The 142,786-nt window shown below is 46.9% G+C and overlaps 6 protein-coding genes and 2 pseudogenes across 11 annotated transcripts; 4 read left to right on the top strand and 4 right to left on the bottom strand.

Moving 5' to 3' along the window:
• Positions 1-10,018: 10,018 nt before the first annotated feature.
• Positions 10,019-14,002, top strand: LOC133888520 (trihelix transcription factor GTL1-like). 2 transcript variants are annotated; one of them, XM_062328794.1, is made up of 3 exons: positions 10,019-10,718; positions 11,561-13,106; positions 13,199-14,002. In XM_062328794.1, the coding sequence occupies exons 1-3, from the start codon at positions 10,351-10,353 to the stop codon at positions 13,454-13,456; spliced, it is 2,172 nt and encodes a 723-aa protein (XP_062184778.1). In that variant the 5' UTR covers positions 10,019-10,350; the 3' UTR covers positions 13,457-14,002. The 2 variants fall into 2 exon arrangements, with proteins under 2 accessions (XP_062184778.1, XP_062184779.1); XM_062328795.1 differs by having other exon boundaries at positions 13,203-13,370.
• An 18,204-nt stretch (positions 14,003-32,206) lies between these two features.
• LOC133889374 (salt tolerance receptor-like cytoplasmic kinase 1) lies at positions 32,207-33,637 on the top strand. Its single transcript, XM_062329911.1, has one exon. It carries the CDS (start codon positions 32,431-32,433, stop codon positions 33,481-33,483), a length of 1,053 nt encoding a protein of 350 aa, XP_062185895.1. The 5' UTR covers positions 32,207-32,430; the 3' UTR covers positions 33,484-33,637.
• Positions 33,638-53,662: 20,025 nt separating this feature from the next.
• LOC133889544 (aldehyde dehydrogenase family 3 member F1-like) lies at positions 53,663-59,098 on the top strand (annotated as a pseudogene).
• A 208-nt stretch (positions 59,099-59,306) lies between these two features.
• Positions 59,307-71,802, bottom strand: LOC133887692 (formin-like protein 3). Of its 3 annotated transcripts, none has more exons than XM_062327661.1 (20): positions 71,369-71,802; positions 70,246-70,380; positions 69,449-70,149; positions 69,143-69,364; positions 68,638-69,068; positions 67,332-68,432; positions 66,926-67,049; positions 66,411-66,482; positions 65,763-65,861; positions 65,584-65,625; positions 65,431-65,511; positions 65,287-65,337; positions 65,128-65,209; positions 64,797-64,891; positions 61,323-61,394; positions 61,108-61,224; positions 60,573-60,641; positions 60,433-60,499; positions 59,753-60,005; positions 59,307-59,575 (listed from the first exon to the last, which is right to left on the bottom strand). In XM_062327661.1, exons 2-19 carry the CDS (start codon positions 70,316-70,318, stop codon positions 59,872-59,874), a joined length of 3,633 nt encoding a protein of 1,210 aa, XP_062183645.1. In that variant the 5' UTR covers positions 70,319-70,380; positions 71,369-71,802; the 3' UTR covers positions 59,307-59,575; positions 59,753-59,871. The 3 variants fall into 3 exon arrangements, with proteins under 3 accessions (XP_062183645.1, XP_062183644.1, XP_062183643.1); XM_062327660.1 differs by having other exon boundaries at positions 59,708-60,005; positions 67,332-68,445; positions 68,642-69,068; positions 71,369-71,800; XM_062327659.1 differs by having other exon boundaries at positions 67,332-68,445; positions 68,642-69,068; positions 71,369-71,800.
• A 585-nt stretch (positions 71,803-72,387) lies between these two features.
• On the bottom strand, positions 72,388-78,136 carry LOC133889542 (COBRA-like protein 7; annotated as a pseudogene).
• A 6,293-nt stretch (positions 78,137-84,429) lies between these two features.
• LOC133889709 (B-box zinc finger protein 20-like) lies at positions 84,430-86,280 on the bottom strand. Of its 2 annotated transcripts, none has more exons than XM_062330165.1 (3): positions 85,883-86,280; positions 85,423-85,800; positions 84,430-84,906 (listed from the first exon to the last, which is right to left on the bottom strand). In XM_062330165.1, exons 1-3 carry the CDS (start codon positions 86,084-86,086, stop codon positions 84,715-84,717), a joined length of 774 nt encoding a protein of 257 aa, XP_062186149.1. In that variant the 5' UTR covers positions 86,087-86,280; the 3' UTR covers positions 84,430-84,714. The 2 variants fall into 2 exon arrangements, with proteins under 2 accessions (XP_062186149.1, XP_062186150.1); XM_062330166.1 differs by having other exon boundaries at positions 84,430-84,903; positions 85,883-86,279.
• A 12,565-nt stretch (positions 86,281-98,845) lies between these two features.
• On the top strand, positions 98,846-104,050 carry LOC133888459 (SH3 domain-containing protein 2-like). Its single transcript, XM_062328718.1, has 10 exons — positions 98,846-99,116; positions 101,239-101,352; positions 101,436-101,505; positions 101,624-101,775; positions 102,048-102,149; positions 102,557-102,757; positions 102,852-102,914; positions 103,042-103,194; positions 103,333-103,407; positions 103,686-104,050. Exons 1-10 carry the CDS (start codon positions 99,063-99,065, stop codon positions 103,800-103,802), a joined length of 1,101 nt encoding a protein of 366 aa, XP_062184702.1. The 5' UTR covers positions 98,846-99,062; the 3' UTR covers positions 103,803-104,050.
• Positions 104,051-119,889: 15,839 nt separating this feature from the next.
• LOC133888455 (GATA transcription factor 6-like) lies at positions 119,890-122,132 on the bottom strand. 2 transcript variants are annotated; one of them, XM_062328711.1, is made up of 3 exons: positions 121,707-122,132; positions 121,278-121,517; positions 119,890-121,152 (listed from the first exon to the last, which is right to left on the bottom strand). In XM_062328711.1, exons 1-3 carry the CDS (start codon positions 121,827-121,829, stop codon positions 120,325-120,327), a joined length of 1,191 nt encoding a protein of 396 aa, XP_062184695.1. In that variant the 5' UTR covers positions 121,830-122,132; the 3' UTR covers positions 119,890-120,324. The 2 variants fall into 2 exon arrangements, with proteins under 2 accessions (XP_062184695.1, XP_062184696.1); XM_062328712.1 differs by having other exon boundaries at positions 121,278-121,514; positions 121,707-121,977.
• Positions 122,133-142,786: the final 20,654 nt, after the last annotated feature.

Below are 142,786 nucleotides of genomic sequence, written 5' to 3'. Positions count from 1 at the left end.
AGTCCTCGGGGGCTGCCACGTGCAGCCCCGAGCACTCTCTCCCGAGCACTTCGGTGGGACCTTCGGGGCACCGAGTCCTCGGGAGCTGCCACGTGCAGCCCCGAGCACTCTCTCCCGAGCACTTCGGTGGGACCTTCGGGGCACCGAGTCCTCGGGGGCTGCCACGTGCAGCCCCGAGCACTCTCTCACGAGCACTTCGGTGGGACCTTCGGGGCACCGAGTCCTCGGGGGCTGCCACGTGCAGCCCCGAGCACTCTCTCCCGAGCACTTCGGTGGGACCTTCGGGGCACCGAGTTCTCGGGGGCTGCCACGTGCAGCCTCGAGCACTCTCTCCCGAGCACTTCCTTTTTGGTATTTGGGCTCTGCGGATCATCGGGGAACTAGGGTGCTCGGGAACCAGAAGCGGCGACCCCGAGCACCTTCTCCCGGGACTTAGCTTCTACCTACCTTGCAGGATGGTGACATGTGGTGGATGGCCGGCCTGGCCTCGGGACTTAGGGACCCCTGGTTCTAAATACACCGACAGCAGTGGACCAATAAAATTCTTGCCGGAACTCTTTTCCGACTAGAGCGCGGTACGAAACGTGGCTACCACATATGCCTCCATGTATATTAGAGAGTATTGTGCTCCCCTCTTTCTGAGTGATGCATTTCAGTAAAGGGGCATTGCTCCCCCGGTGGTAAAGGCATCTATCGGAGGATGAACTCTGCAAGCAGGGATTCTGAGGGACCCCCTTTGAAATTCGGTCGGGGGGCTGATTCTAGATCTACCTCGTATGTGGATTTAATGCGACTATATGAGATGTAGGCGGGACAGATGATTGTCTGCTAGTGGGAGTAAATGCTCGAGGGATTTTAGACAGGTTCGGGCCTCACGGAGCGTAATACCTTACTCCTGTGTATATGCTATTAATGCTCTTGAAATGCCTCTCTCTTGATCTTTTGTGTTACAAGGTTTTTTGTCTAAGTCTAGAGCTTCGGTCTTGCTTCGAGCTTGATAAACCTTTGCTCCGCTTCTCATACTTGTGTGCTGTGCTTGTCCAGAACTTGTCATTCTCTGAAGTGCACCCCCCTTTTATCCTGTTGGGGGAGGCTTGGCATGCACAAAAAGGAGGGCACGGGTTCCCATGAGCCATAAATGGAAAGCAACCATCATGTGGCTGCAGTTTGATGTTACAGGGGGTTAAAAATGCGTCCTCGGCCGGTCCTGTCACTCATTACACCAACTTTAGCAGGTGCAGGAGGGCCTACCGGGCAGCCACCGAACAACTCCGCATGCCCGCTCGGTTAGAGCAGGTCTAACACAGCAGGGGGCAGGCGAAATGCCTCGAGCACAGCGACGATATCTCCAAGCCGTTTCTTCTATGGGCCTCGTAGGGTGACGTGCGATGGGACCCGTCGCATTAAATGTCCCCACGCCATCCTGCTAGGCGGTGGCAGGGACTGACGTATTCAGTACAAAAGGCGTGGGGGGAGTGGTTGGGAGTGACATGCCACTCTACCTATTAAATGCAGCATCGGGCCTCTCACCAATTGACACCTCACCGTTGAACCCTTGTGGGGTCCACCAGCAAGGGGCTTCTCAGGTCCTTGGGGAGCTCTGGGTGCTCGGGGACTACTGTTCATAGCCTCGAGCGTCCTCTCCCGGATATATCTCTTCTCGATCCTCGGGGAACTCCGGGTACTCGGGAACCACTGTTCATGGCCCCGAGCACCCCTCCCAGAACTGGCTCTTCTCGGGTCCTCGGGAACTACGGATCCTTGGGGACCACTGTTTATGGCTCCGAGCACCCCTCCCGAAACTGTGTCTTCTCGGATCCTCAGAAAACTACGGGTACTCGGGGACCACTGTTCATGGCCCTGAGCACCCCTCCCGGAACTGGGTCTTCTCGGGCCTCGGGGAGATGGTCCCCGAGGGAAGGCGCCACGTGGCATTCTGTTGTCCTAGCCTCGGGACTCGAGTACCCCTGGTTCCCATGTCACCGATAGCATCCCTCTACCAAGGAGTATTTGCAGGCTTATCATGAAACCTTTTCTGCTGACACATCATCATCAGGGTTTGCTCGATTTTGAAGGTAGTCCGAGATCTGATCAATCCAGGTCGTATCCAATTCGACCAGGGCGCCCACATGATAACAACTCGAGGTCAATGACATCGAAGCAGGCGTTGCTTCCAAAAGTGTTGCTCTGATGCTCCATTTTCAACCCGAGCATCCCCTTCACCTTGGCCTGAGACCGCTGTGGATGGACGTGTGAGTCTTTGTTCAAAGATTCTGACCAAGATAGGTTTGCGAGAAGAAGCTAGACATGCCAGCTTATCGGCTAGGAAGTTGTCCTTGCGAGGGACTTGTTTGACTTCAAAACCGAAAAAACATCGCTCCAGTCTTCTCACTTCGGTGAGGTATGCTACCATTGCCAGATCAGAGCACTGAAACTCCTTTTGCACTTGTTTAACAACCAATAGAAAGTCCTCTATCACTAATAGATGTTTAGTCCCAAGTGCGGAGGATGCTCACATTACAAACAAGGGGCCCTTGTATTCCGCAATATTTTTAGTGGACAGAAAATATAATTGAACTATGTACCTAAGGAGGTCATTGGTTGGTGAGGTCAGGACCACTCCAGCCTCTGCTCCCTTCAGCGTGAACGATTCGTTGAAGTGCATAGTCCAATGCTCGTCTGCCTCTGGTCGTTGTACCTATTCGGGCTCAAAGGACGACCACTCGGCAATAAAATCAACCAGCGCATGGGACTTGATAGCTGTTCGGGGGATGAACTGGAGATTGAACTCCCCGAGCTCTATTGTCCACATTGTTGTTCTTCCTGTCGCATCCCTATTGTGGAGAATTTCTCTAATCAGGAGCAAAGAGATTACCCGGATTTTGTGGGTCTAGAAGTAGTGTCTGAGCTTACGAGAGGTCATCAGAATGGTGTATAGCAGCTTTTGAGCCTATGGATACTGAGCCTTCACGTTGTGCAGGACTTCACTGATGTAGTATACTGGTCGCTGAAGACCTTCTCGCTCGACGACTAGTACTGTGCTCGCGGCATATGGGATAGCTGCAACATAGAGAAAGAGCTCCTCATCTAGTTGAGGTGTGTTCAGTACAGGAGGGGGGGGGGAGATACCCTTTTAGACCTTGGAGGGTCATTTTCGCTTCTGGGGTCCACTGGAAGTGGTCACTCTTCTTCAGGAGCTTAAAGAGCGGTAACCCATTCTCTCTCAGCCTTGAGATGAACCTGGTCAAAGCTGTCACACACACATCCTGTTAGTTTTTGGACTTCCTTTAGCCTGGCCGAGGATTTTATTCGGTCGATGGCTCTGATCTTGTCAGGTTTTGCATCTATCCCTCGACTGGAATCAAGGAACCCGAGCAACTTTCCTGATGGGACTCCAAATGTGCACTTCTTAGGGTTCAGTTTCATGTGGTACTCCTGAAGGTTGTCAAATGTTTCCTAGAGGTTCGCGACTAGATCATCCTCGGTTCTACCCTTTACGACCACATCATCAACATACGTCTCAACGTTTCTACTGAGCTGTGGTCGAAGAATGAGCTGAATCCAACACTGGTAAGTGGCACTGACACTTTTCAAACCAAAATGCATTTTTATATAACAAAAGACCCTGAAGGGCGTCACAAAAAGCAGTCTTCTCCTCATCTTGTTTATACATGCTAATATGGTGGTACCCCGAATGAGCATCTAAGAAGCTTAGAAGATCGCTACCAGCAGTTGAGTCATCAAGTTGGTCGATCCGAGGTAGAGGAAAGATATCTTTCGAGCACGCCTTGTTGAGGTTGGTGAAGTCGACGCACATCCTCTACTTACCATTGTGGTTTCAAACTATGACTGGGTTAGCCAGTCACTTTGAGTACTGTATTTTTGGGATGAAGCCTGCTTCCAGGAGCTTGTCAATCTCCTTATGAAGTGCTTCCTTTCGGTCGGCTATGAACCGATGCGCTTTTTGTTTGACTGGTCGCGTGTTAGGTTGCATGGACAACTTGCGCTCAATCACATCCCTGGGGACTCCGGACATATCAGATGGACTTCATAAATAGACAGACATTCACGTTTACACAGAGGAAAGTGATAAGCGCGAGTTCCTATTTTGGGTCCAGACAGTCTCCTATCTAGACCGTTAAGGTCGAGTCATAGTCATCAAGGCATATTGCCTTGAGTCGCTCGTCCTGGCTGGGGGCAACATGAACCTTCATTGGGCGATGACTAGGCGTGGCATTCTCTGACTGTGACTTGAGAGTTAGCTCGGTCATGTCGAGACTCCTCTTAGCGTAGTGATGGGCCATCTTTACATTGCAAAAGATGGTGATGGCCTAGATCAGACCAGGGATCTTGATCGCCTGATACGCGTAGACGGGCGACATCCATGAACTGGGCCATCGCTGGTCGCCCTAGGATCGTGTTATAAGTGATCCCGAAGTCCACCACATCAAATAGGATATTTTCGGTCCTGAAGTTACATGGCGAGCTGAAAGTGACGGGCAGCTCGACCCGACCCAAGGGCTTAGCCGAAGAGCCTGGGGTAATCCCAAAGAATGGGGGAGACGATTAAAACACGCTCCTTGGGACTTGCAGGACGTCCAGCGCGTCGGCAAAGAGGAGGTTGATGGAGCTCCCTCCATCGATCAACACATGACCCAATCGGATGTTTCGACCACAATAGGGTAGCGACAATGTCGCTTGACAGGTCAACTTGACTTAAGGTAAGGGGAACCTCCGACCACTTCAGACGTGGTCTTGGGCCTGGCATGGTCGTCCACACTTTCCGGATCACCGACTTGTATTCCTTGTTCGAAGAATATGTCGCGGCACCCCCGAAGATGTGGTGGACCATGTGATCGGTCTGCTGGTACCCCAGTGTCGACTGGTCGGGGTCAGCCCCACCTTCATCATCCTCGTCGTTCCTAGATTTACGCTCTCCAAGCTTCTTGTTGATGATGCACGCACAACCTGTCAGGTCATGGACATCTGTGTGGTGGATCATGCAATAGCCATGACCCTTCTTCCCCTCCCTCTTCTCGAAGTGCCAGTGCGGTTGGTCGATCTGCTCGATTGCCATGACGTCGGATGGTCCCTTCTTTTGTTTGTTCGTCTTTTTCTCCTTCCGACCGTGGAGGAGGCGGGCTGGTCAGAGGCTGGTCGCGACCTAGTGTCAACATGATGCTCTTGGGCCTCGACGGCTTGTGTGCACTTTTCTACGAGCTCGAAGAGGTCAATAGTGCTTCGGATTTCCTTAGTAGCCAACTTCTTGACCATCTTTTGGCATCTGGCCTCTCTCTTGAATGCTATGACCATGAATTCACTCGTGATCTTTAGAATGGTGTTTTGGCACTCGGTGAAGCGTCATATGAAGTCTCGCAATGACTCACCTTGTCGCTGCCTGACTTGGTATGGGTCGTCTTCAATCCCGAGTTAGGAATAGGTCCCATTGAAGTTGGTGATAAACTGATCGCACAGATCTTCCCAGGAGCGAACCGACTCACGGGGGAGGTTTATAAGCTGAAACAGTCAATGCGATTGAGAAGTAGTTGGCTATGATTGTCTCGTGGCCTGCACCATGGTGGTGTAGATCTGCAAAACCTTCTCAGAGTTGGTCGAGCCATCATACTTTTCGGCTAGGACCGACCGAAGCTTGTCCGACCAATGCACTTCTCACAGTCAAGTTGATTGGGCGTTGCACCTATTTCGTAACGGGGAGTCACCCGGTGATGGTCGACAGCGCGTGCTTAGGGAGAGAGACGATGGTCACGGGGTTCTAGGGAGAGATGGAGGAATCTGACAACCTCCCTACGCGAGGGGGGGGGGAGATGGTAAGACTGCTTGCCCTTTTTCTGCGCTCGCTGGGCGCTGTCCTCCTGCTCTCGCGTGGCCATCTGGCTCTGAATAATGCCATTGAGGTCGCATTGGCGCAGAGAGTCGTGTAGGTCAGAGGGTTGGCTGTCCCAATGCGATGGGGGTCTTTGAGCACTCCCCGTTATCGAGGAAGGATGGGATCATTCCTGCCGTGTGGGCTACCACGATTCTTGGTGATCGCGAGATTCATTAGTCCTAGTGACAGACATGGTGTTTGCCGCCGTAGTTTGGCGTCAGGCCGTCTCAACCAAGAGGACGAGGTCACGCAACCATGGCGCAACTGGCGAACCCTCTGGAACTACCATCGGTGGCTGGCTAAAAAGAACTTGCATAGTCCTGCAGATTCTATGCAGGCGTCATGATCTCGTAGTCGAGCTGCCAAGCGTGAAGTGGCGACATATCGCGAGAGGGGGAGCCCACAACATTCGTGCGGCGTGATGACCTTTGTGATGATGTCGCCAAAGACCAGGTCCTTTGCAACAGCTCCTCCTGGCGATGTTGTGGTAGTTGGGGTTGTGCCAGAGTGTCTCTATGTCCGGCGCCAGCCTGGTTCCCCTCTGGGTGCATGGCCTTGGGATCATTGCCGCATCCATAATACAGGAGCCTCTGCTACCCCCTATTGCATGAACTGTCATACAAACTTCTTGTTAAGCCTCGGAGCCCTCGAACTTTGATTCAGTGACCCATTCCTAGAGCACACCGGCCTCATCTAGGTCGTATCCCATGATGAACACCTCGCGGTGATCAGGGTCCTTGGAACAGGACTCGGTTACCATGGATCTGACCATTGGTAGCCCAATCTAATCTTTAACGCCTACCGAAACACAGAAATGTGTCCCCCTACCTAGCATGCTAACTGTCGAGGGTTAATCTCTGATAATGATTTTGGGGTGTACCAGTCGATGGACGTGTGAACAACGCTTGCGGCGTTCGTGTGCTGGTGATGGACTAAAGAACACAAAGGGGGTATCCAGGTTCAGGTCTCCCGAAGAATAACAGTCCTACGCCATGTGTATTTTGTTATCAGAGTTTATGAACTGATTACAAATAAGTCTTTCCGCCCCTTGCCCTCTCCCCTTTTACAAACCCGGGTCCTCCCTTCTTTATATACTAGAGAAAAGGAGAACTTACAAGTGGGTCATGTTTAACATACCCATGCCTAGCTAAATATTTTATTCTTAGATCATACTCATGGAGAGCTCTGCACACCCGTCCCATCCATGGCACACCACCATACCTGCTTCCCCGGTCGCTCAGCCTGTCCCATCACCGTACGTCGTAGGATAGTCTGACAAGTCGTCCTGTCTCTGCACCTCGCGAGTCTACCTACAAAATCATCCACTTTCCTAGTCGTTCTGCAGATCCTGTCCCATCTGTCGTGTGGTGCAAGCCGGTCTGCAACACTCCACTCTGTAGCAATTAATGCTATGGGACGGGGCACTGCCCACCTGCGTCGTCCACGAGTTTGTTCGCTGGAGGAGGTGCTTCGGGAAGGAAAAACTTGAGTAGACATCAATAAATGCAATTAGATATGTTAGGTATGGGTGTCCCGTGACCAGCAAGAGCTAATCGCGATATCATATTGTATCACAAGGAGGTTGGTCGTGCGAGCCAAGGGCTGGTCACTCGATAGGCCAGGGTTCAGAAAATATCCCCACCGGTCTCCACATCCCTCGTGGGGCCTATTAGCCAAATGCCCCTTACTCAATACTCTAACAAAACTTATGATATGATTGTCATCTGCATGATCCACAATACTCTAGCAAATTAGAGTAGAAAACCATGTTAATCATGACTAATGACTATGAAACAAGAGATCATGAACTTGAGGAGTACTAGTGAGGCGATACTTGTTGCGCGTGTCTTGAATGCCTCATTGTGACTCATGTCTTGTTTGGCTATGTTAATAATCCCCTATGTTGAATATCTGGCATCATAATAAGTGCATTAACCACATACTCAATGATTCTGGCTTAGCCAAGTACCGTTTATTGGCGTGTCTCTAGGGAGCTAACACCCATCTCGTGTAAGAGATGATCTGATTAGATGGATAGAATATCAAGATGATTTGGTTGGTATATGTTATGCGGATTGGTAGATAAGAACTTTCGCGCCCTCTGTCTACAGATGAGTAGAGACCTAGTCACTATATCTATCGTGCTCTAGGTTTCGTCCTGGAGGCACTAACCAATAGTGTAAAGAAAGGTCATGTTGGCCTTCATCGTGTTAGGAACAACTCATAATTATAAGACACGGAATTGTAAGACATAGATATTATTTTGTCATTATGTGAGAAAAATAATACATCTTTTATCATAGTTCTAAGTATGATTTCACTGTCTGTTTCGAGGCTAAAATTGGAAAGTATATATATTCAGGCCAGAAAAGAGAACCGCCACTTGGTTCTAACCTTTGATGTTTATCTAGAAGATAAATTTGACGAAAACTTGGTGTTTTCGGAGTAACACTATTTGTAACTATGCAATATATTATCCTTGGATAATCTTGAGAATTAAGTGATAACACAAACAGCATTTCTTGGCTCGTGCTGAACTGCCGCGTCCACCTCATCGCTGCCGTCCACTTACTTGGCCTGGGACCAGGCATTAGAGCGTCTCCCGTTTTAAGCCGTTGCCTTCCAACCTCGCGATTTCTATTTTCGATTTATTCACATCTGTTTAACAATCCATTAATTCGCGCCTCTAGAACAAGATACGTTCCCCATCCCGCCACCGATTTTACAGCCGCGGCAGATCTAGTTAATGGCCTATGCAACTGCTTAATTGCCTAACCCTAATGCTCCTGTAGCTTTTGGCATATACAGTTCGAAAAGAAAAGGAGCTAGATACGCGTATCTCGCCAGATCAATGAGCAGACAATACACACCGCATGCTTTTCCTAGCGGCTGGGTTAATAATTGAACAAGATATGCTAAGGCTTGTGCTGCATCCTGCATGCATCCATGCATGCATTCATCTGTGCTGATATAATTCACCACGCGCGTGAGAATTTGCACCTGCCGACACGGGAGATGACGATCCTAGCTATCCTGGGCGCAGATATCCATGCCATGCACACCAGCGGCGACGTGGTCCGCGAGGTGCCGGGAAATACACAGGTTCGGCACGGGAACACTGGCACCGTCACACGTAGCACATGCGGCGCGGCGAGATAGATACACGTACGCGCGCGCGGCCGCGGCGTCCATGCACGTATGCAAGCGAGGCAAGCAAATTCCATTTTACGATATCTCCAAGCGCTAGCTCTCACGCAAGGATCTTAATTTGCTGAACATATGTGATGGGTGATGCGGTCACTCTGTCTCCAGCGGACGCCGCGACGGGGGGTAGGCTGGGTAGCCATAGAGGCGGCACAGATGGGGGTGCGGCGGTGCGCTGTGCTCCAATGGGGACGAGGGCGATGTCAGCGCGGCCCAGTTGTCCGCGCCCGCGCGCCCCACCTCGGCAGGGGCAAGGGTACGTGTCCGTCCGGGTCACGGAGCCGTTCCGTTTCGCTGCTCCTGCATGCGCGGCCGCCCGCCTGCGCTGCGCAGTCCACACCCTACTACTCCCTCTTTTGTCCGCATGCCCGGCTCATAAATTTCCCTCATAGTAGTAGTATCTCTCTATCTTTCTATCACATTTGCCGGCCCCGGTCCCAGACTATAAAACGGCACCGCCCCCGTAACAAACGGTGAGGGCTCCAGTCTACTCCGTTCGAATTGCGTACAATACAGACTGTACATGGATACAGCATGATCGATTCATGTAAACCGGCAGGAGGCTGTAGAGCTCGCGTGTTGCGTTTCTTGCTGGGAGAAGGAAGAGTCACGAGGACCAGGAGAGGGTAGATGGGGGTACACATGCATACACAGCAGTACATGCGCCACCAGCCCTGCCTTTTGTAGGCGCTCTCGCTTCTTTCTCTCTCTCTCCCTTCGCCAGGGCGTCCTCCCCTCCCCCACAACCTCTTTGCTTGCTTCTTTCCTTCTCCCTTTGGACCCTTTCCAGTTGTCCACGCTCCCATCTTTTTCACCATCTCTCTCCCACCCCCTCCTCCGCTTGCCCTCCGGCCGGCCCCTTCAACTTGTACCAGCCCCTCTTTTCCAATTTCATCCTCTCCCTCCAATTCCTCCCTCCCTCTCTCTCTCTCTCTCTCTCCCTCTCTTCGCCCACACCACACTCACTCGGTGTGTGGGAGAGAGAGAGGAGGGAGGCTGTCTAGAGCTGCATGCAGTACTAGCTGGCTAGGTACTCTCCCCAATTGCTAGCTCTACTAGTTGTCTTTCTTCCCTATACACTTATACAAGTACGCAACTGCTGCTGGTAGCTAGCAGGGAGCCAGCCGGCCGGCCATACTAGTTCCTGCCTTGTTTCTATGGTTGCTACCTGAAGGCCAGTGCTTCCAAGAACCGCCACGTCCGCCGGCGGGGAAGTCTAGTTGGTGGTGGTGGTGGTGCGCGGTGCCGTGGGGGCACCCATGCAGCAGCAGCACCAGGGTGGCGGGACCCAGTACGGGGCCCCGCCGCCGCCGGACATGGGTCCGTTCTCTCCGCCGGCGGCTTCCAGAGCCATGCCGCTGAGCAGCAGGCCCCCGCCAACGCAGCAGCAGCAGCAGTCGAGGACGAGCTACGAAGAATTGGCCGCCGTGTCCGGCGCCGGTGGCTTGCAGGACGACGAGATGCTGGGCGACGCCGGCGGCTGCGGCGGAGCCGGCGGCGGGTCGGGCGCGTCCGGCAACCGCTGGCCGCGAGAGGAGACGCTGGCGCTCATCAGGATCCGGTCGGAGATGGATGCCACCTTCCGCGACGCCACGCTCAAGGGTCCCCTGTGGGAGGACGTCTCCAGGTAACAGAGAGGAGAGAGAAAAATTGAGTCTTGAACGGGAGAGAAAATTCCAAACACATTCGCAGTCCGATTCAAGAAGCCTGTCTCCGGCATAATTTCCCCCTCATAAAGCGGCTAACGGTTTCGTGGAATTTAGCAGCCGTCCCACATGAAATGATGTCTAATTATCCTGCGTTACTGCGCCCAATTCCCTCCAATTTTGCTTTTCTTTTCCATTCTGGTGTAATAAAATGCTTCTCGATTTCTGCGAGACGGGTGAGAGAGAGAGAGGGAGGGAGGAAGGAAGTAGTAGTAGGTGTAGGCCTGTAGGGTGATAAGAATCTGGGCGCCTGGGGATCGTAGCACGGTGCGAGTGCGAGCGCAGGCAGCAGCAGGCTGCAGTCTGCCACTGTCTTTTGCTTTCAGTTTTTGGGAAAAGAAGGAAGGCAGCCTTCTCTCCCATCCCAATGCGGACTCCTCTTAATTTATTTTCCCTCCCTCTTCACTCCGTTTCATTCATCACTAGTATGAACTTCACATCTCCTCTGATCCCTAAAAAAGAAGAGAGAGCCTGTGATTAACTAATTCCATTCTGCTGCGTATCCTCTTCCTTCCTTTCTCACCTTCTCTCCTCACACTCTCCTGCCCTTCCAATTCCTTCCAGTTCCTTGTCTCTTTCCTCCAGAGAGAGAAACACACGCACACATCGGCGCACTTGATGCTTATGCCACTGCTTTAGATGCTTCTGCCTGTAAACGCTGCCATCATTTTAATTCTTCCCCGCTGATTATTTCAGTCGTTGGTTGCACGCAAGTGAGGGTTTGACCAAAAGCTTGTGTCTTTGTCACCGCTGTGCCTTTCAGGAAGCTTGCGGATTTGGGCTACAAGAGGAGCGCCAAGAAGTGCAAGGAGAAGTTTGAGAACGTGCACAAGTACTACAAGCGCACCAAGGAAGGCCGCGCCGGCAGGCAGGACGGGAAGAGCTACCGCTTCTTCTCCGAGCTTGAGGCGCTGCATGCCGCCGATCCGCAGCCGCAGCCGCAGCAGCTGCAGTTGCCACCCACCAGCACCGCCCCACCGATGCACACCTTCGCAGCGCCAGTGTCCGCGCCGCTGCCGATGAGTACCATGCCGCCGCCAACCGGGCCGATGAAGCCGGCGCCCATATCTTCGGCGGCGCCGTCCCCGGCGCCCGTGGAGCTGCCCCTGGCGCAGCCCCTAAACCTGCAAGGCTTCAGCTTCTCATCCATGTCGGACTCGGAGTCGGACGACGAGTCCGAGGACGACGACATGACAGCGGAGACGGGCGGCAGCCAGGACCGGCTCGGCAAGCGGAAGCGCGGCGGCGGCAGCAAGAAAATGATGTCTTTCTTCGAGGGTCTCATTCAGCAAGTCGTCGAGAGGCAGGAGGAAATGCAGCGGCGGTTCCTGGAGACCATGGAGAAGCGGGAGGCGGAGCGCACGGCGCGGGAGGAGGCGTGGCGCAGGCAGGAGGTTGCCCGCCTCAACCGCGAGCAGGAGCACCTCGCTCAGGAGCGCGCCGCCGCGGCCTCCCGCGACGCCGCAATCATCGCCGTTCTCCAGCGCATCGGCGGACAGTCCGTTCAACCCCCTACCTCCGTCGTCGTCCCAATGCCGGCACCGATGCAAGTTCAGACCCTGCCGCCGCCAAAACAACCTCCACGACTGCCGCCACCACCGCAGGCGATACCGCAGCCGAAGCCAATCTTAGCCGCGCCGCTGCAGCAGCAGCCGCCACAGCCGCAGCACAAGGAAACGTCGCACAACGAAGCAGGTACGCCGCGCAGCGCACCCCCGACGTCTGGCACATCTCTCGAGCTGGTGCCCGCCCCGGAGCAGCACATCGATGCCGGGCTAGGAGGAGTGGAGGGCGGGTCGGCGTCGTCGTCGCGGTGGCCCAAGACGGAGGTGCACGCGCTCATCCAGCTGCGCATGGACCTGGATATGCGCTACCAGGAGACGGGTCCCAAGGGCCCCCTCTGGGAGGAGATATCGTCCGGGATGCGACGTCTGGGGTACAATCGGAGCTCGAAGCGGTGCAAGGAGAAGTGGGAGAACATCAACAAGTACTACAAGAAGGTGAAGGAGAGCAACAAGAAGCGGCCCGAGGATTCCAAGACATGCCCGTACTTCCACCAGCTTGAGCTCATGTACCGCAAGAAGCACCTCGGCATTGGCGGAGCCGCCTCCGCGGCCAATGCCGCCGCCGCGGCTCCCGCCGCCGCCTTGCCGGAGCAGCAGCCGCCGAACAGGCACGAGATAGAAGGGAAGAACATCAACGATGATAAGAGGAACAACGGAGGGTCAGGCGGAGGCGCGCAAACCAGCAACGGCGCGACAGCGCCGACGACGACGGCCGCGTTCGACGTCGACGGCGGCATGAAAAAGGTAACAACACCGGGCGCTCCAACTAGTTTCTTCCCTTCGGCACTTCCGAGCTCGATCGACGCAAGCTAACAGGTTATGTGCTTGCCGTGAAGCCAGAAGACATCGTCAGGGAGCTGACCGAGCAGCCGCCCCGGGAGTTCACGACGGACGAGACCGACAGCGACGACATGGGCGACGACTACACCGACGACGGCGAGGAAGGCGAGGACGACGGCAAAATACAGTACAGGATACAGTTCCAGAGGCCGAACCCGGGTGGCACCAACAGCGCGCCAGCACCGGCAACGACGACAACACCGGCCGTGCCGACCTCGACTCCAGCAAGCACCTTCCTCGCCATGGTTCAATAGGTGCGCGCGCCCCGCCGGCAACCCCGTAAACCGTACGTATATGCGTTCGAAAGAAAAACCTGCAAGCATCTCCATCACCGTCACCTCCTTCAAAAGTCCACCATGCACCATCAGTCCATCACCACCAACACTGTCCTTGTTCATCGTGTAATTCCCCCTCGCCATTATTCCATTATTTATTGATTCGTTTCGTGTAATAAGAGCCCTTTCCTTGCGGCCCCTTTAAACAGAGGACGCAGAGTGGGGTTGCGGTGGTAGATCAAACGAGAGTCAGTTCCGGAGTAACTTATTTATAGGTCATCATCATGGTCGCTCGTGTTAAACAAGAATTGTACATCGATGTAACAGTCCTGATGTGTCTTTTCTTTTCTCCTTCCCCCCCCCCCCCCTTTCGGCGACGGCGGTATACAAGTTTGTATACGGGTATACAAGAATTACATACATTTCAAGCAACTTGGAGCTTAATTGGCAGACGTGTGAGAAGGTGTTTATGCGATGGGGATTTAATTTTGTCCTCTTTTTAACAGTGGTATAATTGTTGTTTCTTGCTACTGTGTACATTGTGTGGTTATCCAATCGAGTATTCCGGCATTGCGAAATGTGCACGGTGTTACCGGTAGAATACACAAAGAAACTGAATCAACATTGTATATATCCTTTGCACTTTTAAGTTTTTGCTGTTGCAGAAATCATATAGTGGTATATTCTAATTTTCTGTGGTAAGAAATAACTGTCTTTCCAAATTTATGTGGTGAATTATTTCTTACATTTTTTAGCAAACTCTATGAGACCCGCGATGCATATGAAAAATGGCGTCTTTAATGGAAATATGAAAAAAAAAAACGATGTGAGCAGTTTTGCCTCGATCAGAAATTGTTCTCCGTAATTCATTTTTTCAGATAATATTCTGATTATAATCACAACATTTTACGGATCAGAATTAATAAGCTGCTAGGTGTAACTGATCAGCTTGTTGCATGACAACACATTTTGGGACTAATCTAGTGACTAGATACAACATGGAAGCACCAGAGTCGGTGTACATCTATACCAAGAGTTGTTACCATCTCCTCCGTTACCAGTCTTGAAAACAAGTGAAAGTATCTGTTCCAGTACACTAGTAGTATTACTATTGCCCATACAGCCGGGCTATACATAGACATACACATCCACATTTTCTCCCGACCCAGACAACGAGGCACGAAGTGATGTGCATGTCGGCACGTGTCGCGGTGACTCACGTCCTCCCCTGTTGCGGTTTGCATCTTGGCCCATACGAACCTTATGTATTTGCGAGATGGACCAGATGGTTGGGACCAGTACTGTCAAAGGAGCTTGTTCTACTGTACATGGAAGATGGAGCCAACAGAAATCAAATGGAAATTCACGTCAAATCAGCAAGCGGTGTTACTAGTTTATCAGCAATGCTGACAGAGGAAATCTCCCGTGAAAACAATTCGAGGCAAAGGTACAAATATCGATTCTCGTCCAGCACTTCTTTCTTCCACCGTCCTATCGAGTCATTTTGCAATATATATATATACACACACCTCTATAAAAAAACAATGTAGATCATGTGAGATGATGGGACGAAGAAATATCTCTCGATCAAAACTGGATGGGCGGTGATCAATATTTACATTTTATACTAAATATTTGTTTTCACCGAAAGATTTCTCAATGCTGATATGCATGCCATCGCCGTTATGTTTTCCAGTTCACCCTCCAAGGGCACAAGGATTACATCCAGGATCCACACAGATATTTAGGAAAAGTCAAAAGAGGAAGTAAGTGAAGCCTAAACGAAATGTAATGGTAAAAGCCAAAAAAAGAGGAGGAGGACAAAGAACATTTCGTCGATGTGTAGGCAAGCTGTGAGCCTGTAATAACCAAACAAACCAATCACGAAGTGCAATTTTACCAGATTAGATTAAAGCGAGGAAGGCCAGGCTAGTCACGACTTGTGCCGACTGATAGATGGATGGATAGACAACTGAAAAGTAGGGGGGCAATGCCGTAGCACCACCACCATGTCGTACAAAGAAAATAAATCAATCAGCAGGGAACAGGGAGAGATGGGCACGGGCATGAGCTCCGATTGGATCAGAAGCAAGGGAATCATTAGGAGGCGGGAAGTGTCGGTAAATTTGGTGGTAAGTGACCGATAATGACCCCCATGAGCGCGGCCTAACAGGACGACCGTTCACACTGAACCGTGGTTATCCTTGGATTTTTAAGTAATATTATTTTATTGTAAAATTACAAAATATTATTCAAAATAGAAAATTTACAGAAATATATGTCAGTCAGCATTTCAATTGCTAACTAGCCACCTATCAGCAATCTGAGTACTGATATCTCATTTACCACACACATGAAGAACTGTGGGCACTCCAATTACTAGCAGGTCATATGTCCCACATAAGATATTAAAAAAACTCATAACATTTTCATATAATCTTAGGTGGAGATAATTTTTATATTAAAATTGTACTCATTGACAATATCTATAACTTTTTAGTTGAACGCTTTTCCATTTGGATCAGTTTATATGCACAAATGTGGTCATAACTTTGAGATATAAAAATGTGATAGGTATAATTTTTATATAAAAATCATATCCATCCAAGATAATATGAAAAACTTATAATTTTTTCTTTAAATATCATCTACGGGACACATGATCTTTCGGTAATTAGAGTGCTAATAGATCCCTGGGGAATTACATGTCGACTATCTCATTATTCACAAGGACTAGTTAGCACTTCGATTGTAGTCGACAATTAGAGTGTCGACTTTTCTATTTTAAATATTATTTTTTGCAATCTTCTAATAAAATAATATTATTTTAAAAAAGTTTCATTATCCTTCTAGGATCCGAGGAGGGGTTGTACCATAGTGGTACCTCGTCTCCCTCTTAGATAGCCGATCTCAGGTTCGAACCCCGGCGATAGCCCCCGGAAGCGCCCCCAACTCCTCTGTGGCTGGGGGTGTGGGCCTCCTTTGTTAAAAAAATCCTTCTAGGATCCACTTACTAGTACAATGCTTTTACCTTTTCACTTTTCTTTTTTCTCCCCCTAGATAGCATTTGAATCTATGTCTATACTTCTATAAAATATACGAGTTGGCAGATCCTATCAGTCTCTACCGTTCACAAAGTTAATCAAACAGTCACCGTGCAAAGTTAGACCACATCCCTCCTTCTAAAAATATATTGAATCTCATATTATTTACCTTATATACCTAGATGTCTAATATTTGTCTTCTATACATTCTAAAATATACATTCAATCTCCTATTATTTTCCTTCTATACTTAAACGTTTAATATTTACCTTCCATACATTCACCGCCCGGTTTATGCAGAAGGTGCGCTGTGATCTCCTGCACTTCGCCTATAATGTCGGGTTTCTCTAGAGGATGTATCATCTCCCACATTTCCCCTATAGCACTGGCTTTATGAAGAGGGTGCGTTGTCGCCTGAACGTCACCTCCACCGTCATCTATCACGAAGGTTATCTTCATCACGTTATCTTTACACTAATATACTATACGAAAATTATTTTCATTTCCTCATAAATCAGTCACCGTCTTACACTACTAGAGAAAACATTTGTACAGATGGTCCGAAAACCCCGTGCGGGACGCTTTTTCGAACCGTCCATGAAAAAAGTCTATACAAATCAGATTTGTACAGACAAATTTTGAACCGTTTGTACAAAAAATTTGTACAAACGGCTTGTAACTGGAATCGTCTGTACTAGTGGATATCACAGACGGCTCGAAGTTACGAGCCGTCTGTGAACTAAAAAGAGTATAGACGGCTCGTAGTTTAGAACTGTCTATACTAACTCAAAAAATAAAATCAGCGCCCGCCGCGGCTGCTTGCTGCCTTATCAGCTCGGCTTTGCTCAGGATGCTAATAAGCTGCCATATTACAAGCATAACATATCTCAAAAGCAGAACCACTACAATATTAAAAGCAACCGTTATAGAGCACCTAATACTTAGAAAAATTCATAGATCTAAAAGAGTATTATATCTTTCTTGTATTGACACCTCTGTATACAATATTACAAGCAACAATCACAAAACTCAATCGACCGCCACAAGCACACCATGACACAAATACACACGCATGAGACAAAGGTCGGCGCCACAGAACATGAGATCTCAATGGATCCGGCCTAGATCCGCTAAGATCCACACTTTTGATCGACATAACTAGCGAGATTTGACCACCTTTTTCACCTGTGGAGGGCCGGCGAGGCCTCCGCAACCTTCTCCTTCGTCTACGGCTACCAAAAGGCTAGGGAGACACAGTGAGCTCAGCGACAGACTTCCTAGGCCTGATCTAGGGGCCCCACCACCCGTCTCCGTGCTACTCGACTCTGTGTCGTAGATCTCTAGTGGTGCAGGTGCTTGCTTTCGTGGCGGTGTGAAATGGACCTCCAGTGGCGTGGACCCCTGTGACCCCGCAGCCGGTCCTCGTGGCAACATGACGCGGACCACAAGCGCCATCTCCACAGGCTCAAGAGAAAGCTTTGGTTTGATTATTGTGTACTCTATGAGGGTTGGAGTTTGCTTTTAGTGTATGGACTACTCGGAGTGATGGACATGTCTGTTCTGCTCTCGAGCATGTACCCTTGAGCACGTTCCCTCGATGTAGTTCCCGATTGGATGGATGGATATGCTTTTGAGACCTGAATGGATGGACAGATTCGCTTTTTGAGAAAGCACACATCTGAGTGCTCGGCGCTGATTGGTTCAAACCTGGAGGTAGGGATTGAAAACACGGCACAACGAGCGCAACGCCAATTTGTCTAGTTAATACAGACTAGTAGAAATGTGTGGGGCTTTGCATGTCACGAAGTTCAGGTGTAAAATAGGATACTCAGTTAGTACAAACGATTTCTTTTTGGAGCCGTCTATATTAATAACACAGACGGTTCCAAATGAGAACCGTCTGTAGTAAAAGCGTCCCACCATTTCTGAGCGTGTCTCGACATCAGTACAAACAGTTATTTTTTGGAGCCATCTATTACAATCTTTATACATACGACTCTATAGAACGGTCTGAACAGGTGCGTTCCACTAAAATTATTTCTGCAGTAGTGTTAATCCTGCTCATAGTGTTTGCTACTAACAATCATTATAAGATACGGTTCCCTTCACCCTCTGACCAGTTACTCGCCATTCTCATTACTGCATGAAATTACATGATCATATTATGATTTTGTATATATAAATATCTTATTTATTATGTATATTATTTTACTTCTTCGGGTGCTATATCTTATTGTTTTAACTTGTGTGAAACAGTTGATAGTCTGGGTAAATGTGCGAGTTTTACCGTGGGAATTGAACGGGTCAAAAGGCTATTTTTGTTTTAGCTAAAATAGTAGTAATTTCCAGTAGTACACTGCACTAGCTATTGTACGGAAGTGGTAATTTCTTTTTGAGGACCAGAACTACAGAAGTAGTACATGTGACGAACACCGACACGGCATCTGCAGCCACGATTATTGTTGTCGTTGAGTTTCCCCCATGCAGGATTCCAAACACAACCAGGAAAAGTAATTGGAATTACTGGTTGTTGGTGATGCTTTTGCTTTTCGATTAGCACGTCCCATTTTTCGTCATTATGTTGCGCGCCAGTACACGTTGCCTACATGCTCTTACAGGGACCATGCATGCACCCCACAAATAACTCAATATCTCGCCCCTGGACCCCCAATGTCTGCTGCTCATGTAATTTCGCATTCTTGTAACTAGAATTTCCCCTGTCCTATTGCTCAAGAGAACAATTATTCGCATTTGGCACTGCTCAATGCGAAGTCGGTCCCACATGTTAATAAAAGTTGGTGGGATCATGTATCAAATTGTCTGTAGATGGTGAACTAGTTGGTCATTTTGCATTGGCCAGCACTGTTACCTGATCCGATCAGATCAGGTCAGCCCGGGAACATGCCTCCATGCTACCTCTAGCTTAGCTCCTCCCGTGCACACATGCAGTGTGCGTTATGCTATAGCTAGTTACTCCACCTGTGCTGTCTGGTCTGATCAACCTCCTCGATCTCGTCTCTGGTGTCATTCGTAACCTAGCTGGATTACCCAGCCCGTTCCTGTGCATCTACAAGGTAAGCGTGGAAAACAGCTAGGGGCTTGCATGGGACAAGAGCTCCTCTCCTGCGTCACTGCTGCTGTGATGGGACAATGTTTACCCACCTAACTGCTGCTACTCGAATCTTGGACATTTATCTGTGGCACAAAGCACCCACCTAACAATCGCTAGGTGCCCTTAGTTGTCACATGCATGCGCTAGCTCATCTCGGCTAGGCTAGCCGGAGCTACACTACACCACACATGACGATGCATGCCATGCCACGCAACACGGCCAACCCACCCCACCGCCTGTCCAATCCATCCGTCCGTGCACCTCCTTTGCCAATTAGTGCATGCATGCCATGGTGCCGTGGAAGTAGTAGAACTAATTAGGTCTCCCATGTGTGCCGATTTGGATTCTACCCTCCATTTGCTCGGCCACTCATTGGTTGATTCCTGTTGGTTAGAGGCCGGTGTAGTGGTGTGGGTAGGATTAATCGCAGAGATTTTTCGCAACTGTCAAGCAACAAATCAAGACCGAGACTAGAGTCGAGGGAAGCGGGTTGGTAGCAACGATGGAGAGATAAATCTGTAAAAATCGTTAATGAATTGTGACACACCTAGACGACGATAATATTACAGACACGTTATCTTAGCAATCCTATACGAGTATTTTGTTAATAACGGGCTTTAAAAAATCATCTGTGATATTTCGTCTACATTTACTGATTCTGTGGCAGTGGGAATACAAATCGCATGACCCCATGATCTGCTGTCGTCGGTCACTAGTGGCATCACGCGCGCGCGCACACGCATAGCGAGAGGGAGGGAAGGAGGGACAGACACACAGTGCCTTACAACCCATGCTTCACTAGCTGAGTAGCCGAGCGTCGCGGACAGCCAGCCCGGCAACACCCACCACCATAGAGCAACACGCATCCGTCCATCCACCGGCCGCCCGCGGGGCGCACCAGCAACTCTACACGCCCGCCCGATCACTCCAGCCGCCCCGTCGTCCCAACCACAATTCCGGCCGGGGCGTCATTAACCTAACAGCTCGGCAAAAAATAATGGCACGTGGCAACTCTCTCCAGCAGATGACGAGCGAGAACGGCATTATGATCTAGAAGATGTAACTTGCAAGTCTCAGTTTAATGGAGTGGGCCAACATCTACCCGAATAAGCTAATACTACTCGGTTGCTTGATTTATCACCGCTTCGGCTTGCTTCTGAATCGTGACAATCTGATCTGATCTGATCCGTTCCATTTTTACACACCCTGGGCTCCTGGGACGACAGGTCAGGAGGATAGCCACGGTGCCAAAAGCGCCCTTTAATCTAAAGGAGACGGCTTAGCTTTAACACACATAAACCCACACTCCGCACAGACTTTTGTGAGTGGTGACATCACAAACGCTTAAATTTTACAGTTGGGGGTCAGGGGGACAGCTCCATGCCCAAGCATGCCTTATCAGGTAATTTTATATTTCTACACGCACCTCATCAGATGCAGATAGGCTGCTTTGGCATCGGCCTGATAAACTAATGCCTCACGATCTGGACTCAGCTGCCTCTCCATCTGAGGGAGAGTGATGCTTTGATCCGAAGTCACCATCACATGCGTGCCCATGGAACGGAAATGGCTCCTCCGGCCTCTGGGTGATGTGCGTTGCTACCAATAACCATGACAACATCAGCAGCAGCAGCGCACTTCAGATTAGACAAAACGTTAAAGAAAGGGCCTGTCTATATCTCACTTGGGTGATTTAAAAGAAAATCTCGCCCGTATTTCTAATTATTAGATTTAAGATCTGTTGCTTAAACTTGCATCGGATGATAGCAGTAACAAAAATTCAGATGAGAGTGAGATGGCTCTCATCCGAATTTTTTTTGTTACACCATTATTACTTAAAAATTACATAAAAATATGACTGTAATTTCCGTGTAAAGTAGTTGTAACTTCAATATAAACTAACTGTAATTGATATAAAATTTATATGTGTGAGTAGTATAAAAAATTAGGATGAGGGGAGAGAGACTGAATTTTACAAAAGGCTAACTATCCAATATAAATCTTGGTATAGATCCAATAAATAAAAATTTAGATGAGACCACCCCTTGACCAGGTGAGATATAGCAATGGTGTAAAGAAAAGGCCTCTGGTGGCTTCTTTTCTCCTTTTCCGCTAGCTTCCCCTGTTTTATTCTTCTATTAGCAGAGCAGGAGCAGTTTGTGACGTCGGTAATGCGCCCGGCCGGGAAGTGATCCCCAGCGGCGGCGGCGGCAACTGGGAACTCAAGTTGGAAGAGCTGAGGAAACGTTTGTTAATTTCTCCTCTCTTTCAGACAGTCAGTGCATCCGCAACTTTGTTTTATATGGGTCGCTGATTATGGGGTTTGGGGTCACTCGGCTGGCTACCTGATGTCAAGAGATTGATCCATGGCTTCTTCTGAAAGTGTCTGGTCTCATCAGTCATCGCTCCCTTGTGCAGTTTTCTGTGAACCTGTCTCTCTACCCTTTTTCTTGGTTTATTTATTCAGAACATGCTGATGCTTTTACCTTGTTCTTATTTTACCGTGCCATGTTCTGTAGACAAGTCAAAAGAACTAGTTCCGTTGCGTCTGTTTGCACTAGTTTACCTGGATACCACCGACCAAGAACTGATATGTTTAGGTGAGCAATTCCATGATTTTGATTAATCTTGTATCTGCAGGTGTAAACTTCAAAGCACTCAACTTATAATACAGTAGAATCAGCACAATGATCTCTGGTTGTTCATGAACTGTGGTCTTGTGAGAAAGTTTTGTGCCGTCGCGTAGGATCGCAGCCTCGCACCTACATACGGTTGGTTAAGGTTCTAGTAGGAGAATCTATCTATTTAGGTTTGAGTTTTAGACTTAACATAAATACTCATATTTATAAAAATAGTTATATATATATTTAGAGGCTGAAAAATATATTTCTTTCATCATACATAGAGACCAAAAAATATATTTCTTTCGTCTAAAAGAGAACGAATTGCAAGAGTGATAGAATCAACTTGTTTAAGCGTCTGTTTGTTTGCTGTTTTTGCTTTTGTTTTTTCTAAAAAATTATGCTTTGGATTTTTTTTTAAAGCTGCTTTAGATTTTAGCTATTGATTTTTACCATAAATTTTTAACTTCTCCGCACATAATTTCTCAGAAAATCTACTCTCAGCTAGTTTCTCAGCTTCTAGTTCATTATTCTTAAAAACAGTCTTCTGACTTCTACAGTAACCACTTTTTAGCAACCTCATTTATTTATACTTCCATCTTCTAGCACAGAGAAATCAGAAACAAAAGCAACAAACAAACAAGACCTAAATGGAATAATAAACCCTAAGGCCCAGACCGTAAAGTTATGGGCTCTGATGTCGGCCTCATCTGGAGACTTTTGTTGGGCCAGATGGAGAAATTAGAACGAATGCTTCAGAGTGCATTTGGAGTATTAACAGGCTTTATTTGGGCAGGAATAAAAATCCTTCAAATGGTATTTACCCATATGATTTCTGGACGTAAGAATGACGGCCCATATGCTCACCAGTAAGCTCTCTCGTTTTTCTGTTGGAACTTTTCTGTTTCTAAGGGCCTAACAGTTTCAGGAACCATTTCCTCTATAAAAAACAGTTTGTCAGGTATTAATACGTTTCCCTTTAGGAGACCACGTCTTCTGCTTTGTTAATATCCCACCATTGTCGAAACTGATGCAACGAACCTCGCTGCGGCGATCCAAAATGACTCCTTGGGACGAAGTGAAATTGGTGCCGCTTTTCCGGGACATTTTCTTGTTGTAAAGTCTCAGTCCGCCCGCAGGCGTGTAATAGTGTAGCGGATTCTCTAGCCGCTCATTGGGACGTTACAGTGGCCTCTGGTCCTACCCCTTGCATGGACCACGCTCCGGCCTTCATATCCGTGTTGGTCTCCGGTGATATTCGGGGAACAACTAATTAATGGAAGTCCCTATTCCCATAAAAAAAAACATCTGCCCAGGGGACATTGACACGTTGTTGAACGTACTTTGGTTTATGAATTCCAATCACTTATTCGTCCTTTTAGAATTCGATTTAATAATCACTCGACGAACCTCGATATCTTAGCTCTTACGTGCATAATCCGGCACGGAATATATGTCTGTTTGCTTGTCAGTGCCGGCGTCATCCAGTGTGCGTTGACGCATGGTTCTCATGTCTCATAAGTAGTACAAGGAAAGGAGAACACATCCATTATCTTTTGTTTTTGCTACATCGTTTTCTATTCTTCGATGTTCCTGTTCGAACGGTACGGACGCAGGCGCGGCAACAGACGTGCCTTTGATTTGTCATCAGGGGTTACAATTAACAAAGCCTCCCTGAACTCGTTCACTGGTCAGTTGACGAAGCGAGTCGCTAGCTCTGCAATCCTATCACCGAGCACGCAGCATCGATCCTGGAAAGAAGTTTCCTATTGCACCAACCGGGTCGTGTGCCATCTGTTCCGGACACAGTCGAGGCAGCAACACGATTCCGATTCCGACTCCGGCAGAGTACGTCGTCGTAGTATATGAAATGCACACGGGTTAGCAATGGATTATCCATCTACGTCGTCGCCATGGCTGTTTTTTTCCTTGGACGGCTTGTTTTCTCAAGTGCAGCGTCGTTGGCCTTCGTACTTGCTTCTGCTTTCCTGCGGCGTTATTGCTCGTGTACGTTCTGTGATTACGCGCGGTAAAGTAGTTCCGGCCCGACCAACAGCGAATGTACCATCCAGTGATCCTGGCAACTTTTCATGCTAGTACTACTGTAGTATGTATGCAGGACAAGAAACTGCCGGTGGTACTGTACAAGATCCCATCAGCACTCTGGTAATCTTGTGCATGCAGTCTGAACCCCCAAACACGGGGACACAGATCCTCTGCAGTTGCCACTGGCAACTGCAGAGAGATACAGTGGAGTGCATTAGGAGCACTCCACAGCCTTTGATTTGGAGATGGATGGATCGGATCAATCGCTACAGTACCTGATGCTACAGTACAGATTCGTGCTACAGTAGAATCGAGCACTGTTGATACAGTATCCACAGTAACAGTGATTAATTAATGCAGAGAACTGCAGCAGCAGACTCATATTACTGTGTAAACAGTAATCCTCTGCATTCATCATCATTAATGCAGAGGATCCGTGTCACTGCCGACCCCCAACCTCTGAATCCAGTAGCGGCAACAAATCAGGTCGATTTGAACCTTGTGTTTCACGACCGGCGCGCGACACCGACAGGCATCTCCATAGGCGAACGAACCTGTGCCTTGCTTGCTGGTCCAAGCACAGGAACCACACGCGTCATCTAAACTACAAGAAAAAGGTGTTGATTCCGATTAAACTATGCAGCAGGACCCGTTTCATACTCCAAGTCGTGTCCCAACCAGAGTTGTTGCCACGTTCAGTTGGACCTCGACCCCCGAGCTTCCACCCCTTGTACTCCGAGCTCCCGGCACGAAGCTTCAGACCTCAGGTTCTCTGCCTCACCAACCGCGATCGGTGCAGATGCGCGTGCGCAGGTGCTCGCCGTGTTCGTGTTGATGGCCATGGTCTCTGGCCTCGTGGATCGCATGGTCCCCGTGATCTTCCTCTGTTGCACGTTGCAGGGGGGTTTGCCTGGTGCAGAGTGATGATACGCGTACGGTGTGACGAGCTGAAGCAAGTCAAGGAACTGTGCTGTCGTAAACAGTACAGCGCGGCGGCTAATTAACCTCTGCTTTTCTGTGATCTGTACAAGGCCGGGGTCCGACCGGGCCGGAGGAATCTCACTGTGCCTTGTGGACAGCACACCGTTTGCTTATGTAGCACGCTTGCTGAAAGGGAAAATGCTGGGCCGTACATTGTAGGTGGCGTTTGTCTCAGAGTACAATTACAAAGCGACCGGACTGCGGTAATCCAACAGGCTGGACCGCAAAGGGAAAAAGGAAACGAAAACAAAACGCAGAGCAGCCAACCCGGAAAAAAGAAGAAGGAGAATAGGGGAGAGGGCAGGCGAGGCCATCCGACAACAGGTCGGGCCGACTGTAGTTTGTCATCAACGCCTGCTTAACAAGAACGAAAGACCCTTGAAACCTACAGACGCCCAAACAGTTAATCAATTGATCCAGAGTGACCGGATGGAGCGCTATAAATCTGAAGACTCGGTTGTTCCTCTCCTTCAATATTCTCGTCGTGACTAAGCAAGCTAGCGAATTGAAACTGTCGGTGAATCAGGACCCAGGGGTCCCCGAATCCCGAGATCAGCCCAGCAATCCGCCACGTGGCACCTTCCCGCGGGGTTCACCTCCGCGAAGTACAAAAAGACTAAGTCCCGAGAGAGGCGCTCGGGGCCACGGTCAGTGGTCCCCGAGTACCCGGGTTCCTCGATGATCTGCGAAGACCAAGTGACCGGGAAGAGAGTATTCGGGATCATAAACAATGGCCTCCAAGCACCCGAGTACCCCGAGGACTCAAGGAAGGTAGTTCCGGGAGAGAGTGCTCGGGGCTACGAGCAGCGGCCCTGGAGCACTCGGTTCCCCGAGGACCCGTACAGTTAAGACCGGGAGAGAGTGCTCGGGGCCATGAACAATGACCCCCGAGCACTCGGTTCCCCGAGTACCAAAAGAGGGCGTTTCCGGGAGAGAGTGCCCGGGGAGGTGAACAGTGACCCCCGAGCACTCGGTTCCCCGATGGCCCAAGAAGCCCTCCGTCTGTGGCCCCCACAGGGTCCAACGATGAGGTGTCAGCCAGTGAAAGTCCCGATGCCGCATTTAAGAGCACGCGTGGCCTGTCACCTCCAACTGCTCCCGTCATGCTCGGTGTCAGTCCCTGCCATATTCTGGCAGAAGGGCGTGGGGACATTTAATGCGCGGGTCCCATCCCGCACCATCCGACGCGTCTCGGGATAGCATCGCGAGGCCCGAGGCGTTCCGTCTGCCGCGCTGCTGTGGCAGGCGAACAAGACTGGGCGGGCACGCCGGGCCACTCTGCGGCTGCCCGGTGGGCCCTCTCCACGGCGCCCGTTGCCATCGCCATGATGACAACCGAAGACGGGCGGGGGGCGCGTTTTCAACCCCTCGTCACCTCGCGTAGAGGCCATGATGACGCCTTTTCTATTTATGGCGTCTTGGAACTCGTGTCCTCCCTTTCAAGGCACACTACCACCGGCGGGTATTTAAAGCAGCCGGTAGGCACGGATAAAGACAATCCCAGACAGAGAAGAGGAGAGATCAGAAGTTAGAGCGAGCCAAGTTGAGGCCAACAGAAGGACTCGGAACAGAGGGCGCTCGAACTCTCAGACTTGCTCAGAGATCGAAGAGCCCGAAACTCCCGGATAGACAGACATTCTTGTAACCAGCACATTCCTGAGAGACATTCTCAGGGCATTTATAGCATCCACACAGGAGTAGGGTATTACGCTTCGTGCGGCCCGAACCTGTCTAAAAATCCCTCCAGTGCATTTATTGCGTTCTGCATTAGATCATTCCACCCCGCCTGCCATCGCATTTACATCCATTTATTTCTCCAGCAAACATATTCAGAATCATCCCCCCGGCCGAATCTCTAAAAAGGGGTCCCCCAGGATCCCTGCGACAAGAGCTAACCCTCCTACAAAAGCCATGTCACATATGTCCTGATGAGAATATATAATTAATATTGTATATTCTATAATATAGTATATCTATAAAAGTTATACGATGATCGCCTATATTCTAACCGGTCTGGGGCTAGTCGTAGCCGCCACGGAGTACGACATTGAGATGAAATGCAAGGGAAACCCATCGTACCAAATAGGGAAGTTATTCCCAATTCAGAAAGGATTCACACTAGTCGTTCGAATAGACTACACTCGGAGGAGTTCGAGTAGGACACACCTTAAGCTCCCCCAACTATACAAAGCGGGGAGAGGGGCACATGCAAGTACAAGCCAATCATAAGCCAAGATAATTGAAACACATTGAGTATAAGCCTTACAACAAGCAACTCGCGCCTTCAAGCTTTCAAAGTCGCAAACCCCTGATCAAATCTAGTTAGATAGAAGACCAACACCCATTGAAGATTCACGACAGAAGCAATCCCTATCCGACTAGATCTTTAGCAGTAGGGAAACAAAAAATTACCTAGTTCTTAGGGTTAGATCCACACACAACCCCCTTTGTATTTTGTGATCATAAGTATAATTGAGGGGATCGACCGGGGAAGATGTGTTTGGGTTGAAGCCGTATTATCACTATCTAAATCTTCTTTGTCGCCAAACCATCGATCCAAAAAAGGGAGATGAGACTAAGCTCCATGACATGTCAAGGAACATTCTTCTTAGGATGACACCCGGTGGAAGACCCTTTAGTGTTGGTGATTTCATTTGGGTCGAGCTTTGTGATGCCATGGTTGATGCAAGAAAAAGCCTTCCATATGCTCTGTACATCATGTATATCATTGCAAATGTTACAAAGATCTCGTATCCAAAAGGTTGCATTCACGAGTCCTATCGTGTGAAAAAGAAGGCATCCTCTAGGCTATCTCGTGGTGCAAGCTCATCCCGTGTAGCCCCACGTCTATCTCGTGCACCCTCCTCTTCGCAATCTCATGGTGGTGGCTCTCGTGGTCGTGGCAAGTACATCAAAAATGTGCTTCGCTCAATCTTCTCTATGTGCAAGTATAATGTCACGGAAGTAAATGAGTTTAGAAGAGAAATCAAAGAAATCAAAGGGTATTTAGAGCTTCCCACTTCCCCTTATCAAGAAGTGACTAATTTTGGAGATCCGTTTGCTGAGTTGGAGGCAGCAGATCAAGAAGAAGAAGATGAGGAGGAGGAGGAGGAGGAGGGGGAGGAGGAGGAGGAGGAGGTTCCTCCTCTGGCTCTCCGTTCTCGCCGTACTCGCTCTGCTTATGGTGAGATAGAAGAAGAAGAGCAACAAAAGGGCGAGTATCAAGAAGATGATGATGATGATGATGATGATGACGAGGAAGAGGATGAGGATGATGAAGAGTAGATGCTGATCTTCATAGTCTTTCCTTTTTCTCTCTTTTTGGCGCTTGATGCAACAGGGAGAGTGAAAGCTTATCTTTCATATACTCGTTTTGTAATAACTCTTTCTATCTTTTGTGTGTGGTGGTGGACATATACTTGTATGATTGTGATGTGCTTAAACTGTTAATTCTTATTAGTACTAAGTTTTATTATGCTAGTGTGAGATCATGTGTTCTTGTGCTGTAATATATTTTTTAGTTTAGAATATGTCAAGTGCAGAGAGTCCGCAAAAATGTCCGAAGAATTCGCATGTTTACGAAGGGTTCGTACTTGGACATAAATCTAGGTTATTCCTATGCTTATCATGTCATCTGTATCACGTTTATTCACACACCTGTTACTGTTGCACCCCACGAATGCTATGATATAGAGAGAGTCTCCACACCACCCTAAAATTGTGTAATTGACATTTAAGGCCAATTTTTTTTTTCTTTTTTTGAAGTTCATTCAAATGCACATTTTTAGGGGGAGCTCTATATATCAGAATTGATTCAAAATTTTTAATTATATACATCTTTTGTAAGTTTTAATTGGGTTATCATCAATCATTAAAAAGTGAGAGATTGAAAGTGCATGTAGACCCCTAAGTGGATTTTGGTAGTAATGACAAAATAATTAAAGAACTAATTAGTTTTATGAAGTATGCACAGGTGTAACTCGATGAAGTAAGAATTTGACGCATGGTGATCCCAAAAAGGAAAAATGAAAGCGGTACATGGATCTTATAGTTTTAAATTTATTTATCTTTTGAAATTGAGTTTAATATGCCGTACTATTAAGGGGATATGAAATTTACTTATTTGCGTAGAAACAAGAGCTCAAAAGATCTAACAAACCTATGAGAGACACATCGAACACAACACTTGAACCTAGGTCAGTCCTAATCTTTTCAAAATGTGCAAATGCGGAGTGTCCGTATTTTTGCGGATAGTCCGCACTTTAGCAGAGTTTGGGTTAACTAAGGGTGTGCGAAAGGTCCGTACTTTTGCGGAGTGTTTGCATTTTTATAGGTACAACAATTAGTTTTTGAGTGTGGAGTATTTATACCTTACACCCTCTCTCTCCAACAGGAACTAACTCATTCATTTTGACCTAACTTGAAACAAGCAACTCAAGAGCATTCAAAGCTCCCCTCTCCACTCCCCTTTGTGATTCTAAGTGAAATCTTGTGTAGGATTGAGTGAGAGCAAGGAGAAGTGCTAGTAAGATTCAAATACATCATTTGAGCACTAGTTTTCTTCGTCAAGCTGATGATTTCACATTTGTTACTCTTGGTGGTTTGTCCACCTAGACGGCTAGGTGTCATCCGTTAAGCTCCCAATCTTTGGTGAGCCCCGAGAAGTTTGTATCACCTCTGTAAATTTGAGTAAGCAACCCTAGTTTGATTTTTGTGTTCGTTTGGGTAAGAAAAGGGTTGAAAGAAACTCGACTCTTTGTGAGCACCTCAACGGAGACGTAGGCACTTCTTTGTAAAGTGGTCAAACTTTGATGAACAAATCCTTGTGTCTCATTTGTCAATCTTTTGTGATTTGTTACATATTCTTGCTCCCGTTGATTTTTAGGGTTTTGACCCGATCTATCTTTTTATGAGGTTTGAGCTGCAGGTACTTGGAGAAATAGGTTGGAACACATCCTCTAGTGCCAGGTAATTCGTGGATTTGATCCATTGTTGCTATTGCATAGGCATCAATTTGAGTTCTCCTAGAAATATCCGGAGGATCCGCAGATTTCTGCGGAACCTCTGTATATTTACGGAGGTTCAGAAAAAATCTACGGAGAGTCCACATTTTATTGATCCGCTGCGTTTAGTTTATAAAATTTTCTGATTCTACTTATTCACCTCCCTCTAGGTGACATCAAATCCTTTTCAAGGGCGTGTCATGGGCCATGGCAAGCGCTAGGGTCGGCTAGGTTTGTGGTCGTCGATGTTGCAGCAACAACCGTGCGTGCAGCTATGGCCACCGGGACCACGGTGGTCAGTGGAACCAGGGTGGAGGGGCGTTGTTATGCTCTCATGGGCACTAGCACCAGCACAAGACCAGAAAAAAAAAAGTTTATTGAGTACTCAAGTTTATTCTTATCAAGCCCAAGTAAAATTGTTTGTTTAACCGTCACATATTGTACATGTTGTGTTTACTGAACATAATGAGCTAGATCGGAAAATCTGCTATCAATAGCTTTGGTGAGGGAGATGAACACCTAAAGTACCAGGCCACCTATTTATTATTTGCCTGAAAATTCATCAGATTTTAGTACTCTTGTCTGCTGCTATATCTCGATCCAATTACTCGCATCACAACATGCAAACATTATATAAATCGCTCCTCTGACCTTGTAACCCTAAATCGAACCACCTCCCACCCCTCTCTCCTCGGCCACCACCAATCCTCTCCTCTGCCTTTCTTTTTCCACAACGATTAGGTGTGGTCCACTGTAGCTAAGGAAATATGCAAAGAAAGCAGCCAGAGGCTAGCGAACGCCGGTGACATGAATATATATATATATATATATATATATATATATATATATATATATATATATATATATATATATATATATATAGGAAAACTAGTATGTACTCCTGGGTGTATGTACTCCCACCTCTCATATACCACTTTTGCACGTGTGTTATATTTCTTTATCACTTTAAATATACTTCATTAGTATATATATATATATATATATATATATATATATATATATATATATATATATATATATATATATATATATATATATATATATATATATATATTCTGTGTCTATACGTAGCGTATGTGCAGCATGCGCACAACCATAGAATAGCAACTCACGAGTTGCAACTCATTGTATATTGTATTGTAACTACCCACTGACTCAGCGCGCTCCCCTCCACCTATCCCGCGGGCTCACTAGAGGACCTAGCACGTTTCTACCTCGTGAGCAGCTATTTGCAGCCAGTTACAACTAGGTGTATAGATGAGTTAAAATATATAGTATAGAGTGATTGCAACTATAGATAGAACGGTTACAACTATATATATGTTGTAACTAGATTGTCTACCATGTTGTAAATGTAGTATTCATCGTATTATAATTATTTTTAGTTACATGATACAATTAATTTGATTTTATTTTTTCATATTGCAACTGTAGTATTCAGCATGTTGTAACTAAAGAGTTCACTATGTTATAACTAAAATGCCTACCATCACTAGAGAACACTATAATTCACTATGTTGTAACTACAATATTCACCATATTATAACTACGATGTTCAACATATTATAACTATATATAACTCCTTTATAATTCTAAAACTTCTAGCATGCACGGAGAGCAAGCCAAAGGGCAACATCAATATATATGGACCAAGCGATCTATATGTGCTGCAGTGGTAATAGTTAGGATAAATAATATAATGTATATGTTTAGGATAGGAAATAAGGTGAGACCTATTTTATATTAAAAATTAGAAAAAATACATAATGAGAAAAGGAATAATAATATTTTATTTTCTATGGACTGCTTATATACATATAGCTTATATTATAGACTACTATTTAAATTACTCTTACAATAGTTATAGATGACTTTATAATATCATATATATATATATATATTATAGACTAGTTTTTCGCACCTTGTGATTGCCCTTGGCCATTGTTCTTTGGTCTCACTCCTCTGTCCAACCAGTCCCCAGCTTATCCAGGAAGGCAGAGCCAAAACCCAGCGACACCAGCAACAAATCTAGAGAGAGAGAGGAGACAAATGTAGGAGAAGAGGGCTCATTCTCTCCAGAGCTCACTCGCAGCCTCGCTTTTCAGGGCTCGCGGAACTCAGCACAATGTTCAGGGGTTGTGGACTATTCACCTGCGCCCGCCGGGGCGGAGACCTCAGGAAGCGTGGGGAGATGGGCGCGGCGAGCTCGCGGGTGGCGCCGGCTGAGCCGGTGGGCGTGGAGGAGGGGGACAGCGGAGCGGCGAGGCAGCTGGCGTGGGCGGAGGTGGAGACAGCCACGGGGGGGTTCTCGTCCCGGGTAATCGGCCACGGCGGGTTCAGCACGGTGTACCTCGCCTCGCTCTCATCGTCCCGCCTCGGCGCCGTCAAGGTCAGCTGCAGCAGCGAGCGCCTCCACCGCGCCTTCCGCCAGGAGCTCGACGTGCTCCTCTCCCTCCGCCACCCGCACATCGTCCGCCTCCTCGGATACTGCGACGAACGGGACGAAGGCGTGCTGGTGTTCGAGTACGCGCCGAACGGCGACCTCCACGAGAGGCTCCACGGCGACGGCGGGGACGTGCTGCCCTGGGCGCGGCGCGTGGCGGTCGCGTTCCAGGTGGCGACAGCGCTGGAGTACCTCCACGAGAGCCGCCAGCCGGCGGTCATCCACGGGGACATCAAGGCGTCCAACGTGCTCCTCGACGCCAACCTAGACGCCAAGCTCTGCGACTTCGGCTTCGCGCACGTCGGCTTCTCGGCCACGGTGGGCGGCGGCCGCTCCTCGGCGCGCTCTGTCATGGGCTCCCCGGGCTACGTCGACCCGCACCTCCTCCGCTCCGGTGTGGCCACCAAGAAGAGCGACGTGTACAGCTTCGGCGTACTGCTGCTCGAGCTCCTGACGGGGAAGGCGGCCGTCTGCTGCGAGACCGGGCGCAGGCTCACGGCCGATGTGGGGGCCAAGGTCAGCGACGGCAAGGTGACCGACGTGCTGGACCAGAGGCTCGGAGGCGACTACGCCGCCGCCGAGGCGGCCGTCCTGGCGGAGCTCGCCGTGCAGTGCATCAGCGACAGCCCCGGGCTCAGGCCGTCCATGGCGGACGTGGTGCGCGCGCTCCAGGAGAAGGCCTCCGCGCTGGCCTCGGCCGTCGGACCGAGATTGAACCGCAAGATGATGCTCTAAGCTGGATGGTGTAGATTGTAAATACCTAATGCTCTAGAGTAGTGAGGAGAAGAATGTATCTAGTGCGATGAGGTAGAAAATTTTTGTCCTGTCCTGTCATGGCGTGTTATTAACTTATTATTGCATCAGTGAGGTTAGTAGTACCAGTTCATCAGTCCATTTGCCTTGTAGATATCGCGTATTAGGTAAGTGCAAGGAATAATTGGTAGATATTATCGGCTTATCTGGTTGGAGTTGATCTTTTACTGGCACTGGGACATGGTTGGTGGAAGATGAGCACTCAGTTTAGTTTTCTGATGACATGGTCAGATTGATCTTCTCCAACAAACGGCAATCAAATAGCTATTGGTACACTGATTATGTAACAGTGAACATGCAAGTAGGATTAAGAAGATCAATTATTGGCAAGAAAGAATTGGTCCGAAGTTATGTTGAGCTAGGTAGCTTCACCAGTAAGCGCTCCAAAATGAGTGCCACCACCAGAAAGCACTTTCACCAATCAAAGCTAGATTCCTTTTTCATTTCCAGCTCTAATTTTAGCTTAGCCACATGCTCCGACTGGCAACAGCGAAGTTCTCATGTGTTTGATTCACTCATACATTCTGCTTTCCACAAGAGAATAACGAGGAAAAATATGGCAAAATCCAAGGAAATTTTACTCTGCTTTTAGGAGAGTTTTGCCTCCTCAAGCCACAACTTGCAAATTCACGGAGATATTCCAATATTAAATGTGATACATGTAGTCTTGCCCGTTTCTCTTACTTAAGTTGCTGCCTTACTGGAGATGTTGGAGTAATATTTCACTTTTGCATACTTTATATTTTTTCTTTGTTCTGAAGAAAAGAATCCTTCTCCCTTGCTTGCATGTTTCAATTTCGAAGCACGAGAAAGGAAACCAAGCTAGCCGTGCGTACGGTGAACTCGAGCTCTATGTGACGATCTGAACTTTACATAGATGTTTCTCAATCACCGAATCACGAAAAATAAACGAGTCATAAGAAAGGATCGCAAGAAAACGATGCGGATTAGGTGTTGAGTGACATCACAACCAAGTCATGGATGACCAGGAAACGAAGTAAAGAAACACAAATAGGAAAAATGTGCTGTATTTCTCGTGGTCCAAACTCAAAGTATTAGCTCGGCACTTAATGTGCTAGAGCTATGACGCATTTCAAAGGAGAGAGCAGATTTGCGGTGGTCCATACAGGGTAGGTGCCTCTGACAGCCTGAGAAGCAAGCGCAATGGAGAAGTCGTGGCTTGTCCGTACGTAAGCTTGGTGTGCTCCATCGGTTCTCGATGATGGTTGTCACTGATGCGAACAAAGTCTTCCATCAGCAGTCAGTGATCTAAGCTGTGTGGCCAGCGAAACCTCCGTGAATTGGCACAGCCTCATGGTCAGCTCATCGGAATGCTGGGCATGACCGCATGATGAACTCCGAACCGGTGATTTCTTTGTTGGTGGTGGTGCTAGCTTTCCGGTGTTTAGTGCGGGCTGATTGGCCCTGATCTTGCTTACGCGCGCCAGAGTTCCATACTCTCTACGACTATTGTTTATGAGTGGATCTGTTTACGTCACGTGCAGTAGGTCTCGTTTCCGTGAAAGCTTCGTTGATGGGCAAAAGGATACTATGCTTCCACTGCCGCTCATACTTTTGTCTGTAAAGAAAGGCGTGTATGCGTACGTGTGATGGCAACGAACGTGCACCGCGTGGGTACCTGTGGAAATCCTTCATCGATAACGATCAAGATTCAACACGGACGAAGGCACTTCCTTTATTCCTGCTACCTTTTTCTTTTCGAAGGATCATCCCTGAAAATAGATTACAACAACTTTTTCGATCCGATCGTTTGTACCTCTCTGCACCGCCAACTCACGACTCTCCACTCGCTCAGCATACTCGCCCTTTTGCTGCCAGTTCGCGCAGAGCCGTCGACCCGGACACGAAGAGGGGTGTGTGATATGTTGGCTCCCAGCCGGCCGAAACCGATTTTTTTAGTGAATTGTGTAAAACTATAAGGATTGTGTTATTTGTAACATAAAAATATAAATATTGTAAATAATAATATAAAACTTTAAGTATTGTACACTAATTTCATACAAAATGTGATTTTAATTATATTCACTAAAAAAATTATCTTATATTTCTCCAAAAATCTTAGAACTTTTTTGTGTATGTTCTATAATTCATATACAACTCATTTTAATTGGACTCACCCAAAAAGCATGTGTACAATTTAAATTAAAATTCTCTAAAGTAACTACTTTTATAACACCTAACATTTTTTAGACCTCAAATAAAATCCTAAAAATATGGGAACATTCATTAATATTCTTATTATATGATTTACTAATTTTTAAAATTATTTTAGCCCTAGATTATATGGTGAAAAATTAAGTTTCTTTGTAATGCTCCATTTATATACTTACAAAGAAACTCACTTTTTCACCATATAACATAGGACTGTAAATAATTTTAGAAATTAGTAAATTATATAAGAATAATATTAGTAAATTTTTCCATATGTTTAGGATTTCATTTGAGGCCCTAAAAATTATTAGGATTTATAAAAAGTAACCTTTTTGAAAAAATTTAGTTTAAATTCTACGCAAATTTTTTTGGGTGAATCTAATTGAAATAGGTTTAACATGTATTATGGAACATATATAAAAAGTTCTAGGATTTTTAGAGAAACATAATACCATTTTTTAGGCAAATCTAATTAAAATCAGATTTTATGTAAAATTAGTGTACAATACTTGTAATTTTGTGTTACTAGGCACAATAATTATAGTTCTGTGTTACAAATAACATAATACTTGTAGTTTTATATAATTCACTTATTTTTTTAATAATATTATTTTATTAAAAATATAAAAATAATATCCAAAATTACAAGAATATATACCTATCAGCATGCGGAGTGTTGCATGCCGTGTGCCGACAGGCCTCCGAGTAGACACTGATATGGCTAACAAGCTAGGTGAGAGCTGGCCCGGAAAAACTTAACTAGTTGGGCTCAGGCTTGCCTATTTGGCAGGCACGAGCTTGAATATTCAGCCCAAAGGAATGTTTGGGTCAAGCTCGGGCTTTGTAATTTGGCTTTCGGGTAACCCGAGCCAGCCCGACAATAGCACAAAAATTGAAAAACCCCTCTCAATAGACGGTAAGGAGGTTTAACCGTCTTCTCAGCCCTCTCAAGTGTTGCAGGCATCTAATTATGCAATTTTTTCGATGAAAAATCTATTTATTTAAATTTTTAATAAAAAAATATAAAAATAAAAAACTCACCCGAGCCAGCCTGACAATAGCGCAAAAAATTGAAAAAACCCTGATAGGAATTAGGCTGGTCAACTAATGCGGCCCAGCCCATTTACCAGTAGCAGATGCCATAGAAAATTAGTCTCCTATCAACTCTAACCCTAACTATTCTCTTAGTCTCTCTGTTAGCACGAGCTGTGGCGGTGCGACAACTCGATCTAGCCGGCATTGGCACGACTACGCCTGTCGCTCGCGCTCGGTGACCCTAGCCGTCGTCCTTTTCGCTAGGTAAGTCACGAGTGCACCTCCTGCAATCTCGACCGGACCTGACGCTAGCTCCTTATCTGCCCTCAACTACAAGGTAAGCAATCACCGATCCATCATCCATCATGCGAATATAGACCTGATCATGGGTAGCCTGACCCGATGAACTCATCTGAAAAAACCTAGTCTGTCGGACTCGGGCTTGCTTGTCAGGTGGGCACGAGCTTGAATATTCAGCCTGGAAGAATGTTAGGTCAGGCTTGGGCTTTGTAATTAGGCCTTCGGGTAGCCACAACCAGCCCGACAATATCACAAATTTTTTTTAAAAACACATAGAAATTAGACCTAATCATGGGTAGCACACCCTATACTGGCCCAAAAAATCTGGCCCGTCGGACTCAGGCTTGGATGTCAAGCGGGCACAGGCTTGAATATTCAACCTGGAGAAATGTTGTCAGGCTCAGGCTATGTAATTTGGCCTTTGGGTAGCCGGAGCAGCACGACAATAGCACAAAAATTGAAAAACCCATCGTAGGAATCATGCTGATGCCATATAACAGCAGCAGATGCCATATAATATTAAGATTTTTTGAAATAATATTATTTTATTAAAAAATACAAAAATATAATTCAAAAGGGAGAAAATTACAGAAATATGTGTCACTAGGTACTCCAAATGCCGATTAGTGTGTTATCAATAATTGAATTGCTTACATCCCATCTAGCACACAGATGTAGGTGAGACGAGTTCATGTCGATGTTGTACCAAAAATATTCGATAGGTACCGCTCGTTGTGGCGTGGGACGGTCGAAAGCTTGTGTGGCACCAACTGGTCTCCCCACTCCTTATCGACATACCAAATGCTGATAGACTCTCTGTTTGCTGAAAAAGAACTAGTCGGCACTCTAATTATCGATAATACTCTAACCGACAATTGGAATGCCGATTTACGCATACTTATGCAATTTTCCTATTTTATTTATATTTTTATATTTTTTATTTTTTAATAAAATATTCTTATTTTAAAAAATTAATACCAATCTTATATCTCTACTATATGAAACCCGAGTTGTTTCTGGTGTCACTTTTTCTCACTACTCTCCTCCTATCTAATAAAAACCTTTAAAATTGAATGATTTATTCACTTTTGGCATCCACCTTTGTCCTCCAGCCGTTCTGTCTCGTTATTGCTACGGATATAAACTCATTTTACTAATAATCTCCTCATCTTTTTTCGAATCCTATCTAAAATTAAATTTTTTATTAAAAAATCTGAAATTAAATTATGACATCGTTCTCGACGTATTTGTTTGATGGTGTTTCTATGATACATTTATATCTATATTATATTAAATATTATCGTGTTTAATATTTATATTTTTGTTAAATGCACGGGCAGTGCTAATCTAAACTATTCTCTTCGTCGCTCTCAGTTTGTCCCGGTGCAGAGAAGTTTATACTCACTGGAGCTTTGTGTTCAGAGATTGTTAGTCTCATCGGAAAGTCCAGTGTTCTGTGTGTTGAATTCATCGAAGTATTCTCTTCGTCTCTCTCAGTTTGTCCCGGTGCAGAGAAGTTTATACTCACTAGAGCTTTGTGTTCAGAGATTGTTAGTCTCATCGGAAAGTCCAATGTTCTGTGTGTTGAATTCATCGGAGTATTTCTGACAAATGGGAGAAAGCTGAGGACCTCACCGGATAGTCCGATGATTTGCACTAGATAGCACCAGAGCAGTTCTTGCATAGAAGAACGTAAGTGCAAAAACTGAATGTCAACCCACTAGAAGGTCCGTTGCTTGATTTATGCTCGCCGAATTATAGCACCAGAGTATTTCTTACCACCAGAGTATTTCTTACAGAGACGACTGCAAATATTGAAGAATAAAGAATAACACACCGAAAGGTCCAGTGCTCTGAAGATTAATGCACCAGAGCATTTTACATAGAGAAGAAGTGACGCGATCTGGCTCAAGATAACTCACCGGAATATCCGGTGATGGATTTGAAGGCACATCGGAATGTCCGGTCTCCACAGAGACTTTGAGTGGAGTTCCAACAACTAGTTTATGAGTTTGTACTCACCGGATGATCCGGTGTTAGTATTATTATTCTCATCAGATCATTCGGTGTTAACAACTTTTTTGATTCGTTGGGAAAATAACTAGTTGGTGGGTTTGAGACTATAAATATCCCTCCACTAAGTCATTTGACGTGTGGTATGCTGCTGGAAAATTCTTATGACTTGTTATTTGCAAGCTAAAGATTTAAATATTTGGAGAGTCATCGAGGAATGGACGAGACCTCGCATCACTAACAAGGAGAGACAATTAGATGTATTGACGAAGAGTATCCCTTTACCATATTTAAATGTTGATGTATTTAATCATTTTATTCTCTCACCAATGCACATGATATTTGGTATAGTCTTTTTGAAATACATGAGATCACAAAGAATATGCGCAATAAGAAATATCATGTGTTTGTTACTAAGCTCCATAGCATCAAACAATTTCTCATGCAAGTGCTAATGATATATACTCACGTTTGAATATTCTTATCAATAAGATAAATGGGCTATGTTTGACACCAATTGACGATGATCAAGTGGTGAGAAGAATACTTCAAGCTATTCTTTCGAAGTACAAGTTGATAGTTTTCATCATCTACGACAACAACGACATCAAAAAAATGACTCAAAGTCAGGTGCTCGGTAAGATCACCGTCTATGAGATGTCCATGAACATAGGGGTTGAAGTTTCTTCCTCATTCGACGACAATAACCTTACTCTGACAAGCAAGCAATCATCATACCCACATGTGAAAGCAAGGTCGTCATTGCATAAGTAATCACACAAGTGCCTTATGACCAAAGGTATATGTAGCGATATAAGTGATGATGAATCTGATGAGGATTCTTCCTTCTATAAGCAACAAAAGGTCATTAAGAAACAATCTAAAGAACTTAAGAAATTCAATACCTTCAATGACATCCATGCTACCTTTGTTTTTAATTATGAGCAATTATTAAGCTAATTCAATTTACTAAACAAGGAGTATGATGAGCTTAAGGCTAAATTTGAGTGTATTAATCTCAATCTAAAGCCCATTTGAAGCAAACTACCTCTCTATTTAATTTCAATTCTAAGGTAGATGCTTGCACTTCTTTTGATGATTTAATTGATTCATCTAGCTCACACATTTACAATGAAATATGTGTTGAGAATGTTTCTTGTAGAACTACCTAATGACCTCGTTGCGGAAGAAAATGTTGAGCTCAAGTAAGAAGTCGAAAAGCTCAAGAAGGACTTAGCAAGATTAAAGGACAAAAACTATGTTCGACCCCCTCAAGAAAACCATGCTACTATGGTGAAGAAGTTTGTAGAGTGGTCCACCGTGATGTGCTTCAAATGTCATCTAAAAGGCCACAAGTCCTTCCAATACAAAAAAGTCAAGAAGGAAATCAATAAGAAGAAGAAAATAATGAACCTCTTCAATAAGACCTCCAACATCTACACCAAACCCAACTACAAAACCAAGACCAAAAGCAATCACTACAAGCTTATGAAGAAGAACAATGCAAGGTGGTTGCACATATAGTTGAGAAAAAGAATTGGAGGTGAAACGAACACATTTGGGTGCCAAGGATGTTATCACCAATATGAATGAGCCTCAATCGGTTTGGGTTACAAAGAAGACTTGAAGCCTGAGGTGGCTACCGGATTTGGATATTTCGCTCATAAAATGAAGTGAAGGTTTAAGAAAAGAAGTCAAATGTATAAGATTGAGCGTTCTAATGAAGATCATAATCATCGTATATCCAAATCTCCATCCAAAGGTAAATATATAATGGAGCTAGATGCATAATCTTTCAATTGTTGTAGCTCATTTACCTTATCTAGGATTGTATATGCTTATTTCAACTTATTGCATTGTCTAGTATAGGTTTTTATACGGTAGATTGCTTATGTTTCTCTATTAGAAACTTACATGGTTTATTAGGCCTCCCTAAATCGATCTATGCAACTTTGTGCCCACGGTTGACCTCCCTCCTTTTCAAAACTCATCAGGATTTCATTGAAATCACCTACACATAACCACGAGTGTCTTCTGGCTACATTTAGCGTTCGAAGGGCCTTCCATGTCAACTCCTCTTGGTCTGATATCGGTTCACTGTAAATACCAGTGAAACGCCAGACAAACCCATCCTTCTCCACCACATCTGCATCTATGTATAGTTGAGACACTGTACGCAGCTGCAGATTAATCTCTTTTTTTCCAAAACAAAATGCAAGACCTCAACTCTTCCTTTTGCAGCCTTTAACCACCATGTTCGTCGTCCCAAGTCACCACCTAAAGCCTTGTATTATATTTCTATCCATCTTTGTTTAAGAGAGAAACATAACGCCAGGGTCTTACTCCTTCTGAAGATTCAGAAGGCCACGAATTACCGGGTCATTCCCCAACCCTTGCCAATTCCATGCGATGATCTACTTTTGTCAAGGAAACAGTGATCTTCTCCGCATCCCCCACCTTAGCTTTTTTCCTCTCCTCCACATCCCCTTGCATCCCAAGGTCCCTCTTTCTTCCTGTGTTCGTTGCTAGAGTGGACAACCCAGCACCTTCGTCAGATGGACGGGCAACCCGCTTGAATTTGCACACTTTATTCTCATCCCCTTTTTCTTTCTTCTTCTCATTCTCAACAGTCACTTCGTTTGCGAAAGCTGGCTTGTCCACATGCATGGGTTGCATTTTGGACTGTTCACGTGAGTCTCATTTAACTTGTCATCGGTAACACCCTTGTCTTGCTCGGAATAGCAAAATCAAAGGGTGAACTGTACCGTGACATTAGCTCTCCTGGACCGTTAAATTCGGAACGGCCGTACCAGATTATCTGCTACAATACCTCCATAATCAGTAGAATCGCTACAATATTTTGCTACAATAAATAATGGTAGGGTATTGTTCACCCAGACTTATATTAATGTATATTTTAATAACTTTGCTTCACAAAATCAGAGGATAGACGTCCGTCTTGCTCACTGTCCTTCCTGTTCCCCTCTTCATTCTCCTCCATTCCCATGTTAGCCGCAACAGTTAACACTACCTCACTCCTACCCTTCTCCTTAGCACCCTCCATCTTCTTATTGTCCTCCAAAAAGAGCACTTTGGCCCACCTTTGTGATGGTCCTGATTCCTGAACTCCCCTACTTCACCACTAATGGCCTCCCCCGTGGCATTATTCGTCATCCCCAAAGGCAGTTTCATTTTCGTCACCCTGATCCATATCAAAATAAACGAGAAATTGATCTCATCAAGGGTTTTGGTGCCGTCAAAATCCGCTACCACCACCAATTCTTTCGGAAGTTTCCATGGCCCATCCTCCATAGCCTTCCTCTTCCCCGACGCTTGATGGAAAGTGAATAGGAAGTAATTCTCACCTAGGTCCTTGCACTCGATACCCCTGATCGGGCACCAGAACGTGCCTAGGGCTTGCACCAGTGTATCCGCATGGGCTAGCCCCTCCAACAGCAATTTCCCGATCGCCTGGGGCGGCGCAAGATCCTGCCCCCCCCCCTCGGACACCGCAGATCACCCGCTTCTTTTCCGCCGCCGACAACTGCAACTTCTTCATCCCAAAAGACACAGAAGCTCGCCGGAGCGACTCAAGAAAACTAGGGCTAGCAAAATTAGGTTTATGGCTGCACTAGGTAGAATTTGACGTGGACACGAACGAAGGATGGGACGTATACTCGGATCTGATCCCAGGGCAAGAGCAGGTCAGGAACGAGGGAGAACCGGAGGAGAGGAGAGAGGACGATGGACAATCTATAATCGCGGCTGTCGGTGTATTTAGAACCAGGGGTCCCTAAGTCCCGAGGCCAAACCGGCCGCCCACCACATATCACCACCCTGCAAGGTAAAAGCAGAGACTCGGGAGAGGGTGCTCGGGGCTGCGCGTGGCAGCCCCCGAGGACTCGGTGCCCCGAAGGTCCCTCTAAAGTGCTCGGGAGAGGGTGCTCGGGGCTGCACGTGGCAGCCCGCGAGGACTCGGTGCCCCGAAGGTCTCACTCAAGTACTCGGGAGAGGGTGCTCGGGGCTGCACGTGGCAGCCCGCGAGGACTCGGTGCCCCGAAGGTCTCACTCAAGTACTCGGGAGAGGGTGCTCGGGGCTGCACGTGGCAGCCCGCGAGGACTCGGCGCCCCGAAGGTCTCACTCAAGTACTCGGGAGAGGGTGCTCGGGGCTGCACGTGGCAGCCCGCGAGGACTCGGCGCCCCGAAGGTCTCACTGAAGTACTCGGGAGAGGGTGCTCGGGGCTGCACGTGGCAGCCCCCGAGGACTCGGTGCCCCGAAGGTCCCCCCAAGATGCTCGGGAAATAGTGCTCGGGGCTGCACGTGGCAGCCCCCGGGGACTCGGTCCCCAGAAGGTTCGCGCAAGATCGTTCAAAGACTCAAAGGGCCCCGTCGCCAGAGTATCATCCAGTCAAGGGCCCGATGCCGCATTTAATAGGCGCGCGTGGCCTGGCATTCTGACATCCTGACATTCTCGGCTGCCCACGCCCCAGTGTCAGACCCGGCCATGCCCTGGCTGGGGGGCGTGGGTTCATTAAATGCACGGGTCCCGTCCCGTTTCCACTTGCGCACCTCGGGATAACGTTACCAGAATCGAAGCACTCGGCCTGCCACCCTGCCCTGGCAGGAGAACAAGACAGAGTGGACGCACCGGGCACCTCTGAGGCTGTCCGGTGGGCTTTTTTTTTTGGCACCCCGAAGCTTCCGCAGCGGCTAGTGGTCGAATGCGCGCCACCTTCCTCCACCGCCCCTGTCACTTCGCCAAAGTGAAATGATTAGACCTTTCTCCGTGGCACCTGGGCACTCGCGTCCCCTCTTTCCCATTCAGGATATGTCGAGGTCGGCGCATCTATAAAAGAAAAAGAAGGGGGGCACCAAGAAGAGGACGGAGAGACGAACAACGAAAAAGAGGAGGACAAGAGAAAAACAAGAGGTCAGTCGAAGAACAAGAAATCACCACCCCCGATCACAAGACAATCAAGAAACCAGCTAGCTAGAACATAAGAGCCTCCTGCTCTTTGTAAACAGCTCTCCCTCGAGAACCAGATATACCCTTGAAGGATCTCCTTCAAGGATAGATATAACACTCATACAGGAGTAGGGTGTTACGCCTCCGCGCGGCCCGAACCTGTCCAAAAACCCGGTGTCCCCGCAAGCCATCGCATTTTATTTCCTTTTCCGCTCATTTCCCGTGCAAGCTTTTCTAGGATCATCCCCCCGGCCGAATCTCTAAAAAGGGGTCTCTCGGGATCCCTGCGACAGGAGTTCACTCTCCGACAGCTGGCGCGCCAGGTAGGGGGGAATATCCCTAGATTGTTTGTTTCCCTTTTTTCTCCACAGGAAAAGATGGCCGGTGGGCATCGTCTCCAGTGTTCCGGCTCCACTTCCAGTAACGGAACGCCGCCCCACGGCCAAGAGGTTTTTCCCGCCCAAGGGGATCAGGGCGCTGGGCCCATCAGCGCCGCCGCTGCCGGCGTGCTCTCTGACCCCCAGCAGATGGTCAGGGCCCCGGCCGCTAGGCCCGCCTCTGGATCACGTCGGGCGCCGCCCCGGCGCAGGCTCGCTTTTAGTGAGGCCAGCCCAGGGAGTGCCTTGCTTGCAGCGCAAGCCCTCCTCAGGCACCCTCCCATTCAGGCCACGCCAAACACTCCGGAAGGCCGGTGGATGCAAGACATCGCCGCTTTGGTCGGCACCGCTCGCCGCCAGGTACAGGTCGAGAGTCCTCGCGCCACTTTTCAGCGCGGTGCCGCCAGAGTCGGCTCCTCAGCAGGCAACACCCGCACGGGCCGGGGGGTCTCCAGGCGGAGCGTCATCCCCCCGGACGTGTCGGAGGCCCGGGACCTCCGCTTGCGCCTCGACGAGCGCAGGGGCCACGAAGATGCCCGGGTCACTCTCGAGCGTCAGCGGGAGACCCGGCAGGGGGTTGGGGCAGAGGACCAGGCTTCCTCTCTCCCGGCCCACGACCACCGGGGATCCCCGGCTCGCCGTTCCTCTCCACCAAGAACCCCCGCTCGTGCTGCGGGGTACGGCACCGGTTGCCGTGCCTTCACCGCCGAGCTCCGTCGGGTGAGGTGGCCTTCCAAGTTCCGCCCCGAGCTACCAGAGAAGTACGACGGGTCCATCGACCCCGTCGAGTTCCTCCAGATCTACACGACGGCCGTCCAAGCGGCCGGAGGCAGCGAAAAGGTGATGGTAAATTACTTTCATGTTGCCTTGAGGGGTTCCGCCCGCTCCTGGCTTATGAACTTACCCCCAGGATCTATCAGCTCCTGGGACGACTTGTGCCACCAATTTGTGGCCAACTTTCAGGGTACGTTCGCGCGTCCCGGGCTGGAGTGCGACCTCCACGCCGTCCAACAGCAGGAAGGGGAGACGCTGCGTCGATTCATACAGCGTTTCAGCCAGGTTCGCAACACTATTCCGCGAGTGGCCCCCCATGCTGTTATTGTTGCCTTTCGGCAGGGCGTACGCGATGAGCGGATGCTCGAGAAGCTAGGCACGCACGAGATCGAGACCCCTGCGGAACTTTTCGCACTGGCCGATAAGTGCGCCAAAGCGGCGGAGGCCAGGGCATGGCATGCTCCTCGCCCCACTTCCGATCGACCAAGTTCTTCCCGCTCTGATAGGCGGGAAAAGAAAAAGAGGAGGAAGCGCGAGGCTGCTCCTGTTGAGCCAGCTCAAGCCCCCGCTCGTGGAAGGCAGCAAGAGCCCGATCGCCGACAAGAGCGTCGGCCCGAAGCCGATCGGCGCCCCGTCAGGACTCCTGCTCGGGCTCCTCCTAGGGCCTCGGCGCCCGCGAGGGCCCCAGCACCGGTTAGGGCATCAGCTCCAGCAAGAGCCCCGGCCCCTGGTCGGCCCCCTATTCCAGCGAGGGTCCCCGCTCCCGCGGGGCCTGAGCCAGGTAAATGGTGTCCCATACACCAGACCAGATGGCACGATCTCACGGAGTGCCGTACGGTCAAGGGACTCGTAGAGCAGCGCCAGAGGGAGCGCGACGAATCCCGCGGGGGAGGCAATACCGAGGTCATCCCCGACAATACCGAGCTCGGCTTCCAGGAGCCCGAGCATACGGTTGCCTTCATCAACGGAGGCGCCTACACACCCTGCTCGCGCCGTGGCATCAAAGTCATGCGGCGCGAAGTGTGCTCGGCAACCCCGAGCGAGGAGGCCGCAAGACCCCTGAGGTGGTCGGATGCTCCGATCACGTTCAGCATGGCCGACCACCCCGTCAGTACTGCAGCTGTGGGGCGACTGCCTCTGGTCGTGTCTCCCACTGTCTGCAATGTTAAAATCGGCAGAGTGCTGGTCGACGGCGGCGCCGGTCTCAACCTCCTCTCCAAAGAGGCCTTTGAGAAGCTGCAAGTGCCTTCCCGACGCCTGAAGCCGTCGCTCCCCTTCTGTGGAGTAACGCCCGGGCACTCCCTGCCCCTCGGGCAGGTTGAGTTGCCTGTCACGTTCGGAAGCCGGGACAACTTTCGTACGGAGAGCGTCCTCTTCGATGTCGCAGAGCTCCCTCTCCCCTACAACGCCATCCTCGGGCGTCCGGCGCTTGCCAAGTTCATGATGGCCGTGCATTATGCATACCTTACGGTTAAGATGCCCGGCCCCGCAGGCTCTATCTCCGTGACCGCTGACTCCGGTGGCGCTGTCTCCTGCGCCGAACAAACCTATATGGCCTTAGTCTCAGCGCAAGCCGAGGCTGATGGCTCTTCAGGGGGCCCGGGACCCTCTACATCCAGACCCCGACTCGCCGCCAACACTTCCGTTCCAACGAAGGAGGTCAAGGTGGGCGAAGACGCTGCCCAGGTTGTCCGTATCGGCAGCGACCTGGGCAGCAAATAGGAAAGCGCGCTCGTCGCCTTCCTCCGGGCTAACGCAGACGTGTTTGCCTGGCAACCGTCCGATATGCCCGGGATCCCTAGGGAGGTGATCGAGCATCACTTGGCCGTGCGTCCGGACGCTCGCCCGGTGAAGCAGAAGGTCCGGCGGCAGGCGCCAGAGCGCCAGGAGTTCATCCGCGAGCAAGTCCGCAAGCTCCTCGACGCCGGATTTATCCGAGAAGTCCTCCACCCCGACTGGTTAGCAAATCCAGTCGTCGTCCCGAAGGCCAACGGCAAGCTCCGCATGTGCGTGGACTACACCGACCTTAACAAGGCTTGTCCAAAAGATCCTTTCCCTTTACCTCGCATTGATCAAATCATAGATTCAACTGCGGGATGTGATCTTTTGTGCTTCCTAGACGCGAATTCTGGGTATCACCAGATTCGCATGGCCATAGGGGACGAGGAAAAAACTGCTTTTACTACCCCGGTGGGGACTTATTGCTACATGTCAATGCCCTTCGGCCTGCGCAACGCTGGATCATCCTTCCAGCGCGCCATTCGAATCACACTTAACTCGCAGGTCGGCCGCAACGTCGAGGCCTACATCGACGATCTCGTGGTCAAAACCCGAGACCGCGCCACCCTGCTCGAGGACCTTGCCGAGACTTTCGACAGTCTCCGCTCTACCCGCCTCAAGCTCAACCCGGAGAAATGTGTCTTCGGGGTCCCGGCGGGCAAGCTCCTTGGTTTCTTGGTCTCTGGCCGAGGAATCGAGGTCAATCCGGAGAAGATCCGGGCCATCGAGCAGATGCGACCCCCGGCTCGACTCAAGGAGGTCCAGCGCCTCGCCGGCTGCATGGCCGCCCTCGGGCGCTTCATCTCCAAGCTCGGGGAACGGGGGCTCCCCCTCTTCAAGCTTCTGAAGAGATCCGGTCGTTTCGACTGGACGCCGGAGGCCGAGCAGGCCTTCCGCGACTTAAAGAAATACCTTACCTCGCCGCCCGTTTTGGTGGCTCCTTCTCAAGGTGAGCCCCTGCTACTTTACGTTTCGGCCACTCCTCAGGTTGTGAGCGTAGTATTGGTGGTGGAGCGAGACGAGTGTTCAGGGCCGGATGCTGGGTCCCAGCTCCCAGAGGCCCCCGACCACTCACCTGTCCTCGTGGCTCCCCCGGAGCTAGGGGTCGAGCCCGAGCACGCTGCTCTTCCTAGCCAAGGAATCGAGCTCGAATGCCCGGCCAACCCCGACCATGCCGTCGCCCCTGGGGGCTGTAGCAGCCCCCCGGGCGGGGCCACCGTCCGGGCCCGCCGGGCACAGCGACCGGTGTACTTCGTCAGCGAGGTCCTCCGGGAAGCCAAGACAAGGTATCCTCAGGCTCAGAAGCTGCTCTATGCCGTGCTCGTCGCCTCCCGGAAGCTGCGCCACTACTTCCAGGCGCACAAAGTCTCAGTGGTTACCACTTATCCACTAGGGCCCATTCTCCGAAATCGGGAGGGCACCGGGCGCGTTGTCAAATGGGCAGTAGAGCTGGCGGAGTTCGATCTACACTTCGTTAGTCGCCAGGCAATTAAAAGCCAGGCGCTCTCCGACTTCTTGCAGAGTGGACCCCCATCCCCTGCGTCGACCCAGAAGAGTTTTCTGCCTATCCCGGGCGCGACATGCCCGGGTACTGGGTCATGCACTTCGACGGCTCCCTCTCGCTGAAAGGCGCAGGGGCCGGAGTGGTTCTCACCTCCCCAACGGGTGAAGAGCTCCGGTACGTCGTACAGTTGCATTTCTGCGCATCCAACAACATGGCGGAGTATGAAGGTCTCATCGCTGGCCTCCGGGCTGCGGTGGGGCTCGGGATTCGTCGCCTCCTGGTCAAGGGGGACTCCCAGCTGGTCGTCAACCAGGTCTCCAAGGAGTACTAGTGCACGGATCCTCAAATGACGGCGTACGTGGCCGCGGTCAGGAAGCTCGAGAAACGCTTCGATGGCCTTGAATTGCGGCATATCCCTCGCCGCGACAACGCTTCGGCCGACGAGCTATCTCGCCTGGCCTCATCACGTGCGCGCGTCCCTGCCGGAGTCTTTGAAGAAAGACTCACACGGCCTTCCATCCTGCCTGCCGAACAGGGTGAAGGGGAAACCTCGAACTCAATTCAGGGGACCCCGGCGGTGCCCTCAGTGGGAAGCCCCGTCAGGGCGCCGCCGTCCGGCGAGTGCGCTGTGCTCACCGAATGTTCTCAAGATGCCTCGTGGATGTCTGACATCCGAGGGTACTTGAAAGAAAGGTTCCTACCCGAGGATGAGGCGACTGCCGAAAGGGTTGCTCGGCAGTCCAAACGCTATGCCATAGTAGACGGGGATCTCTACCGACGTAGCGCAGGAGGTGTTCTCCTGAAATGCATCTCTCGGGCAGAAGGCGGCGATCTTCTCGCTGAGATCCACGAGGGCGAGTGCGGTGGCCATTCATCGTTCCGCACGCTGGTCGGGAAAGCCTTCCGGCAAGGTTTCTACTGGCCCACAGCTCTCCAGGATGCTTCCGAGCTGGTTCGGCGCTGCAGGGCATGCCAGTTCCATGCAAAGCAGGTTCACCGGCCAGCTCAGGCTCTCCATACCATTCCCCTGTCATGGCCTTTCGCGGTCTGGGGTTTGGACATTTTGGGTCCATTCCCCCGAGCAATCGGGGGCTATGCGTACCTATACGTCGCTATCGACAAATTCACCAAATGGCCGGAGGCAGTCCCAGTCGTCAAGGTGACCAAAGGCACGGCGCTCCAGTTTATCCGCGGTATCACTAGCCGTTTTGGTGTCCCCAATCGGATCATCACCGACAACGGCACCCAGTTCACTAGTGCCTTGTTCGGGGACTATTGCGAGGATCTCGGCATCAAGCTTTGCTTCGCTTCCGTCGCTCATCCTCGGAGTAACGGGCAGGTCGAGCGTGCCAACGCGGAGATACTAAAGGGCCTCAAGACCCGGACCTATGACGTGCTCGCTAAGCACGGGAAGGGATGGGTGGATGAGCTGCCGGCTGTGCTATGGGCCAACCGGACTACGCCAAGCCGCGCTACCGGGGAAACTCCTTTCTTCCTCGTCTACGGCGCCGAGGCGGTCCTCCCCTCCGAGCTTACTCTCGGCTCCCCTCGAGTGCACGCGTACTCTGAGGGTGAGCAGGAGCATCAAAGGCGCGACGACGTAGACTACCTGGAAGAGCGCCGGCGGCGTTCTGCTGTCCGGGCGGCTCGGTACCAGCAGAGTTTGCGCCGTTATCATCTGCGTCACGTCCGGGCCCGGTCTTTCGAGGTGGGGGACCTAGTTCTCCGGCGCATCCAGTCGCGCGAAGGAATGAATAAGTTGTCCCCTGTGTGGGAAGGTCCGTTCACCGTGATCGCGGTCCCCCGGGCAGGTTCTTTCAGGTTGGCAACGGAGGAGGGGCAGCCACTCCCGAATCCGTGGAACATCGAGCATCTCCGACGCTTCTACCCGTGGATGGTCAAGCTCGCGGTTCAGGTTGATAAGGCCGGGGGCTTCTCCTCGCCCGAGCAATCTGGAGGCTTCGCCCCGTATGGTAAATCGCTGTCGCCCAACCTTGTAAATATCGTACATTCAGTATTTTAATAAAGCAATCACTATGGCAAATTATTTCTCTGGATTCCCTATGTTTAACCTGTCTGGTGAGGTGCTCGGTTGTGCGAGAAAAAGTTCGCTCTCTCGTTTTTTCCCATTGATAAAAGAATCCCAATCGGTATACATGCGGGCGGTCGCCACTGACTTACGTCCGACATGGTAGGCAGTGGTATTCGGTGTCGTAACGGGCTCCCGGGTACTAACCGAGTTTCGGGGCGCTCTGGGTAATCCCATCACTCGAGCTGCTCGAGTAGGCCGGAGCTCAGGCCCCCGGAGCGAGCTGTCGGTGCTCGGTCTGGCCTGTCATACCCGGGCGCCACCGAACCATAGGACCTCTAGGTTATGCCTCTGACCGCCCTTGTCTTCCGGTTCGGGTATTCGAGAGGTCTCGGGTCGAAAAAACAAGAGCAGTCTAAGGCAAGTACCGCACTAACAGAGCGCACCAGACAAAGAAATTCTACATTTTCTCTATCAAGTCACAGGACAGCAATCACAAGCAGCTCGGCCGCGAGGGCTTCAATGCCCCGGTCTCTGGTCGGCCCCCAGGGTTCTTCGGGTGGTCCTACCGCCTAGGCTTGGGTGGTCGAGATCACCCGACCCTAGGAGCCTCGTATGCCCATGGGCGGTCGGGCGCTCCGTTGAAAGGATCAAGTTCCCGGGCCCCCGGGCTTGGAATCAACCCCTTCTGGGTCGGCTGGCCGGAAGGCCGACGGCTGCCCGGTGAGTGGTTATATTCAAACAAATCTGCTTTCAGTAACTTTATGTTCCCGAGTCATTCTCGGGGGCTCCCGCACTTTAATCTGCTCGGTGAGGTGGTCTCCTGGCCCGTGAACAAACCCTGCCGCGTGTCGGCCTTTTTCTAGAACGACAGAGCGGTTCGTAGAAAGGAGTACCGTGCGTGCGATAACGTTCGACCGAAGCCCTTCGTGGTGGTCGTGGTGGTCGGTCCGCTCTTAAGGACCCCGAGCGCTACCGGGTCCTCAGATGCCCTGGGTAATCCTATCACTCGAGCTGCTCGAGTAGTCCGGAGCTCAGGCCTTGGGGGCAGGCTGTCAGTACTCGGTCCGGCCCTTTCTTGAGCCCGGGCACCACCGGACCGCGAGGACTCTTGGTCACATTCTCGCTCGCACGCGTCTCCCATCTACCGGCTGAGTGGTCGCAAGGCGAAAAGGTGTTCACAGGGCACGGCGTGTTCCGGACAGGGCTGTTCTATCTCCCGAGCAAGGAGTCTATGTCTTTGTTTCTTAAGCTAGGCAGTGCGGACTCACGAGAGCTTAAAAGCTGGCTGCGCCAACACACACCAGCAACTACAACTACTTCGTTTTTCGGGGATGGAAAGGTCGGGAGCGGCCCGACTGAGTACTCCTCGGGACTTCCAGACAGAGCGCCGGAAAGAAACCTCAAGCATACAAAAGAAATTGGAGTTTCGAGCCCAAGGAAAAGCTGCCATTATATTCGCAAGACCTGGACAAAGCTTTTTCTAAAGGTTCGCTCCTACATCTGCAACAAAAAAGATAAGGGCGCCGACGGCCTAGTCTGCGGCAGAGGCGTCGGCTGAGTCTTCTGAGTCGTCCCCGGGGGCTGGCGATGGTGGCACCTCCCGCCTGAAGCCGGCCGCCACCGCAGAGGCGGTACTGCTAACCGCTGCCCGGGCGGCCTCCTCCTCAGCCTCGACCACTCCCTCCCGCGCCGGTTCCAGCGGGAAGTTCGGGTCCCTGCTTCGATAGCAGGCCAAGACATGCTCGGCCACGGCATGAGCCAGGCCGCGTCCCTCCCGGGCGGCGAGCTCCTGGACTGCCCAAGGCAGGGTCTCAAGGCGCTCGCAGACTTGCTGCAGCTCCAGCACTTGCCGCGCGGGACCGTCGCCCTTCGTATCGCCGACGAGCCGCCCAAGGCCGCCTTTCTCCATGGCCCGTCGCATCCGCCGGAGTATATCCTCCAGCATCTGCACCAGGTTAACCCGCGAGACGAAGGCCGCCTCGAGCTTCTCCTTGGCGACCCGCAGCTGTGCCTCAAGTCCCTGGTCCCCGGCCGGACCAGAAGAACCGCCAGCTGCGGCAGGGGCAGCATCCTGCTTCGCCTTGGCCACCACCTCGGACAGGGCTTGTTCACGGGCGGTCAGTTCCGCCTCGTGTTTCGCATTCTCTTCCGCCCTGGTAGCCGCGGCGGCCGCCGCGGCAGCTGCCTCGCCTTCCCGGCGACTCAGCTCGCCTTCCCGGCGACTCAGCTCACTCTCCCGCCGGGCCAGCGCCTCCTCCTGCTGGACCACCGAGTCCTCCCGGGCTCCGAGGTCAGACGCAGACAGCGCGTTGTCCACTTCCCGGATGGAGACGTCTTCTTCCCAGCGCTTGATTTCTCCTCTGATCCTCTGGAGGTCGTCTTCCCAGCGCTGGAGGTCGGCGCGCGTCTTCTCGACCGCGCCCTCTCGGCGGGCCAGCTCGGCCTGCCGCTCCTCTGCAAGCCGCTCCCGGGACGTGACCGCCGCCTCCCTCACCTGCGCCTGCCCCATCCTGGCAAGGGCATCGGCAGCCTGCCGCCTCGACGCCTCGGCCAGGCGGGCGGCGTCTTCAAGTTCCCGCGCGGCTCCCGCGCGGATGTCATCAAGGAGTTTTTGCTCCCGCACGGTTGCCGCACGGGCCTCCTCTCGGGCGCCGGCCAGCTGCGCCCTCTCCAGTGCCAGGCGGGCGCGCTCGGCTTCGAGCTCCCCCTCCTTGGCATCCACCGCCGCGCCCAACTGCTCGACGGCAGCTCGGACGCCTTCAATGGCGGCCGAGAAGGGATCGGTAGGCCGGCCGGGCACCGCGAGCGCCGAGGGCTCCCGGGCTTCTCCGCCGGATCCCTCCAGGGGGGCCAAGCTCTCCGCCGGGCCCTGCGCCGCCATCCGCCCCGGGCTCTGACTGACCGGGGTAGGCTCCTCCGGAACCAAGGCCTCGGACGGCGGCTGCGCTCCTGCATCAACCGCCTTGGCCACCGGTCCCGACGAGGCATCCGCCTCCACTGTTCTCCGCCCCGGGCTCTCCGCGCCCGGGGTAGGCTCCGCCGGCGCCGTTTCCGTAGTCGCCGCCACTACCTCTCTCCCCACAGCCGCCCCGTCGATTGACGCCTCCACGTCAATCGGCGCCTCCGCCGTTCCTACACTTGCCTGCGATGGCGCGGCGGGCAGGTTCGGCTCCGCCCTTGGCGCCTGCTCCTTCTCCGACGCCGCAACGGCTGCGGCCGGCCTACGGGAGACAAGTAAAAGAGTCAAAACTTAGTTCGGGCCGAAAATACCCATGGGAAAGCAAGAGAAATAACTCACCGATATCGCCACTTGGCCGCTGGGAGCCGGACGTCCGGGTCCGGTGACGTCGGTCCGGACCCCTCCCGCCGCCTCTTCCGCTGGGGGCTCGGCTGGGCCACAGCACGGGCCTCGGGTGCCGCCGCCCGAGTCTCGGACTCCGCCGTGCAGGTCGCCGGCGTGGTCGCAGGCATCGGCGCGGGCCCCATCCGCACCAGGCGCGGCTCCAGCACCGGGAACGCCGCCGCTGCCGTCGGCGACGGCGGAGACTCCGGCGGCAGGATCAAATTCCGGGGTCTTTTTCCCCGGTCTCCCGGCGTCGACTCCGCGGCAGCTTCGGGGGCAGCCTCTTCTCCGGCGCGGCGGCTGCTGGTTGCGGCAGCCCCGTCGCCGGCCTGCGCCGCGCTGCCAACGCCCTCCTCGCCCAGGAGATCTTCCAGCCCGGGGAGTTCGGAGGCCTCGGGACTCCGACTTCTTGGCCGGTCCACGGGCCCTTGGGCGTCGAACTCCGGCAGCCGCCTCAGGATAGCCACCCGGTCGGGATTGGCGCAGAGCGCCATCTCCGGCCACGGAAGCTCCACCCGGCTCATGTCCTCCGACCCGGTGATCACTCGGATCATCCCTCGCAGCTCCGCCTGCCCCAGATCCCAGCTCGCGCCGATCTGGGTCCTGGTGATGTCCTCCGGCCCGGTGTAGAACCAGCTTGGCCGGGCCCGCTCCCGCAAAGGCGCCAGTCGACGTCGCAGGAAGTCCGCGACCACCATAACGGAGGTTAGCCCGGACTCGCGCAGCTCCAGGATGCGCTCCAGCACCGGCTTTAGCCTCGCATCTTCTGGCGGCGGCGCCTCCCATGTCGATCGCCGAGGTTCCGCCGCCTTCTCTGGCAGTTCGAGCCGCTCGTGGGGGTCGGTGTCGACAAAGAACCAGTCCCGTCGCCACTCCTCCCACTTGCTGCGCACCACTTGGGGGATATATTGGTCCCCCAGGCCTTCCCGAAGCCGAAGGTTGCAGCACCCCGCAACATCCGCCGTGGAGTGCCCCCTCTTCTTCCCCACCGGTCGAAGGACGAAGAAATGGCGAAGCAGCGTCGCCGACGGCACCACCCCCACGAACATTTCGCAGAGATGGGCGAAGACCGCCAGCGCCACGACGGAGTTGGGGCTCAGGTGCGCCATCTGGATGCCGTAAGTCTCCAGCACTTGCATGAAGAATGCGGAGAACGGCGGCACCAGCCCCGCCGCCACGAAGGAGGTGAAGAGGACCGTTCGTCCGGGAACGGTCGTCGCCGGCGTCAGAGTTGCCGGCTTCACCGCCACAGCGCCTTCCTGACCCTCCGGCACCAGCAGCTTCCTAATTTTGTCCGCCGCCTCCTCATTCCTCAGGCGAGACTCCGGCAAAACGCTGATCGGAGCCCGATCCCGGCGTCCCCCTCCGACCTTCGACATCTCGTCGGAGAAGAGGGTGGTTTTCGGTGAAAGGAGAGAGAAAAGTAGAAGCACGAAGGAAGCAGAAGCGCGAGTGCGAGGGAGCGTGAAAAAAGGGAACGGACCGATCCTTCCCCCCTTTTATATCTCAAAATTCAAAAACTGCCGCCCCGACGGTTCGCTCGGCGAAGTGTCGCCTCGATCGACGCAACTGACAGGCGAATCTCCCGCCGATCGCGCGATGTCAGCATTTTGCCAGGCGTATTTTCCTCGATCTGCGCGGCAACCGCACGGGCCGCCCGTATGATTATCACACCCCTCGGAAGTTGTATGGACACGCGTCCACTCATTTGCCCGTTGGGGTCTGCTTGATGTCTAGAAACCGCAGGGGCCACCTCCGGAAAGCGTGCCGCGTGGCATTCGGCCCGCCTTGACCTCGGTCGCGACGAAGGGCCCATTCGCAGTCTCTGTCCCATCGGCTGCCAAACGGGCCCGGGGGCTACTGTCGGTGTATTTAGAACCAGGGGTCCCTAAGTCCCGAGGCCAAACCGGCCGCCCACCACATATCACCACCCTGCAAGGTAAAAGCAGAGACTCGGGAGAGGGTGCTCGGGGCTGCGCGTGGCAGCCCCCGAGGACTCGGTGCCCCGAAGGTCCCTCTAAAGTGCTCGGGAGAGGGTGCTCGGGGCTGCACGTGGCAGCCCGCGAGGACTCGGTGCCCCGAAGGTCTCACTCAAGTACTCGGGAGAGGGTGCTCGGGGCTGCACGTGGCAGCCCGCGAGGACTCGGTGCCCCGAAGGTCTCACTCAAGTACTCGGGAGAGGGTGCTCGGGGCTGCACGTGGCAGCCCGCGAGGACTCGGTGCCCCGAAGGTCTCACTCAAGTACTCGGGAGAGGGTGCTCGGGGCTGCACGTGGCAGCCCGCGAGGACTCGGCGCCCCGAAGGTCTCACTGAAGTACTCGGGAGAGGGTGCTCGGGGCTGCACGTGGCAGCCCCCGAGGACTCGGTGCCCCGAAGGTCCCCCCAAGATGCTCGGGAAATAGTGCTCGGGGCTGCACGTGGCAGCCCCCGGGGACTCGGTCCCCAGAAGGTTCGCGCAAGATCGTTCAAAGACTCAAAGGGCCCCGTCGCCAGAGTATCATCCAGTCAAGGGCCCGATGCCGCATTTAATAGGCGCGCGTGGCCTGGCATTCTGACATCCTGACATTCTCGGCTGCCCACGCCCCAGTGTCAGACCCGGCCATGCCCTGGCTGGGGGGCGTGGGTTCATTAAATGCACGGGTCCCGTCCCGTTTCCACTTGCGCACCTCGGGATAACGTTACCAGAATCGAAGCACTCGGCCTGCCACCCTGCCCTGGCAGGAGAACAAGACAGAGTGGACGCACCGGGCACCTCTGAGGCTGTCCGGTGGGCTTTTTTTTTTGGCACCCCGAAGCTTCCGCAGCGGCTAGTGGTCGAATGCGCGCCGCCTTCCTCCACCGCCCCTGTCACTTCGCCAAAGTGAAATGATTAGACCTTTCTCCGTGGCACCTGGGCACTCGCGTCCCCTCTTTCCCATTCAGGATATGTCGAGGTCGGCGCATCTATAAAAGAAAAAGAAGGGGGGCACCAAGAAGAGGACGGAGAGACGAACAACGAAAAAGAGGAGGACAAGAGAAAAACAAGAGGTCAGTCGAAGAACAAGAAATCACCACCCCCGATCACAAGACAATCAAGAAACCAGCTAGCTAGAACATAAGAGCCTCCTGCTCTTTGTAAACAGCTCTCCCTCGAGAACCAGATATACCCTTGAAGGATCTCCTTCAAGGATAGATATAACACTCATACAGGAGTAGGGTGTTACGCCTCCGCGCGGCCCGAACCTGTCCAAAAACCCGGTGTCCCCGCAAGCCATCGCATTTTATTTCCTTTTCCGCTCATTTCCCGTGCAAGCTTTTCTAGGATCATCCCCCCGGCCGAATCTCTAAAAAGGGGTCTCTCGGGATCCCTGCGACAGGAGTTCACTCTCCGACAGCGGCACCAACCTAGAGCCGCCTAGGAAACCCGGTGCCGAGACAGACGTTCCAAATCTACACTGGTACTGCCGCTGCGTGAAGTCGACCGTACTCTGCTGGCTTGACCAAAATTGTGGTTCACCTAGTAGTCCTGCCTGTTTCCCATAGCTAGTTGTAAATTGTGCAGCTATTGTACGTCGATTTGTAATTTGTCTCCCTTAGATTGTCTGACGTACCGGTGCCGCACCTATGTACGTGCTAACTCACGTGCGTTGATCGTACACGCAGGCCTATCATTGGAGCCGCTGATCGGGGCCATAGCGGCCGGGAACGCGGTTGCTCTGAAACCGTCGGAGCTCTCGCCGTCCAGCGCCAAGTTCCTTGGCGACAACATCGGGAGGTACATGGACGCCACGGCCGTGAAGGTCATCCAGGGCGGCCCGGAGGACGGGGAACAGCTCATGGAGCACCGATGGGACAAGGTCCTCTTCACCGGTACGTAGCACTGACGAATATACAGTGTAAAAACGTTCGGCGCTTCTTCTGGTGCCCAGGGAGCCCGCGCATCGCGCGCGCCGTGCATGATGGCCGCGGCGTCCAGGCACCTGACGCCCGTGGCGCTGGAGCTGGGCGGCAAGTGCCCGTGCATCTTGGACGCGATAGACAGCGCGTGGGACCTGCAGATCGCGGTGAACCGCATCATCGGGGCCAAGTGGTCGTCCTGCGCCGGCCAGGCCTGCATCGCCATCGACTACGTGCTGGTCAAGGAGCGCTTCGTGCCCATCCTGGTGCGAGCCGTTTGATTTGATTCTAACTAGCTTCCGCATTGCTACATTTCATCATGCCTAAACCATACGAGGATAGCATTGTATGTGACGTGCGTTTCTGGTTTGCGTGCGTCTTTTGCTCGCTCCGAAGATCAAGGTGCTCAAGTCGACGCTGATGAGGTTCTTCTCCGAAGCGGATCACATGGCTCGGATCGTGAACGCGCGCCACTTCGAGAGGCTGAGCAACCTTCTGAAAGACACGTCGGTGGCGCCGTCCGTCCTGCACGGCGGCTCCATGGACGCCAAGAACTTGTGAATCCTCGACATCTGATAATTTCTCAACTGCGCTAGCTTCCTGTAAGCGGACAATGTCGCCTTTATCTCCTGACGTAACTGTCCCAGGTACATTGAGCCCACGATACTGCTGAACCCACCGCTCGACTCCGCCATCATGACCGAAGAGATATTCGGCCCTCTGCTCCCGATCATCACGGTACATAGAGCGTTTTGCAGGTTGCATCTTTTTCTCCGGTGAGCTGAACAGATTAGTGAAACGTTGCCTCTGGCTAAATTACAGATCAAAAAGATCGAGGACAGCATCGCCTTCGTGAGAGCCATGCCGAAGCCGCTCGCCATCTACGCGTTCACCAGGGACGCCGCATCGTGGAGGAGACGTCGTCCGGGAGCGTCACCTTCAACGACGCAGTAGTGCAAGTATGACATCCACCGTACTTTTTCTTGCTCCAAGAGCACTAATTTGCTATGAGTACGAAAAAAAATCATAGCCATGTTTTCTTTTTCTTTTTCTTTCTTTCTGGTGGTCGAATGTTTTCTTTGCAGTACGCGATCGACGGGCTCCCATTCGGCGGCGTCGGGCAGAGCGGGTTCGGGCAGTACCACGGCTAGTACTCCTTAGAGATGTTCAGCCACAAGAAGGCGGTCATGAAGCGAGGCTACCTCGTCGAGTTCATGCTCAGGTACCCGCCGTGGGACGAGAACAAGGTCGCCATGATGCGGCACCTGTACCGCTACGACTACTTCGGCTTCGTCCTCTCCTTCCTCGGGCTCAGGAGGACACAAGGAATTGCCCAGCGCATGTTGGAGGATTTGACCCAATGAACTGTTGGTGGATGAAGTAATAAGTGGATAAACAATATGCAAGAACTGTTTAGTTGTGGAGAGCAAATACCACATCGCACTTCTAATATACAAACAGAAAATTGAGCTACCTGTATCAGATCTAAGATTGTTTCTACTGCCTGTCAGTTTTGAGTTGCATTGGTCGGATACGATCTGTTGCAATGCATAAAAGAATATAGTCCAAGGATTTGGAGTAACATGGCTCTGATTTGTTAGTTTCTTGATATTACAGTAACATTGTACAACACTCGTGTTTATTTCCAAAAAAATCAAAAGAACACTCGTGTTGTTTGCATCGTTCCCGCTTGGGCTCATTTTATGTACAAGTAAGACAGCTATATCCCAGTAACTGCTATATTACAAAAGAAAAAAAAAACTACAGCAGCACCGCGGCCTCCATAGATCCCTACTGGATAATCACAGAAAGTTCCAAAATTTTGGAATTCGCAAGGCAACCTGTACAAAAGGGGGAGGGGGGGCATGAGTATGTGAAATGCTTCCCGAAATAACATTTGTATACAGATTCATGCAGATAGCAATCGTTAAGACATATGTAGGGATATATAATGAATTCAGTTGAGAGCCTACTATTTAACGAATGGCGCCCAGCTAGGGAGCTTCCTGACACTATACCTCTGCATATCTTGAACATGGGATTGAGAGCAGGTTCTGGTGTACAGCGAATTATACAGCAGGCCCTCCTTGTAACAAAGCCTAGCTTCACCAAGATGGAACTTGGCATACCAATAGTCTCATACCAAGCCTTTTTTAGCAGATGCACTTGCCTTTTCCTTTTCCAGTTTCTTTTTCTCAGCCTCCGCGTTGCGAGCATTTTCATCACGTGATTTTTTGAATATATTTACGAAAATAACCAAAATTGATGTCACTGAAAATAGAAGAGCAATAATTTGTCAGGTAAACATCGTAACTACATACAGCTGTGCAAGAAAATAAGTTTGTGCCAATCAGACGAAGTATGACGGCCCGATTCACATCGGAACTGAAGGGGCTCAGGCAGTCAGGTCATTCCAGTTGCTAACTTCGATAAAAGTAACAGTTTGTTCAAAGAAGCCAAAATTAGTTTGTTCAAAGAAGCCAAAATTAATGGAGAAACGTCCTCAAGGGGCTGAAACAATATTATTTATTTTGTTTGACATCGTGTGATGTGCAACCTGCAAGCTATGGTGGGGAAATGAATATTACTCAAAGGTGGATCTTCACTGATGTTTTCTGTTCAAAGATAACTTCACTGACATTGACTTCCAACGCAACGACTAGCAAAATGTTGAAATACAACAAAAGCTAAAGCATACCTTGCTCGAAAGGGCAGCGTGCAGGATCCTCACCAAAATACTGAGCTAGGGAATCAGCGTTTCTTCCCTGCAAGACAAAAACTATCAAAATCTATAACAAAAACAAGAAATTCACGAGTAGTTTCATGGAAGGGACTCACCACTTCAGCATACAAGGAAATGAGGGACCTAACCTCAGCTTCTGCAGCATCAAGAAAGCTTTTCAGCGCCTGTAAAAGCAATCAATCTCAGTTCAATTGGAAAAAACACCATTGTTGTTCATGTAGAATCTAATCAGATATACTTGAGATGTGCATAATGCATGTCAAGCTTAGACACTTATTTTACACACTCTCTATAAAGATACTACATATACACACCCTTTTACTGGCATACATATAAAAGTATAGATCAGAACAAATACAGAAACAAGTGCTCATATTTCACCAATAGTGGAGTGGGATGTGAAGCCGCCCACCAGGGTTACATACTTAGATCCCTTGGGGTGGCTAAGAAGAGGAAGCTAAATACAGGAAATCTAGTGAGTGCACATCTGACATTTGGGACAAGTTATCTGTCATTTTTTGGCTTAAATGAGTAAACCCTAATGCATCTTAAAATGATGGAATGATATACACTGGTTTAGCTTTGGCCATCCAGCAACTGCTAAAAGAAGAGAAATTAACTCTTTCTTACCTTACGAAAGCCAATAGAAATTGCACCATCGTTTTCTGAAGCAGCTAGTTCCTGCTCCACCTTCTCAAGGCCTTTGTTTATTGCTTGCATTTCTTCCGCAAGCAACTTCAATTGGATCTGTGGGAATTAATAAATTGAGTTGTTGCACAACATACATGATGAGTAGCTAACTCAGTATTCATCCATAAGTGCAAAATTCAAGTTTATTGCAATACCTTAGAAGCTGCTTCCAAATGAATTAGGTCTTTGTCAAAATCAAGAAGCTCAGGCATTTTCTCGGCAAGAAGCTAGCGCATAATAGAAATGGAAAGAAGTTAGCTAAACATTGCAAAAATAGTAACATATTAACAGGCATAAGGAAGCCAAATGAGTTTGCAATGCAAAGTAGACATTCCAGGAAGCTGAGCTAAAATAGCAATTAATCATTACTTTGAAGGGTCAGATGTGGATTATTAGCATGCCACTTTTATGAGTATGTGGGGTTTTTATTGTGAGAAACAAAAGTAGAAACTCATGTTTGCTTTAAGACCATAATACAAAAAACCGACCGGGGTCACTGGTTGAACTGGAAAAAACTGGAACCAGTGACCTCACTGGTTCAGGTCAGTTCAAAGATCATTCATGCAATTAAACCAGTGCAAATCAGTCGAACAAGCCAACTTTTCATCAAACCAGCAAACCAATACGGTTTCAGGGAACGGTCTCCCATCGCAAATTGCGTCCGTAGGCTAAGATTTGGCCGCCACCTCCTCATTTCATTCGTTCTCGCTCACGGCGAATCCCGTCAATCGAAGGTGTCCGTTCATCTCAAGGCCAACACCGATGCTCCCCCAACAGCTGTCCGTTCGTTCTTGGTCACGGCGAATCTCATCAGCCGGCGATCTTCACGCCGAGGAGGCGGAGAGCCCGATGCATGTTGAGGCCAGTAGTGATGCTCCCCCGATGACCGACCTCGCAGCATTGCCGCATCACATCCCGCACAGGCACTGCCTCAAGCCCTCGACGGAAGACGCTCTAGCATCCTGCACCGCGTCTCCTCAGAAGCTAATCAAAATCCAAGATGGACTAACGTGAGGTAAGCGTGTTGGATTCCCTCCCAGATCTTCCCGTCACTTGCCTCAAGGAACAGTAGTGGATTCTTCTTATTCCTTTTTGTCAGTTTTGGCTTTAGTTATCAATTACTTCAAAATCGTCATTTGTGAATTGATGCCCCTGTTGGAGCATATTAGAGAGTAAAGCGTTGTCTTTATATAACTAAATGTTTTTAGTTTTTTACTACTGGATATATATATTTAACATGCTACGCCTTAAATAAGTATTTAATGCGCTGACCAACCCAACATGAGAAACAGGAAAACCATTATTCCAAAACCGGAAAACCAACCCACTATTACAAAACCGGAAAACGCTTATTCTGAAACTAGAAAACCGACGACCGGAACATCCCTATTTAACACGTTGGGCGTTAAATAGTAGTTCTCTCTTTCTATATGTGTGTGTGCAACAAAACTTGCATGTTCTTATTAAAATTAACGACAAATAAAAACTGTATTTGATAAATAAAAAAACGCCGGTTCAACCGGTGAACCACTGGTTGCACCGGTGAACCCGTGAACTAGTTGCCTAAATAGTTCAATATCCGGTTCGACTTTTCGTTCTATGTTTAAAACTGCCCAGTTGCCCATGTATAAGCAACACAAAATTTTGTTCAAAGATATCATTATGTGGACCACGAGGCTTTGAACAGATCACGAATCAGATAGTATCTAAAGAATTAAGTTTTAAAGTTTAGAGGCTTTTGTAGAGTGCCGACGGCAGCTACTTCAGCACAGTGGCGTGGGCGCTGGATTGTAAAAAAAAACTCTGCTTTGACGAATAGAAATTGCCAAAATTAGAATGCCTAGCCGCATAACAAGTAGCAAAATCTATACTATATCTATGTTTTTCATACCAAGCACTGTTCTACCGTTCCACTGTTCACATGGAGTGTCCTTGCTACAGCACACCTCGCAAGACAACCCTACAGGACCCTTGCTACAGTGCACGGTTACCAGTACACGGCTAACAGTACCGAGCTACCGTGTATTGCATATTATCGTATATAATATATAAAGCTATAAATATACGCATATATGTATACTAACATATATGTTAATTTACTAATATATGGATATTAAATATAAGATATTATATGCATGAGTATAACATATTATATCCATATAGTATGATGGTATGACATATATGCATTGTATCCACACTACCTAACATAATACACACACACACACACACACACACACAATATCTATTATGTGTCTAGCCACACTGTAGTTTACTGTTGCGCCACCCCGTAGTTACGATCCAAAAAACAGTATAGTTGCGACTTACAAGAAATGTCAGTTACTACAAACATATATGGTCGTAACTAGGTAACTTATCTAGTCGTAATTATGCACTTTTTTGTCATGTGATCGCAACTAGGTCACCTCTGTGCACACCCCCAGTTACGATCCAAAAGGCAGTATAGTTGCTATCGTAACTGACTTTTTTGTCATGTGATCGTAACTCGACTATCAATGTTATCGTAACTGACTATTTTCTTAGTCGTAACTGTGATCGCAACTGGGTCACCTCTGCGCACACCCCAGTTACGATCAAAAAGCAGTATAGTTGCTATCGTAACTGACTTTTTTGTCATGTGATTGTAACTCAACTATTTGTGCTGTCGTAATTGGGGGTGGCGCAGCAGTAAACTACAATGCTTCTCGTAATTATGCACTTTTTATCATATGATCGTAACTCACAATGTCTGCGTACACCCACAAGTTGTAACTCACAGTGTTTCGGGTTGTAACTGGAGGATGTGCACAGTGCGAATAACAAGTTGTAACTCACAGTGTTAGCTTCTCGTGTTGCAATTATGCATTTCTGGACGTGAAGTTGTAACTGATCTACCTAACAAGTTGTAACTCACAGTGTTTCGAGTTGTAACTGGGGGATATGCGCAGTACGACTAACAAGTTGTAACTCACAGTATTAGCTTCTCATGTTGCAATTATGTATTTCTGTACATGAAGTTGTAACTGGTCTACCTAACAAGTTATAACTCACAGTGTTTCGGGTTGTAACTAGGGATGTGCGTAGTGCAAATAGCAACTGCACATAGGCGCAGAATAGCCTCGCCGTATATATCAAACCATATATGATTATAGGCGATTACATATAGTATAGCAAACCATATAAAATATATACATATGTACATATCGAATATATATATATATATACACACACATACACATATCATTACAACAAATTAGTAATATATGATTATAGGATACCATATGGATGATAACAATAATTTACTACCACATGCATTACCATATATAACGTATATGATTACCATATTATATACACATGGATACACATACTCATGGTACACACATATAATAACACATGTAGATTCCCATTTAGAATTTTGACACCTCCCGCGGCAACGCGCGGGGTGTTTTCTCTAGTTTATTTTATTTTTGTGAGGAACAAGTGGTAGTCAGTTTGTTGGAATTACAGTATGATTACATTTTAACCAACTTTGATTGTGACATATATAACATGTGTTCAGCAGTAAAGATCAATGAGGAATTTAGTATACAAACATAGTACGTTTATAACAAATCTCAGTGCCCAATGCATACCTTACATAAATAATGCATTAGTGTCATCTTATTATTTCTAGCTCGAGTATCCGACAGTTTAAGAAGGCTGTCTAATCTGAAGCCAACAGCAGATCCTGTTCAACCAATCAACAGATCAGGGCAACAGGCAAAGTTGTAAGAGAAAATGCATTGCATATGACTTCTCTACAATTATTGATGGAAACTTGCTTCATGCTTCACCCCTTTCAATGCAAGTTGCACAAATCTTGAAGCACTCCAAGGGGTGAATGGTTCGAATTCACTCTTGATTTGTGCCTTGAGTTTGTGGAACTCTCAAGGGGTGGAGCATAGAAGCTCCTTCCTTAGGTACCTCGTGATGTCCCTTGATTCAAAGCATTCCCTAATGTGAGAATGGTCTGCATTATCTGCCGTAACTTCAGAGACTCTTTAACCTGCATAAATTGAGTCATTAAGCCAGTTGAATCGTGGGTATAACATGTCTCAATTTTTTAACAGGATATAGCTGAACCTCCTTTGTTGCATCATTTATGGTGGTTAGGTTAGTTCTTAGCTCCTGCACCTGTCAAAAGGTTGGTTATCTCAATCAGGCTGCAAAATTATGGAGAATAAAAAATATTCCAGGCAAGTTGACTGGGGGAAGGGGTCAACAAACCTGTGTTGAGAATGTAATTCTAAAAGCAAAAACTCTTAGCTTGGCCTCCACACGTGGAACTTTCATTAGTTCCAGGAAGAACTGCATTACAGTTTAAAGCTTCCATCAATACCCAAAAGGAGACACTGTATGCAACCAAAACATTAAACCAACCTGTTCACATTTCCCAAGCATTTCTTTGTTGCCATTGTAATTCTGAGCTCAGAGACAAGAAAAAAGATGTCCAAGATTAAAAAAAAAAAAAACATTAGATATCAAATATTGATTGAACAGAAAGGCAAGTTACACATCACAAGGTGCAAAAGAGAAAATAAGCGAACAGAATAAATTACCTTCAACATCTCAATTTCTTCCTTTGTAGGGCAAAACTTAATGAGATTTTCCACTTGGTCATTATCAAGAACAGAAGTATCCAAAGCCAAGATTGCACTCTGCAAGACACAATCAATCATAAAAGGAAATTATGTAAAGGAGTGCAAAGTAAGGTTACAGGGTGGCAGGGATTTGTTGGAAGTGGATGTCAATGTCATAAGTATGATAAATTTTACCTAGGAAATAAAAAAAAATGTCTGCTAGAATTCGCAAAGAGATGACGGACATTCAAAATGTTCATGACTCGACATGCTTAGCCAAAAAAGCTGATAACACTATGATTGTAAAATCAAGAAATAACAAGTACCATAAATATCTGATAGCATTCACATTTGCACCCACAAATTTATCATGCAGCAATCGATATTAAAAAAAATAGTTTACTCTATCTCATGAATCCATGATATTTATAGTCTGGAAATGTAAGGCGGCAGTGTCACTTTGAATTTCCGAATACTACGAAAACAATTGATTCTGATACGTATCAGCTTGCAAGTGGCAAGTTGAGTTAATAACAGCAGTTTCTTAGAGCTGTAAATATGTCAAAAAAGGAAACTGGACTGCTCGCTTTCTTTTATTACAGGTAGACTGGTTGAAAGTAAACTCACAATCATATCAGGTAGAGGCATTTTAATTTTAGTAAGCATTATCTCGCAATTATTTGCTCGTCGCATGTCAACCTGAAACGAAACAAACAACCAATTAGTCTGTTATCTAATGAACAGCAGAATATTAACTCAACAAACCGAAATGAAAGGAAAATTGCAAATAATAGAAATCATAACATATACTCCCACCGATCACAAGAAGGTGACGTTTCGGAAAGCAAGCAATCAATTAATTTTAAGTTTGAGCTATAGTATCTTCATATATATTTAGAATGTAATGTGAATGGTATGTATAGCTTCCCAAGTTCTGACATATCAACTAAGAAAAGAATAAGTAATGAAATAAGCGTGAGAAGAAGCAATTGCTTCGTAGCAGCATAAGAATCAAAGGCCAACAACTCTGAAGCATTCTATAGTAATAGTAAATAAGAAAAAGTCACAACAGGTAGGGAGAAGAAATGAACTTGAGGTGTCATGAGAAGATGTTAAGACAGGCAAGTGGGGTATTTTCATACCAGGTGAACAATTTCCGGCTTGCTAATAGCTGAACCACGCCTTGTTGCTCCTTTTTCACTTGTGCTCGTTACAACTGCAGTAGAGAACAAGCTCTCCAACTCGGATATATCGATATCAGGAGCCCTGACAAACAGTGCACAAGTAAACACAGTTAAAAAGGAACTCCAAGCCAAGAATCGAAGATAAAGATTTTACGATGAAGAATTGCAAATACTGCAATCCATTCATTTAATCAAGAAATAGCTGCATAATTATAGGTTTATAATCTACAAATAACAGGTTCCATATTTGATAAACTAGCGGTATGGAAAATGTAAACTCATCAATATAAATCAGTAGATGCAAAATGATGTGCTGACATATTACGAATAGAAAATCATGCTATAATATGTTCATAGCAGCTACCTAGCCTGATTTCCTTGTTTTTGGGCATCAGCCCAGAGACTTCCTTGCGTCGCTCTAGTAACTTTCACCCAATGCAGAGGTTTTAGTGAAGCCTTTTTGGGAGGGTTACTTTGCTGCGCCAATCCAATGCCACGGCCTTTTACTGATCCAGTTGTGTTGGCTCTTCCCCTTCCCAATAATGGTGGTGCTGGTGCTGGTGCGTTTGAGATCTTTGAGCTTGAGGGTGGTGGAGGGGGTACAGTTCCAGGAGGTTTTGGTGCTTGTGGTGGGGGCGGTGGTGCAGGGGTTTTCTTTCCTGTCATCAGGGGAGGTGGTGGTGGGGCTGGAGGAGTTCTTTGAATAGCACCTGCAGGCAATGGTGGGGGTGGGGGTGGCGATGGAGCACCAGGGCCAGTAATTCTTGAACAATCACTGGCACGACTAGCTGGAGGTGGGGGTGGGGGTGGAGGAGGTGGTCCTTTTGAAGTAGCAGCAGCAGTAGCTGTAGGTGCTTTGCTAGAATAGGGAGGGCGAGGAGGTGGAGGAGGCGGAGGAGGGCCTTTATTAGCAGTTCCATGAGCCGGAGGCGGTGGGGGTGGTGCTGCTGCTGCACAAACATTTTTCTGTTGCTTCAGCATTGGAGGTAAAGGGGTTGCTGTCCCAGAGTTTGGCAATGGTGGCGGTGGCGGTGGCGGTGGCGGTGGTGGAGGCTGTGGAGGAGCCACACAGTTAATGCGAGGAGGCGGCAGCGGTGGTGGTGGTGGTGGCGGAGGTTGTGGAGGACCTACACTGCCAATCTGAGGTGGCAGTGGCGGTGGAGGCGGCGGTGGTGATGAGAAAACATGTTTGCTTCCACTTGGTGGTGGTGGCGGTGGTGGTGGCGGCGGCGGCGGCAGTGGTGACGAAACAGGTTTCTTGCCACTTGGTGGTGGTGGTAGTGGCGGAGGAGGAGGAGGAGCGGGCTGTGACGATGGTAGCCTGCTACTTGGCAGCTCCGGCGGTGATTCTGTTAGTGGTCCACTTTGCCCAGTTGTGGACAAAGATGAAAGCGAAAGGTTAGGCAATATCCCATGAGGTGGAGATGGTCGAGGCTGGGGAGGAAGGGAAGAGTTCATCGAGAGAGTAGCCGCAAAATCTGTAATATTTCAGAATCAGAGTTTAGATTAAAAAAAGGTTAGGAGAAGTCAAATAATGGTAAGGAGGGCGGTGCTGACGATCTGGGATGTATGGAACGCCATGCACAGCAGCATAAAACAAAGTTTCTTCTAAAGAAAATCTTGTGTAGATTAACATGGATTCTAAAGCAGAAATTAATTTGTGTGTGAAGCTACCATTGGATTCAGAATCTTCAGTAGTAAGATCGCGATCAATGTTCTCTGAATCAGATGAGCTTCCACCATGCTGAACCTTCTCATGATCAGCTGAAGAAACAGAATCAGAAGCCACGGAATATTTTTCTTCATCAGAATCAAGTGGAGACATTAGTGGCATCTGTAGACCAACTTTAGCTTGCAACTTCGAGAGTTCTTTCATGTCATTGAGTATAAGCTTCTGAAATTTCTCTTGCAGTGAGTTTGCTGAGAATTCTTTGAGCAACCAAAAGGTAGCATCATCACTGCTTTCAATCCAGTCAACTCCGTTGAAGAGTTCTTGAACAGCTGAAAAGGCTTCAATTGGTAAACCACCCTTCAGATCACCGTTCAGTGTTGCTGTTGGAGCTCTTGGGGGAGAGATGCCCCCAATATCACAAAACAGCACCTACAATTCCACATTTATGTTAGTGGTAAATTTTAGTCCAGGTAAGTTTCAAAGAGTATGTTCATCAATTTTACCTCTGCTCTAAAATTCCTTGGATAGCGTTCTTTTGAACCCCAGAGTATATCTACATCATCGCTATTCAGCATCAATACATTTGAACGAATAAAAGCAGTATTGAACATTATCCGAAACATCATAACCTCCTTTTCTGGATCAATATCAAGATGTACACACTCTAGAACAATATCTCCCTGGACTAGACATTGTATATCAATTTTTATCACGTCGCAATCCTCCTGCATGAAAACATTGCAGACTGATGCTAACCCAAAATAAAGTGATGGAAAGCAACTGAACTGTTTGTGTTGAATTTCATGTACCTGCCGATAGTGACGCAAAGATTTATTCTTAGGCATAGAAAAAATCATATTAGTCATGCTAACATTCTTGCCAAGAAGATTTCGCCCAAAAATGCGGACTAATGGCCTGCATCCATTATCAGAATCAAAACTTGGAATGGCTCGAAGAATCAGACAATCCAAAGAGAGTGCTCTTTCCATCGGAGGCCACTCTGGAGATATATTTCTTCTGGCTACATACTGCATGTACCGGAGCTGAGAAGGCATTGGATTGAGTGCAGAAAAGAGCTGTAGGAATCCTTTAGGGGCCTCACGGTAAACAATGTCCAGAGTTTTCTGCTCAGCTCCATGCAATTTCTTGTAGATGAGAAGACAAGATAACAGAAATGCCAATAACGGCCAGCCCCCTCTCTCGCAATGGAGTAATATAACATTTTGCTTGTTTGCAGTAGATAACCAGTGCTCAGCGACACGAAGGAAATGCTGAATTAGAGATAAAGGAAGCACAGGGCAGCCTTCAAAATGACGGGGGTAATCAATAACTGGAATGTTGTATTCGCGTAGGATATCAGCAAGCTGACTTCTCTTATCACCATCTCTAAAGTTAATTGCCAGAAATGAGGACTCTAAATGTTCTTCATGCAACTCTGTAAGAATCTCATTTAAATAGACTGGGTACATTCCATTTGGCAAAACTTCAGTGCAGAAGCATGAATCAAAAACTGTGCAATGCCGTAAGATGGATCAGTTGGAACAGTCACAAATAAATAACTTTGATTTAAGAAGGTGGTCAACATAGCAAAACTTTACAAGCATACCATAAATCCTGTCAATAAATTCCAGTAATCCATCAGGAGGCCTCTTGTAGAAGAATCTACTAAGAAGTGACATTTCATAGGAATGAAGAGCTGTTGTGAAAACTGCTCAGGATTCTAAGTGTTTGCTCGCATGCACTGCAAAAGTAAAGTGATTTCAGAATAACAAACTATAAGGTGTACGGAGAGGATTATCATCTCCAAAAATGGAATGTAGTACGTGGGTTAATAGTTTATTATTTTAATGATTGAGTTTACAGGCCTACAGCGACAAATAGAACTCAGATTAGTGAACAAACACTTTGAGATAAAAGACTACAACCACAGTAACTATGCTTGTTTCTCCGAAGGCAATACCTTTTTTCAATTAGGATGTCTTCACCCTGTGTAAGCCTATTATGCGGCTAAAAACAACACTTTAACTATCAGTTCAGCAAAATCTCATGTCCTAAATCTCGTTACCAGGCACTGTGGATTACTTAACAGCATGTCATTCCTAAGCAATGATAGTCATCTCAGCTCAGTGAACTTTTTCCTTTACAACAACCACATAAAACATTTAGATATCGGCCAGTGAGCCAACCCCAGAACTGGACACTTCGAATGTACACTAAAGCATTCTAAAACTGCACCTTCTCTCCCGTTCGTTGACCCCGCACCAACCAGAGTGTTATGAGCATAACCGCACATTACAAACAAGCTAATTAGAGAACATACCAATGGAAGTTCCAGCTGCCCTCCTGTTGAGGAATCGGAGCGAAAACTCTCTGTACAAGAAATAGATATAGAAGCCCCGTTCTGGCGAAGGGGCGGACTTGGCTTGGGTCATGGGGTTTCAGTTAAACCCCAAAAAGTTTGGAAAATAAACTGCGCCGGAGCCTTAACTGGGTACCCAATAACTACTACGGTGTCAACCAATGTCGATCTCGCGCGCTTGGGAAGAGGAACCTAATCAAGCAATCTAACCGAACCATGGATTGATGGATTGGATTGGATTACCGCGCGGCACACAAATCCACAACTAATAACTTAATGGACAGAGAGATAAGACCATTTGGTTGGAATGAGGACAAAACCAGCTCTCGGAACAAGCGAACCCATCCAAAGCAAGCTTAGGATTACTCACCAACGAGAAAACGAAGCCAATCCACGTCCGGGTGGATCTCCGCTCCACTGGACCGAGAGAGGAGCGGCGCTGCGACCGCGGCGGCGGCAGTGGACTGGGGAGCGGCGGGGGGACACCGGCGGCGTCGCGTCGGGGGTCAAGGGGTTTCGACTTGCGGTGGAGGGGAAATTTTTGAAGCTGGGGTGAGATTTTCCTACGATTTTCTCTTTTTTGGGGGGTGGGGGGATTTCGGGGGCTTCAACTTTGAACCGAGTGATGGATGAGCGGATCTGGGTGCAGTGGGCGTTTCGGTTTCAGTTTTTTGGGCTTGTGGATGGCAGGATGGGTGGAGGCGCTTGGCGGTGTGGGGGCGGCGAGGGTTTTCAGCTGGAGGGTGTGGTGCGGCCGCGGGTCGGACATCGGAGCGGCCTTGTGCTTTTTCAGTTTGGTTCGACGGCGACGCGCCGACGCGGGTGAGAGCGTCTGTGCTTCTCAGTTTGGTTCGGCGGCGACGCGGCTTTGCAAAAGCTTACCTTTTCGTGATTGATTTATAGCACGATTAATAAAGTTTTAATTATTTTTTTATTTATGTTTCTTACAGCCAATCAGTATATGCATTTTGTCTTGTATTTAATATTCATTCGTTATAGTCTATCTAACAATTAAAAACTATTTTCCTTTCTTTTCTTTATTTATCTTCTCCATTAGGTAAAAATCTGATATGAATAATTTTATAACTAGCTAATATGTATTGTTAGATAATGTTTTGACAAATGGCCACTCGATGGAATAAATATAGCGTGTCCGGTGTGCCCTGCCCTTTCTCTTTAGCAAGTAGGAGTAGATCTATTTCTGTTGGTACCAATGAATGCATACGGTACACAGGTCCTGCAGCCAGGGTCCACGGAGTGAAGTACGAAACTCAGCAGTAGTATACCAAAAAAACAAAAGCGCAGTATGCCTGATTTCTTATCGAGCCATTTTTCCCATTAATAAAAAAAATAAAAATCCTGGCTCGTTCAATACGGGCCTAGTTCAGTTCAGGCCGACGACACGCGGGTTGCTGCAAAATTATGTTCCCGTTTGAAAAAAAATTAGAAATAGGCTCTGTTAGAAGGGTATCGTTTTTTTAACATGTCATCCTTCTAATAGATGACTAATAAAAAAATCAAAAAACACTATATTTTATTGATTTTAAAATACAAAATAAAATTCAAAAAATTATGTCGTAGAGGATTCTATAATCTATCTCTAAAAAAATCAACTTAAATAATTACTTTTACAATGAGAAATAAAAAGATAAATTTTATTGTATGTGTACAATAAATTTTTATTGTATATTAACAATAAAATTTATCTTTTTTTCTCATTATACAAATCATATTTTTATCTGAATTTTCTTAGAGCTAGATCATAGTATTCTATACTTACATATATTTTTTCAAAAAATCATGATTATTTCGATAGTGTTTTAAATTTTAAAAATAATAGAATGTAGCGTTTTTAATTTTTTTATATATCACTCGTTGGAAGCACATCTAGCTTTATAATTTTTTATTTTTAAAATATAAAAATAAAAAAGCTCCCCAAACGCAGCCCGACACACCTAAACTTGCCAGACTTGGGCCGGGCTTCAGACTCATGCCAGACTCAACCTTGGTTGGGCTGCCGTCCACTTGGACAAAGCAATCGCCAATCGGGCTAACGTGTGCGCCGCCCGCATCATCGCAGATTCGCAGTTCCGTTTATGATGCACTTGATTTTGCACACGTATTTTTCTCTCTGGTGACCATTTCTATCCCGGAGAAGAACGTGCTTAGCCCATCTCCAGTGCTACAGTATTCAAAAATATTGTAATACTTGAATTTTCTCTCGGAAGAGTCTGTATCCAGTGCTACAGTGTTGAGGAGAGAATTTGATATTCCAAATTTGCCGAAACACTGTAGTAACCTCAACACTGTTCATAGAGTTTGATTGCGGGTTCAGAGGGAGGAGAAGAGTAGTAGAAGATAGGAAATAGTATTAGAGGATATTATAATAATATTATAAAGAATAAATTTTTAAAATATCTATTGTAAATGACCTTACGTCGCATTTCACAGTAGAAGTTAGGAGATAGAAAAAATAAAAAATATTATAATAATATTAGAGGATATTATAATAATATTATAGAGAATAAATTTTTAAAGTATCTATTATAAATGACCTTACATCGCATTTTATATGGATAAGCAATAGGTCTACAGGAGAACAAGGACAGATAGCAGCAGCAAGCAAGAGCTGGCGACCAGCGACCGCCGCGCACACGAGGGCCGAGGCTCCGTTGGGCAGCGAGGGGTACTGGTCCGGCGGCGGCATGTCGCACACGTGGCCGTCGAACTAGACCATCTTCGGGAACGCTCAAGCCCCCGGAGAAGGTGAAGTCGCTCTCGTTCTTCTTCAGTATCATCTCCGTCTGCACGTTCCCGTCCTGCAGCAGCATCTCGTTATAGCACTGTATCCCTCCCCGTGTCGTCTGCAGAGACCGAAAACCCACAAGTCTCGCGTCATTTCTGCTTGGACTCGCAATTTGTTGCAGATTGTGTTGCTTTTTTTAAGCAAAGATTGTGTTGCATTTTTTACATACTGTAGGTGCCGTACTCGATTAGAGGCTGGTAGTTGAAGCTGAACAGCTGCGTCAGGCTCCGTAGGTTCGGGTGCTGCATCACCAGGTTCCTGTCGCTATAGTTCTTCACCACGTTGTAGTTCGTGACCGTCACCTTCACCTGCCAGTATTCCCGGTAGTTCACCTTCACGTGCCAGTGCACCCGGATCGGGCACATGTGCTCGGTGCACCGGATGATCGGCACGGTCGGGTCGTCGTCGCTGTGCGGCAGCGCCTGCAGACTCGATTGGTCGCTCCCGCCGAGAGAACGTAACCAAGCAAAAACGCACACGGATCAGAGAGATGACGTCACAATTCATTACGGGCCGGGGGGACAAAGCGTGACAGGAATGCAGTGAGACTGACTACCTGAAGCATTGCGGCGACGGTATACAAATGCGTTTTACCCCACGGCTTCTCGGGGCCCTTGCTGTCGTCTTTGGCGAGGGCAAAGCCGCCGACGACCATCTGGAACGCGGCGACGGATGTCCCGTTGTTCTGGGTGAGGGACGACAGCACTACACTGCCGCGGCAGCAGTTGGCGGTCTGCTGGTTGTACGGCGATCTGGGCCGCAGCAATGCAGGTGTTTATCAACGCAGAAGCGGGAGCAGTCGTCCTGCTCCGTCGCCTCCGCGCCCCTCGTGTCCCATATGACCTCGTCGCCGGCCAAGTTCCAGCCGCCACCCCGGGTGCTCGATGTGGCGGTACAGCTGGTTATTTGGAGATGGTCATTCCTTGCAATTGTTCCCAGAGCAGCGCCATTTGATCAAGCTCTGATTGTGTTTCTATTGGACCAAGCCAGTTAATCCATTTGTAGTTGGGGAGGGCATTTCATACTAGCGTTTCTTTCTCCTAGATTTTGCATAGATACTAGGGGCAATGTTTTTTGGAGCCTGACCATAGATCCAGTTAGATTGCCATAAAAGAGTTTTCTTGCCACCACCTATGGTTATAATCGTTGAAGCACTGAATAAATCTTGGTCTATCTGATCGCAAGGTAATTGCATCTGTGTCCAAGGCTGTCGGTGACATGAGAACTAGGGGTCCCCGAGGTCAGGACAGCAGAGTGCCACGTGACGCTATTCCTCGGGGACTTTTCCCCGAGGTTCGAGAAGACCAAGTTCCGGGAGAGGGTGCTCGGGGCTATAAACAGTGGACTCCGAGTACCCGAGTTCCCTGAGGGCCCGAGAAGTACGAGTTCCGGGAGAGGGCGCTCGGGGCCATGAACAGTGGTCTCCGAGTACCCGAGTTCCCCGATGACCCGAGCGGACACAGTTCCGGGAGAGGACGCTCGGGCTATGAACAGTTGTCCCCGAGTGCCCGAGTTCCCCGAGGACCAAGAAAAGGCATATCCGGGAGAGAGTGATCGAGGCTATGAACAGTAGTCCCCGAGCACTCACAGTTCCCCGAGGACCTGAAAAGTCCTTCGCCGGTGGTCCCCACGAGGGCTCAGCGGTGAGGTGTCAATTGGTGAGAGGCCCGATGCTGCATTTAAGAGGGAGCGTGGCCTGTCACTTCCAACCACTCCCCCACGCCTGCTGTCAGTCCCTGCCACTGCCTGGCAGGGAGGCGTGGGGACATTTAATGCAGCGGATCCTATCGCGCGTCATCCGACGCGCCTCGGGATATCGACGCAGGGCTCGAGGTATATCGCCTGCCGCTCTGTTGTGTCAGGCTCGCTCTGACCGGACGGGCACGCGGGGTTGCTCGGTGGCTGCGTGGTGGGCCCTCCCCTCAGCACCCGTTGAAAAGCGGGATGATGACCACAGGACCAGACGGGGGTGCGTTTTCAACCCCCCGTAACATCAAACTGCAGCCCATGATAGTTGCTTTCCATTTATGGTGCCTTGGAACTCATGCTATCCTTTCTAGGCACGCCAAGTCCCCCCCCCCAAAGGTATAAAAGGAGGCGGTGCCTCCCGACGGTGGGGCGAAGTTCTTTAGGATCGAGACAAGCTGACGAAGAATGAGAAGCACGAAGCTCTAGACTTAGACAAAAACCATTGTAACACAAAAGATCCTCAGAGAGGTATTCCCAGAACATTTATAGCATACACACAGGAGTAGGGTATTACGCCCCATGCGACCTGAACTTGTCTAAAATCCCCTGAGCATTTATTTCCTCTAGCATGCGATCATCCATCCCACTTGCATCTCATTTACTTCCATTTATTTCACGTACGAGGTAGATTCAGAATCATCCCCACGGCCGAATCTCAAAGGGGGTCCCTCCGGATCCCCGCTTGTGGAGTTCATCTTCCGACAGCTGGCGCGCCAGGTAGGGGGATTGCATCCCTGAATCCGCTTTGTTTTCTGCAGAAAAGATGGCAGGTGGACATCGTCTCCAACGCACCGGCTCTAACTCCAACGAAGAAGTGGAGCCCATCGCTCAAGAGGCACCTTCACGCGCCCCGGCTTGGAGTGCGACCTCCACGCCGTGAAGCAACAAGAAGGGGAGACGCTAAGGCGCTTCATACAGCGCTTCAGCAAGGTCTGCAACACCATACCGTGGATTACCCCCAATGCCATCATCATCGCATTCAGGCAGTGCGTCCGCGACGAGCGAATGCTCAAAAAGCTAGGTATGCATGAGGTCGAAACCACCGCGGAGCTCTTCACGTTGGTCGACAAGTGCGCAAAGGCGGCGGAGGCTCGGGCGTGGCATGTCCCGCGTCCTGAGCAACCCGCTGCCGACCAACCAGGTTCTTCCCGCCTCGACAGGCGGGAAAAGAAAAAGAGAAGGAGGCGCGACGCTGCCCTTGTTGTGCCGGCAAAGGGCTCTGCCCGCAGGCCGGCACACCGGGCGGCTGCCGACAGAAGGCCCGCTCCCGCGAGGGCGCCCGCTCCCCCGAGGGCTCCCGCTCCTGCGAAGCCCGAGCCGGGAAAGTGGTGCGAAATCCACCAAACTGACTGGCACGACCTCACAGAGTGCAGGTCGGTCAAAGGCCTTGTCGAGCGGCGCTAGAAGGAGCGCGGGGAGCGCCGCAGGGGCGGCGACGATAGAGCCGCCCCCGAAAACCAAGAACTCGGGTTCCAGGAGCCCGAGCACACCGTCGCCTTCATCGACAGGGGCGCGTACGCACCCTCCTCTCGTCGTTGCCTTTCCAACCCGGTAGCCTACTTCCTAGCTTGTCAATCATCGGTTGGATTTCTAACTTGGTTAGTCTTCTCTTGTGTAGAGGTAATCCCAGATAATGGCATGGGAATACATAGATCTTCCCCGGGAAGTTTTGTAGTAGTGTTTTCATGGGAACTTTCTCGCATCGAATTGGGTAAATCTCTATTTTTTCGCATGTTCGTTGCCAATCCAGAGCATTTCTCAATAAATTGAAAGGATTATGCTGAGAGTCGTGTGGTCAGAGGTGTCTGGACGAAAGAAAATAGCCATGTCATTTGCATAAACGGAGCATCTCATGCTTGCATGACGAGGCATAACCGGTTTGATGACGCTTTTTTGTGCTGCAAGCTCTATTAGACGCTGCAAAGGGTCTATTGCTATAATGAAAAGCATCAGCGACAGGGGATCCCCTTGACGAAGGCCTTTGCATGTTGAATTGGTTGCCCCGGCTGACCTTTGAGAAGAACTCTAGAAGTTGATGTTCTAAGCAGCGTCAGTATCCAATTCCTCCATCTCTAGCTAAAACCAATGGTTTGCATCACTTCAAGCAGGTAAGGCCATTTTACAGAGTCAGAGACCTTCGAGATATCAAGTTTGATGAACAGAGCCGGGTTATTTCAACCTTTGCAGCTCTCGGGTTATGTTTTGGACGTAGATGAAATTATCATGGATACATCGCTTCTTGATAAACACACTTTGGCTGATTGACACAATATCTTTGAGTCTCTTTCCCAATCTGTCTGCTAGAAACTTTGTTGTGATCTTAGATATGCTATTTATCAAGCTAATTGGACGGTAATCGGCCACCTTCAAGGCTTCACTCTTTTTTGGCAACAGAAGGATGTTTACCTCATTCATGAGAGCAAGATCAGGAACATTTAGGCTGTGGAAACATTGTATTGCCACAACCACATCCTCTTTTATAATGTGCCATGAAGACTTGTAGAAAATCCCCATAAAACCATCTGGTCCTGGGGATTTCTCATTTGGCATATTCTTAATAGATTGCTCTATTTCATCTTCCATGAACAGTTGCTTAAGGTTAGATAGATCGATCATTTCATAGCCCAGCTGCTCCTAACGAAGGCATTGTTCTGTTGTTGCCCAATTGGCCTCTGAAATATCTTAGGAGTTTAGCCTTCTTTTGCTCCGCGTTTATAGTCATCCCTTCTTCTGTTTGTAAAGTTGAATGAAGTGCTTCATTCATCGTGCATTCGCTCTAATTTGGAATTTTTTAAAATTTGTGTCTCCCTTCTATACCCAAGTCATTCTTGAGTGTTGTCTTAGACAGGTACGTTAAATCGCTGCCAGACCACGCACTTTTTTCTTAAGCTGTCGCTTGAATTCCTTCTCATCCAGGGTTAGCAGCCTCTGCTCTTGGGCCACGTCCAGTCTAAAGATAACTTCGTTCACAATCGCTGGGTGCAACCTGGTGTTTCCAATCGATCAACGCGCCCAGATCTTCAAAGCCTTGGCTGTTCTGTTGAGCTTGACCCAAAGCGATAACAAGGGATTCCTAATGTTCACCGATTGCTCCCAGGCTACCTGAACCGTTTCCAAGAATTTTGGCATTTTTGCCCAGAACGATTCAAAGCGGAAGCCTGAAAATTTCACTGAATCTTCATCACCTTAGACTAATAACGCACAATGGTTAGAGACATCAGAAGAGACTGCATGGAGGCCTGCTCGAGGGAACAGAAGGTCCCATTTTGGTGTGGCGAAACAACGATCAATACGAGTAAGTGTATGGCAATCTTGTTCGTTGCTCTAGGTGAAACGTCTCCCTTTAAGCGGTAGCTCTCCGATTTGAAGATCATCAATAGTTCTCTTGAATTTCCCCCATCAATCGATGATTTAGTCTACCGTTGTTTTTGTCTTCGGTTTTGTAGATTAGATTAAAATCACCTAAAAGCAACCACTAGTCATGCACCTGTATCTTGATTCCTATTAACTCTTCAAGGAAGGCCAGCTTTTGCTCTTCTGTTTGCGGTCCATACACAGTAGAAGTAGACAAAGTTACATTGTCATTGAGCATAGTTATATTAGCTAAAATGGTGTGATCTATTGTTGTAATGTTACGAAGGGAGAAGTTGTTAGAAGAGCAAGCAAGAAGGATGTCGGCACTGGCCCCCAAGGATAGAAGAAAAGCATAAGATTGTGCGAAATTAGGCCCCATAATTTCTACGACGTCTTGTTGAGGGCAAACTTGCAGTTTTGTTTCTTGCAGACATACGATTTTGTCCGCTGTGGAAATCAGCATGTTGCGCACAGAAGATCTTCTCACCAGGGAGTTTAAACCTCGGACATTCCAGCACAGGATATTGCAACTAAATTGAGCCATGGAAAAAACACCAAATACTACTAGGCTACTGATTAAAGGGGTGAGGAGGTAGAAAAGTGGACGAAATCACAAACTGGCAGTTGATTGCCTTCCTCTGCCTCAGTCTTCGTCTCCACATGCTCACCCCAATCTTCCATTTTGTGACTCAACAAGTTGACAGGAGCCCAACTGGTATTGATGGCTAATCGAACAACTGCTACTGATAACACCATAAAGGCAGACTGACCTTGATATCTCAAACACAAACCATTACTACTGAACTTAGATGAAGAGGTACTCTTAGTGGTACATACATTAGTGATCATAACAGAGGTACAAACAACCATGATGGACCAAACGATGCTTCTCCTTCATGCTGGAGTCCCTCCCATCACACTAAAGCCACCTCTTAAGGGGCCACCCTCTTGGATTTCCTGGGCTTGGTATGGTTCCCTTTTTCCACCAGCATAGTGATGACCTCCATTGTCGATTTTCTCAGAGGCTGCTGAAAGTGCTGGAAATAGCGGTCAGATAAAGATTTGTTAGTATTGGCCAGAGAAAGCTCCGCAAGCTTTTTGGTAGGGACTTCTTGCGCAAGCTACTTAGTGGTTTTGCCTCGAGTGAGTTTGTTTGCATATCTATCACTACCCCTAGGCATCCGAGGTGTGCGCTATGCAGGGGGCATGTAAGGGAGGACTTGAAACAGGTGGTTCTAGACATAGTGGAGGAGAAGGTGCCATGATGACTGAAGCAACAAAATCTTTTGGTGTTTGTACCTCAGGGGTGACGTGGCAAGCGCTAGTGTTGATCTCAGCAGCACGTCCTTCTTGGTCTTTCTCATGATCTGCCTCTGCAGCACGCCCTTAGATCTTGCACGTGACCGTGAAGGTAGGTAGGTGAAGTTCCACGCACGGAATTGTTGGCGCTGGAGTGCAGACTTGCTGACCGACACATTCACCGGGTTCGATCCCATGGATGATGGCATCGCTAAGCATCCCCCTGTTGACAGACAAGGTTGGTCGTAGGATAGGTGGACGATGCAGACCTGTAAGTGTGGATGCAGCAGCCAGTTCATCAAAGCATAGGATCGAAGCCCGAGGGAGCAGAGCAAGGTAACACGCTTGAAGAGGCTTGAAACAGCAACACTTCACCTAATTGGGGAAGAGAGCAAAGCTTCTGGCGGGTGGGGGAGTAGAACTTGGTGACCGGCGACGTGAAGGATACCTTCTTGTGCCCCTAACCTCTCTGGATTCCATGGAGTCGATGCCGAACCGGGCTTCTTGGCGACGAGCTTGAGAGGTGGTGTGCATGGCCATCCACGCGATGTCTGTATCTCCCGCAGTACTCCCCCTGGACAACACTGCCCTCATCGTGACAAGGGCTCGAGAGTCATGACCAAAGGGAGCGGCTTCAGTGTCGATGTGGGCTACACCTATGACGATCGTCTTCTGCATCACCATCTGTCAGAGGATGAACTCCTCAAGTGGGGATCCGGAGGGACCCCCTTTGAGATTCGGCTTAGGGGATGGTTCTGAATCTACCTCGTATGTGAATTAATGAGAGTAAATGAGATGCAGGTGGGATGGATGATCAGAAATAAATGCTCGAGAGAGTTAGACAGGTTCAGGACGCACGGAGCGTAATACCCTACTACTGTGTGTATGCTATAAATGCTCTGGAAATGCCTCTTTGTGGATCTCTTGTGTTACAAGGATTTCTGTCTAAGTCTAGAGCTTCGTGTATCCTGTCTTCGTTAGCTTGTCCGCGTCTGTTGAACTTCTTGAACTTGTCTTCTATCACTTCACCTGAACCCCTTCTTCTCCGGGGTGCCCACCCCTTCTTATATCCCGTTGGGGCGGCCTGGCGTGCCCAGAAAGGAGGGCGCGAGTCCCAAGGTGCCATAAATGGAAAGCAATCATCATAGTCTGCAGCTTGACATTACGGGAGGTTGAAACTTGAAAATGCGTCCCCGATCGATCATGTCGTCATCATCCCACTTTTTAGCTGGTGCAACAGGGAGGGCCCACCGGGCAGCCACCGAGCAACCCCGCGTGCCCGCCCTGTCAGAGCAAGCCTGACACAGTAGGGCTGCAAGCGATAGGCCTCGAGCCCAGCGACGATATCCCATGGCGCGCCGGATTACTCGCGATGGGACCCGCCGTATTAAATGTCCCCACGCCTCCCTGCCAGGCAGTGGCAGGGACTGACAGCAGGCGTGGAGAGAGTGGTTGGAAGTGACAGGCCACGCTCCCTCTTAAATGCAGCATCGAGCCTCTCACCAACTGACACCTCACCGCTGAGCCCTTGTGGGGTCCATCGGCAAGGGGCTTCTCAAGTCCTCAGAGAACTCTGGGTGCTCGGGTACTACTGTTCATAGTCCTGAGCGTCCTCTCCCGAAACTGGGTCTTCTCGGGTCCTCGGGGAACTCGGGTACTCGGGGACCACTGTTCATGGCTCCGAGCGTCCTCTCCCGGAACTTGTACTTCTCGGGTCCTCAGGGAACTCGGGTACTCGGGGACCACTGTTCATGGCCTCGAGCGCCATCTCCCGGAACTTGTACTTCTCGAGTCCTCGACGAACTCAGGTACTCGGGGGACCACTGTTCATGACCCCGAGCGCCCTCTCTCGGAACTTGGTCTTCTTAGACCTCGGGGAGATAGTCCCCGAGGGAAGGCACCACGTGGCATTCTACTGTACTGGCCTCGGGACTCGGAGACCCCTGGTTCCCATGTCACCGACACCATCCCTGTCCCTACGGTCACCACCTTCCTAGTGGCAGGGATGATGGGGGAAGTGATCGGCCTGAATGCCACCATCAAGGATACCATACTGCCAATCTTCCCAACGCATGTTGCTACGCCACATATCAGGTGGGTTGTTGGTGAGGAACGCCAAATCCTGGATAACCTCCAGGTGAATGAAGAGCCTATAAGTCTACCCTCTCTTGACATCTATTAGTCTGTCATAGTGGACCTCAACTTCATCTAGAGGAATGGAGATCGGAGGCAACTCACAATCGGCATTTGAAATGGTCATCCAAATGATCTTCGGGATGAGGTCGGGGTTATTGTACCAAGCCCAAAGGTCATAAGTCCATGTACGCTCTCTTCTCTTGGACTACTCATCCACAAAATGTAGAGCGCAGCGCCTCCCAATGACCAGTGTCACAACCTCCTCGAATAAAGCATGTGCCGGAAGACCTTCAATACATAGACAAACGCGAAAACCCTAGTTGGACGAGTCAGCATACCTTCTTTCACTCCAACACGCGAAGCGAAACTCTCGACCCCGGTAGAGCAACGGTTGAGCATTGAAAACTTCGTCCCTAACCCTTCTGCTTTTGAAGATGATCAGAAAGTGCTCCAGATGGTGTTTCACCAATTGGCACTCATGAATAGCGATGAGGAATTGTGTCATCAGAGCATATGAGAGGACGGAGGGTTCCGTCTGAGGCCAGACCCCTGCCAGCCAATAGATAGCTGCTCTTTCCAGGAGCATCTCCCTTCTCCGCTCAATGCAGCCAGTGGTCGAGACTGTGGCGAAATCCTCCAGAGGCCTGGCTATCGGGTCCCCAGGGAATTTAGCCATCGCAGAAGGGCTAGAGGGTGTTGGCAGCTTGAAAGGTGAAGGAGTTGGAGGGGTTATCGGGGCACTGCGGGGTGGAGGCTGAGGTAGGTGGGCTTGCGAAGATATTTGTGGCTGCTCTGGAAGAGGGTGAGAGGCAAAGGATGTGTTTTGAAGAAGCAAATTGGGCTAATTGACGCTGCACTCAAAGGAACGATGACCAGAACGTTTGCAGTTCCAACATTTTGTTGGGTCCCGACAGGAAGCTACCTTGTGGTCGGAAGCAAGACAATTGAAGCATCTTCCTTGCAGCCATCTTAAAGAGAGGTTCGAACTCGGGCGCTGCTTAAACTTTATCGCGTTGAATGCCTCTCCGGCAGGGATGGGGCTTTTAATGCACAGAGCTATTATACCACTAGAAATTCGGCTTCACCGTGCTCCAATCCTCCGGTTTGTAGTTAGATCCTCGAGCCCAATGCTCTACCACAGTATGGGAGCCATCACAGGGGCAATGATGAATGGTGCCGCTATCTTTGATCTCAGTTGTATCACAAAGCTTGTTGCTGCGCTGAGGATAGGTAGGTGGGTGACCTTCTTCAATGGCCTTGAAATGAGCTGCCTTCTATGTCCTCATACTGCCGCTGATCTTCCAGTTTTTGAGCTCATCTCCTGTAAACTCATGGGATTGCAGAGATGCCTTGGACAGTTGGGAGGAACTCTAAACGTCAGAGAGGGGCATCACCTCCCCATTCCTCTGCCTGAACTAAAAATGCCGCTGAGAGAACTTTTCCTCATTGCCACTGCAAGGTTGGTGAGCAGGCTTATCTGCAGTAATTCCTTCCCCCTCTGCTGAGAGGACGTCGGACTGGGCTGACACTTTTGAAGGGCTCGTAGAGGGAGCAATCACGCCTTTGAAGCTGGAACAACATCCATCCTCATGCCATTGCGCATCTACCGAACCGGTGGAGTAAACACGCCTTGAAGGAGGATGAGGAGGTGACGCAGAGCGAGACCTCTAAGGGATCGCCCATTACAACCTCTGCATAGCTGTGACGAAGATGTACATCAGCTCTGTGCTCTTGTTCATCAGCAAAACGTGGGCAGGAATGGGTGGATCTGTACTCATTGTAAGTTGACACTTGGATATGAAGATATGAAGGTCGGGATGAACGGGACGAGGAAGGAGTGACGACGCCATCAAGAGGTGGCGCGTCCGGCGCGGGACGATGGGAGGGTAGGGAAAACAGGGCTCTCTGAGCTAGGGAAGGAAGGATCTGGACAATGGACGGGGAGGGCGGAGAGGATCTGGAAAGGATTTGAGGGATTTGGGGATTTTTTGTGGAAGGATTTGGGGATCGCTCGCCGTCGCCTGGGAGACGCTCAGGGGAGCGCTTTAATGGCTCCATTCTCGATCCTTCACTCTTGACACTATGTCTCATGTTTCAGATAATGGAGAGTTTTAATTTTCACCAATAAAAATATGGAGGGGACACTCTAGGTCGCTTGCTGCCGGTCCACTCCATGTGCATCTGGGGCACCCACCACTCCCAGCTGGTCTGCTCGTCGGCGGTAACAACGACGTCACCAAGCAGCCACTCTCGCCCTGTCCATGGCGTGTAAGCTTCTTGCAACAGCCCACCAAACTGAGCTTCTCCACTCTACTACTTTCTAGTAGTACTGTAATACATATGTTACAGAAGATGAAGAGTTTTAATTTTCACTAGTAAGAACATGAAGGGGACACTCTAGGTCGCTTGTTGCTGGTCCACTCCGCGTGCATCTGGGGCACCCACCGCTCCTGGCTGGCCCGCTCGTCGGCGGTAACAACGACATCACCGAGCAGCCGCTCCCGCTCCATCCACGGCTTGTAAGCTTCTTGCAGCAGCCCTCCCATCTGAGCTTCTCCACCCTGCTGAAACGCGAGTTGCCACATGCCAAGTGAGTACGATAATGAATTTACTGCTTCTTTCGGTTATTTTGTCTGTACATCCACATGGTTAAACTTCAAGTGCAAAAAAGTTGTGAGCAAACCGAGAAAAAGATATGCAAGCTGATCGTTTGCTTTATCTCATATCATATCTAGGTGGTCTCCACGAGATATTATCCCGACAGTCTGGTCCAGCAAATAGTTTTTTTCCTAATGCAAGTGTGAGCATGACAACAAACTGCTCCATAATTGTCAGCTCAAAATATCGCCAAAAGGAGGTAGTGGTTAGGGTAGATGACCGGCGACCGGCGATGCTATGGCGCATTTGGCTTCTGTGCACAAGACGGCGCAGGACCTCGGGACAAGACTGCTACATGCTGTGCATGTTCATGGTGTTCTCAGTAACATGTCAGTGAGAGGTACAGAAGTTGCTCATGCACCGCACTAGTAGCTCGCAAGGGTGTTCGCATGGCACTGAAGTGGCGGAAGGATGGAACTGACCTGATAGAGGCCGTCTGAGCAGGCGCCGACGCCAGCGGCCGCGTCGTCCACGAGGAAGTCCTCGACGTGCCACCCGGGCAGCGTCTTGGTCAGGTACTCGGAGATGCTGCTCCCGTCGCTCGCGCTCGCCGTGGCCGCGCTCGCGCCGGCGCCGCTGGAGGAGTCGGCGTTGCGGGGGCTGCTGCTGTTCTCTTCCTCCTCCTCCTGATCCTCTTCCGATGGCGCAGGGGAGTCCACCGGCGCCGAGGAGACGCGCACGCCGGTGAGCAGGAACCGGCTGTGCCGCCTCGTCATCTCGCTCGCGTTGTGCACGGGCACGTCGCACTCCCGGCACAGGATCGCCCTGTCCTCCACGCAGAAAAAGAACCCCCTCCTCTCCTGCAGTCCACGCTCGATCAGACTTCAGTTTCGAGGCAAAGATCAACGGTTCCTCCTATTCTACGTTTGGTGTATCACTGACCTGGCAGATGTCGCAGAGCGGCGGCTTCTGGGCGGACGAGGAGGAGGATGACGATGGGTGGAGGAGGGAGAAGCGGCGGTGCTTCCCCGCGAGCTTGTTGGCGCGGTGGACGCGGCGGTCGCACGCGTCGCACAGCGCGGCCTCGTCGGCGCAGCAGAAGACGGAGGCTGCCTCGGCCGAGCACACGTCGCACTGCACCTTCATACCGCCGCGCTGCCTACTCCACCTGGGTCGATCGATCCGCGCAGGAGGCCGGCGAGGTGGTTAACCAAGCCTACTAAACGCAAAAGATGCCGTGCGAGTGGGAGAGGTAGATAAGATAGCTGTATATATGTCTCGGCTACAATAGCGGTACAGGACATGGGCTTCTATATCGGGAGGTGTCAAAAGCACATTGTGTACTATATTTTAGTACGGCAGGAAAGCAGGCGTTGAGAAATGGCACTCATCCCCCATTTTTATGCGTACACACTGGTGGACCTAACATTTTAACAATGGGCAAATCTACAATTTACCATTAAATAACTACTGATTCTACAATCCGTCATCAAATAAATTCTGTTTACTTCTATACCATCGAATAAATGTTTCAGTTACTTATATGCCATCGGCTTTCGATACTACCCTCCGCTATACTGTTCATGAACAGTACCCGAGAATAAAACAAGTCAAAAAATGTCGATTTTTGTGCACGCTCTATAATTCATAATCAACCCATTTTAACTGTATTCACCTAAAAATACTGTGTAAAATTCAAACTAAAATTTCTCAAAATGAGCTACTTTTGTAATACTATGCATTACAAAGAACTAATTTTTTCACCGCGGGAGATAATTTTAGAAATTATTACATCACATTAGAGGAATATTAGTAAATTTTCTCAGATTTTTTTAAATTTTTATGAGGCTTAAAAATTACAAGAAGTTACAAAAGTAGTACATTTTGAAGAATTTTAGTTTGAATTCTATATAGTATTTTTAGTGAATACAGTTAAAACGGGTTGATTATGAATTATAGAGCGTGCACAAAAATCAACATATTTTTTGTGATTTTTTTATTCTCGGGTATTGTACATACTGTTCATGAACAGTACAGCGGAGGGTAGTATCGGAAGCCGATGGTATATAAGAATTGAAACATTTATTCGATGGTATAGAAGTAAACAGAATTTATTCGATAACGGATTGTAGAATCAGTAGTTATTCGATGGCAAATTAACAATTGAGGTGCATAGGTAAAAAAAAATATTCAATAAGCTATGTTGCACGTTTAGATCATCCGGAGCTTATTAGGTTTTGAGATGATATGGTGTGGTAGTGAGATAAGGTCCAGAAGAATATAAATGGTCTATTGAGTAGAAATACAACACGTAATTCTATAATGCTAATAATTGCAGACATCTATAGCTATTAGATATAATATATATACTATTTTTTTTAAAAAAAATTATGTGTACATATGTCTTAACTTGGGCCTGCCACTGTATACACACTTGTGTGTTTGGTTGGTGCGATAAAGTTGTATGATAAATGATCATTTACATTTTTTAGGTGTTTGGTGGATGGGAGATTGCCATCCACATTTTAGGAATATTTCTTAAATATACTGGATAGATTGATCTATTTATTTTGGCTAATGAGATCATCCACCTTGGCTAATTATGATCATTAGTAAAATAATTAGTGACAATTAATATGTTGTATTGATAATTAGTATTTATTACTATGAGATTATGATTATTAAGTGCTAGTGTGTTTATTAGTGTACTATTGGTATATCGATTAGAGTACGATTAGTGATAATTAGTATATTTTATTGTTAATTAGTAATCAGTATAATAAGATTAGCATTGATAAGTGTTAGTGTGTATTAATTAGTGTAGGTTAACTATTATTATTTAAAATTAAGAGATATAATTTAGGTAATTACTCTCATCCTATCACCCTTATCACTTTATCTAAATAAAAAACTGACTTAGTCTAAAAAGAGGTTTGGTGAAAAATGTGTAATGGCTAAGTTCCGTAGCTAGGGTGATGCAGATTTCAAACAAGGGTACGGAAGAGGGGGCCAGAGTCTCCGCCGACCTACCCTGATTTCCGATAGCTTTGATGAGCCATGGTGGTACAGGTAGGGGAAGAACAAGGACACCGTATCGGGGATTCATGAGTAGTGCTGTATAAGAAAACGTCACAACTTCTCTTTATCACTGTTATTGCTTTCATGCTTCCGTATCAGCAAAAATATGTTGAAAAGAAAAGGGCACTCGCTTTCGGGACCACCTGTTGTTGCAATCTAGACCCGATCAAGTTATGCCAGCCTGAAGCTGGCAAAGCTCGTCTCCACATGCAAGAAAAGTCTAAAACCGAAGGTAACAGTGCAGCGGTACTTGTTTTTTCAGGGAACGATGCGGTAGCACTGTACTGGCAATCTTGTCACACGGCCTTGTAGACGCTTCCAGGTTATACTCCTGCATTATAGCATCCTTAAAACAGTAATCGTTCACGATCACAAAGCCTTCTCTGATGTATATTTCAGTCAAGGCCATGCGGAGTTTTGACTACAGTTAGTGTGCGCAACACTTCTCTGCAACTGCAAGCGCATGAATGTGTAAAGGTGTGTTGAAACTGCTACTAAACAGTGCCATTTTTCACACTACATTATCTGACATTTTGGTTGATGAGACTGAAGAAAGTTCAAATCTTCTGCCGTCCAATGATTAGGCATTCTTGGATTGGGATCATGGGCGCGAATGGGCAGCCGATAGGGGTCAGAGAGAGCTCAGAGTTCAGACATGGCCGCATGGGTGCTCTCTGGTCAGGCTCGCAGTAAGGACGCCGTCCTGCAACTTGACGCTGCCTCTGCCGAGTGCTCCTCTTTTCCTGCACTTTCCTTCTCGCGGTAGCGTTGTTTTGACCATCTTCTATCAAGCAAAGGAAGCTGCAACGGTGAACCTAGGATCAACGAATTCGGATGCCTATTTCTATTTATTAAAGATATATTTGGCAAAACTCTAGCTATAATAATTTTTTAAGCTAATCATCTTTAGCTTAAAAATTTTTAGAGCCGAAGCCGTGGATATATTGATGATGGTTGGCTTAGGTATCATGTTTTTACTTTGGACTGGAAATAAATATTTAAATTATTTTATTTTATCTTACAAACTCTAAATTTTACATTTATATAATAATACATGTAGTTCCTCCCAAATTTATTTTTTCGTTTTAAAAAATAATTTTCTTTTTCTCACGTCAAAAGTCGATGCTTCAAAGGTACGCCAAGAGCTTGGCGCAAGAATTCAGAGGTTGGTAGTAGAGTAATGGATATAAATACGATTGCATGTCAGTCTTCGGTAAGCTTCAGGAGCAGCACAATTCTCTAAAAAAAGAGCAGTGCAATTCTTATATCTTTTTTTCCTTAAAAATACATAATCTCCTTGCCATTTCCCATGAATTATGATCAGTTTATACTCAGCCATGCAGATGCAGCCATGAAGGTACACGGCGGCACAGCGTCCCTGGGTCGTGCAGTTTATTTGCGCCCCATATTCCACTGCAACTCATGTTTCTAGAACCATACTGCCCCCCCCCCCCACAACCATAGTTGCTTATATATTTGGTAATCTAACTTCATTACCATTACCAACTGCTTTGCCAAAAATACCTTTCAATTGATGTCACGGGTGACCTCATTACCATTCTTCTAGCTTTAAGAAATGCATGTTCCCCTCAAGCTCGGATCCAGTAGTGCTAGGGACCTAAACCTATCAAACTGTATCCATGCGTATGATTGGATGATGGTAAAGGTCTTGTAACTGAAACAAAGTTGTTCAAAAGTAGTACAAAAAAACATGTACTCATGAAGTACGACTAATCGCAGTACTCATGAAGTACGACAAAACTAATTGCATGCCGGTCATTACAATTTTTAGTCTATTCCATGTATCAACAAATGATTATGCAAGCCACTTCCTTTTTCACAAAATTATGTGGCGGCTTAAGATCGACCTTAAAATAAAAATACTCCTCTAGTATCTAGAAGGATGAGTAATTTTAGCCCGAGGCAACCTAGCAAAACGAAATTGAATGGGAGTCTAAAATACAACTTTTGTAATCAAAACGAAAGCATGGCCTCCATGTAGTTAGATTTACATCACTGTCTGTGTGCTTTCCTATTGTACATGCATACAGCGTATTACAACCTACTACATCGCATTCGTGCACAGCTGCTGCTGCCGCCAGCTAGAGATATATTTGCAGAGCACCGTGTAGGTCAAGTGGACCCTCAAAGAAGTGCTGAGGTAGCTCGTCTTGGAGGCCAAAAAGGGAACTTTTGGCCGTCTCAGTTGTCGGCATGACATTGGATATAGCAGATCCAACGTGGAAGAATCGGAAAGGAAATCAAAACAGAGATGAATAATCAAATAACGCCTCGTCCAGGTCCAGCAATGCAGCAGCCTGTCCTCTCAGGTCGCAAGTGCACCCCTGCAACCACCCCCGCCGCAATCAGCAGATACGCCTGGATCCCGTTGATCCATTCGCTGTTTCGCCCAAATCAGCATTGGATCAACGCGTCTTCTGTTGGATCAAGAAGGCATCCTGGTTCATCACTCGATAAGGCTAGATATGCCTGCCGCATCGTCTCTTGGTAACAGTTGCATATGGACTTCGCCTTGAGCAGAAGAATGCACTTGCACTCTAAACGACGGCTACCACCATTGCTGCAGAAAGTCAAGCCGTTATTGTGCGCTGAACGTCTCGACCGATCCACGCAACATGAAGGCCACATCCGTCCTGTAAACGCATGCCATCACATTAAAATCTCATAACCCAACCCAGCTTGAGCGCCGAGCAGCAGGAGAGGATTACAGGCCAGGGCAAGCAAGCTTTTTCAGATGTGATGCGCAATCAGTGCCCCAGCAAAGCGATCGCAGGCTTGGTCCTGCCCGGAGATGGCAACCAGTGCAGCATCCTGCGCCATGGAACCATGCAAGCAGCAGCAGCCGGAGAACGAAGGCCACTGACAGGCGCGTGAGAGAAAGGGACAACTCATCTACCCGGAGCGGTACATGCCGTTTTGCAGGCGTCGCTTTATACACCGCGGCGTCCCGATCGGCAGAGGTATGGGCGCGTGGGCGTCTTATCGACGGCGTAGTTAAGCGTGGGATGATGCGACCGAAACCATCGCCGAAACGACGATCTCCTAGGATAAGCGCGCACTGGCACCACAAGATTGCTTTCGTTCTCTCCGTTTACTCCTGACACCGGAAAAGCTTGCTTTTGTCATCTTCCCCGGCATGATCGATCAGCACACTGTTATTCTGGATACCATATTTTTGTCGACGGAGTAATGTAATCTTGACCCGTTAGCTGCTAGTGGTGGTGCAGTACAACTTGTACCTCTTTGGCTGGCAAAGTGGCTGGAAGTCTAGAACGTCTAAGGATCAAAAGTCTCCTCTATCCACATGACTTTCTTTTTAGGGGCTTTTGCAAATTTACCACTAATTTTTTATTTTTTGCAAGAATGTCACTCGAGTGACAGTTCTGGTGGCATTTTTGCAATATTTTAATGACAAATTTGCAATAACGGTTCAAAACAGTGGTAAATTCACAATTGTCCCTTTTTTTATCACGCTTGCTCATCTGCTGGCGATTTTTTTAACCATCCAAACAATATTCTAATTAATTATTTATTCAATTATGACTTATGATTAATCACAATACCGTTCTATTAGTCTCGACACGTGTTTTATGCATAAGATCGAAACATATGCCTTTCCAACATATCATATTATAACAAAGCTTAACAAAGAATGATTAATTTAATTATATTACAAGTTCTTAAGTATCGATAATTTCTTACAATTTACAGCAAAAGAGAGCTAGGAGGAAACTGAAACTAATCAACTTTTAGATAAAAGAGAACTATACAGCGTAAGCTAAAACTATAAACAACAAAAAGAGGATAGAGTCATATGCCCTTAGTGCCTATTTGTTTTAGGCTGTTTCTTCTGCTTCCCAGAAGCCAGAAACCAAAGCAAACGGGTTTGCTGAAAAACGGCTTCTGAAGAAGTCAGAAGCCTGCTTTTGAGAAAATAAACTAGAAGCTGAGAAGCTAGCTGAGAGTAGTTTTTCTGATAAGTAATGCGCTGAAAAGCTATAAAATTGTTGTAAAATACAACAGCTAAAATCCAAAAATAGCTTTTCAAAAAAGTCAAAAGCATAGCTTTTCAGAGAAGCCAGAAGCAGAAGCCCAAACAAACAGACCCTTAGTCTTCATCACAAAAGTATGATCTCTGAGTAGTTACCTACTCATGTCGGCCACCACCCTCGACAGACGTGAAGTAACCAAAGACTAGCTCCCCCTGGCTGGTAGCACCCGAAAGAGCAGTGTGAGTACGAAGGTACTCGCAAGACTTAATACATATTGGGTACTTATAGATAACCCAACTCTAAGGATTATGAATTGAGATGTTAGTAAGAATACGTACACAGGGTTAAGTAAATTTATACGCGAAAACAAAATTTAACAAAAACATGTGTGAGCATCTAGACATAACCAACATAACTATCTAACCTATAACCATCAACTAAACATATATGTAAAAGGAACCATAGTAATAACATATGTAAAGAACCATCTCAACCCAACAACCACTTCAAACCAAACTCGTAACTCTACGACTGCTGCAAATGGGCAAAAACATGCTCACGACCAAGAGCGCGATATTTTAAAATATTTTTACACCCTGCAGGGGTTACAAATTTACCCACAAAACTCGAGGACCATACAGCTTGAGTGACAACATAGGTCCACCCAATGGGGTACTCATGTTAACATTTCTCAATAAGCCCCAACCATTTGAATCAGGCATCGCTCGGTGCGGAGCTCACTTAGGTTAACTCTTGAAGTAACCTTAATTGTCTCTTACAAGCCCACCTGCTCACACCGTCGATGTACAAGCTCAAATGATTACAACTAAAGAGGTATTTGACTTATCTTACCATTAGATCGATACGTGGTAAGTACGGTAAGTGCTAGAGCCAATTGCAATAGCGATAGGTGCTTAAGCGACCCAAGCGGTCTATAGTGTTCGGGTTTCTCTCCCGACTTACCCAGGGGAACTCCACATCAGGGTAGTAGAAACACCTCTAACACCGCCCATATCTCGTCTCATCCTCACTGCTCAACCAACCAACACTATTGACCCAACATTGTTATCAATGTGACAGTAATTAAAGCCTATAGCTCACGAATGAGGTTGAACAACCGCTCGACTTCTACCGAAGAATCTATGCATAGCTAAGCATTTTAGTTAACTTTTAAACTAGACCATCATCAAGTTAAACCCTGGTTACAATAAATGTATTACCACTAACTCAAGACGGGGTGTAATGCATCAACAAAGGGTCTACCCATGTAAGACTCGATATCGACTCAACAACATGCGTAATGTACATAAAGTGTTTTTTTTTATCACATTAGACACATATGATCAAAATTAATAGTAGAAACATGCTTATACACTTGTCTTGCTGCTCAGGCGGCTGCCTGATGCTACCCACGTAGAATTCACAAAACCTGTATGACTCGGTGTCACCTTCAACCACACCCGCGTCACACTCCGGATCCTCGTTCACTAAAGAAGAGCGCATGCAATGATGAGCATTAATGGGGTGCAATAATGTATAGTACAATATGCATAACAACAAGCTAAAGCGCAAGATATGTGAAATAATAGCAAACTTTGCGATCTGAACGACTTCAGAAATCTATCAGGAGGCCGGAGACTCCAGGTTGAACTCGAAACCTCCGGGTTGTACTCCGAACGGGAGTTCTATGCTAAATCTAAATCGAATTAACCCGGACCCTCCGGGTTGGGCAGATTATCCGGGTGAGGCTCTGGGTTAGGTGCTCAGTTAAAAGCACTACTAATTACTCGGACCCTCTGGGTTTAATCCGTCCGGACTATCCGTGTTTAACCCAGACACGGGTTAAACCCGGTCGATTATACTCGCATGTTAAATCTATCCTACATAAATATACATATATACTATACAAAGGGTTCTAAACTTAACTTATACCATAAACTATAACGATTTTTTTAGCACAATTCATAGGGGTTTTCACTGGGCAGCCTGAAAGGATAATAATGTCACATAGAGGGGTGTGAATAGGTGATTTTACAAAAATTCATCCCCTTTTACCGTTAGTCTAAACTTGTAGCAGAAAATAAACTAACATATTTTTCACAAGTAAAAATCCTAAATATGCTAAACTCAAATATTGCACAATCACTTAAATAAGTGTGAAAGTTACAATCTTAGGGTGACAAAAATTATTCAATTCTAGTAAAAGATATGCAAGAAAACTCTAATTGAAAAAACCCTTAAAATACTATTCACCAGAGTATCTGGGTCAACCCGAAGTATCCGAGTTTTGAGTGTTTGCAACGAATTATACAGAATCTGGAGTATCCGAGTTTAATCCGGAACCTTCAGGTTCAATAGGGAAATAGCTTGAAACTGAAATTAACGAGCAGCTAAAGAGTTCTAGCTCAAACCAAATGAAGTCGTATATTTCAAGTGATAATTTCAAGTAGATTCACGAAGAATCTATATTCAATTTCACATGAGCAAGTAGATCGAGCTAAATGCACAAATATTAAATAAGAACACAAGAACATAAAAACAAGAGAGGAGACACGTGATTTATTTTTTGAAGTTCGGACACCTCCTCTAGAGGTTTCTACGTCTCCGTTGAGAGGCTCGGTTACAGTTGAGACGGGTCTCTCCTAACCCTTTTCTCGCCAAACTCAGTCACACTTGAGCTTGGGTTTCTACTCTTGATTTCTTCTCTTTCGGAGGCGAAATCGAAGCCTTTACAAACTTTTCGCGGCACACCACAACCTTAGGTGCTCGCCGGTGACGCCTAGCAGCTTAGGAACTCTAAACTCGAAGAGTAACAAACGCTTCGTGAACTTCTCGCCGATGAACTCAAGTGCTCAAGAATGTATTTTAGCTCAGTTGCACTCAATCTTTCAATCTATCAACCCAACTCACTTTTCTTCTCAAATCTCTCACTGGATATAGTGGGAAGGAGTTTTTTCTCTAAAATGTGTTCTTTTTCGTGCCCTTGCCGTCGCTCCAAAGGATACGATGAGGGTGTATAAATACCCAACCCCCTAAAACTAGCTGTTACAACACTTTTTTGTACCGACTCAGATTCTCCAGGTCAACCCGGAGTGTCTAGGTAAACTAAAAAGACCCAAACCGAGACCCCAACTCGAAACCTCACCCGGAGTATCCATGTAAACAAAAAGTCCCTATTAGACCACTCGGCTCGGAACCTCACTTGGAGATTCCGGGTAAACTAAAAAGGCCCAAAATAAGACCCCAACTCGGAACCTCACCTGGAGACTCCGGACAACCCGGAGTATTCTATATGCTAAGAAGTCCTCTGAAAACAGCGATAACTTTTGATCTCGAAGTCCGATTTCGACGATTTTGGACTTTATAGAAAGTTTATTCAGAGAGCTACATATCCCAACTGAATTCATGATCTCAAACACATTGATCAAACTAGGAACACTCCGACACTCAATTCGAACACTCTCACCCTTTCCGCACCAGATTTCTAAAAAGAACTCTCACTTAGGTTTGGTTATAAACTCTTGAGCACTGAGACACAACAATTAGCTCTACATTGAATCCCTCTTAATAGTGCGACATACCTATATTCAAATTCAAATGTAAAACTCGTTTGAACCAATGTGAGCCTTTGAATATCTTCAAGTACTACTTCTTTTTTTCAAACCTTGAGGGTTGCCAACTTCCATATAATCTTCATTCCATCTCTTCTTGATTCTTCATATGATTGATACGAATCATTCATAGCTTCTTATAGCCTCACACGGTCCATTAGCTCAAAGCATTCACCCACTCTTCACCACCACCTTGGTCCTTTGGTGCTAAGCCATTTGCTTGCCCTTCACCACTGATGGTCCTTCGCAGTCAAGTCTTGCTTGCCCTTCACCGTCTTGCCATAGAAAACTATTTTGTATACGACATCTTTAAAGAATTTGCTTTATCATATATGAATACAATCTTATTATTCACTTCTTAGCATATAGAATATTTCAATTCAACTTATGCCTTCTTATGGAACCTAACCCTAACTCACTCTCCAGTACAAAGCACATGAGTTAGTCCATAAAACTTAATTGACAACTTTATACTTTTAGTTATTTGATCTCCACAAGTGACTTAGCCTTCATGCTTATTGCCAATCTTCTACGAGATTTTCTTTTCTTTTATGAGCATCACTAAGATCTAAATGATTTTGATGCAATTCTTTGAACTCGTGGCGATTCTCAACGAATCCATGCTTTATTATTTATACATCTCACAAGCAACACTTTGACCTCATTCATCTTGATGCATATGTCTCAACCACATGGAATTCCATAAAGAATCCATGCTCAATCTACCATCTATCACCTATGGAACATACTACAAACAATTCTCAATACATAATTAGTCCATAGGTATTGTTATTAATTACTAAAAGCACACATAAGAGCTAAATACACTTTCACTACTCGGACTATCTGGACTCTACCCGAACTATCGGTTTGTCCAGAGAGGTTGTTTTGAGGGGGAAAACTGAGCCGATTTAATTTGCGAGCCTCTCCGAACCAAATGAAAATATGTTTGAGATAGTTCATAGAGTCTAGAACTCACTCACTAAATCTAGTAACACGATTCCTAGCACAAACCTCATCTGAATCATCTCTTTTTGCTCAAAAGCTCAAGAACTTCACAAACTTAGCTCCAAACTCGAAATCGACCCACCAATTCATACATTCTTATGGAGGGAAGCCTAAGTGACTTATACACGGTGCTTGTGAAGGTTGGTGACCACCGGGTGTTGAAGGAAATGAACAAATCACATAGGAAGAGGAGTCCAACCGGGGTTCCTCGTGCTTCAAGCAAAAACACCAAGAATGGCTCGAATCCTTCAGGAAAAACAAAAATGAATTGAATGGATGAGTAGCTTAGGAGCTAGTGATCGTGTGAATAACACATGTATACCTTGATTCGGCTTCTAGAGGTAGAAAAAGAGAGAGCTTGAGGGATAAGAGGCTGCTCTTTCCTTGATCGGTTGGAAACGGGAGGGAGGGAGAGAGATGGGAGAGTGAGGAAGTAGGTGGGGGCTGCTGCCCGAAGAGGAGATGAGGTGGTTGGCCGTCCCTGTGGACCCCACATGCTAGAAAAAGAAGCTCGTTTCAACTGCGAATTTATTTCTTTTTTCCCCAAATTTTTTTCTCTTATCTAATTAATTTAAAACCAAGTGCTTTAATATTTTAAAATAAAATTATCCAAAATTAAACCTAATACTTATAAAATATGACTAGACTTAATTACGACGATTTTGTTCTTCACGATTGATGTCTTTGAACGGTCCTGGACAGTGCCTAGTAGCGCGTTTGTGTTCTTTGGAGTTGTCAGGTGGCGACCCATGGTCCTTTTCTGTATGGTGAGATAACCGTCAAGAATAAGCCGGGCCAGTTGGTCATGTGACTAAGGCCCGGCCCAACATAGCTGATTCCACGTTCATTCTTCATCTGTTGCCTGTCTCTTTTATAAAACAGGCAAAACAAAGTTTTTTCAAAAGAAAGGAAAAGAAAGAAAAAAAGGCAAAGTAAAGAACAACACAAGAGACAATTTATGCTTGCGGTACGTCTTGTAAACGCCTATTAGAGAGGGTAGAGAACTGGTCACTTGGTATGTCGGTAGTCGTATCGACTATTCTCTATTTGCTAACAAAATGTTAGCTATGTTTCCATTGATTTTTACAGTTGGCGTCACAAATATTTCTCAGCAAGGAGCAGAATAGAGCTCGTTAGTTATGTTTCCATTGATTTTTACAGTTGACGTCACAAATATTTCCTGGCAAGGAGCAGAATAGAGCTCGTTAGCTATGTTTCCATTGATTTTTACAGTTGGCGTCACAAATATTTCCCAGCAAGGAGCTCCATTGTAGATCGTACTATACTGCAGAGAAGTACCGTCGCAAAAAAAGCCTTTCGCGGTGTGATTTTCTTGTGCACGTGCGCTGACAGCTGAGCGGTTGGATCGAGCCCGACTAGGGATGGTGATGGATAGGAACGAAGTAAGTGGAGCAAAATTATGTCTAAGTGGAGCAAAATTATGTCTGGAACCTGCTAATCTTAATCTGATTTAAACTCGAAACAATAAACGTGTGAAAAATAATATCCGAATCCACACCTATCGGATGCACGTAGGGTTTAAGAGCTTCGCTGATAAACAAGGTTGGATCTGTGGTTGCTAGGCGTCGAGATGACAAGTAAGGTGGGCAAGGGGGCACCGCAACGTGGGGGCAGTCAGGTGACAGCTGCCAAGCGAGGTGGGGAGACCGGGTGGGGTGTCATGGAGGTCAGGGCTGCTAGATAGGGTAGGGTGATTGGGCATCCGAGAGGGTGCTGCGGTATGAGAGCGAGTGGTGTGGAGAAACTGGGGAGGGAAGATCAGTTGTGCTAGGTTGTTCGAAGAGTGAGCGAGTTTTATTTAGGTGATCACAAATCATCTACTGGAAACAATTCAAACCTGAATTCGCAGCTATTAGAATCGAATATCCAACCCATCAAACCCGTAAGTAAAATTTAAAACCTAAATTTATACTTACTAGATAAAAAAAACCCATAAAAACCTAAACCCACGTATTTAGCTGCCATCGCTGGACGCGACCGCACGCACCTGCAACACACAGACCCGTCGTCCGTCCTCCTCCGCTAGTGCCAGCCGCACGCCCGGGCCCGGGCACGGGCCGGCCGCCCCCCGACCCCGAGTCGTGCAGGGACGGGCAAACCGTCCTACGGGCCCCGGCTGGCAGACAGAGCCGTTAATTTTTTTCCCCAGGCGACGGGGCCACCGACCGAGGCAGCGCGCACGCGGTTCCATTGCAGCGGCCTGGCTGGCTGAAAGGGCCGTGCGGGAAGCCACCTACCGCGAAAGCACCGGAGAGTCGGAGGAGGAAGGAAGCAATCCAGGCGAACGGATCGGGGGGAAAACACAGCAGGACAAGAGAGGGGCCGGACCCCTGTCCTCCTCGCCTCCGCGCGACCGGCTCGTCTCGTCGTCCCGTCCCCGCCTCTGCTCCCATGGAGGCGCTGTGGAAGCAGGCCTCCAGGCTCAAGGAGCAGGTCGCCCGCCAGGTGAGTCACGCGCTCCTGACCGCGCCCCACGAATCCTGTCCCATTTGAGCACCCGTGAGGACGGACTGGGTAACGGGGACTTGATTTTCGTCGCGCAGATGCGTCTCGGTTTCTGATTTCTGCGTTGCCTGTGCTGCTGCGCAGGATCTACCTGTATGCACGATCTTGTCTTGTTATGTAGCTTATGTTGGCCCTAGGAGGTGGAAGTTTGATTGCAATTTTCATAAACAAAAAAGCTGCGATCGATAGTATCGATCAGATTGGTTCAGTTGTAGGTGTCTGATTTGAAGTATCGTTCGTTATTCCCTCGTGGCCTCGTCCAAATAAAGAGCCGCATAAACATGATCAGTCCCAAATTTCCGTACTCGGTTGCTTTGCTTATATCTTGATTCTTAACAAACCTAAATGTTTGACCGAAATTAGGGGTTTGTATTGGCTTACGAACACCCAAGGCAAAGGTATTAAAGGGCTGAAAGCCTATGAAGACAGATAAAATCAGAAGGCCGACAGGGAATATCAGTAGGTAATATTCAGGTGACATGCTTGGGGTACTATTTGTCTTGGTGATAATCGTGTTGTTCGGAGTTGTAAATGGTGGCTAGTTGTTTTGATTTACTCATGTGAAAAAGCTTAATCATGAAATTGGTATGAAATGTTGTTCCTACCTGAGAGTAGGATAAGAACTAGGGGTGTGTTTGGTTCCGCAGACAATATTTCGTAGAGCTGTATCGTATAAGCAGGCTGAGCAGAGTCATATTTGTTGAAAATAATAGTGTTTGATTGGTTGTATCTGTCTGGACAGGTTAAACTGAGTTTCTGTTTGGTTGACTGAATCTGAGGCCGCATAAGCGGATGCAAGAGTTAAGATTGTGATTGATTATTCGTATGAATATGATTTTGTGACACTGACAAGTAGGACCGCCTGCATGAGTGGATGTAGAGTCTGCATCTGTCGAGCTAGGCTGCGGAGTGAAGCTTTGGGTTAGGATGAGGCGGTATATTTACATCCGCCAGGCTAAGCTGGAACAGTAGACGTGAGCAACTAAACACGTTTCTCTCTGAGATTATACACATCCACCGGGCCAAGCTAAGGGAGATTCGTGCAACCAAACACACCCTAGCTGGATAAGCTAATCATCGGGTCCTCGGCTGAATTTATAAATGTGATACTGCAAATGCCAAATTCTTGTTTGCAATTTGCAAAGTTTGATGTTATTCCATGACCATCAAACATCATCTCCAACTCTGCCTTAACGTGCTTATGCAATGCTACAATTAGGGATGGCAACGGGTACAATATCCGTGGGTAGAATCTATACAAACCTGTACCCGCGAGCTAATTCTCAAACCCACGCCCACGCCCACGCCCATCACCCGTATGCTTGCTAATATAGTAGACATACATTAAACATAAGAGCAAGTATGTAACAATAATATCGTCAATTTAAACATGTACCCGCGAGCTAATTCTCAAACCCACGCCCACGCCCACGCCCATCACCCGTATGCTTGCTAATATAGTAGACATACATTAAACATAAGAGCAAGTATGTAACAATAATATCATCAATTTAAACATGCATCTCAACTAAGATAATGAACAAGCATCTCACATATGCATAGCATGCATATCGCATTAGTATATTATCACATAGTTCACACATATAAACACAATTTAACAATGCTTAATGCAACACAAACGAATATTGTTCAACAAGACAACAAGTGCGGAGCAGGTACACGGGCAAAACGGGCTCGGGTAAGCCTATTTCATACCCGTCTCTCTATACCCGTTCGGTTTAACTTCAAATCCGCACCCATACCCACGGGTAAAAATTGCATCTCAAACCTGTACCCGTTCGGGTTTACCCATGGGTAAAATGTGTCCATTGCCATCCCTAGCTACAATTGGAAATATATACCTTGAATCTGTTCGTTAATTAGCCCATATTATCAGTAGCTGACCTATACTACATATGGCATTTACTTCAGTGTTTCTCTTACGGTTTTGATTATATCATATAAGCATAAAAACGCCCCATTGTTTGAGTGTACTAGAAAGTCTTAACTTTTTGAACTCAATACAAGTGACATAACACTGTATCTATCTATACCATTGCAGGGCGTGTTTAAGCAGTTTGGCTATGGAAATTCAGATAATGCGTTTACAGATGAATCAGAAGTTAAACTGCACCAGAGATTGGAAAAACTTTACTTATCGACTCGTGCTGCTAAAGTACGAAGAACACATATTTCTTGTCTCCTTCTGCTACCTTGCCTCTTTCTGATGAAAAAAAAAAAATCCACATCCTTTGCCAGCATTTTCAAAGGGACATTGTTCGGGGCGTGGAGGGCTATATAGTCACAGGGTCCAAACAAGTTGAAATAGGTACCTTTTTTGTCCTACTATCTACCAGTTGATCGAGTTGTATTGCACTGAACAGTACTACTGAGTTACATTGTCATAATTGAATTTTACTCATTAGCTGTGCAACCTATATATGTAGGGAACAAATTGTCCGATGATAGCCAGAAATATGGCATTGAAAACACATGCGCAAGTGGTGATACTTTATCCAAAGCTGCTACATACTTTGGAAAGGCTCGGTCTTTAATTGAAAAGGAACGTGGGAACATGTTGAAAGCATTTGGCACACAGGTCTATCTTCCTAATGCTGGATTTGCTTTACCTCTTATGATATGTGTGTTACCAGCAATTTCCTGTGCACTGAATCGTAACAAAATAGTTGAGATTTCAATTATTTTGTTAGATGCATTATATATTTTGTTATAAATTACGAACTTATGTAAATATCTTTGGTATTTGGATTCTTATAATTGAACTGTTTTTCGTTTTTGTATCTTTACATTGTATGTAGCCAGGCTAAATAGATGTCTGACAAACTGGGTAATAAATTTGTTGAATACTAGGTGGCAGAGCCGCTGCGGGCAATGGTAATGGGGGCACCTTTAGAGGATGCTAGACATCTAGCACAGAGATATGACAGAATGAGGCAAGAAGCCGAAGCACAGGTGAAAGTCTTAGCTACCTTGTAGTTTTTGCATGATGAAATTGTATTCTTCAAGGTTAATTCATCCTAGAAGACACCTTTAACTAGAGTTATTCTCTGAAGTTGATGGCAACAGTCATTCAGGAGGTACCTAGGCTATATGGTCCATACTATTATTATAACCTCTTTGGTCCGAAACTTTAAATATAATCATTGGTAAAGCAATGATATCAGTATCATTATGCCACTTTCCACCACACAATGCCAAAATTAAGTACTTGACTGCCAACTGTCCTGATAAGCTTATGTTCCACTCAAGGTCTCTCTACATAGGATCCTATTACATTCTCAGACCATTCAAATTACCTGAGCCATTCTGTAATTTGACATTTTAACCTTAGTTACTCCCTTTTTTTTGCCCCTTTCTAGGCTGTTGAAGTGTCAAAACGGCAAAACAGAGTGAGGGAATCGGCTGGAAATGGTGATATGATATCGAAACTGGAAGCTGCTGAGTACAAGCTTGAAGAACTGAAGTCAAGCATGGTGGGATTGGGGAAGGAAGCTATTGCAGCAATGTCTGCAGTTGAGGGTCAGCAGCAAAGGTTGACCTTACAGCGTCTCATTGCACTGGTAATAATCGATTGTGCCATTTCAATGCAGCATTTGCTTATACATCAGGTTGTTGCATTTCACGGTTGCTGATGATTCTTGTTTTGGCTTAAAGGTTGAGGCTGAGCGAGCTTATCATCAGAAAGTTCTGGATATCCTTGACCAGTTAGAAGAAGAAGTATGTATACGATAATACTTGTTATTTGACCAAATTTATATCTTGGCATGTTGGGACATCCCTTGTGCAATGTGAAGCATGCAGAACATTGTATTCATTAACTTGACGATTATATTATTATTGATAGATGGTGTCCGAGCGCCAAAAAATTGAAGCGCCCCCTACCCCAGCAGCAGAAAATTATATGCCACCCCCACCAGCTTATGATGAAGTTAATGGAGTGTTTGCATCCACTTCTGTTGATGAATCGGTCAAATCTGTCGATTTCTTCCTAGGAGAGGTGTGCCATATTTTTTATGAAGAGTTTTCATGCTAAATTTGTTATTTTTTTCTTAAAAAAAATCTTCCTCGCGTGTACATGGTGTTGTCGGTACCTAGGATGTTTCTTCAATACGACTATTTATTCTTTGTGATGCAGGCCCTTGATTCCTTCAAGGCTGAAAGTGAGTTTGAGCTTACCTTGTCAGCTGGGGATATTGTAATTGTCCGAAAGGTAGTATTTTTCCAGCAATTATTTTCTAATATACCTCTGAGTTGTTAATACTATTTTAAAGGCTCCTAAAGTCTTCCTCCTAGCAAGTAACCATACCATCATTTAGCTGCCATTTACCTGATCTGAACGAATGTTTGCATTCGTTTTGTGCTTCCTCAGTTTTGAGTTCTGTTTAAGGCTTAAATGTTTCCCCCTGCTGCTAGCTAACTAGCTAAGCACATGCCATTATTTAAGGTGCCATTAAATCTGATGCCGTTTTTTTTTCTTTCCAAAAACAGATCTCAAGCAATGGTTGGGCAGAAGGTGAATGCAAGGGCAAAGCAGGATGGTTCCCACACGCTTATATCGAAAGGCGAGAACGTGTCCTAGCAAGTAAAGTTCCGCATATTTTTTAGAGGTTTTGAGCTGTACCATTTTGTGTTCTTGATCTCTATAGCTGGAACAGTGTCAACGCCTTTTTCGCCTCTTAGCTTCCGCGATGTGCTTACTGTAAGTCACGTGCATAAATTAGATTTTCGTTCTACCTTTTCAGTTTTTGAGAAGATTTTGAATGTGGGACATTCTGAGAGACTGTGTTGGGAATTAGCTGTATTGAATTGTTGTTTGAAATAGTGGAATACACACTTACAGGTTCTGTTCATAACCTTTGTTTTTCCAATGATATGGGAAGCGTCCCAAAAAAGAAGAAAAACATGAATATTTTGTTTCTAACTAGTACATAAGGTTATCTATACCGGATTCAGAAGCAAGTGCACAAGCAGTGACGATTCCAAAGTCAATAAGGATATGTTTGGTTGGGATTAGCTTTTTTAAAAAACTGTTTTTAATTGGTTTTTTATGCGAATAAAATATATAATATATATAATATCTCATATAACATCATCTCTCAAAAGCTATATATTTTTTTTCAAACCAACTTCTGCCTTCCAATAATAATGACATATAATTTATCAATTAAAAAAATATATTTAATTTTAAGTTCTCTATAAAAATTAGATAACGAACTAAAGATTCTTAAAGTTTTTTATATTTCTTATTTAAGGCCTTAGCTTCTTCTATTTTTCTTAATGAAGAATTCTTCTTGACTCTCGAGACTTTTCTTGTAGCCTTCTATTATGCGCATAGTTTTGATCATTTTGGACATATCATTTTTGCTTAAAAGATCAAATTCAGACTCATCACTATCACCAGTACTAAAACTAATATTGATATAATTATCCTCGCTTTCCATTTTTTTCTTACCTTTTGCCATAAGGCAAAATAAAAAATCGGTGTGAGCGGATGAGCACCATAGAGAAATAGATGTTTTACTTTCAAATTGAGAACAATCCATACTATAATGTACATATTGATGATATGTGTAGCATGCCTTCCTTCATCTTTTTTTAGATGGATATTTCTTATTGAATTTTCTTGAGATCTTTCCACCTAAGCTTTGTCTCAAGTAAGCTTCTATTTTCTTCAAAATATTAGTCTCACAAATACTAATAGAAATAGTTGCATTACAATGAGGACAAGTAACCATATCATCATGATAAATAGATATTTTTACACTAGATGATATGCAAGGGTTAACAACACTAGTTGATATGAAAATTTCATTAGTAGTGTTTTTAAAGTCTAAAGGAATGTTTGAACACTTACTAATCCCATTCAATATATCTTTACCTTGCTCGGATTTATCAATTGGTGAGGTGGATGATAAAGTGACATCCTCTTGGACAGGGAAGGAAGTCATTTAGTGCTCTTCATAATGTGATGATGAAGTAGAGTATTTATCAAATGACGTCTCTGGAAGAAGTTCTTCTACATCACATTTAGACTTGTCATATCTTTTTTTTTAAGAGTTGTCTAAATGGGATGAGCATCTTCAAGCGGCTTGACAGATTAACCATATCTATACTCAAAGCATTAAATAAAGCATTAGTGATTTGAGCATTGAGATGTATGCATTTCTCTTTCTCTTCAACTGATAAGAGTTTATCATTAGGAGGAGAAATACCCACATCTACAACTCGCTTTATTTGAGAACCAGTGCCCTAAAGATATTAAGTATACGAGTACTCCACTCAAAATAATTAGAACCATCTAATAGAAGTAGCTCTATGTGCACTAATCCATTAGTTGACATCTTTAATCTCTAAGCGGTAAAGCCCTAAAAATAGACACTTAGCTCTGAGACCAATTGAAAGGACAATGATATCGCTTAGAGGGGGGTGGATATGCGATTTTACGAAAAATTCATCCCATTTTACTGTTGGTGTAAACTTGCAACGAAAAATAAACTAACGGATTTTTTATAAGTGAAAATCCTAAATATGCTAGACTCAACTAGTGCACAATCACCTTAAATAAGTGTGAAAGTTATAATCCTATGGTCACAAAGATTATTCAAAACTAGCAAAAAAATATGCAAGAAAATGCTAGTTAAAAATCCTGAAAATACTGTTCACTAGCAGCTCTGGGTTGACCCGGATACTCCGGGTTCAGATCTGATTATACAGAATCTAGAACTTCTATGTTAAATCCAGAACTTCCGGGTTCAGCAGAGAATGCACTCAAAACTAAAATTCAAGGACGACTAAGGAGTTCTAACTCAAACCGAATGAAGTTGTGTGTTCTAAATGATGATTCTGAGTACATCAACGAAGAACCTATAATCAATTTCACAGAAGCAAGCAGATCAAGCAATATGCATAAATATTGAGAATAAACTAAGAACAAGAAAACAAGAGAGGAGACAAAAGATTTATTTCCTGAAGTTCGGACACCTCCTCCAGAGGTTCCTACATCTCCGTTGAGGGGCTCGATCACACATGAGCCGGGTCTCTCTCAACATTTTCCCTCTTCAAGCTCAGTCACACTTGAACTTGGGTTTACAATCTTGATTTCTTCCCTTTCGAAGGCGAAATTGAAGCATTTACAAACTTTCCGCGATACACCACAACCTTGGGTGCTCGCCAGCGATGCCTAGCCCCATAGGGGATTGAATCCCTAAGAGTAACAAATACTTCGCGAACTTCTTATCGACGAACTCGAGTGCTCAAGATGGGAGATACACTCACTTCTAATCAATCTTTTAATCTCTCAACTCAACTCACTTTTTTTCTCAAATCACACGTTAGATTGGAGTGTGAGGGAGTTCTTTTGGTTCCACAAGGTTTTTCTTTCGTGCCCAAGCAGCAGAAAAATAAGGGTGTGGGTGAGGGGTTATTTATACTCTTCCCCTAAAAACTAGCAGTTACATAACTTTTTTAATTGATCTGGAGTATCCGGGTCAACTCAGAGTCTCCGGGTTGGTACTAAAACATATAAACGAGAGCCCTGGTCGGAGTAAAACTCGGAGGTTCCGGACAACTACCAGAACACGGAGTCTTCAGAACACTTAGACCATAACAGACCACCTGGCTCGGAGCTAAACTCGGAGACTGCGGCCAACCTGGAGTATCCGTGTCAGCCAGAATGTTTGAGTTCAGCACAGCTGACACTCTGAAAACGGCAATAATTTTTTTATCCTGATGTCCAATTTTGACGATTTTAGACTCTACGGAAAGATTATTCACAGAGCTACACATCACAACTGAAATCATAATTTCAAATACATAGGATCAAACTAGGAACACACCAAAATTTAATTCGGAACGGATACTTCCACACTTTTCGTATCGGATTTTAAAAGCAAACTCTCACTTTGGGTTGATTAGAAACTCATGAACACTGAGACACGACAAATAGCTTAATGTTGTATACCTCTTAATAGTGTGGCATACCTATACTCAATTTCGAAGATAAAACACGTTTGAATCATACTGAGCCTTTGAATACCTTCAAGTACCATTTTTCCCCTTCAAACTTAGAGGGTTGTCAACTATTATATCATTGTCACTTCATCTCTTCTTGATTTTTCATGTGATTGATGTGAATTACCGGTTGCTTCACATGACCTCGCACGGTATAGGCGTAAAGCTTTCACTCGCTCTTCACCACCGTCTTGGTTCTTCGGTGCCAAGCCATTTACTCGCCCTTCACCATGGATGATCTTTCGCGGCTGAGTCTTGCTTGCCCTTCTCCGTCTTGCCATAAAAAAATTACTTTGTATTTGACATCTTCAAAGAATTCACTTTATCATATATGGAGTCAAATATTATTCTCCTTTCTTGGCATATTATATTTCAATTCAACTTATGTCTTCTTATGTATTCTAACCCTAATTCACTCTTAAATATAAAACACATGTGTTAGTTCATAAACTCTATTGACAATGGCATACCTTTAGTTACTTGATCTCCATAAGTAACTTAGCATTTATATTTATCGTCAATCTTATATGAGCTTTTCTTTCTTTTTATGAGCATCACTAAGAGCTCATTTATCTTGATACATATATCTCCTCCATGCATCACTTATGGAACAACTTACTAACAAACTTAACAATACTATTAGTCTATAAGTATTATCATTAATTACCAAAACTATATATAAAAACTAGATGCACTTTCAATTGCCCCTATACATTCTTACGAAACCATTATCTACTTGGTATCTTGCCCCCTTGACCAAATCATGGATCTGTCCCTACGTTTCTGCCTGCTAATTTTACTCGACGGTTGTTCTATTAATAAAATTTTTTTGTTATTCTTCATGGTAGCACTCTTGCCACTGCTTTGGACAAAATCTACTGGGAAAGACGAAAGCCCAGTTAGCTAGAGAGAAAGAAGTGTTGTGTGTTTGTGAGTAAAAAGGTGGGTCAGAAGGAGGGTAGGGTGACGAAGACATGCAGAACGGTACCAAAAGGCGTACAGGTCGACCATCGCACCAGGGCGTCTCCTCATATTTCAGAGCGAACTAGGGATAGCAACGGGTCGGATCAGAGCTAGATGGAGCAAAACCACACCTGATCCAAGACCCGAACATCGAAACCAGACCCGCACCCGAAGTACTAATCGGGTTAAAGCGTGCCCCCACACTTGAACTCGACAGGGGCTCGAAACCCGACAGGGACATGTGGGGTCTTATTAATAGGGGAGCGCGTGGAGCTCGAAGGGGTGCAGGTGCTATGAGGTGGCGCCAAGGGGGCAGAGGCTAGGATATGCTAATCGCCGGGCAACACTAGCTCGCTTTCGTCGCCGGGCTGGATCGTGCTGACTGTCATCGGGTAGATCACCGTCGAGCCGTCTTTGAGAAGATCGTTGGTGGGAGGAGATCGACACCGCAGGAGGTAGATCCACTGGATCTGGGCAGGGAGGCCGAGCAGGGTGACCAGGCACATTAGCGGTGGACGGGTGGAGAGGCCAGGCGTGACTGCGTAAGGGCGTCAGGGACTCGGGAACAGGGAAGCCGAGTGGGGAAACCGGGAGGCCTGAGGTCGGCTGATGGGCGGGGTGCGCTGACAAGTGAGTTGGGCTGGGCTTACGAAAGACCCATGAGCACCTGCGGATAAAATCAAAAATCAAACTCAATCTAACATATTTTGAATACCCAGTTCATTAATTCTAAACCCATCGAATATAGAAACCGCGGATCCTATTCGCATCCTAGAGCGAACCAGAGAGCAAGGTGAGCGCGAGGTAGAGATAAAAAAAGATGAAGAGGCAATCCGTACCCATCTTTCCGCCACGATCTATCACGCCTGGGGGCTGTGCGCAGTTCGAGGGGCGACCGAACAGAAATAAACAGAGCGGCACGCGGCTCCAAAAATTCCGAGCCGCGCTCGGACTCTTTCACCGTGTGAGCGCTAAAGTAATCATTGCGAGCCTTGCACTTGCACAAGCAATGATAAGCGGGCGCCGCGCTTTCGGATGGCACCTATCATTCCAACGCCCACATGGACGGAAAAGAGAGTTGCAAATGTGCCATGGCCCATGGGGCACGCAGAATCGCAGATGCACTTCTTTTTCTCGTCTTGCTACTCCAAGTCCTAACCTTCTTGGAATTCTCAGGTTAGCTCAGCTCACTTTCTCCCTTGCCTGACCTCAAGCATGTTGCTGCTGGGTTAGTAGTGTTCTTTTTTTTATTTGTCCTGAGCTTATAGGATCCTGTGAAGAGACATCCCTGTAAACTCCTATCTGATTTAGTATTTGCTACATTTTTAAAGATCTACTAACTATTTTATTTATTGATCATCATAGGGTCAGAGAAACAAGCTAATTTACGGAGCACACTTTTATTGGTCATCATTGAGTCTCCATGTGACGACCACGTAGCGGACACTACGGGGTGAACCATTACGAGTCGCCACTCGCCAGTGCAGGCTCAATAATTCAGCTGCTATATACTCCCGTATAGGGTGAAGTGATTTTCATGACTTTTGCGGGGGTTTTCCCTGTACTGTTGATTCGCCTTAATTGCTAGTTAAGACTTTGGATTGCTGATAAGAAAAAGCAAGCCGGACGGTTGTTTAGAAAGAAAAAGAATTTGGTGAAGAAGATGTAGATGGGAATGTTTGAATAAGAGCACTGGAAGTTCTGAAATTGTTTTGAAGTCTGCTGGTCAAGTACTCCAACATAAACAGGGCTTACTGGTATATCTAACAGACAAAACTCAGGGACTCTGCAAGCCATTGGAAACTTTCCCGCTTGAGAGAACTGTGCTTGGCATTTCAGTTTGTCATTTCTAAGAGCAAACAAATTGCTTCGTGCCGTGCCGTCCTTGCACCAGAAGGCACTCATTTTCATTGCCCCTGATTTTTATTTTTACTCGTACGGGTTGCTTTCAGGCTTCCTCACTGAAAAACAAACGCCAGTATGCCAAATTACGAGATGGAAGGTGTCCGCTCTCCAGCGGAACTGAAAATTTGCAGGCTGCGGACTCCTTTAATCATAAAAAAGAATCGTACAAGTCAAATGGAGACTGCGAGCCTCGCAAAACAAATACTATTGTGATGTCCATATCTCGCAGTCATACGAGTGAACTGGATCAGCGTGGACAAAATCGGAGCAACACTGGCGAACGCTTTACTCGTAGCTCCAGCGGGTGACTTCATTTTCACCAGTACACTGGCTCACCGCATCAATGCATTATCCGTAGCTCCGTGGCAGGCAGTGATCCACAATGCCATCCCCCACCAGCATCCTAATTCCGAAGGCGAGATGGCTGAGGCGGAGGTGGCTCACCCTTGCACGGGTGGCTCTACCGGCGCATGGGGCGGTGCCTGGGTGCCATTTAGAGGAGGCAGCTCGCGTGTGGTTGTGAGAATCTTTCTTCGTCCATACAAGCGGCAGTTCTCTCCTTAACAAGACTTAGACAACCTCACGGCGTGGAGCATCCCTCTGGGAGGTTCTAGGCTCTCGGTGGTGCATTTGATTCGGAGGATGAATGGGAGATTGACTCGCCAGAGTTGGTCCGGGAGGCCTTGGTAGCAGGGTTCTCAAAGGAGGATCTTGTGTAAAGATGGCAACGGGTAAAATACCCGTGGATAGAGGCTATCTAAACCTGTACCCGCGATCTTGTACCCACGCCCTCACCTGTACCTGTTACCCGCTACGGGTAAGAAATGCTACCCGCACCCGCTACCCATGGGCATCTTATACCCACGGGCGTGCCTGTATGCTTGCCCAAAGCATGTGTTTGCGGATAATTAGGATGAATTTATATATCTAAGTTCCTAAATTATATACCTAGTGGTGACTTGGATCCACATGTAACGTGATTGGAGCGGGTTTACGGGCACGGGTATGACTTATTTTTGCCCGCGACCTTTTGCCCATCGGGTTTAAGATAAAACCCGCACCCATACCCGCGGGCAAGCATTGAAACCCAAACCCGCACCCGTCGGGTTTCTTACCCGCGGGCACGCGGGTAATCTCTACCCGTTGTCATCTTTAATCTTGTGGTTACGGAGGAGGATCTATCGTCGCCGTCTTCTTCCTCTTATTCGGTATCGGTATCCACCTTGCCTACATCTACAGGGACTACATGAAGGGAGCGCTGGCGAGAAGAATCGTCGATGCGATCGTGCAACGAAAAGCTGATGTTAGGCCATGGCACAGACGTTTACCATCTCACCGAGTCTCACCGCCTCTCACGTTTGGAGATGTGATTGAGGCAGCGAGCTCTGGCAAACGTCTTCATTGCTTGGCGCTTTCGTCTCCGGCACCGGCAACAATAGCTCGATCCGGGAAATCTGGTATTCGAGTCTCACAGCCTCCCTCGGCTGGACAAGTGCTTGAGGCTGCTAGCTCGGGCGAACAGCGTGATCACTTGGTGCCTTCATCTCCGGCGCCAAGAACAGGAGCTCGATCTAGGAATTCCGATGACGGGGCGTATTTCAGGATATTTCAAATTCAACTTTTAATCATGCTAGGCTGGTGGCTCTGAATTGTAAGCAATTGGTTAGACCTATTATTCCTTTCCAGCCCACCTTAGGCATGGTCGCTCCCTTCTCCAAAATGGGCAGACTTCAGAAGGAAAACCCTAAGGCATCGTCTACCTTTCTGCCTCCTCTACGAGTGACATCTTATGCTGACGTCGTGAGAGAAGGTATGGAGCAGGGAGGGTCAAACCAGGGAGTGCAGTGGGGCGGTGTTCCAAATTGTGGCTTGGTTCGGGGCAACGGCAGAGTCCAGACGAGCTTTGTTGGTCGAGGAGATTTCCAACCGAAGTTTCAAAGCTTCCATCCCGGTCATGGCGGTAGAGGGTTCCGTGGCAGCTACCGGGGGGCGCTACCCTTACGGTGGTAACTGTGGTGGACGGTATCCACGTCATCACCGTGGTCGATTCAGTGGGAACACCGGTCACAACAATGCGAGCTAGGGAGGCCCGATGTCTGCATATGGCAATCTTCATCAAAGGCACCTGGGTACTTCTGCCGTGGGAGCTGCTGCTCATGTACCTCCTCAGTTGGGAGTATCGGCAACAGTGAATCACTCGGGTGCAGCAAACGCAGGTGCGGCTCCAGCACTTCAGGGTGTTGAGCTTCTGGGACCGGGGCCATTGCTGGTGGACTGGCAGCAGGAGTGTATGCACCACTTGTTGGCTCGGGAGTTGGAACTGGAGTGGCTGGTGATGTTATAATGTCTGTAGAGATCCCTGAGTCTTCTCGGCAGGGAGCAGCAAAAGATGGTGCCGGCAAATCTAAACCCTACTATTTTCATTGTTATACAAATGGGCATGTGCAAGATGAATGTTCCAAGATTTTGTTTTGCGACATCTGTGAAAGCGAGGAGCATGCAACTCATAGATGCTCTCTCTTGAAAGCAGTCAAACCGGTCGTTGTACCTTGTGGCTATGTAGTGGATGGCCATGGGTTTTATTATATCCCACATTCATCTAGTCAGAAAACTAAGAATGAATCTAAAATAGCCTTGTCAAAGTGATTGAGGGTTCCTGGTTCGTTGCTAATGTCATGGCGGAGCTACAAAGGTTGATTCCTAGCAGATGGAAGTTGGTAGTTGAGGAAAACAATGATAATTCATTTCGGACCATCTTTCCATCCAAAGCATAATTAAAGCGAATGGTGGAATGGGGTGTCGTCCAAACTAAGTGACAAAATGCTAAGATGGTGATTGAGGAGAGGGTTGCAAGTGAAGAGGTAAAGTATATTATGCCAAAGGTATGGCTACAGTTTCGGGGGTTGTCAAAGGAATTGAGGGACTTTCTTATCATTTGATCTGTTGGTTCCATCTTATGAGTCACACAGATGGTAGATATGAAATTTACAAGAAGGCATGACATAGCTCATATGCAAGTTTCGGTCCTTGATCCCAGTCTAATTCCAAAATTTGTTGATGTGGTAATTGGGGACTTTTTGTATGAGTTGCAATTCAAGATGGAAAAAAACTAAAATGATTCAAATCTGATCTCTTTATTTATGGAAAATGCAGAAGATAAGGAGGATAAGGGTGAGAAAGGTGAAGACACTGATATGGCAGACTTTGAACCAGCCCTGAATGCTCCAGAAGATGCACACACTAAGTCTCAGGGCCATGTTGATGGTGTTGGCAAATCTAAAAACGGGAAAAGGGTGAATGAGCTCGGTGTGGTGGAAGCTCTCAATAGCATTGATGAAGGCCACTCGCAGGCTCTGAGTACGCAGAGTGTTCGGCCGGACATGCCTCTGCCTGTGCTTATGGGCGGTCTGTGCAATCGGACAAATGCAACTACGAAGGTGTCATTGGGCAAGATGGGTGCTCGGACGGATGTCCCTGTGATGGATGCACTCGACGGGCTGAGTGCTCGGTCGAGGGGGGGGGGCTGGCGCTGGGCCAACAGCATGTGCTCGAGCGGTGGAGGCTCAGGCGGTGTCACTGGGAATGCCTAGTGCCTAGGTAGATGCACCTCATATGTAGGTACTCGGTGGTCTACTATTTGGAGGTGCGCTGAAAGTGAAGTTGTCTGTGGTGGGAGATCTTGTAGCGGTCCCTGAGGCTGCTTCATCGAGCTCTCGCAGGAGCAAGAGACGGGCAACCTCGGTGGACCAAGAGTCTTTGGACCAGGCAGCTTACAACTTGGATGATAATGCTACAATAGGTGTGCAAAGTCTGTCTTTTTTATCCTATTCTGATGATCATATGGTTTCTATTTCTAATAGTGTGGGTGTTCCTTTGGGTAATGAAGATAATCATGTTGTACATTCTATTTCTTCTGTTAAAAATGATGAGTTTTTACGTCTAAGTGTGGTTGACAAAATAGATAACTTGTCATATCTGCTTGAAAAAGAAGAGAAGGTATTGGAAGATGAGGAGGTTTTGGATAATCTCGCCTTAAGCCACTTATGCGGCGAGCTAATGGATGAGGTGATGGACACGGGTAGTGATCATTTATGTGATCAACATACTGCCTTGGTTAAGTCCAAAACATTACCTTCTAAATTAAACGGAATCCGAGTTGGTTCTTGTTTCAGAAAAACCAAACATCGTTAATGATGAAAGGTTTTTTTTTTGGAACAACAACGAGTTTAAGGACCCAAAAAAGCACAAATATATCGGGGATTTATCTAAGGAGCAAAGACTTGACTTCATAGCTATCTCAGAAACAAGAAGGGACAATTTCTCACAATCGTTTCTTAAGAACCTTTGTGGTGGAAAAGAATTTCTATGGCATAGTAAAGCACCTAGAGGCAGATCAGAATGGATCTTGTTGGGGATTGATTTAGATACTTATGACATAGGAGGTATAGCCGAATGTGATTATTATGTCAAATTTCAGTTATGTAATAAGTATGATGGTTTTAAATGGGATTTGGTTGTAGTCTACGGAACGGCTCAACCCGAGTTTAAAGACATTTCCTTGACAGAATTAGTTCATGTGTGTAGAAATGAATCCTATCCTATTTTAATAGGAGGAGATTTCAATATTTTGAGAGGTCCACACGAAAAGAACAATGACAACTATAATCATAGATGGCTTTTCTTGTTTAATGCCACTATCAGTTGACTAGATTTAAGAGAATTGCATATGTCAGGTAGGCAATACACATGGGAGAATTCGCTAAATGTTTCGACCTTTGAAAACCTAGATAGAATTCAGATGAGCACAGAATGAGTGCAGAAATTTCCGCTCTCAACTGTTCAAGCTCTGATAAGGGAAATTTCTGATCATACTATTTTGCTATTAAACATAGGGGAGGCATTAGTAGTTTCTAATCAACCGATGTTTAAATTTGAACTAAGGTGGTTACTACGTGATGGCTTTTCTGATATGGTAGCCGAAGTATGGTAAAACGAATCGAGGGGTAACACCCACATGGAGAGATGGCAGGCTAAAATTCGGAGATTGAGACAACACTTCAGAGGTAGGGCAAAAATGTGAGTGGGATGTACAAGAAAGAGAAGAAATAACTTTTGGACAAGCTTAATAAACTGGATAAAAAAATCAGAAAGCAATTTATTATCTCCGAATGAAGTTAATCTAAAACATTGTCCCAATGAAAGGCTAGCATATCTTTTGAGAGAAGAAGAGATAAAATGGTATCAATGAGAAAATGTCAAAGAGTTACTTCCATGTGACTCAAATATCAAATATTTTTATTTGGTAGCAAATGATAAACATAGGAAACAAAGGATTTTTCAGCTGGAAAAAGATGGTCAAATAATTTGAGGGGATGTGGATCTAAAGAAACATATTACATCCTACTATAAGTGTTTGTTTGGACATCCGGAGAGCAATCATTTCTCGATGGATGAGACCACACGAGATGACATTCCCCATGTTTCGGCTCTAGAAAATGAAATGTTAACAACGACGTTTACGAAGAATGAAGTAAGACACGCTGTATTTTAGATGGAACACAACAAAGCACCGGGTCCAGATGGATTCTCAGCAGAGTTTTATGAGGCTTTCTGGGAATTGTAAAAGCTGACTTGATGCCTTTGTTCGAGGATTTTCACAAGGGTTTACTATCTCTGCATAGCCTTAATTTTGGAACCATAATATTATTGCCAAAAAATAGTGAAGCCACTCAAATTCAACATTATAGGCCTATTTTCCTATTAAATATAAGCTACAAATTTTTTTCCAAAGTGGCGATGAACAGAATTGCTAGCGTAGCACAAAAGGTAATAAGTCCAACACAAACTATTTTTATGTCTGGGAGGAATATAATGGAAGGGGTAGTCATTCTACATGAGACTTTACATGAGCTTCACCGAAAGAAATTAAATGGGTTTATCCTAAAAATAGATTTTAAGAAGGTGTATGATAAAGTTAGGTGCCTTTTCTACAATAAGTGTTAAGAATGAAGGGCTTTTCGCCAACCTGGTGCGAATGGATAAGACCTTTTGTTCAAGAGGCAATGTTGGGATAAAGGTGAACGATCAGGTATGGCAGAAATTTCAAACTAAGAAAGGACTTAGACAAGGAGATCATTTATCTCCCATCTTGTTTAATATAGTAGTTGACGTTCTATCTATTCTTTTAAACATAGCTAAGAATAATGGTCAATATTCTGGGTTGTACCACATTTAATAGATGGAGGTATGTCCATCTTACAGTATACGGATGATACAATCACCTTTATGGACCATAGTTTAGAACAAGCGAAGAATATGAAATTACTGCTTGGTGCTTTCGAACAATTGTCGGGTCTTAAAATAAATTTCAACAAGAGCGAACTCTTATGTTATGGGGTAGCTAAGGATTATGAGCAACAATATTCTTAGCTGTTTGGTTGCGACATGCGTACCTATACTTTCAGCTACTTAGGTATTCCAATGCATCATAAGAAGTTATGCAATAATGATTGAGGATTATTGAAGAAAAGTTTGATAAAAAGTTGAGCAGGTGGAAAAGTAAACATATGTCAGTTGGGGGAATACTAGTTTTAATAAACTCAGTTTTAACTAGTTTGGCAATGTTTATACTCTCTTTTTTTAGTTCCATAGGGGAATCCTACAAAAATTGGAGTATTATAGATCAAGATTCTTTTGACAGTGCGATGGCCACAAAAAAGTATAGATTAGCTAAATGGGATATCCTATGTTAGCTAAAAGACCAAGGAGGTTTGGGTATTTAGAACATTGATTTACAGAACCGATGTTTGTTAAGTAAATAGTTGTTCAAGTTAATCAATGAGGATGGCTTATGGCAGGAACTCCTGAGAAATAAGTATCTAAAATTCCAAACAATTGCTCAAGTGAAGAAAAAAATCTGATGGTTTACAATTTTGGTTGGGACTAATGAATGTCAAAGACAAATTCCTTCAATTGGGTAAGTTCCAACTTAATGATAGAAAACAAATCTGGTTCCGGGAGGATAAATGGCTGGCAACTCACTCTTAGCGAGCAATACCCATCGTTATACAATATTGTTCGTAGAAAAAATGCATCCGTTGCAATGGTGTTTAGCAGAATTTCACTAAATATTTTTTTCGTAGATCTTTAGTTGGTAGTAATCTAATGCAATGGCATCAGTTGGTTGCTCGCATTGGACATGTTCAACTAAATAATCAAAATAATAAGTTTTGGTGGAATCTACATGCAAATGGACTTCTTTTGGAACATTGGATGTACGAGGCTCTTATAAACAATGGCAATATAAATGCGAATTGGGTGGTTTGGAATTTGAAGGTCCTTAAAATTAAAGATTTTTTTTGTTACTTGAAGAAAGGAATTATTTTAAATAAAGATAACTTAGCTAGACGAAATTAGAATGGTAGTACAAATGTTGCTTCTGTAATAATATGGAAACAATTCAACACTTGTTTTTTGACTGTCATTTTGCTAAGTTTAGGTAACGAGCAGTTCAGATTACCTTTAATTTTAACGTACCATCTAATATGTATAATTTATTTGAAGACTAGCTTGTCAAACTGAGTATAAAAGGTAATTATTAACCGGAGCATCTACTTTATGTTGGATTTTATGGTTTAACAGAAATGATATAGTGTTTGACAAATTACCTTCTAAAAATTATTTGTAGTTACTATTTAGAGGGACATACTGGCTCCGCTTCTGAACACATCTTCAAAGGTGTGAAGAAGATAAGGACAATATTCGATTTGTATGTCGTTTTCTAGAGACTACGGTGATGTAACTTTTCTCCAATCATAAATGAAATTATGTAATAGACTTATTGCTTAATAAATTCTCAATATTCAAACTATATTGACTTTTATTAGTTTAAATTATTCTACTATCACGATAAGTGATGTAGTAGCTATAACTTTATATTAACAACAGGTGCCCGACGCTCTCACGCTAAAGATCGGATATTCTATTCCATTATCTTAAAAAAAATCCTTGGCGGTTCGTTGAGTACCACGTCGCTGCCCCTGCTGCTGCCGCTGCGGTTCGTTGAGTACGTCGCAAGGCGGGAACGACTTCGGCGTAGAAGGATTTGAATGCCGGAAACCGGACGCCGACGCCGCGGGCCCCAATGGGCTCACGTGAAGAACTGTGCGTATGAGAAAAGGATTGAACAACACCTGCTGGCTGCTGCCAACATTAGGCCGGTGGATAGATTCCGTGTGCAACGCACGTTATCTCACGATCCGTCCAAACCCATCATCGTTCCCCGTAGCGAAATTCCCGGGCACTCGAGCATAAACAAATCACCTCAGCACACACTCCGGCTAGCTCGTGCCACCTGCTAGTCGGCCGGCTACATTTCTCCATATTCCATCGCAAAATTTCCAGGCTCGAGTTTCCAGCCGAAGTGAGCACAAGACCACACTGTGTGTTCAGGCATAAACAAAGGAGACACAGCTTAGTCGATAATAAATTAAGACCCTGTGTTGTTTTTAATTCTGGTGATAGATTTTAGTTTTAAAAGGAAAAATCAAAACAAACTATTACAATCTAAAAATCGTTTCTCACCCTATACGGTCCATATTGCACTACGAAATCACACGATATACAATCTGGTAGAAAAAATTTCTTCACATAAGGTCAGACCCAACAGATTCCCTTCGAGGACTAAAATCCCGTCGTGAAGAGATTTTCGTTCCCTTCAGCACTCCAACAGTTTTCTTCACGGTTCCCTTCAAGACGGGATTCCCAGGTTATTCCCTTCAGAACGAGATTCTCTCTCCTTTCCCTTCGTGATTCACCTCGAAGGGAAGCTGTTGGAGATGAGAGAAAATAAAGAGAATAGAAACGAGAAAGAAAATTGAGAAAGGAACAAAATAAATGAAATATGATTGAAGATGATCTAATATAGGTTGTAACAATTAAGTTAGCCAGGGCGCATCATGCACGGATACTAGGGGAAAAAAAGAATCGTAGAGGGCATGAGAAGGCGGGGCCGAAGGGAAGATAGGAACAAAGCGAAGCAAATTGCGTACTTGTTTACGATAAGACATGAGATTAGCGTAGGGGCATCAGACAGCCGGACAAGTGGAGCAGCGCAACGCCGGCGCGTGAGGGGTTGCTAGTGCAGCAAGTTCATCTCATCGCCTCATCGGTGCAAAGCGACGCGGCAGTAGAAGAAACCAGGGTCGCCGTCACCCGCATCAGTGCCCCCCCCCCCCCAACACACGATCGCCATTACCCTCCTGGCTAGGTTGGAACTAAGTTGGGAGCTGGGCCCCAAACGACTGTGCCACCACACCACTCAGCACCGTGCCATCACGAGCGATGCAGGGTTCGTGAGAAAAAATCTCCGTGGAAATTTCAAGCCTTATTGCAGTTAGACACAGGTAGACGCATATGATGTTTACAGGACTGGTACTCGCATCACATCACCACGCAGGCAGGAGGGAGAAGCAGCATCTCACAGATTGTCAGGGCTGTGCGCTTCCTGCGCCAAAGCTTTGTGATACAGCGTGGCACGGGCACGGAAGCCGATGTCCCTGGCGCAATGCCAGGAGCAGCTCCCAGGGCTTCGGTGTTCATTTCTCCAACAGCTCTGCTGTTCCAGGTAGAGACCATTACGCCGGAAGGGCCGCACAGCAGCAGTAGTGCATAAAACGGCTCAAATAATCGGCCGGGGAGGGAGACGACTACCATTCCTCCCCTGCTTCACAGCTCACGCACACAAGCTAGCAAGATGGCAACATCTACACCAGCCTAGTGCTTGCTTCCATACCTCGCTATCTCCATTCTCATCTCCAAACAAAGCATACCATGTTGTTACAGGTGACAACACCGTGTGATGTAAACATGCACCTGCTACAGACAGTGCAAGTGCACCCTTCTTCCGCATCCGATCGATCAGTCTCATCCTCCTTTCCGGTGCCAAGTGCACCGCCATTGATGGACCAAACAAGCTATACAGCGCTCAGAGAAAGAAAGAAGATAAAAAAACTCCCTTTAGAAATGCTAGAAATTTAAGTTCTGAGCTAGAGCTGCGCGGCTGCTGGCGCAGTAGAACCCTATCCAACTAAAGCTCAAGGAGGAGCGCCGGAACCAAAGCTAAACCTAACGGGGCCTAATTAAAATCCTAAACTCTAATTAATCTATCCGGGACTAGGACGATAATTCTAGAAGGCTAATACGGCCGGAAAAATGTACAGCCACCGCTGGGTGGCCAGGCAAACAGCAGCTAGAACGACGCGACGGCCGGCGCGGCGGTGGCGAGGATGCCGTCCTCCTTCTTGCGGCGCATCTCGAGCACCTTGCGGTGGGAGTTGGAGTGGATGCTGCTAACGAAGGTGGGGCTGCACGCCGGGCGGTACTCGGGGAGGAGCCGGCCGGACTTGTAACGGACGCCGCACGCATTGCACAAAGTCTTGGCGCCCTCCGGCCCCGCGCGCCACTGCGGGGTCTTCTGGACGCCGCAGTGGCTGCAGCGACGGTCGCCCGGCGCGGGTTGGGAGCCGGCCGGCCCGGCGCCGGAGGGATGGGGAGGCAGATGCTTCGGCTTGCGCCCGCGCTTCTTGGGCTTGTGCTTGCTGCCCTTGCCGTGCTTGGACATCTTGGATGGCGGCTGGGGCAGGAGGTGGTGGTGGTACCCCTCGGCGAGGTCCAGGCCGCCGAGCGGGGCCGAATCCCACCGGAAGAACGGCGAGAACGAACCGGACGAGGAGCACGAAGAGGTCGTCGTAGTTGAAGACGACGATGTCGAGTCGGACAAGAACGAAGCGCCGGACAGCGACCACCCCGGACCCCGCGAGCGCTTGCTGCGCATCGCCTTGACCGGCACCAGCGCCTCCGTCGACAGCGCGCAGATGGTCGGGGTCCGCAGCGGGCCGGGCGGCGGGGCCTGCGGCAGCGCCCCGTACGTGCCGTCGTGCAGCCGCCGCTGCGCCAGCGGAGGGCGCGCTGATAGCGACACCACGACCACCGCAGGGGGCTGCGGCGGCGGGGGGGGCTCGGAGAGGGAGTCGTCCATGATGCGGGACACCCACTCCAACTCCTCGACGTCATGCGCCTGCAGGAACACACAGCGCAGCGTAAATTAATCAATCAGTCTCCCAAGATTAGGCCAGAGAGAAGACTAGCGAAAGCCGCCGTCTTTCCGCGGACAGAAGCGGCCAAAAGTCCCCGAAACCTCACCGGCAGGTCAACCATCTCCGGCGGCGGCGGCGGGAGCTCGTACGACACAACCGACGACGGCTGGGAGTCCTCGTTCGACTTCTCCTCGTCCTTGTCAGCCTCGCCGAACTCCTCGAGGTCCAGAAGGTCCTCGATCGAGAACCCGTCCCTCTCAACCAGCGCCGCAGCGGCGGCGGCGGCCTCCTCAGCCATCTCCTCCGGCGGGAAGCTACTCTTCAGCGCGTCCGTCCTCACATCCTTCTCCGCCCGAAAAAAAAAACACGCATACACACATCAAAATCACAAATTCCCAATACCATAAACCAAGCAGCACGGCTCGAGGGACGCTCGTCCCCTCTTTCGTTTTCAAAAGAATGAAGAGAAAAAAAAACAACCCAAATAATCTTTTCCCCCTCATCAGATGGTCTGCAACCCTGCACCCTTACTTACCAGAGGGCTATGGTGGTGCGCGTAGGAAGGCATGGCGGAGCCGCGCAGGAAGGCGGAGGAACCCGGGGCGGGGACGGAGGGGGAGGGAGGAAAGGAAGAAGGGATGAGCGTTTGGTGGAGCATTGAATGGCTGCCAAAGCCGTGGGCTCAACAAATGCATTGTTTCCCCATCGCCCCTCCCGTTTCTCCCATTCACTCTCTCTCTATCTATCTCCAAATCTTTCCTCTCCTCGATGTCAAAAAAAAAAAATCCTCTCCTCTCTTTGGCCTTGGGCGCTTTCGCCCTCTTCTTTATTTCTCTCCACTACTATTTTATATTTTTACTTCCGCCACCTCGTTATCTGATATCGTTCGCCTCGCCTGCCCTTTTGCATGGGCCCCACTTTTGAAAAGAAATGGAAGCGAGATAAAGAGAGAAAAGGCAAAATGGCACGTCGTGATTAGCGCTGACGCGGGGGCGGATTAAAAGATGAGTAAGCGCCGGTGAGGACGGAGCGGGGCGAGCGTGGGACACGTGGTGGGCCCGGGGGACGCCTCGCTCCGTTTTGGAGATGAATGGGTGGGCAGGTGGCGCCTTTTGAAACGCGGGGCGGGAAGTAGGGATGGATGGATGGATGTATGCCGATAGATCGGGTCGGATGTGACGGAGCAAAATCATGTCCGATAACTTGTAAACCTAGTTCGATTCGATCTATTTTGCATACTGATCTGTCTGATTCATGGTTTGAAAATTACAACTAAATCTAGACGCATCAACCGCAGAACCTGTGGGTACTCAAACCCACAATCCAATTGCCATCGGTCTGCTCCGAATTCGGGTCTGCTCAGTGCTCACTCATCCATGCAGCGAAGTGCTTACGTTCAATTGTGCGTTTGTTTTCTTGACATTTTTGTTTGGAGCCTTGCGCGTCAATGCTGGTGGTATAGTGGATCAATGGACGCACGAAATCTTCAGTCCATACATGCACCATATCTGGACGGTATCAATGCATTTATGCTGGCATGGGTCTAGATTTATCGGAATTTATTCGCACCAATTGATTTCTGATTTCAAATTCTAATAGCGCACAGGTGACTGCTGGTGCTGGAGTGCCAGGCAGAAGCGGCTAATGTGCAGCCACAGGAATAGGCATGCCCTGAGATAAATGCAGAAAGCAAGAATCTATTTTTTCCACATGTGTGAGGCAAACTCAAGTTGGATACCGATACGAACAAGCAACTCTGCTATGTCGATTCGCTGGCTTTTTCCAGTCGGTTTTTACACGGAAATGTCGAGAACAGGCCCTGCTTTCTACTCACGCGAAACTGACGATGTCCGGTTATGGATTGCCAGTTTTCAAAGTAAAACATGAAAAATCCATGATCCACCGTTTCGATCACAATATAAGAAAAATTGGTCTATATGACTTCATAATATCACATGTAAGAGCGGTTCATATAGTAATCGATAGCATGAGCTAACCATATATATATATATACATATATATATATATAGTTCATAAAAATAAAATATTATTATTCTCTCTCTTATTATGTATTTCCTTCTCTGATTTTTTAATATAAAATAGTCGTCACTTTATTTAGAACATAAACATTATGCTCTTTACCAACGGTTGGGTTGCTCTAAGCCATGCAGTGTGTCGTCGTGCTTCCCAATTCGTGTGACTCTGTTTCTTCATCGTCAAAATCTCATCGTCAGTCGAGCGCGAATTTTTTTTTAAAAGCGATAAAAGAACGAGGAAAAAAATGGTAGCAATACGGTGCTCCAAAACGAGTTCAAAGTTGGAAAGTGAACCCAGTTTACCCGGTTCGGTTTCCATGCGATCCCAGTTTACCCGGTTCGGTTTCCACGCGATGCCGCGGCGGCACTCGCGTGTCTCCACGAGACGATCGTACGTGGAATCGCCAGAATTGACTGGCGTTTCTTTTTCGGCGAAGTTACGGGAACGCCCCTCATGGGAAACAAAACTGCGCGGCACGAGCCCGACCCGCACCGTTCGCTGGCGCGGACGAGCGGCGAAACCGCAGTTGCCGCGCGCCATTGCTTGGGCAGTTTCGGGTATCGGTTGCTTCCTGGCAAGGCCATCTCTCTCGGGCAAACAGGACAGCGCGCGGTTTCTTGCAGGTTCCCTTGACCCAGGCGGCTCCACAAACGCCGAACCTGACCAGTGGGACCCGTCGACTGGGGCCACGCGTCATTGGAAGGAGGCTCTCTGGGCATGGTTCCCGGAGTCCAGTGACGCCGAGTCGTCATCCGACCTGGCGGGCGGGCGACGCGTCACGCTCACGCCGTCGCGCTCTCCGACTGGCTCGGGCGGCGTGGGTGGCATCGGGCGTGGGTTCCAGCCGCGCCAGAGATTCGAAAGTCTGATGGACCAGGTCCTTGGCCGGGCTCCGGCTCACCGCCCGAGACGGCGGCCGCTCGCGCACCCGCCGGTTCGGGTCGTACTCGAGCTGGCGCATGGACTGTCCGTGGACCGGATCGTGGATTTGGTCTTCGCGAAAGATTGCCTTCGGTTGCAGGGTAGTGGTAGGAAGTGGAACCATAAACGCCGCACGGCTGTTGGCTAGTGTTAGCCAACACTTAGACATCTGTGTCTAATTTGTTTTCGATGAATCGGTCGAGTTGAATTTTGGCATTTATATCATATTACGAGTTGTATTTTGTATGTCTATTTTTTTAATAGGATATTCGAATTAAGAAGGATTTTGATATATGTATTCGTGTTTAGATAACACTGTTGTTGACATGAAGACGAAGACAATACTGTTGTTCTCGTGCTGATGCATACGTCTGTTGAAGCCTGTGGCGGAGGGTAGTGGGATCAAAGTAGGCCATGACACTATAACTTTAAAAAACATTTAAATTTACTTCCAAGTACTAATAAATTGTTTATTTGGCCTCTAATCTAACCTCCTAATTTGATTGGCCTCTTCATTTTTTTGTTACAGCTTCGACACTAGCTGTAGCGATCGGTTCGGTGGTTTCGAGGTAGGAGCATTTCCACATCAAAATAGATTCTTCTTTTCCCCACCTTTTCTCTAGACGAGATTTTATCGTCCTTACTGAATTTACGGAGCAGTGTACTCTGTAAAGCTAATTTCAGTGGAGTCGGTTTCGTATACTATGATGCCTGATATGATATCGTGCGTTTTGCAAAGAAGCTCCAGCGGACTTCTTTTCTATTGTTACAATGTTGCTATAGTGTTGTGGATTTCCTTTCCTATCTGTATATTTATCGATTCTCTCTCATCTCTATTACGGTTTATATAGAATAACAATGGACTCGAAAGGAGAAAGAGTGTACAAGACAGGAAATAAAGCAGCTGTTAGAGATAAAAAAAAGTACTATAATATTTAGAGATGAATTCTTTAGTATCTGCAAAAAATGACCTCACGATGAAAGTTAAAAGGTTTGCTTTTCCATTATAAGAGGACTTGCACGCATATCACACTTATATTCATGTAATGCGACATTTGTCACTTTTTGAGCGGCTTGCAGAACATTGTGGTACATATTTGCTGACTCTACGTGAATTATGGTAAGATTAGACAAAAATGCCGTGAAAGTAAAGGTGTGGAAGCAATACTTTATGCAAAAGTAAAATGAGAGGAGTATTTTCGAAGCAAAACATTAGCGACAAAGGACTCTTTTCTTTTTAAAACTAAAAAATTGATCCATACTAATAACATAGCTAATTTCACTATAATATTTTATTTCGATAACCTTTGTATCGATATATTAAGTAAAGGGGTATCTCGGCTAAACAGGCCTTACTTAGGATGCAAACAACCAAGAAAACATCTCTAAAAAATCTAATCGGTCGATGAGCTACCCGACCAGTGCAAAGCCTCCAATGAGCAATCTCACTACACCTTGACACAAACCCACGACCAGTCCTCTGGTCGCGGGACCAGATTGTACACTTGCCCAAGTAATTCTCTTCACCAGGCATCATCCCGACGGATAAGATCGTGGGTGGTGCAGAGGGCGTGTCCCATCCTGTAGAATTAAAGGCTACAGTGTGAGACTCTACAGGCCGGCGCAGCGCCGCACGACAGATAAGATGTTGTCAACCATTCGGCAGGGTAAGTGGACGGAGATGGCGTAGAGAGGTAAGTGAACGAAGATGGCGCAGAGGCAAATAGACAAGGATGACGCGCAGAGGCAAGTGGACGAGGACGGCGTGTAGAGGCAAGGGGACGAGGACAGCGCGCAAAGGCAAGCAGACGGGGACGGTGCAGAAGTGCATCATTCTGTCCCATCGCATTAAATGCAGCAGGATAAGGTTCTACATGCTAGGCAAAGATAGTGCACATCAACACGATATACAGTGCTGTCAGAGCAAGTTGCGCGCCCGGTATTCCGTAATGATGATCTGAGTTAGATATTAGAATGAGCAGAGGTTATCTGTGTAGAGTCCGTATGTTAGTTCTCTCTCTCCTTACTATATAAAGGGACGAGGACCCCGCTGTAACCAAGACAAATCAATTCTGGCAATCTGCTAGAATACTGTTGTAACCAAGTGAGATCTACTATAACACAAAAAAACAGAACATAGGGTTGTTATCCTCCGGAATACCCGAACCTGTATAACCCTCGTTGTCCCCGAATCCTTCATCTACACTGTATAGACACATTCACTCCCTAAAATACCGTTCACACACCCACTGTCCGACATACGCCGAAATAACTGTCAGGATTACCCTCAACACTTTGATTCTAAGTTAGTCTTTTGTTATTGATTTATTTTTTAGTTCTTTATTTATATATTTTGCTTCTCAACCTGTATAGAAATCCAACAGGTAATTTTTTATAATTTTGAATTTTGAATTTAGCTATTTATTAATTATAGTTAATGTGGAGCCTTTGTTTTAAACTATCCCATTAGATGTTCATAATTATAAGTAGGCTAGATTTTTTTCATTAACTTAGTAAGCCTGATTCACGAAGAAGAAAAAAGAAAGAGACGGTTAAACCATCTCTAATCATATTCTCTTTATTTCGTTCACTTCCTGATTCACTTCTCAATTATCATTTATTTTATTTTCTCTCATATCCAACAGCTTTATTTTAAAGTGAATCGTAAAAGAAAAAGAGAGAGAATCTCGTCCTGAAAAGAATGACCTAAGAATACCTTCATGACAGGAACCGTAAAGAGAAACCGTTGAAACGCTGAAAAAAAAAATCCCTTCATAACAGAACTTTCCCCCACGATGGAAATCACTTGGGTGTGATCTTAAGCCTGGTCTCAGGTTTGGAGGGAAATAAGAGTCTTTTCGTGATGGGTTTGCCTAATATGGAAGGTTAGAACCTTCTTTGTCAAGGAAGACCCAACGTTACCACATGCGGTACCTGCCTGTACAGACCATAGCGGTGTGTTTTTTTCTTATGCACGACTCTTCTTAAGTTTGTTTTGCAGAACTTTTATATTAGCTTTCTAGATGTAATTAGTGAAACTATGCTAAACAACAGTTTTTATTTTTTAGTTTTTTTAAATAGAATCTGTGGGAGTGATTATCTGAAATAAACTAAAATGTGCGGAGCTGAAAAAATAGCTTTTTCTGATTCACTTCCTGCATAGAATTATTTTATCTATATATTTTATTTTAAAAAATTACTGGAGATTCACTTTCAACTACAGAATCACTTCCTCTATAGAATCACTCTCGGCAGTGAATTTAAATAAAAAATAACACTATCAAACAGTCTCTTAAAGTTACCACTCCGTTTTGACTGCTGGATACCGTTCGACAATTTGGTCCCTGATCATTCGTTTAGCAAGCTACCACTTACTGTTTTTCCTTCTATTTGATTTCTTATCAAACTAAGACCGCGCAAAGGAATTTCCGCACGACCTCTGGATAAGGTTGCGCATACCGCGCACATGGTACAAACGCAAACGACATGAACAAATCCTTGCAACAATGCATTCTGCACCGCGATAGGCACACACCAGGATAGTTCCAAGACACAGCATGGATGCATATGCTGTATGTGAGCCAGCGAGAGAGTAAAAACGGATCAAAATACAAGAAAAAGGAAACAAATTCGTACTAGTTAGCCTCGGTGTATTCTGATGGCAGCTGTTTTCCATGTCTGTTTGTCTACCCGTCTTCCTCTGATGGACGAACGGAGAAAAACTCGAGGCAAATTCGACGAAATCAACGCTACAGCACACAAAATGGGAGTAGCAGCTTGAAATCAAGCAGGCAGGGCCGCAAAGAGCCCTGACTTTAGAGACCATGCATCGGATTCAATGTGATCACTGAACGTAAATTAATCGACGGGTAGAACTTGTAACGCATCGATGTCGAATTCTGCGGACAGAGCTTGTAAGAGCATCTTCTGCAACATCGGTAACTAAGCTAAAAAACACGAATTCAGCAGGCTCGCCAAATGGCTGGTTATCTTTGAAAGCTCACCATCCCTCTCCGCTTGCTCGATAAATTTGGCGGTCACCACCCCGCTCGCCATCTGACGATAGCAACATGAAGAAAATAGAAACCTAGCTAGTTACGTGTAAAGTGTGTTTATTTTCTTATTTTATTTCATAATTCTATTTGATGGTCTAAAAACTATCTACAGTTTAAACCAAATTTTGTGGTAACAACATAATTCACAAGAACCCATTTTGACAAGTTGCAAGAAAAAAGCTTGAGCCAAGTTTGAACAAAAATTATTCAAAATGGATAGTTTTTCAACTTCCAATGATTTTTTAAAGGTTCAAATTGACTTTTTAAAATTCTGGAAAATTCACCACAAATCTTCATCTTGATTATAATAATTTACACAATTATTTTCAACCGTTCAACAATTTGTGAGTTTATTTACAATGCACCATTCAACAATTTGTTTTAAAAAATAGCCATTTGAAAATACTAGCCATTACGAATAAAATATAGGTAAATAGGATATGTAGAGTATAATTTGATGAGTTTGCTAGAGTGTGCAAAAATATAGATAGTAAATTTTTTAAAGTGTATAGTCCAATAAAGATATATATATGGTGAAATTTGACTAATCGCCGAAGATGTTATGTGAAGATGCGTGGCCGGTTCCCAAGTCCCATCACATGATTGGTCGTTGATGTCCGAAGCTCGATTATAAGACCATCTCTAATCATATATTTTTTTATTTTGTTCCCTTCTCAATTCCCCTCTTCGTTCTCATTACTTTTATTTTCTTTTATTTCCAACAGTTTCCTTTCGAATTAGTTTATGAGGGAAAAAAAGAGAATCTCGTCCTGAAAAGAATGAATTTGATAATTTATTTGTGACATAAACTGTGAAGAGAAATTGTTAAAATACTAATGGGAACAAAAATCTCTTTGTGAAAAGATTTTGATTCCTGACGGAAATCTTCTGGAGATGTCTAATAGCGAAAGAGCCCATGAGTCTGTGATCTACATGGGTTTCGAGCCGACGTGTTCCCCGTCGCCCACAGCAGGGGGGCGGGCCAAGGCGGCAAGGCTTCTGGGAGCTTTGATGCATGCAGAGACGAGGTGGCGCGGCAGGACACGGCCGGCCGCGTATCGCAAGCACGCAACCGGCGCCACCGTCGCATGCGGCTGCATATGCGCCGTGTGAGAGGCTGACTGGCTGAGAGCGGAGCGCCCTACCATGTTCGTGGGCGTCCTCTCTTCGACGCGGATTTGAAAGCTTCGTCAATTACGGAGGCAGAGGGACACTACAATACTACAGACTAAGTGTCTGTTTGTTTCAGCTAGGGATTTTGAAAAGCAGCTTATAAAAGCTGGATTGTGAAAAGCTGGATTGTGAAAAGCTTTTAGACTGTAAATTTTAAAAAATTTTAATGAACAGTTTAGTAAAATGGACTTTCACAATCTATCAAAAGCCGACGAAAACTAGCTTCTCAGATTCTCACAATCCAACCAGTAAATTTTAAAAAGCTATAACCAAAAGCTGCCTGTTTGTTTCAGCTTCGGATTATAAAAGCTGAAAGCCAGAATCCAAAGCTGAAACAAACAGGGCCTAAAGAGGATAGGATATGGTTTGTCATTGGTTGCTTGCCGGCATTTCGTCTCTTTTTGTTAACCTTAATGCTATCTGGAGACTGCAAGAAAGGCCCTTTCGAAACAGGCCCCCGTCAGAAAAGGAAAGCATATTTCAGCTGTCGATCCGTGTGAGGTGTGCCAGCGAACCTGAATGGATCCATGCTTACTTGCCACCGTCGTTTTCTTCCGAGTTGTAGTCGTCATGTTCGATACTCTCCGATGGTTGTCAAGCAGGAGAGAGACGATTTTGTAGCTTCGGTGTTGTGACTATCAAAGCATCCACGCAACAACTTTGCGCTGGGTTCTGATCAGGCCGCCCGAAAGATCTTTGTTGCAGGCTACGGCCTTGGCCGATCCGCGCACTCCCAACCGACGGGTTTCAAGCTTTCAGCAGTGCAAATATGGGCTATATATCAGCGAAACCTGCAATTAATTTGGTAAATTTATATGTCAGTACTCGCCAACAACACAAACACTCGAGATGTGTTTCCTGCAATATGCATGTGCAGACGACGTCGACAGCCCGAGAAATGAACTGACGATATCAGTTTCTCACGCAAGGAACCATGCATTCTATGATTCTATATCGTGCGACTGCCTCCTGGGGAGCCAGTGTAGTTCATCCATTACTCGTCCTGTTTAATCAGTCTGAAACTCTGAAGACCTGAAACGCAGAAACGACACTTTGCTTGCTAGACTAAAGGATGGGATGTTTCTATCCTAAGGTTCTACAGTCCCGGAATAGCTGCTCTCCACTGCGAGTAATTTTTTCCAGAACAGTTAATTAGAATGCCTGATAGCTCCAACAAGACAATATCAGTCTCGATATGACGGATTACCTGAATCCGACAGACGTAAAGCAAAGGAAACGCTCTAGTCTGATTCAGGAAAGCAAGCACTCAAAAAATACAATTAATTCCGTTAAAAAAATACAATTAAAAGGCACAATTCCACCAGAGGCAACCCAAAGATCCATGCCGCATGCTATGCAAGTGCAGTGCCTGCAGGACGAGGAGACGCCAGTTCGGCTCAAAACAAGCACGGCGAAAAGGCACCCTTGCGCTCAAATCGCCACACCACACCTGTGCTCAACTCGCACCGTTTTCTGATGTGTCGTGCAATTGCTCGGTCGCCATTTGATATCGAGGAGTGAACGGCGCCAGCCAAAACGATGGAAACGATGGATGGTGCGCGCGCATGTGATCGTGGGAGATCAAGTTGGATTATCCACTCAACCCGGCAATCCAGCACGCAGCAATAAAGCCATAAACACCTAAAAGGCCACTGAGCTTTTCCCCTCCCATTGCGGAAAACGTTTTTTTGCCCACTCGGCCGTTTAGATTTTGACGTTTTGTTGCTCGTAAGGCACGTTATCTTCTTAATGGAGGAGGATGGGTAGGGTTGGGCAAAAATCCCTGGAGTATTCGTGTTAGTGCTAGAACGCATAATTGAGAGTACTGGCCGGAGCTCATCTTGAAGACTCCGGTCAATCCAGAGTATCCAGGTGAAACATTTAAACCTTAACAGACCATCTAGCTCGGAGCTAAACCTGGAGTCTCCGGCCAACCTAGAGTATACGGGTCAACCCAGAGTATCCGAGTTCAACAGAACTGACCCCTAAAAAATAGCGATAACTTTTGATCCCCGAAGTCCGATTTCGACAATTTTGAACTCTATGGAAAGCTTATTTAGAGGCATACACATTCCAACTGAATTCATGAACTCAAACATATTTGATCAAACTAGGAACAATCCGAAAGCAAATTCAGACACTTTCACACTTTCCGCACCGGGATTTTTAAAAAGAACTCTCACTTGGATTTGGTTAGAAACTCTTGAGCATTGAGACATGACAATTAGCTCTACGTTGCATCCCTCTTAATAGTGCGGCATACCTATACTCAAATTCAAAGATAAAACTCGTTTGAAACACTTTGAGCCTTTGAATACCTTCAAGTACCGTTTCTTTCATTCAAACCTTGAGGGTTGCCAACTTCCATATATTCTTCACTCCATCTCCTCTTGATTCTTCATATGATTGATGTGAATTACTCGTAGCTTCTTATGGTCTCACACGGTCCATTGGCGCAAACTCTTCATTCGCTCTTCACCACCGCTATGGTCCTTCGACGTCAAGCCATTTACTTGCCCTTTACCACTGGATGATCCATCGCAGTCGAGTCTTGCTTGCCCTTCACCGTCTTTCCATAGAAAACCACTTTGTATTCGACATCTTTAATAAATTTACTTTATTATATATGGAGTCTAATCTTGTTCTATGCTCTTGGCATATAAAATATTTCAATACAACTTATGTCTTCTTATGAAACCTAACCTTAACTCGCTCTCAAGTACAAAGCACATGTGTTAGTTTATAAAAACTCAATTGATAATATCATACTTTTAGTTACTTCATCTCCATAAGTGCCTTATCATTTACACTTATTATCAATCTTCTTACGCTTCTCCTTCTCCTCATGAGCATCACTATGCATCCCCAAGCATCACCTAAAGCTCATTCATCTTGATGCACTTTCAATCTCCCCATTCACCTAGAGCTCATTCATATCTATCCTACATGTATCACCTATGGAACAACCTAATAACAATTCTTAATAACGTTGTTAGTACATAGGTATTGTCATTAATTACCAAAACCACACATAAGGGCTAGATGCACTTTCAGACCAATGTAGGGTTAATTTCATGCAAATATTACCTCATGGTAATGTTCTAATCTGGCACAATCCACTACTACAGAAAACCCCTTCACTACCGACTCCAAAACCACCTTCACTGCCGGTTTTGGAGCCAGCAGTGGGACACGGATACTATCACTGCCGGTCCCCGAGCCGGCAGTGATAGTCCATAGAAGTACTAGTGATAGTCGACTATCACTGCCGGTTGAAGGCTTTAGGCGACAGTGATAGTCCGGCGCCAAATCGATGTTTTTGGGGCCGGAAAAATTGATTTTTTTTTCACCCGAGGAACCCCACGCCCGCGCCTTTGCGAGTTACAAGTGATGCGATTTTTCATGAGAAATACGCGCACGTGCGGTTCGTTGCACTCGAACCTGGAACCTCTCAGTTCACGTGATATGTCCTTAACATCCCACCATAGAAGTACTAGTGATAGCATTAGCATATGCAATCCTTTTGATATTTTCTGTCTAAAATTTTAAATAATTATTTGGATATTTAAATGACATCAAATGAAAAAGTTTTCAACTACAAAGTTGTAGATCTCGTCGAGGGCTATAGTTTTGATATAAAGTTTGTTCCTATCTAATTTCGTATGATAACATTATAAATTTTTTAAAATAAGCTGTCATCCACTATCACTGCCGATTTAGCCACAAATCGACAGTGATATTATCACTGCCAGCTTATGGCTAGAGCCGGTAGTGAAACCTTTACTATCACTGCCGGCTCTAGCCACAAATCGACAGTGATACTATCACTGTCGGTTGGTGGCTGTCGGAGGATTAGCTCCAGTCGCAGGGATCCCGAGAGACCCCTTTTTAAGGATTCGGCCAGGGGGATGATCCTGAGTATGTTCGTCGGAGAAATAAATGGGAATGAACACAACGGCCGGTGGTGGTGGAATGGCCTAGTGCAAAAAAAATAAATGCACCGGAATTTAGACAGGTTCGGGCCGCACGGGGGCGTAACACCCTACTCCTGTATGGATACTATAAATGCCATGAGGAAGTCCCTCAAGGATGTTACTGGTTACAAGAATGTTTGTCTATCTTAGAGCCTGAGGCTCCTTGTTCTTCTCTTCTCTTCTCTGCTTAGCTTGCTCAGAGGTTTCAAAGCTTCAAAAACTTGTCTTTGCTTGTGAGCGATTGATTCACTTCAGAGCCTTTCTTTTTCATATGTCTTCTGAGCTGTCTTCTTCTGTGCCGCCAGCTGCTTTAAATACCCGCTGGCAGCAACGTGCCCCGAACGGGAGGGGGGCACGAGTTCCGAAACACCATAAAATGGAAAGGGCGTCATCATTTCCTCTGGGCGAAGTGACCGGGGGTGGAAACTACGGCACACGCCCGGTCATCCGTCACAATAAATGTCCTGGCAACGGGCGCCGTGGAGAGGGCCCACCGGGCAGCCGCAGAGCGGCCCGGCGTGCCCGCCCTGTCTTGTTCCCCTGCCACAGCAGCGCGGCAGACGGAACGCCTCGGCCCTTACGACGTTATCCTGAGACGGGACGGGACCCGTGCAATTAATAACCCCACGCCTCTCTGCCAGAACGTGACAGGAACTGACGCTGAGCGCGGTGGGAGCAGTTGGGGGTGACAGGCCACGCACGCTCTTTGAATGCGGCCTCGGGCCTTTGACTGGCTGACACCTCTTCGGTGGGCCCCTCGGGGGGCCTCTGCCAGGGGGCTTTCTGGGTCGTCGGGGTACCGAGTGCTCGGGGGTACTGTTCACCTCCCCGAGCACTCTCTCCCGAGAATGCCCTTTCTTGTCCTCGGGGAACCGAGTGCTCGGGGGTACTGTTCACCTCCCCGAGCGCTCTCTCCCGGGCACTCTTGTACAGATCCCCGGACACGTTTCTCCCGGTACTTAGCTCTCCTGGTTGTCGGGGGGACTAGGGTGCTCAGGGGTCACCGTACACCCTCCCGAGCACTTTCTTTCCGGTACTTAGATTTCGTGGATCATCGGGGAACTGGGGTACTCGGGGGCCACCGACTGTGGCCCTGAGCGCCCTCTCCCGGGACTCGATCTTTCTCACCTTGCGGGAGAGACTCCGCGAGGTGGCGCCATGTGGCGGATGACTAGCCTGGCCTCGGGATTCGGGGACCCCCGGTTCCTGATACACCGACAGTGGCTAGAGCTGGCAGTGAAACCTTGACTTGCACTACCAGCTCTAGCCACCAACGGGCAGTGATAGTCAATGTTTCACTACTGCCTCTAGCCACGAGCCGACAGTGATAGTATCAGTGCCGGTTCGTGGCTAGAGCCGACAATGATAATCAAGTTTCATTGCCGGTTCCTTTTGAATGGTTTTTTAGTGTCGGTCCTTGATACAAACCGGCAGTGATATCTATCATTACCGGCTCGTAAGAAAACGACAGTGATGGGCCGACATATAAGCCTATTTCTGTAGTAGTGATCTTTCCCCTTCAACTCTTAATATTTTCTCTATTGCCGCCACAATTGATGACAATTGAAAAGCTAATATAACGGTTGTCCATTGCTTCCACCATTGGTGTGGAGAATTACGATGAATTTAAGAAAACTTATGATGATATTGCTAAGAAGTGAGAGCGATCGAACTGTTTGTTTCTAATGGTTATGTAGAATTCTATCACAGTTGTGATAAGCGGAGTAATCCCTTACTCAGAAACTGCTAAAACGTACTTAGCGTATGTGGATGAGCAATTCAAAGTCACCTCCAAGGTTTATACCACTATGCTCATTTAGAGACTTTTAAGCACTAAGTATGATGGGTCTGACAGCTTTAGGGAGGACATTACGATGATGACAAACATAACTGCTAAGCTCAAGGGCATGCACATGAAGATATATGAGGGTTTCCTTGTCAATTTCATTATGACTTATCTCCCTCCTGAGTATTTCTCCTTTTAAAATCAACTACAACACTCAGAAAGAGAAGTGAACAATGTGTGACTTGATCGTGATGTGTGTCCAAGACGAGGAGAGGCTAAGGGCCGAAAATAAAGATTATGTGCATAGCGTTAGCGGCCTCAGTAAAAGAAAATTTCAAGGGTATCATAATTTTTTAAGATGAAGCTACATTAATAATGTTTTTATATTCCTTCCATCGTGAGGAATCTTACTTTAGTTTCTTCATTAGGCAATTATGGTTATTTTAATATTATTTTGTAGACAATAGTTGTATTATTAAGTTCAAATTCAAAAAAAAAAATTTGTTTTGCTTCCTTTGAATGAATTCATGATATCTCTAAATGTCTATGATGTGAATAATGAGACTTAATAAAATTATGAAATTATCTTTTTGGTCATGTTTTGAGGGGAGAATAGAGCGTTTTATTAAGGAAGTGATTCTCTATTCTTTAGACTTCTCTAATTTTGACTATTACGTAAATTATAGGGGAGCTGTTAAGGTGTCTGAAATTCATAATGAAGCAGCTAACGATGAGCCTAAATAGTCTTAGAAAATCTCAACTCGTATAAAGAGTATTCGCTTGATTTGCTTAACGCCACGAAGGTTGAATTAAAGTCTCTAAGCAATAAAGATGAATGGAACTTAGTAGAAATTCCCGACGGAGTCAAAATAGTAGGCTGTAAATTGATCTACAAAACAAAAGCATGATTCTAAGGGAAACATAGAAAAGTTCAAAGCATCGAAATGTTCAAAGTAGGGCTCAAAGAGAAATGATTGACCATAATAAATCTCAACTAATGATTTCATTTTGGTTCAAATCATAAGAAAATTGACAATTGCATTTAAGTAAAATTTAGAAGGGGAAAATTCACCATCTTAGTCATAAGAAGGATCTCGGTGAAGCTTTTACATCCTTTGCATTGATGTTCACGGAGATAGGTCTAAAGGCATGCATGGACAGAGTGCTAAAGAAATACAATATACTTAAGTGCTCTGCCTCACCTGGTCCTACTGTTAAGGGTAATAAGTTTGAAACATTATGATATGCGATGTCCGAGGAACCATTATTAAATTGATAAGATAAAGTTGATTCCTTATACTTCAGCTGTAAGAAGCATTTTGTACATGCCCTAATTTTATTTTTTATAACTGGGATACTTAGTAAATATCAGTCAAATCCAGAACTGGACTATTGAAAAGCCATTAAGAAAGTCCTTCACTATTTGGAAGAAACTAAGTACTACATGCTCATGTGTTAATAATCTGTTTGCGAGGTGTGTAGATACTAAGAAATCCATGACATGTTATATCCTCACCCTCGCCAGAGAATCTATCTCATGGAAAGCTCCAAGCAGATACTTAGAGCATCGTCAACGATGCAAACTGAGTTTGTAGCATGTCATGAGGCTACCGGGCAGACGGTATGACTAAAGACCTTATGTTATGTTATCCCAGAATTAAGAATGTAAGACAACATTACGAAATAATTTATGTTATACTTTAGTTGTTTTTATACGAGTAACAACAAGTCAAGTGATGCTTCCAAACACATCGACATTAAGTATTATACTGTGAAAGGTAGAATCCAGGATTAAACCATTAGTGTCATGTATATAAGTATTAAGACAATGCTTGTTGCGCGCTGCTCACTAAAGGTTTATCACCCTACATTTTTCGTGATCATATTGCCGGCACGAGATTATTAAAAAGCCTATGATTATGGATAAGAGGACTATAAAGCAAACCAACTCCCATTAAGCATAATGAATTTTCATTTCGAAATGAAGTGGCATACTATAATTATTTGGGTTTCAGTGGTATTTAATTAGCCATTGTAATGCTTTTCTTTGGTGTGTTGTTTCATTAAGATATGGGCTTATGACGTTAGTCTTACGATCAAGGGGGAGAATGTTAGATTGATCTTGGCCTAACGCCAAAATCCTAACCAACTGCTGAGTCCTAAGGAGGCACGATCACCCTTCTGACGCTTTGATCGGAAGCGAAGCAACATTTTGTTGCGGTCCTATCTCGCCTTGTGCAATATAAAAGGGAGGGTTCCTGTGAGATTAAGTGACGCAGGACACACATAACCCTAACACGATCATCAGGGCACAGTAGCGAGGCAAAGACTGTCACCGCCACAGCTACAACTACACGTCGGCGATCAACTACATCACGTCGATGACTTCTTCCTCACGCCGATGTCCACTGCATCGCCTACGTGTGCATCATATTACTGATCTGCCCTGAGCCAGCATCAAGACCTAATGGCATCACCGAACTCAAGTTTGATATGATGCTTCTGCACTAATATTTTAGTGGTGTTCAATTACTTAAGCTAGTGTTCTTAATTATTAGATTAAATTTTAGACCTAAGAGGATGGTGTCGAAGCGACGGAAGAAGAGGTCGCGCTGCAGCTTCTCCCAGTAGCAAGCCTGCGACCCTGACAACTCACCTCCTTCAGAGAGCCTCGCGCTTAGCGCAGAAGCTTAGATAAACACCGGCCATATCACCACAGAGGGGAGCTACAATGTGACGACACTGCACTACAAGGTTCACCTTTGCATCGAGGGTGTCAGAGGGTGAACTCCTATCGCAGGGATCCTGAGGGACCCCTTTTTGAGATTCGGCCGGAGGATGATTCTCAATATGTTTGCGGGAGAAATAAATGGATGTAAATGCGATGGCAGGTAGGGTGGAATGATCTAATGCAGAATGCAGTAAATGCACTGGAGGGATTTTTAGATAGGTTCAGGCCGCACTGAGCGTCATACCCTACTCCTGTGTGGATGCTATAAATGCCATGAGAATGCCTCTCAGGAATGTGCTGGTTACAAGAATGTTTGTCTATCCTAGAGCTTCGGGTTCCTTGTTCTTCAGTGGTCTCAGCTTCTGTGCTCGTACGAAGATGTTCTTCAACCTCTGAGAATGTGTATCCGAGTTCTCTAAAAGTTCTCTGAGAGTTTTTGTCCGTGCCCGCCGGCTGTCTTAAATACTCGTCAGCGGTAGCATGCCCCGAAAGGGAGGGCACGAGTTCCAAGGTGCCATAAATGGAAAGGCAGTTATCATGGGCTACTGCGCGAGGTGACGGGGGGTTGAAAACGCGCCCCCGCCCTGTCTTCGGTCGTCATGATGGCGCTGGCAACGGGCGCCGTGGAGAGGGGCCACCGGGCAGCCGCAGAACAGCCCGGCGTGCCCGCCCGGTCTTGTTCATCTGACACAGCAGGGCGGCAGGCGGGGCACCTCGGGCCTTGCGATGCTATCCTGAGGCGCGCCGGATGATGCGGGATGGGACCCGTGCATTAAATGTCCCCACGCCCTTCTGCCAGAATGTGGCAGGGACTGACACCGAGCGTGGCAGGAGCAGTTGGAGGTGACAGGCCATGCGCCCTCTTAAATGCGGCATCGGGCTTTTCACAGGCTGACACCTCACCGCTGTGGGGGCCACCGACGAAGGACTTCTTGGGCCGTCGGGGAACCGAGTGCTCGGGGGGTCACTGTTCATATCCTCGAGAACTCTCTCCCGGAAACGCCCTCTCTTGGTCCTCGAGGAACCGAGTGCTCGGAGGCTACTGTTCATGGCCCTGAGCACTCTCTCCTGGAATTGACTGTACGGATCCTCGGGGAACCGAGTGCTCGGGGGCCGCCGTTCGCAGCCCCGAGTACTCTCTCCCGGAACTACCTTCCTTGGGTCCTCGGGGTACTTAGGTGCTCAGGGGCTACTGCTCGCGGCCCCGAGCACACCCTTCGGGGGCCACTGTTCATGACCCCGAGCACTCTCTTCCCGGTCACTTGGTCTTCGCAGATCATCGGGGAACCCGGGTACTCGGGGACCACTATTCATGGCCCCGAGCGCCCTCTCCCGGGACTTAGTCTTTTCGTATCTCGCGGAGGTGATCCCCGCGGGAGGGCACCACGTGGCAGACTGCTGGCCTGGCCTCGGGATTCGGGGACCCCTGGTTCCTGATTCACCGAGAGAGGGCGTCTTGCGTCATGCGTGGCAGTTGGACACGGTGGCGACATTGCTCGACCAGGCAACTTTGATGGAGAAGATAGACCACCATCCATGCTCTGGTAAGGAAGACATGCTATTGTATTTGGGTGTGGGCAAAGGATCCCAACGCCTTTGCAAAGGAAGGTCTCCTGTAGCTGGAGGCGGCGGTCTGGTGAACATACTAGCCTACGAGGTCCTGATATATCTGATCTATGTGATCAACTACAAGTCATCGTCGTCAGCTACAAAGGTAGTGTTTAGTTCGTGAGACGGGATGGAACAGAGTGGATTTATCTTATTTTTGAGCTGCTTGGATGGAGAGCAGTGCGATGAAACAGTTCAGAATTATAGAATATTCTTCAAAGATTTGAGTTGAAGCCGTTTTAAAAAATAGTGTAACACAGCCATCCCACTTCGAACGTGACACTAACGGTAGTTCCGAGATATAAAATAAACTCGTTCTATCCCACCCACCAAACAAACATCTATATATAAATAAAATTATCTCATTCTCAAATATATAAATAAAATCATTTCAACCTATCTCACCCTCAAGGGAAATTCTACGATTTGCCATCGAATAACCACCGATTCTACGATTTGCCATCGAATAAATTCCGTTTACTTCTATACTATCGAATAAATGATTTGGTTCCTTATCCGCCGTCGAGTCATCTGATTTTTTAAGAATTCCGAAACTGCCCTCCGCCGGACTGTTCAGCCCATTATGAACAGTACCCGAGAGCTCAAAAAAGTCACAAAAAAATATGTCGATTTTTGTGCACGCTCTATAATTCATAATCAACCCATTTTAACTGTATTCACCTAAAAATAATATGTAGAATTCAAACTAAAAATCCTCAAAATGTGCTACTTTTGTAACTTCTCGCAATTTTTAAGCCTCACAAAAATTTACAAAAAATCTGAGAAAATTTACTAATATTCCTCTAATGTGATGTAATAATTTCTAAAATTATCTCCCACGGTGAAAAAGTGAGTTCTTTGAAATGCACAGTATTACAAAAGTAGCACATTTTGAGGATTTTTAGTTTGAATTCTATACAGTATTTTTAGGTGAATACAGTTGAAATGCGTGCACAAAAATCGACATATTTTTTTGTGACTTTTTTTAGCTCTCGGGTACTGTTCATAATGGGCTGAACAGTTTCGCGGAGGGCAGTTTCGGAATTCTTAAAAAATCAGATGACTCGATGGCGGATAAGGAATCAAATCATTTATTCGATGGTATAGAAGTAAATGGAATTTATTCGATGGCAAATCATAGAATCGGTGGTTATTCGATGGCAAATTGTAGAATTTCTCCACCCTCAAACCACACGCTACCTAACAGCAGCGGGTACAATGACACCGACAACCAACTAGCAACCTCCTCGGGTGACACTTGTCCCAAAACGTATGATCACACCCGGCACCTTGGCGTCGTGACGACCACCTGCCTCCACCACGCCAGTTGGTGAACAGTCGACTGGGAGGCCGCAAGCGCGACCGTTCGCCCCCGAGCGCTGGGGGACGAGGCGGAGGGTGCTCAAGCGAGGAAGACACGACGACCTCCATAAAGGACCACGGCGGCGCGCTGCGGTGGCATCGGGCGCCAGCCAAGTGGCTACCAAGTATACCCACCACAAGTACGCCGAAGAAGATACGCATCAGAAGGTGAATCGGGTCGGGCGTTGCTTGTCGAGCATACCTGGACAGGTAATGCCCCCAGCCGAGTCCATGGAGGGTGCTCACTTCACGAAGTTTTTTTATTTTTATATTTTTTCGAGTTTAAATTTAAATAAATAGATTCCCGGCGAAAAGATTTGCAAAAGTAGGCGCCCACCGCCCTCTCAGAGGGCTGCAGCCCTCTCAGAGGGCGGGTACGGGTGCTAACCGCCCCCTGAGAGGGCGGTAGGCCTTCCCGCCCGGGCCCCCCTGCTTACCGCCCCCTCAGAGCTCTTCCCGCCCGCCGCCCCGCGCCGGCCCCCCTGCGCCCTGAGTCTATAAAAACCCCGAAAATTAGAGAAAAAACCAGAAAATTCGGAAAAAAAGAAAAGTTGAGAAGAGAGAGGAGAAGAGAGGAGAGGAGAGGGGAGGGGAGGAAGAGAGATCGGCGAAGCCCTGCTGCATTTGGGCTGCGGATTTGGAAAAAAAATTCAGGTCAATCTTTTTATCCTTTTTATTGTTGTTAATTAGTGCAGTAGTAGTATATGATATAGATTTTAGATAGTTAGATCTAGGGTTTAGAAAATTGTAAAATTTAGTTAGAAAATTGCACGATAATAGTTGAATATAGAATATTATTTTTAGTACATTATTTTTAATTTGTTACCTGTAGTATATTATTTGTAGTATATTATTTTCAGTATGTTGTTTGTAGTATATAGTTTATAGTATATTACTTGTACATGCAGACGTATGAGTGAACAGTAGATGATAATTTGCGAACCTAGAGTAGCATTTAAAAACTATTTTATCCGATAATCAGAAATATAGTTTGTTGTCTTAACATGTGTTATGTTTGCGGGTGTTTCCAGGAATGGGAGATAAATTAATTTTTCAGATATATTATGGTGAGGGTGAAATTATGTACGGTCCCAACGGTGTAGATCTCTCTGGATTTCGCCATGTTATGAAGGGGCTTAGTAAGGCTAATGAGAGGACTATTGTGGGGGTGTGCAAATGGCTCATGCGGTTTTTCCAACTGGATCCGCAGCAATATGAGCTGAATTTGAAAGATGTTCTGAGCCGTGCTAGTCATGGATACTTTGGTGAGCTTGTTCCCATCGAAGCCACATCAACTTGGAGGCAGTATGTAGATATATGCTGTGAACGTGGCATGCCGCTTGTTTTATTAGCTGCGGCGTACCTGAAAGATCAAAATGAGGTGAACTCTGAAGAAGCAGTAGCAGGACCAAGTGAGGCAGTGGAAGATGAGTCAGAGGCGGCTAATGTAGGGTCCAGAGAGGAGGTTGGTGATGCTCCAGACCTGGAGCCGATGGGTGTAGCTGATGAAGGGGAGCACATCCCTAGCATCATTGAAGATATGGATTTGGAGGATGAAGAGTTGGAGGAAGGCCTTGCCGATGGGGATTCTTCTGATGAGGAGGGTAATGCTGCAGTTCCTGCGGAGTGGCGGGATCAAGAATTTTCGAAGTTGGTGGTTAGCGAGGCTGACCAGACATCGTGGCCATACCATGAGAATGAGGTGTCACAGGGTGCTATGTACCCTACAAAAGAGGCAGTTATTGATGCTGTGAAATTCTGGTCGTTGTCTCTCCGTAGGCAATTCAAGGTTGTTAAATCAAGTAAAAGAGAGTATGATGTGAAGTGCTTGGTTCCTGAGTGCCCTTGGCGGGTGCACGCATTTAGAGGGAAATGGGCAGATTACTGGCAATGCTCAATAGTTAAGGAACATAATTGTCATATTGAGAAAATAGAGTTCGCCCATCGGAACCTGTCTTCTGCTTTCAT

The sequence above is a fragment of the Phragmites australis genome, chromosome 13 (assembly GCF_958298935.1).
Source record: "Phragmites australis chromosome 13, lpPhrAust1.1, whole genome shotgun sequence".
NCBI lineage: Eukaryota > Viridiplantae > Streptophyta > Magnoliopsida > Poales > Poaceae > Phragmites > Phragmites australis.
The sequence above is the reverse complement of the archived record's forward strand: the minus strand, read 5'-3'. Positions and strand labels throughout refer to the sequence as shown.

Bases quoted from the DNA above. Each gene is read 5' to 3' on its own strand.
- LOC133888520 (XM_062328794.1), top strand. From the start codon at position 10,351: ATGCAGCAGCAGCACCAGGGTGGCGGGACCCAGTACGGGGCCCCGCCG. The intron at 10,719-11,560 runs GTAACAGAGAGG...TGTGCCTTTCAG, and splicing joins CTGTGGGAGGACGTCTCCAG to GAAGCTTGCGGATTTGGGCT. The intron at 13,107-13,198 runs GTAACAACACCG...CTTGCCGTGAAG, and splicing joins TCGACGGCGGCATGAAAAAG to CCAGAAGACATCGTCAGGGA.
- LOC133889374 (XM_062329911.1), top strand. From the start codon at position 32,431: ATGTTCAGGGGTTGTGGACTATTCACCTGCGCCCGCCGGGGCGGAGAC.
- LOC133887692 (XM_062327660.1), bottom strand. From the start codon at position 70,318: ATGTCACTTCTTAGTAGATTCTTCTACAAGAGGCCTCCTGATGGATTA. The intron at 65,512-65,583 runs GTTGGTTTAATG...ACTGTAATGCAG, and splicing joins TGCTTGGGAAATGTGAACAG to TTCTTCCTGGAACTAATGAA. The intron at 65,338-65,430 runs GTTTGTTGACCC...ACCTTTTGACAG, and splicing joins GAATTACATTCTCAACACAG to GTGCAGGAGCTAAGAACTAA.
- LOC133889709 (XM_062330165.1), bottom strand. From the start codon at position 86,086: ATGAAGGTGCAGTGCGACGTGTGCTCGGCCGAGGCAGCCTCCGTCTTC. The intron at 85,801-85,882 runs GTCAGTGATACA...CGTGGACTGCAG, and splicing joins CGCTCTGCGACATCTGCCAG to GAGAGGAGGGGGTTCTTTTT. The intron at 84,907-85,422 runs GTCAGTTCCATC...CTCGCGTTTCAG, and splicing joins GCTCAGACGGCCTCTATCAG to CAGGGTGGAGAAGCTCAGAT.
- LOC133888459 (XM_062328718.1), top strand. From the start codon at position 99,063: ATGGAGGCGCTGTGGAAGCAGGCCTCCAGGCTCAAGGAGCAGGTCGCC. The intron at 101,776-102,047 runs GTCTATCTTCCT...GTTGAATACTAG, and splicing joins TGAAAGCATTTGGCACACAG to GTGGCAGAGCCGCTGCGGGC. The intron at 102,915-103,041 runs GTATGTATACGA...TATTATTGATAG, and splicing joins TTGACCAGTTAGAAGAAGAA to ATGGTGTCCGAGCGCCAAAA.
- LOC133888455 (XM_062328711.1), bottom strand. From the start codon at position 121,829: ATGCTCCACCAAACGCTCATCCCTTCTTCCTTTCCTCCCTCCCCCTCC. The intron at 121,518-121,706 runs GTAAGTAAGGGT...TTTCGGGCGGAG, and splicing joins CGCACCACCATAGCCCTCTG to AAGGATGTGAGGACGGACGC. The intron at 121,153-121,277 runs GTGAGGTTTCGG...GTGTTCCTGCAG, and splicing joins CGGAGATGGTTGACCTGCCG to GCGCATGACGTCGAGGAGTT.